A 144,179-nucleotide genomic window follows, 5' to 3' on the forward strand; every position below is an offset into this window, starting at 1 on the left:
GGTCTGATGGTCAGTAGAATATCCGGAAATCGGATTAAACGGGAATATGATCCATAGGTCAAAGGAACGTTTAGTCTACCGCTGTAAAAGGCTATTTAATATTAATAGAGGTATTTTATTTATAAAAGGGTTCGGGATGGCGTAGCGTAATATAAAGCGAGTTTATGGAGAAAAAAATACCTATATTAGGTATGAAGTTACTAGGCGACTGTAGGTTGGTTTATTGAATTCATCATCAGTAGGCCTCATATATTTTACATATTATCAGATAATGATATAATATAAAATGAAATAATAATATATATAATAATGATTTATTCAGTGTCTATTGTATTGAATTAAATTTGCGTCTAACCATCAACATAAGCGCCTTTTAAAAAAAAACTGATATGATTTTAGACAATAAAACCTCACAATAGACAAGTTACTTTTAATTTAAGTAAAAAATTGTGGTCCAATTTTTACTTACATTAAAATTAACTTAAAGAAATCGGGGTTTCGTTAAAGGAAATTACAAGGGGATGTAATTTTTCAAAAAGACGCTTACGACGTTGTTTTGTGTGGTCGCTTTAAGGCGACAATAATTAAATCTTTAATCTATATTGTTTTTATAATATAAAAGACAAAATGGTCGATCAACAGATAACAAAAACCGCGGGGCCATAAAACACGGGCACAAAGATTCCTTAAGTGGCATACTCGACTAATAAGAAGAAGAAGAAGGGAAAAAAAGGAAAGAAGGAAGAGAAGAAGAGGGAGGGGTAGTAAAAAGGGATTTTTGTAAATAACAAGGGCACGAAAGTATGACGTCCACGAGTTCGAGGTCTAGACTTTTACCACTCCACACACTTTCTTTCTCACTTACTTTACTTTTAATTTTACTTTCTTTTTTCACTCTTTACTTATTTCACGTGTTACTTATTTCTCTTTAATCTGGCCATTTTCATAATTAGGGCATAATAAAATATGGCCCAGTTACATGTATGTGCGTCAAAGTATGTCAAGATTTTTAAGCCGTTCGCTTTGATGAATGGAAGATATTTAAGTGTATCTTCTCTTCTAACTAAATATACATAAAAAGGAATAACATATTAAATAATTTATGACACACTCAGGAAATGCAAAACAAATGTAAAATAATTTATAATAACATTTATTTAGAGAACTTATACCTAAAATCAAAGGCTATAAGTACCTTTTATAACGCAAACAGGGCTATTCTAAACCAGTCATGCAACGCATAACCACGCTTCTACAACTTTTATGCCTTCTTTAAGAAAGCCAGCCTAATAAAGCTACCAAAGAGTACTATATAAACAAACTATGTAAAAAGGGGTCGGCAGAATGAAGTTGTGAACACAAATAAATCAGGTGGCGTGCGCGGAATCACGACCGATCTAACGCAGCTTGTTAACGCGAACAAACTTGTTCAGATCGACCACTAGTCGGGAATTATCCGTGATATGGACCAGTGTGCACCGTTTTTTAAGGGTGTTGTTTCTTTCGCGACATTTTTTACAGAAATGCGTTTTGGAACCGATGACCGGGAAGCCTGGATGTGGGCAGCGAAAGATCGGTCATTGTGGCGAAGTCTGAGGGAGGGCCTAAGTCCAGCAGTCAACGATTTCCTGCTGATGATGATGATATGCTTCGAAGGTAATGTGACCTAACCTGTATTGGGTTTTGCCTTCGCGGATTGGAAGGTCAGACAGGCATTCTGAAATTGCTGAAAAAACCCGTCCTGTCAAATCTTCATTAATTGATTTTATCAGACTAGGTAAGCGGACCCAGTTGAAAAGGGGAAAACGCTATGAAAACTAATGAATGATGAATGATGATGGGCATCGCTTGTGCCATTATAACCCATATTTTAGCTATTTCCAATAAATTATTTATTGGGTGATAACGAAGTTTTCTGGTGTGCATTCATTACTCAAAAAAAATCACGTAGCGTTTTCATGTGTAAGTTAATGTTGATATCAATGACCGACGATATCTACCCAGCGATTTTATTAAATATCTACTCATATTTTATCTGCATAATACATTTACGTGGGCAATCGTTATAGAAAGGAGTTCTAAGGTCCCAAAGTTCAAAACGATCGTAATCTGCAGCGTGATATGATCAAAGAGGAGGAAGTCATCCCGAGACCAAAGAGAGACCCTTTTAACTAATATAGGTACGTTATATCCACAGTAAAATGTAGTCAGTGTAGGGTACCTTCACCAACCCGCACTGGAGCAGCGTGGTGGAGTTATGCTCTATAACCCCTTCGGTTGATTGAGGGAAGGTCTGTGCCCGGCAGTGGGACGTTGTAGTTTATTTTAACGTTATGTATGTTAGAGTACGAATATTATACTCTGATACCAAGGTAACAGTGACCTTTGTGGAGGACGCATAGCGCCAGTTAAACAATGGCTCACTGTCACGGATTACTTTTATTGGATGTTCTCTGTACGGAGTTCGACACAAGAATGGTACAACTCGTGCGGCTCGCCGTCTTATAAGAGTTGTCCCCACTACCGTACCTTGCACGTGTGTCGTTTACAAGTGCAGGTGTTGTTTGTTTGCTAGCCGCACGTGTTGTTTACAGTTAACATAATATTTAGATTTTCAATATTTCGCTGTCGCGCTATCATGTATGTTATGCATTTTATGTATGTCATGCATGCTGTGTATGTTATATATCTTATATTATGTTACGTATGTTATACAGGGTAAAAGTGACATCATAACGAATACTGACGGGGATGATTCAATCTCAAAATTCATGTTTATTTTAAGGTATTTTCTTAAAGTATTTTCAATGCCATACATTTGCGATGGAAAAATCTACTTGTTATTAACTCAGAATAATGAGCTGAATCATCGCTCTGAGTAATGTCATTGACACCTTGTACAAGTACATAAAAGTTCGTGACATCGCAACGAATACTGACGGGGATGATTCAGACCATGATTCTGAGTTAATATCAGGTGGAATTTTCCGTCTCAAAATTCATGATTTTTTAAAGTTTTTTCTTAAATTATTTTCAATTCCATACTTTTGCGATGGAAAAACCCACTTGATATTAACTCAGCATAATGAGCTGAATTATCCCCCTCAGTATTCGTTACGATGTCACTTACACCCCGCACAAGTGCATACGGTAGCCATACAAGTAGGTATGGGTGTTAGTGACACCGTAACGAATACTCAGGGGGATGGTTCAAACCATGATTCTGAGTTGATATCAAGTGGAATATTCAATCGGAATATTCATGAATGTTTTTGTGTATTTTTTAAATTATTTTCAGTTCCATACTTTTGCGGCGGAAAATTCCATTTGATATTAACTCAGACTCGTGGCCTCTATCACCCCTCAAAGTTTTCGTTACGATGTCACTAACACCCTGTATATATAAAATAACAATAACATACTAAAATAAACACGCGTTCCTCTCTGCCAAAAGTACATGCACGATTGGTCATATTTTGTTACTGGTATCTATGCGTTTATAGAGACGTTGATTTTTGTTTAGTTATCAGTGTGTGGCAGTTAATAGATATGTGGCGTAGCCCGTACGTGTAGTAGGCCTCCTTGATCCAATGGTTGGGTTCACGATCCGGAATTCCTGAGTTTGATTCCAGGTGGGGACTTACTTGCTATTGCGGACTTACTGACTTATTTTTGCAAGCTTCTGCTAATTTTAATACACTTAAGTAACTCTTAGCTTACATGAAATGTAACTTTTGACAATACGTTGTTTATCAAATATTTAAAAAAGTTTCAAGGAAAGTTGACCTGTTACGGTTTTGTACCCCTTGAATAAATCAGTATATTTACGTACACTACATCTACTTAGCTACACTTACATAACATCAAGGTCAACGTCCACTTATACTACCTATTAACAGGTTCAAATTTATTTTTTAGTTTTAGCAACAGAACGTTACACCACCGCCTGCATGATCACACCTCGGACACTTTATACAAACGACCTCGTTTTACACAGACACTACACATTGACATTATCAACACGTACATCTGGATGTGTGACGTCTCGGGGCTGCCAATTACAATACCCGTATGTAACCGTTTTCGCTTACTTAGGTTGGTAGTACTACTAACAAAAGATGCTTTTATAATAATCAGTTAATATTTATTTATTTACCACAGGATACAAGTCTAAACTATGTTCGAGTCGCTGGTGGGGAACGGAGAGTTGCCGTTCTATACGTAGTATTATTCCTTATTCTGTGGCATAATGACGATATAGATTCACAAAATTCGCATAGTCAGGATGAAGACGCGGTGTTGTAATGGCTAATACGCTCGTCCCGGCTTGACAAGAGCTGCGTGTTCACGTTCTTATCAAGTCAGACTTTTCCGTTTTTCTCTTTTGTTAGGGTTCGTTATGTTTATTTTATTATTATTAGATTATATAACTTAATAACAGACGGAATAAAGTCGTGAATCTGTGTCACATTTTTAATTTGGAACTGGCATATTATTTCATTTGTTTTTATTTTGATTTCTTCTTTTTCGAACGGGAACGTTTTCCCGCCTTTTTAAAAAGGCGGTGACGGGAATTTTGTTCAGTTGCGGTAATCTGTTATGAAGAGTTGGAGAGTTAACATTGTTTATGAAAATATAACATATTCAAGAGAATTGCTGAATTGTTTGATTACGACGAGCACCTCCCCACCTGAGAGCAGTAGTATTATCACACTTTCTAAGCATTTATTATTCCAGGACGCCAGATAAACAGGATAATAGAAACATTTCATACATATAACGGACTTATTTCTCGGCGGCTCGTGATAATCTATACTTATAATAAATCTGTAGAGAGGTCAATTCTGTACATTAAATATATTTTCAAAATAACTATCAGGGGGTGATTAGTGATCGATACTGATGCCAAAAATGCAATCAGTAAAGTATGTCTGTCTGTCTGTATGTTCCTTATAGAAACAAAAACTACTGGACGGATTTTAATGAAACTTGGTACAATTATTCTTCATACTCGGGCAGGTTATAATATACTTTTCATCACGCTACAATCAATAGGAGCAGAGTAGTGAAGGGAAATTTTAGGAAAACGGGAGAAGTTACTCCATTTTTACCGACTTCAAAAAAGGAGGAGGTTCTCAATTCGACCGTATATTTTTTTTTTTTTTTTTTTTTTTTTTTTTTTTTTTTTTTTTTTTATGTTTGTTCGGGCATATCTTCGTCGTATATGAACCGATTTTGATAATTCTTTTTTTGTTTGAAAGGAGATATACCCAAGGGGGTCCCATGTCAAGGAAGTCAGGATCTGATGATGGAAGACCAGAGAAATCGAGGGGAATTTTCAAAAATCGTAGGAGCGACTAGTGCGTTTGTAAAGTCATATTGATCGGATCGATCTTTAGGCTTCGGGAAAACTTCCCGACCTTCGAAAACTGGTCAGCATCAGGGAGATACCCTATGGCCTGGCAAAACTATACAACCTGGAGCAATTTTTCTTTCACGAAACGTATTTAAATCTTGATCAAATTCAATCGCCGGTGCAAAAAAACAAAATGGCGGAAAAAAAAGATGGCCGCCATACAAAATTTTGTCGATTTTGGAAGAAGCCCGTTTGGGTAAAAATAATGTATGGGGCGCTTACTCAAAACGTCATGTAGAGTACGGAAATACTTTCTGGTCACCAAAAACTGCTCCGCATCAGAGAGATACTCTACGGCCTGGCAAAACTATCGCACGTGAACCAATATTTCTTTCAGAGCACTTATTTAAATCTTGGTCAAATTCCATAGCGCGTAAAAAAAAAACAAAATGGCGGAAAAACAAGATGGCCGCCATACACAATTTTGTTTTTTCGGAAAATGTCTCGGGATATAAAATATATATCGGGGTTGTGATCGGATTGTCATGTTAAGTATGGAAATACTTCCCGATTTTCGAAAACTGCTCCGCATCAGGGTGACACCCTACGGCCTGGCGAAACTATCACACCTGAACCAATTTTTCTTTCACGAAACCTATTTAAATCTTGGTCGAATTTAATGGCCGGTGAAAAAAATACAAAATGGCGAAAAAACAAGATGGCCGATGAATATAAATCAGAAAATCTGTCTGCATCCTTGCTCGGTCTAACCATCACTTAAAATCGTAAAATAAAATAAAATTTTTAACAAAAAAAAAACCGACTTCAAACGCAAAACTAAAAAGCAATAAATAAATTTACTTCGCACAAAGTAATTAGTACGTATTTTCAATTAGTTAATTAATTTATAATTCTGAAGTCGGTGCCAAGTAAATGCTACAACAACCCTACTACAATATCAAATTACTATGTACACACAATATTGTTTAATACCTATATCAAAGCAATTACAAAACAATGTCAAACAAAAAATTACAAAACAATCAGTATTGAAAAATATATGAATCGGTACTTCGTTGTAGCATTTCCTTGGCACCGGCTTCAGATTTATAAAATAATTAACTAATTGAAAATACGTACTAATTACTTTGTGCGAAGTAAATTTATTTATTGCTTTTTAGTTTTGCGTTTGAAGTCGGTTTTTTTTTTGTTAAAAATTTTATTTTTTTAAGCTTCCGTCGCGTGAGCAGCCTTAATGGTTAAAGTTACATAGAAATCATGTATGACGGAAATATCTAAATATATAAAAGGAGAAACTGACTGACTGAATGACTGACATATCAACGCACAGCCTAAACGGCTAAACGTAGGCACTTGAAATTAGGAAGGGACGTAACTTAGGTACCGTAGAGGTGCATTAAGAAAGGAATTCCCGAAATTCCCACGGGAACAGGAATTAGCGGGAAAACCCTTTTGTATAAAAATTCTAAACCGCTTAAGTTAGACGCTTGAAATTTGGCATGCAGGTACCATAGTGAACTTAAAGCTTAGTTGCAACTGGATATTGCAAAATTCCCACGGGAACGGGAGTTACCGGGAAAAAACATTTGTATGATAAAATCTAAACCGCGTAAGATAGATGTTTTCAATCTAGCATGCATGCTACGAATAAAAGCAGGGCAGATACCCGAGTGAGCAACCGGAACGCGGCAGACGCGTGAGGGCAGACGTCGTTGATGGTCGTGTCAAATATAGAATTTTGCGGGCGAACTTTTCACTATTCTTGGATGGTTCAAATCTTTCGTAGGTAGTTTTCTGTTGAATTTTCCAGGCGGACGTTTCACGGCGTATTTCTGTTGTAATTTTTAAATTTTGTTTAAATTTTCGAAACTGATCGTATTTTTCTAAAATATCAAACCAAATCATAAACTAATAATCTAGAAATTAATAACAATTCATTATTTAACTGAGCTACTTATACTGTAACCTCATTTAAAAATAATAAAATTAAGCATTTTTTATCCTTTTTCCCACACACACAAAGATTTTTCTTTTATAACACGCCACGCGGACGGAGTCGCGGGCAAAAGCTAGTAGGTAATAAATCGATAAATACTTAATAAGAGAAAAGCCAAAATATAATGTCCATTCACCGCAGAAAGTCAACCGCAGAACAAAAATCGTATCAAAAAATAAAACAAAAATGTCATTTCATGACAGGCCGGAAACCAGCCGGTCGCTGCCCAACTAAAGAGTTCGCGACAATAGATATGCACATGTTTCGATGCCGATCGATCAGTGAACGCATACCTTTAGGGAGGGTTGTAACAGATATAATATTAGGGTAAGACCAAGGCAATTAGTGTAGATGGGGTGTTGAAAAGTAACTAGACAACCCTGTATCCGCGGAATGTGCCATGTCAATGTGTAACTTCCTTGTTAACCTATGGTAACATAATATTATACATCAATAGTTTAGGGACTTATAGAGAATAGGGAACTATTGTCACGCTTGCTGTGTTCTGTACCTCATGAAAGATAATATATCACTGTTATAATAAGGGCTGAATCATTACCGGGTTTTATGTTTGACCTTTACATTATTTTTAAATTTTGAAAACAAAGACTGAAAGTTTATTTTCATACATCCTTCTCGTTATATATTTTTTCAGTTTTAAGAACAGAACAAGAAATATCTTTATTTATTCATAGACAAGAACATAATAGATGGGGTTTCAAGATTTTGAATGAGTCGTAGTCGCCACCGGTTTGTTGTCTGTGACGTTTATGCCAGCTGTTGATACCGTTAACATTGGGCAAAAACAACGGAATTTAGACGGAAAATTCATTATCTTTTTGACGTTTATGTTTTTGACATATCTGTGGTAAAATTTCCCTCGTCTCATGGTGGTTATACTCAAAGAGAAATGTACTTTTTCTGTACCGTAGATGTAATTGTAGGCCGCACTTATCTTTTGCAATATCATCTTGTTTTTTTATCAGCTGTAAACCTTCAATGCTTCCCATTACAATACAATACAAATACACTTGATTGCACCAAAATAAAAAGAACATACATACATACATACATAAACTCACGCCCGTAATCCCAAATGGGGTGGGCAGAGCCACAAGTAATCAAAGACAACTTGCAGCCACTGTTGATACGAAGAAATATTAAAATAAAAAGAAATAATTACAAAAAGACTCTTCACTAAGTAAATGGCAAATGGCGGCCTTATCGCTTAAAGCGATTTCTTCCAGACAACCATAAGGTGAAGAAAAATTAAAAACAAAAACCCAATCCCATTACCCCAAGCAGCGAATGCCTAAAGGAAATCTAACCATAACTCACTTCAAAATTACAATTAAATAAGGTTTCACACCCACGACCTTCGGAGTCTCGTGTTCTACCGTTGAAATAACTACGGTGTTACTAAAAGTAGATTATATCTAATAATAATGAAACCTCCATCCAGAAAGTTCTCTCAGCTAATTAGCTTCGCTTCACAGAACAAACTACACGGCTTCCAAACTGTACTGCAACATCCCCACCGTCCAACTAAATAATGAAACTCTATTCTCGTTAATGTATAATAAAATTTAACCAGTAGTTAGTACATTGACTTCGATAACCAAGTTAGACTGGGCTAACGAACCTTAAGATCAGGTTACATGAATAATGATTGAGAATAGCGGTGTACGCAGCTGAAACTGAAAGGGAAGGGTCTATACGACGGTCATAAGACCTGTCGTGCTGCATGGTTCCGAGTTCTGAGCGACAAAGGAGACGTATGAAAGAAAAGTACATGTGGCGGAGATTCGAACGTTAAGATGGATGTGGTGTGACCACAATGGACAGAATTAGGAATGAATATATAAGAGGAAGTCTGAAAGCAGCGCCGGTCACTGAGTATTCAGGAGCAACAGGTTAGCATAGTATGGGCATGTAATGAGGAGGAATGAAAGATATATTTCGAGGAAAATTATGAATTATGAGTATGTATGATTTATTATATTAATTCAACCTCAAAACAACAAAAACACAATTAAACAACAAGAACTAATCGATTGTAATAACAATTGATAATCATCAATTACTTCGGAAGGCACGTTAAGCCGTTGTTCCCGGTTACTACTTACTAACGTAAGTAAGTAGTCGTTACATAAGCCATGTCAGGGGCCTTTGGCGGCTCAATAGTAACCCTGATACCAGGATTTAATAGATGGTCATCAAATTGTGACTTTACAAAATTGTTTATAACTGTATGACGTGATTAAATCGTTTAATAGAACTAAATGGCTGGAGCATAAAAATCATAACATAATCGAATGTTCAGTATTTTTTTTAGTATTAGTCGATGTTCAATAAAGTTTTTAAAGACTTTATAACAGTAACAGTGTAACAGTACTATTACTTCAACCCAGCCTCCGTGGACCAGTGGTTGAGCGTTGGGCTCACGATCCGGAGGTCCTGGGTTCGAATCCTGATGGGGACATATCACAAAAATCACTTTGTTATCCCGAGGTTGGTTAGGGCATACAGGCTAATCACCTGATTGTCCGAAAATAAGACGATCCGTGTTTCGGAAGGCACGTTAAGTCGTTGGTCCCGGTTACTACTTACTGAGGTAAGTAAGTAGTCGTTACATGAACCATGTCAAGGGCCTTTGGCGGTTCAATAGTAACCCTGAGTAGAACACCACTGAGGGTTGATGCGCTTGATAATTAACCTCACAACCCACACGATAGAAGTGATTAAAGTGATTTAACAGATGGTCATCAAATTGTGACATGACACAATGATAATAACATGAGCTATGTCAGGGGCCTTTGGCGGCTCAATAGTAACCCTGAGTAGAACACCAGAAGAAGATTTAACTTTTTAAACATTTTTTAACAGTAACAATGTAATAGTACTATTACTTTAACCCGACCAAAACCAACTTCGACATTCGCCCCATACTGGTTGGCTAGAGATTATTTTGACACAGTTTACTAATCCCATCGATATTATTGATAAATACTTCTTAGGGATGGGAATTATATTGATACGCTTCGTATACATGTTTAATACCACAAGATAAAGTGGTTCCTCAAAGTACACCAGCTTTTTCATTTCAACATCACAAAGCAACTGTAGTTCCAAAAAGAACGCCGGCTTTTCTCATACATTTTATATTTCATACATACATACACTCGCGCTTATTTCCCATCCGAGTAAGCAGAGACAATGGAATTCCATTTCAGACACACTTCTTTTGCATTCTCCACAATCATTAATTTATTATTATTATTTAGTTTTTATGCAACAAAAGTTTACATGTTAAAAACGTTATTGGTTGTGAGTCTTCAGCGCACCATATTTGCATCTAGTGATGTCATCATAACAGCCTTCGTGGTCTAGTGGTTAGAGCGTTAGGCTCACGATCTGGAGGTCCGGGTTCGATTCCCGATGGGGACATTGTCGAAATGACTTTGTGAGACTGTCCTTTGTTTGATAAGGACTTTACAGGATTGAATCACCTGATTGTCGTGGGTCCCGGCTATTAGCGGTAAAAATACCTCCACCAACCCGCAGTGGAGCAGCGTGGTGGAGTATGCTCCATACCCCCTCTAGTTGATTGAGGGGACACTTGTGCCCAGCAGTGGGATGTATGTAGGCTATTTATGTATGTATGTATGATTGCCATCTGAGGCAACCTTTAAAATAATTCGCGCCAAAATAAGGTTTAGATACTGATCCTGCACATCACTAGCCAATGCGCTGATCCCTCAAAGGACTTCCTAAGTAATTAAAGTGGAGCAAGCGGATTCACCTGAGATTTTATCCGGTCAGCTAAGCGCAGTAATATTTTCGACGGAAATTCTGAGCTTAAAGAAAAAATCTGGAGAAGTGAGTTGTGAGCTTAAACGATTTGTGCCAAGTAGTAAGTGAATTCAAATACACATAGCATACACTCACGGCTATATACCATTAGGGTAGTCAGAGGTATATCCATCGCAATGTGAACTAAGTACCTACACCTCACCGAGCTTTCTGTTAGACCAACGTGAGAGGTGGTGAGCCGTATCGCCGGATCGGTCGAGCCAACTGTGTTAGTGAAAAACTGGTAAATTAGTACTGATTTCCTTATCATGGGACCACCTTGAGAATATCTTCTTTTCAACAAATAATGAATTATCAAAATCGGTTCATAAATTTAAAGTTATCCGCTAACAAACATGAAAAAAAATATACGGTCTCTTTTTTTGAAGTCGGTAAAAACTGCATTTAAGGTAAATGAATAAATAACTCATTGTCGTTGCACAATGGGCTTCGAACCGAACGGCGCTCCCCGTTTGAGAAGCTGGCTAGAGAACATATATAAATATAAATATATATTATATAAACCCTTTGACATCTGACTTTATTGTAGACATACAAAAATATATATATATATACTTTCTTGAATACACACATAAAACATTTCAACATACACAAAAAAGATCAGAGATCAAATTATTGGTGGCCTCAACAGAAAATTCTTACTTGCAGTGGCAGAAAATCCGCCATTGCTTTTTGAGCATTCGTTTGGGCTATTATATTATTCAGGCTATTGGTTTTAGAAATCTTTGCGGGTGAATAAAAAATAACCCTGTATAAAATGTATTACTTTCGGTCATTGTAAATGTCAACTTATTTTAAAGTTTCTCTTGGTTCTTTTTCTTTATTAAGCTTCACTTTATTGCTTTAAAACGTGTTTTTATTATTTTATTAAAGGACTGAAAGCTGCTTTTTAAAACAAGAGTTTTTGTTATATGATTGCATTCCGTTTTTTAAGAAGGTTCTGAATTACTGGGAAAATAAACAAAAGTGCCTCTTTTATCCTGACGATCCGATCACTTTAGCTATAGAGGCGTCCAATCAGCACGCGACAACAAACGCTTTAGCGCGCCGATACCGACCCCGCCGGCGACGTTGACGATTTTCGATTGGCGCTTACCGCTATCAACCCACTAGTGTCGATTTATACTTTCAATATGATATCCTCAGAGGACGCCCTGAGCCGAGGTTCGCGCCAAACTGGGCACCCTCAGGCATGTTGTCTTAAATTTTGTACCGGGTGATCAGTGCTCCCCATTTGTCCGGCCAAATAGTTAATGCCATCTGTGGCAAATCTACAATAAATTACGTCAAAAAAATAACCTTTTCCACTTCTGTTTATTAATAGCGGACATCGATGAATTTAAGCGATGCATTCGAACACGTTGTTAATTGAACGAAATAAAATACATGAAATTATTGGGAGTCGAATTTTCGACGTAATGTGTTCCGTATCATAACTCAAAGGAGTCTTATGGTTTTTAATTGCATCCTTTTCCATATTTTTTATTCTACAAAAATATTTCTTTTTAATTAGCTTTCACTTTTTAAGTAAGTATAATAATATTTTATTTCAGTATAATACTCAGTCTAGTCTAGAAAAAGACCCATGGACACAAAATATTTTTAAATTATATTGTTAAAGGCATATTTTCCGTTAAATTGTTTAATAGTTAATATGTTAAACGTAATAATTAAAATATTATAATTATAATAGTTTATTATTATACGAATATTATCCCCATTTCCGCACGGAACACTAAAAAAGGTCTTATACAATAAAGTGCTGTGATAAAGAGCGGATCTTCCATGGATCCAATATCGCTGTTAATGTTTGTGCCATCTGGCTCCCTCGCTGATAATCTGCCGCGACTAATAGTCGCCCCATTCTTTCTCCTTTAAATATGTCCGCTGTTAAGGCGAAGGAGGGAGCGAAACAGTGATTTTATTATCGTAAATATGAATACTAGGGGTTAATAGCATCACGCCTGAATCCCCGAAGGTGCAGGCAGAGGAGTGCTGTATATAACCTACTCCTCGCCAGTTCTGTTTAAGTCCCCTTGTAATATGAACCGAGCAGTTATTAATAAACTTTACATACAACCTTTAGATTTTTGAAGTAGGAACTCCAAAAGCATTCGTTGCATGTTGTTCTAAATATTGACAGACAAGGTAAAGATCTCATAAAATAACTCAATTCAATCGACGAAAATGTAAAAACAAAATTGTATCCTAGAAATTACGAATACATGGCCTTAAAATAATTTCATTTAGTTAAAAATTCATCATTCATTCATCTATTATTATTTATTTTTCATTTAGTTCTGTGCAATAAAGTATATTTGATACGATTTGATTTAAAAAATAAATGAGTATACAATTTAAACAGAATTCCTTTCAATCGAGGCGGGCAGAAGTACCTAGCAGAGGTACGAGACTCTTTAAGTTTATACATAATGGTCCCCATTCCTACAGACACCTCCTAATACCTGTCATTTTCTTAACCGCCGAAAAGGAAAGGGACGGATGATTGACACCTCTTAATATTATGAAGAATGAGTAAATGAGTGAATAACCCGGGCGGATCAAAAAGGTATCTCGCTGGTATGCAAACCGTTTGACGTGTGCTGTCAACATAATTCTGTCAGGTTATTGGCCAATGTAAAATTTTAGACGATTGTTTTAGATTTGTGCTTAAAATTGACGTGAGTTCCATAAATTTTATGCTTGTCGATTACAATAATTGTGTTTTGTGTTGTACAAACAAATGACAAATGCGACGTAGAGCTACTCGCTGTAAAGAGACTCGCCTTTGCGGGAATCGGCCTTCAAGAACTCGCTGTCAAATCCATAATTCAGTTTTGTTTTCATGATGCTAATTCCTGTAAACACAATCTAATTTTATTTTTAAGTTATATCTGTCATTTTCTTATCTGCCGAAAAGGAAAGGGCGGGTAATCGACAAGCATAAAATTTATGGAACACACGTCAATTTTAAGCACAAATCTAAAACAACCGTCTAAAATTTTACATCGGCCTAATCACGCTAAATTTAATGAAATAACACAATAACAAGGTTATAGCCACGGGAAGAACTCTGTGCTTATAGCTGATGAATATACCAGTACAAAGTAGCTTCCCCTTAAGCAACTTTCTTACAATATTCGTTGCACGTCGTTTGCACCCCGTCTAGAGAAATAGTGTAATAATACATATTTTGTTATACTCCTCCGCTTAGGGGGACAAATCATTTTGAGTTTTAGTCTCAACTTCCACTATAATATGGGGCGATATTTTATTTTGCTATAATTCGATTAACCTAACGGGTTTTGATATTCAACTTTTTGCACCTTTATACAGCATATTAAGGGAATGAAGTGTTTTCAATCCGTAACAAATGCATTTATACAAGTATAAATATTACAGCTCTTTTTAATCCCTTAAATGAGATATCTACATTTTGTGGCTTATTGTAGATTTGCCGCAAGTAGCATTAACTACTTGGCTGGACAAATAGCGAGCGCTGAAGTCTCTCACGTGGTACAAAATTTAAAACACTACGCCTGAGGGAGCCCAGTTGGGCGCAAATCTCGGCTCAGGGCGTCATCTGAGAGGATAATATTTGAAATAATTAATCGACCCTAGCGGGTCGATAAAGATAAGCGCTGAATGGTCCGAAATCGTCATCGTCGTGAGTCGGTATCGGGGTAGAAAAATCTTCAATCTATACTAGCGTTTCATAGCGAGCTTATAGTTAAAGCGCTGGTGCGTTTTTGGAACACACACTTAAAACAAAGTAATAAATTAACTAGTCTTGATTCGAAATTAACAGGAGCTTATAAGAACAATGGGAGTTATTAGACCCAGAGCCAGATTGTGAAAATTTATGTTCCAATATAATACCTATATTAATTTTCAACCCAAGAATTAATTGTTAATAGCGTTCAAATTTCTATGGTTGAATACGAAGGCTTTGAAAGGAAATGACCGAGGGTTCATTGTTTGGGAACTGAGTATGAGCGGTAATAGCACATGAAATCACAAAGAGAATAATACGTATTTCATTTTTAAAAAAGTAGGTCGGCATATTTTTTGTTTTAATTTAATTTGTATGAAAGTCTTTAGCTAATTAGAAAAGAAAATATGTGCATACATATATACTCATGTCTATTTCCCGCCGGCGTAAGCAGAGACTACGGAATTCCATTTGCTTCTATCCTGACACATTTCTGTTGCTTCCTCCACATTCGTCAATCGTTTAATACACGCACGCCGGTTCAGAGTAGATCGTACTGAACCTTTTCTAAGAACATCTCCAATTTAGGCAATGTACGTCCTTCTAGGTCTTCCTCCGTCAGCCGTACCATCTTCGCTTTATATACTGCTTTCGTAATCCTATTATCCTCCATCCGCTCTACGTGTCCAAACCAACTTAATATTCCTTCTCAAGGAGCGGATTCGGCTTTTATATGAGGGGCTAATAGGGGGGGGGGGGGGGGGGCTGACTGCGACCTGGTGACCGGTCGCAGACAACCTATCTATCATCATCATCATCAACAGCCTATATACGTCCCACTGCTGGGCACAGGCCTCCCCTCAATCAACCGGAGGGGGTATGGAGCATACTCCACCACGCTGCTCCAATGCGGATTGGTGGAGGTGTTTTTACGGCTAATAGCCGGGACCAACGGCTTAACGTGCCCTCCGAAGCACGGAATCATCTTACTTTTTCGGACAATCAGGTGATTCAAGCCTGAAAAGTCCTTACCAAACAAAGGACAGTCTCACAAAGTGATTTCGACCATGTCCCCATCGGGAATCGAACCCGGACCTCCAGATCGTGAGCCTAACGCTCTAACCACTAGACCACGGAGGCTGTTCTAACCTATCTAACCTATCTATATACTTAGACAATTAACCTTTTATTTTGGTACCAAATTTTAAATTTTAAATTCTTTTAAGTACCAAAAAGCTTAAATCTGCGGAAAAATACTCTTTGGTCCGATTAGGAAATGCGATCATTTTTACGTCATAGATCTCATTCACAACACACACGGGAGAAGAAGATAAACATGGCTATTATTCTTAAAGATCTACTTCTTCTATCGTGTGGGTTGTAATGTGGATTATCTACCTCATCATCCCTGGTATCAGGGTCTACTCAACTCCGTTTTTAATTAGGAACGCTCTACCTTAAATTTTAATCTGCTATCCCTACAGGCCTTCCAATCGGAAACATAAACAATACTTAATAAAATTCATCGGGAGAGGATAAATAACACAAATATAAAATGTTCAATCAAAACTTTTTGAGCTCATTCTAAATTCCTAAAATTATGAAAGTGATTTAACTTTTTCCAACAACAAAAAATACAATGGGCGCTAGAGACACGCAAATTGAGTACATTCAGCAAACTCTTTCTCATTACGTTTTTTATCAATTATAAGAGGCGTCGTGAAATACGATTGTCTCGGATAAAATATGTTCCGGTTATTTTTATTTATGAGGGTCGGCGCTTTCATGGTGTCAATAACATGGTTTTGATGTGAATGATATGGTTGTTTTGAATAAACATGTAAGTACAGCCATAAGGCTGTACGGGTTGTGTGTTAGTGCTATCCATGCCCCTCTTTACAACAAGTGCGATCCTTACCGATCGCACGTGACAAAACACTAAAGTCCGATTTAAATAAAAAATCGTTTCCTTAATTGGGTCATGTACTAAGGGCAAGATAAATTATGAAATTCTGATTAAGTACTAAATAAAGACAGATCTAAAACTAACAAAAAACATTTCCTTTTTTCAATTTAACTTATTTATGAATTTTAATAAAAACTCATTGTACGTCCTTCTATGTCTTCCTCTGTCAGCCCTACCACCTTCGCTTTATATACTGCTTTCGTAATGTCATATTCTATAGTCTCTGCTTACCCCGGTGGGAAATAGGCGTGAGTTTATGTATGTATGTATGTAATAAAAACTCATGTAAATTCCATAGTAACTTCGTGTTTTGACGTATAGTAAAAAGTAACTGATTTGACTAGTTGGAAACTAGCCCATTGATACGGTTGGGACAAATCACTCATCCTTTAACAATAACTACCTAAATATTTTTCAAGTACGGCTAAGCCGGACGAAGAGTCCTTGAACCTAATATGGGTAAAAGGGCTTTATTGAAAAAGATAGCGAAAGTGGATTCGCAAACAAATAGGGATAAATCATCGTTATGTCCGGACACCGGACAATTTGCAACAAACGCCCGGATTAAATCAACCCGACGGTCCTTTGTTATCGACGGAATTCCACGGATTTTTACGAGTCCACCCTTGTTCTGTTACAATCACATGAGAATTGGCGCTAGATTGTTATGTTAATTGTATAGTAAAAAATGTCGTATTTTGTGGAATTTTTTCCAGCTGAGTTCCTTAAAAAACAATATAGATGGCACTTTAAAGATTTTTCTTCGTTTAACCTTCTGATTTCAATGATAACAGACATGCATCTTTTATCTTTCTTTTTGGTTATAAACGATGATCTTTTTATTACAACTAGGCACAATTAATTGTTCCACCCATTATTATTCAAAATAAGAGAAGCAATATAGGTAGCAAATTAATTATACACATCATCATCATCAGCCCATTAACGTCCCCACTGCTGGGGCACGGGCCTTCCCTATGGATGGATAGGGGGATCGGGCCTTAAACCATCACGCGGGCCCAGTGCGGATTGATGGTTATTAACGACTGCTAATGCAGCCGGGACCAACGGCTTAACGTGCCTTCCGAAGCACGGAGGAGCTCGAGATGAAAACTTTTTTTTTGTGGTCACCCATCCTATGACCGGCCTTTGCCGAAGTTGCTTAACTTCAACAATCGCAGACCGAGCGCATTAACCGCTGCGCCACCGAGCTCCTTTATTATACACATAATGTCATCCAAATATAAAGCAACAAATATTTTTATATATGCCTCTGCCATTACATTGCATTTTTGAATAATTACCTATGTACCCGAGTACAGTCATGAGCAATATAAAGTACCCACTTTAGGACTCTGTCGCACTAACATATTTGACATTTAGTGAGACTTACAGTTCAATTTGTCAAATAAGTTAATGTGACATGGTACCAAAGTGTATACGTACATATTAATGCTCGTGACCGTACCTAATGAGAAAAAAATAACACGTTACAAATCTCTACAGCGCCATCTGTATTATTTCTGGGGAACGAAGCCTAGAAAGTCCCTTATTGTACAGCTAATACTGTGTGGGAAAATGCTGTTTCTGAATTTGAAAATATTCCGAGATTATTTGTAGACGTTTTGCTTATATTATGTAGTTTATGCTCAGTTTGAAATGTTACACCTGGTTTATTTGTAAAGCCGTATTTAATACGTTACGGTAAGTAATTTAATTCTATGAATAGATCAGAAAAAAGTCGGTTTGATAAATATTATCTAAGTACCTATTTGCATAGCCAGCATAAAAAATATATAAAAAATATCGTATAAAAATATTTGTCACCTTTACAGTTCAACGCTACGCAATCAAGAATTTAAAACCAGACTCAGTTTTTTTTAGAATACAACTGCCAAAATTGTCCCGGTTAAAAATATGACGTGACCTTTCAACCTTTTCTTTTTTTATCCTGTCAACTACAAACCAACGAAGAGAAGTCACTGGCAGGTAAAAACGAATTTTCGCTCGACATGGTTTCAGTTTGATGAAATTATATATTCTAGTCACACGGCTTCTGTGTACACTGGTAAAAGCCATACTTTCTCCGTAAAAAAGAAACGCCATAATCTTTTCAATGATACTGTTGCTTTTAGGAGGTTTTGGTTCTAGTATAAAGATTGGGCTTCGCGTAATGAATTTTCTTTGCCTTTCCCTATGTATCCAGTAGGGCTATCCTGCGCAACGATACAACCCATACAAGTACACACAGGTAGCCATACAAGTAGTTATGGGTATTAGTGACACCGTAACGAATACTGAGGGGGATGATTCAGACCATGATTCTGAGAGATCACGTGGAATTTGCTGTCGGAAAATTCATGAAAATGTTAGTGTTCTTTTTTCAAATTATTTTAAGTTTCATACTTTGGCGATGGAAAATTCCACTTGATATCAACTTAGAATCATGGTCTGAATCAACCCTCAAAGTTTTCGTTACAATATCACTAACAATGTGTATAGTTTATAGTTTTTAGTTGAGAAAGTATAAAGTGGGACATACATGATCTATTTTATTACAAAAACATTTTGTCACCATATTATAACCTGTAGGAGCCTACATACTTAGCCCAATAAACCCCTTTTAACAAACCACCCATAGGGTGTCTCGTAGTAACAACTCGCTCTATTTAATAGTGCACCCTCGTGAGCAAACTTATTGTTACGGTGACCTTCGAAAGTTCAGATTCAAAAAGGTCATGAACACAAAAGAAGTAAACCTTTATCATCTTAGGGCATGGAAAGGGTTAAGATATATGTTTTGTCAGCGAACTCTTCCACGCTACGTTCCTCATAAACAATCACTTACTCAATTACTGACTTTAAAGTTCTATTGAAGAAGTATTTTCTGGAACATTGACTTTGAGCTAAACTATACTATATATTCATCACCATCAGCCCATTAACGTCCCCACTGCTGGGGCACGGGCCTTCCCTATGGATGGATAGGGAGATCGGGCCTTAAACCACCACGCGGGCCCAGTGCGGATTGGTGGTTATTAACGACTGCTAATGCAGCCGGGACCAACAGCTTAACGTGTCTTCCGAAGCACGGAGGAGCTCGAGATGAAAACTTTTTTTTTGTGGTCACCCATCCTATGACCGGCCTTTGCGAAAATTACTTAACTTGAACAATCGCAGACCGAGCGCGTTAACCGCTGCGCCACCGAGCTCCTCATACTATAGAGAGCTCATACTTATCTGTTTTATATATGTATATACATATATTGTAATATACTTATTTATGTAATTATTAATAAGTAGTCTATATACGTATTTAGTAATATTAGTAATAAGTATACATTTAGTTTAATTGCTATTCATAGATATCAACTCATTTATTGCGTGATAACACCGGCCCACTGAGTTTCTTTCAGGCTGTCCAAGGTTATGCTTTATCTAACGATAAATTATGTCTAAATTTTCTTTGTATTTTAAAGCAATAAAGAGTATACATACATACAAATAATATAGATGGCGCTGTACAGATTTTCCTCCGTATAACCTTCTAGTTTCATGGATAACAGACGTATCGATCTTTTATCTTTGTTTTTGGGTGTAAATAATGACCCTATTTATTACACCACAATTACATATTCCACCCATTATGATTCTGATTAAAATAAAGAGAAGCAACATAATTATATACGTAATGTGATCCAAATATCAAGCAAGGATATTTTTTATATATTCTTCTGCCATTACATTGTATGAATAATTATTAATTAATTAATTAATTATTATTAAGAATAATTACTCGGGTATGTACCCGAGTAATGAGAAAATAGATAATTATCACGTTAAAGCTACACAACGTACGAACGTAAACAGCCTATATACGTCCCACTGCTGGGCACAGGCATCCCCTCAATCAACCGGAGGGGGTATGGAGCATACTCCACCACGCTGCTCCAATGCGGGTTGGTGGAGGTGTTTTTTTTACGGCTAATAGCCGGGACCAACGGCTTAAAGTGCCCTCCGAAGCACGGAATCATCTTACTTTTTCGGACCATCAGGTGATTCAAGCCTGAAAAGTCCTTACCAAACAAAGGACAGTCTCACAAAGTGATTTCGACAATGATCGACATCGGGAATCGAACCCGGACCTCCAGATCGTGAGCCTTACGCTCTAACCACTAGACCACGGTGGCTGTTAGCGTTAAATATTATTATGAAATTGTGAACGCGTGAGTTATATACTATAGCCTTTATGCAAGCGCCTTTTTCAAAATACTTATTCTGATGTGATTCTCTTCAAGCAAACTTCCATTATTTTGAAATAACTCCATTCCGGCTAAATATTAACAAAACATATATTATTCAGAAATCAGAATCATTTATTCAACGTAACTACACAAAAGCTACACAACGCCATCTATATTGTTTTTGGGGTACGCAGCCTGGAAAGACATTCATTGCTTTTGTAAGGTTTATATTGTAACGAATTGTGTCTTTATAAACAATAAACATTTTGCAGATTTAGTCTGCCCAACTGTTACGTTTGCTGAAGTAAAACACGTTATCTATTCTTATGTGATTTGTCAACGTCATGCTATACTTATTATTTTTATGATGACGTGGAAAACAAACAGAGTCCCACAGAATTCAAATCTACGAACATCGTGTTTAAATCGCGCTCAATCCTTACGTAATCCTCTGACAATGTTGTTAATACCGGTCAGCGGGTTAACAACGCGAAACGAGCCAGTAATACCACTCGATACCCAGTAGCGTTTACGCTACAACACAGGGTTTAGCGCCCCCACTGTCCTTAGCGCCCCCAAAGTCAGGGGCCCCACACCAAAGAGCCTATTTTTTTTTACGTGACTTATTAGCTTAGGATGACATACACTAAGTACCAGAATAGAATAGAATAGAATAGAATAGAAAAAGTTTATTATAAAAGGACGCCACACACAAAAAAAAAGACAACAACATCATTATCAAATTTCCACTAAAACAATTACAAAAAAGCAAGACGGATGTTTGTCGAAATGACCATAAGGTGGTGGTGGACGTCCTGAGATAAAAGGGCCTCACTCAGCACAAGTCGCGGCGTGAACCACGACGCTGATATTATGTGGCAGAGCTTATTCTAAAATTTAGATAACATAACATAAGCTCACAACTACATCCCAGTGGGGTAGTCAAAGGTACCTACGTACCCACACCTCACCGAGCTTTCTGTTAGGTGGTGGTGCCTTAGTCATAACAATATGACAGTAAAAAATATAATCAATCTTCAGACTCAGAAACATATAAGAATCAGAATCAGAATCATTTCATCATCATCATCATCAGCCGTACGACGCCCACTGCTGGGCATAGTCCTCCCCCAAGGATCTCCACGATGATCGGTCCTGCGCTGCCCGCATCCAGCGGCTTCCCGCGATCTTCACCAGGTAGTCGGTCCACCTTGTAGCGGGCGCCTATCCACTGAGCGTCGCCCGACACATGGTCGCCATTCCAGAACCCTTCCGCCCCAGCGGCCATCGGTTCTCCTCAGAATCATTTATTCAACATAATTATCATGGATAAACTTGTTGAAGGTTAATGTAACATTTTTGAATTTACGTCATTTCGCAAGGTGTTATGGCTGAGGAGAAGAAATGACAAGAAACTGCAACAGCAACACATCTTTTAAATCAATGAGGATACATTACAAGTTATTTAATAACTAGAGGAACAAATTCAATACCATACATTTTTATCATTTAGATAATCATTATAATCTTATGGGGACATTGTCGAAATCACTTTGTGAGACTGTCCTTTGTTTGGTAAGGACTTTTCAGGCTTGAATCACCTGATTGTCCGCTAAAGTAAGATGATTCCGTGCTTCGGAGGGCACGTTAAGCCGTTGGTCCCGGCTATTAGCCGTAAAAACACCTCCACCAACCCGCATTGGAGCAGCGTGGTGGAGTATGCTCCGTACCCCCTGAGGGGAGGCCTGTGCCCAGCAGTGGGACGTATATAGGCCGTTTATGTTTATGTATAATCTTATAATAAGCTTTTTTACATAAAGCAAGCTTATATATAGTTCAAACGAGTGCTGCAACTTCAAGCTGCATCTGGAACCTTAATAACATAACATAGGCTGAGGTGTATTATACACTCACACTTGGCCAGCTATGTTTAAGTCCTATGTAGTAGGAGGCCAGCCTACTGCCATTAACCGGGCACAATTCTAGCAACCACATGAAAACCTACCCAAAGTCATAAAGTCGAATTTAGTGATTTAAGGTGGTATTAATGGACTAATCTCAGCTTCGAGACTGTCTTTAGATCATGTCAATGTGACAGTTATAATATAAATCCAAGGGATTGAGCATGATCTTGAAGGCAGTCGCAGCTGAGATTAGTTTATTAATACCATCCTTAGAGATCGAAGACGTGACACTGCGATGCTCATGTCTACCTACTGAATGGGTTAGGTTAGCCGCTAAAGGACAGATATTATTTTTGGGTTTTTTGGTCTGACGATTTTTTATTTCTTTTTTCATGGTATAGGGTCCTAGTTCGGCTTTGAAATAGACTCCTCTGGGCCCCATCCCACTCGCGTCAGAGAGAGTACTGCGGGGCGGAAGGCAAGAGGGAAACTACTGCCCTATTTTTCCCTAAAAAGTAGCACGGAGAATGCTACACCGACAAGAGCGTGGTTCTTAAAACATAGTGATGATGAGGCCCCCCGATGACCAAACTGCGCTACTGTCGATACTCGAATACGGTATCGTTATTTTATTAACAGAACAAGTAGAGGATCTGTAAATAATCGAAGTAATGTGTCCCTTGAGTATTGTGGTTTGCCCAACTACGAAGCAGTAGGAGTATTTTACCTTGTTCGAGATTTCGCCGCGGGAATCGTATTAATAGTTGAATTATAGGTATTGTATTGGTATTTCTGATTGGGAATGGTGCAGATACATAACACCTGTAAATAATGATTGGCTCTTATATTTTTGTTGGATTTTATTTTTGCAGATACGCCTTTACCCACTTTATAATAAGTTTATCCTGTAAATGTCTTGTAAAGTATGCAATATAATGTTTTTATTATTATTATTGTATGTCGTTTCCATATCTCGGGACTATGGAGTCCCGGACTTTTGGAAGGCGTGCGTGGGGCCGAATTATTATTATTATTATACGCTGTTCATATATCTGGGGGCAGTCTTGGCGGGGGCACTTCCATTTGGGAGCCCAAGCCCCATATTTTGCCTAACGTGTAGAGTTTGTGAACTTAGTGTTTGTATAGCTAGGGCGTGTATAGTTAGAATCATGGCTCTACATGAGATCTGATAAATTTTTAACATTGCGATCGAAATCTCGTCTTGGCTATATTTTCGATGAAAATGTTTTTGGTGGGATATTATTACGTCTGAACATTAAAAATAAATACATTATTATGTAAGTACTTTATTTATTTTTTCATTTTCAGGTGCGTTTTTTCTGTGGGAGTGGTTCTCAAAATAATGCATAAGTACCTACAAAACGACCAGAATCTCTAAAAAGGCCACATTGGAGCAACTCATTTAAAAATCAATATTGCAATTTGACATTAGCTCTAAAAGTAACTGCGCAATGTCATAGAATAAGGTATGATAATACGTATAGAACGGCAACTCACCTCCGCTCTTCCTAAAATGATGCTTGATTCAAACCTGCGACCTTACAGTGAGAGTCAAGCGTTCTTGTAACTGGGCTACCACGGCTGTATACTATAAATACGCTTTATCTTACTTTAGGAGATTTATTCAAAGTTACCAATAACGATTCTATGTTTTGTTCAGCTAAAAAAAAAATACCTTGCGTCATACCAGCAACCTTACCATATTTTTGTCATCAGCATGCCTCCATCCTCCGTCCTCCAACTGCATCCATTCATGCTTACACGCACGGCGACGTATTCAGAACAAGTAAGTCATTTCATTACAGTCAATTGTTTTAGAGTGTGCTCAAAAGCTGTTTGTGATTCATCTTGATACTCACTCCCTGTTATTTTGGCTGATCTTAAAGTCAGTCACTTCAGTGAACGTGGTAAGCGGATTCATTCAGATGAGAACCGTACCGGACTGGCACCAGTGAGTTATTCATTTATCTCTAGTGAAATTTCCACTAACACCGTTGATACGTCCATTGTAGATGGCGATACGGTTTCATCACCTGTCAGGTTGGTCTAACAGAAGGCCTTTGTTTGGATGCTCAGTTCATCATTCTACTTATAGTCCTCTAGCCCTCGATAATTACTTCCGCACAATATCCTAGGAAGAGGAAATTGCTGAAAACTAGCTCTGGATAGCCATATCATAGCATGCCATAGCATAGCTCCGTTACAACACAAGCTGAGTCTAATATTCTAATATTCATAATAACCTACATACTGGCAATAAATTTATTTTATTCTTATTCTTCGCCACTATGAAGCTACGAAAAATTTCTGATCAAACAGCTCACACACTCCGCAATTTCGACTAACTTGCCATAGCATTTCAGATATAATAATTATCTTTGTTTCAGTGGAAAACGGATTGTAATTTAATAACAAATAAAACACTCAACTGTAAAAGTATCAATTTATTGTTTTCACACTTTAAATAGACTGTAACATCCAAACCGTTTATTTACATTAATTTAATTAAGCATAAACCAAGTAAGAGGCAAGTCAAGCATCTTAGGAAAACTTTAGGCAGGTAAACTAAACAATTTACTGTTTACAAAACAATTTTTGGTATTCAAATCGCTGTTGTCTTACAAACGTAATGTAAATCGAGTGCTAGAATCTATTTGTAAATACAGCTTTTAATATTTCTAAGCAACACAAATTGAAACGTAACGAACGTTATCATTAATATAGGTGTCGGTCTTTTGATATAATTTGTACTTCATCACTAATTTAAGCGCCACGCTCTTATCGGTAAATCATTCTTCATGCTACTTTTTAGGGAAAAATAGAGCAGTGGTTTCATGCTCCATACCACCTCCGGTTGATTGAGGCGAGGCTGTTTATTTATTTTTTATTTATCAGTTTCAAAACCTAGTAAGTAGGTAGGTGTTATATGGTTTTTACCGTACCTTCAACACTTGGGTCTGAGAGTTTCCTGCGGTTATGATCCATTAGATTACGGCATACCCAGAGCTGGGGATCTGGCAGTTAATCCAATTTTAGGGCCCGATATACGATCCGAAATTCATCGAGTAACCTATCTAATCCATGTCAGGTTGATACTTCCGCAAATTGTTTGTAAAGACAGAAAATATTTTACAAGGAGCTTTCTTGATGACTAAACTTTTTACTTCCAAAGCTGTGTCCTAACTTAAGAGCTACAAAACTTTCGAGGTTTACAAAGACTATAAAAAGTTGACGTGAACTATTTTGCTGAGAGCAAGACACTGAAATTGAAGTATACACTATACAAGAATCAGATGGACTAAGAAGATCTGCTGAATAATAGTAATTGGATAATCTTTATAAAATACATGCCATAGCTGACAAATTAAAAACTATTTAAAATATAATAAGATATACGTAAATAAATGTTCCAAAGCACTCGGAAACTATTCAACTCTATCGTGTTAGTAGTAAAATACTTTCTTTATATTCTATTAGGTACTTTACCTTTGTAAATAAATAATGTTTTGTAAAACATAACATAATATACATACCAGTATTTACATTATATAATATAATTATGTATATTACACAGACGTGCATGAAGCAATAAAACGAAATGAAGATAAAGCTGATACCTTCACATCAGTTAGTAGCCAATCACGACAATTCGTACACAGTATTCTCTTTTTATGTAAAAAGGGCAGCTAGTGGAAAGGACTAACCTCTCATAAAAAAAAAATAATAAAAAAGTTTATTTAGGTAAAACCTATGACACACATATACATTTACAACATTAAAATATACACACATTAATATTTAGTTGGAGAACCTAAAGGTATATGGGTATCGCAGCTCACCCAAAAAGGCCAGGGTTCAGTGAAAATTTACCCAGAGGGCAACACTGATTTAACATAGTAACTATTGTGACATTTCATTGGTGATGATTGGTGATTTCATTGGTGGAAATCTTTCAATAGACTCCGAACAGGGGTTGGCTGTCCAAGTGGGGTTTTCTGAACGAGTCGGACCTGAACTGCAAGTGTGGTGTTACGCCACAGACGATGACTCACCTGACGTCTTACCCCACGTGCTCTGACACTTGGGGGTTAAGAAGGCCACATCGAAGCAATTCATCTAAGAGAGCAATTCAATTTGACATTTGCGCATATAAAAGTAAGTGCGCACAATGCACACAAATATAGCTATATTGCCTTTTAGATGAATTACTTTGATGTAGCCTTTTGTACGAGAGAAGAGCTTATGAATGCCGCAAAAAATGCTGCCCGGGTGACAAAATGCTGGGCTAAAAAAATCTGAATACCATCGAAACTACGAGAGGATTGGTGAATAGAAAAATGTCCATCCTTCTTTATTCGCGACTTATAGAACAATCAACATTAATAGAATATGTTTACAATCGATAAGATCTTAGTGGCTGGTTTATAAGCGTTCTTAGTAGATTTAGTAAGTCATATTTCTAGGCTCTTATTTTTGACTAACTATTCTTTAACATAGTCATATAGTAAGTGAATGGATACAACTATTCCTTATTCAGTGGTCACACTACATACAGTTACATTTCGATCGTAGATGACTACAAAATCGATGTTGGGTGCAATCGGCTAAAGTCGAGTCGCGCCGTTGAATGCACAGTTGATAAATGATAGTCGGAAAATACATCCAAATCCATTTTGGCAGTGAGCTCCTGCACTAAGCCTTATCGACTGCATAAAATGAGGATGGAATGACATAGAGTCATGAAAAGATTCGATTGCGTTCTAAGTACAGAATATTAAAATAACATTTACTAATGAATATACAGGGTGTTAGTAACCTCGTAACGAATACTGAAGGGGATGATTCAGATAATGATTCTGAGTTGATATCAAGTGGAATTCCCCATCGAATGTTTTTAAATATTATTTTCAACTCTACACTTTTACGATGGAGAATTCCATTTGATAATAACTCAGAATAATAAACTGAATCATCCCCCTCAGTATTCGTAACGATGTCACTTACGCCCCGTACAAGCACGTACAGGTAGCCACACAAGTGTGTATGGATGTTAGTGTCACCGTATCAAATAATGAGGGGGATGATTCAGACCATGACTCTGAGTTGATATCAGGTGGAAGTTTCTGTTGAAAAATTGAGGTTTTTTTTGTGATTTTTTGTCATTTTGAGTTTCATACTTTTGCGACGGAATATTCCACTTAACAGCAACTCAGAATCATGGTTTGAATCATCTCTCAAAGTATTCGTTACGATGTCACTAATACCCTGTACTACAGCTATGTTACGAAACATCCCACTTATAAATCTCGCTGGTTTGGGCCCAATATCATCTTCAAATAACCTAATTAAAAATATATGAAAAATACCAAGTGGTCTTTAAAAGAATGGTGTGATGCTTTGAAATTTATATTCACAGATTGTTACAAAGGTTTTGAAACAGAAAAGTTTTATCGGAAATAAAATTTACACAGACCGCAAATTAATTTCCGTTTCTCTACAACTTTGTTAGTATTGTACACATAATTTACAATTACTTTCTAAATAACTAGAAGAGATCTCTAAAGTCAGTCCAGAGTATTAAGTTTCATAAAGTAACTAACTTACATTACATGTTACTTAGAATTATTTTAAACGTAAAGCAAAAAATAACATAGTTTTGTTTGTCTTCATATATATTCAGAATTCAGTCACTTAAATAATATTGAATAGACATTTTCTAGGTACGCGTGTGAGATTTTGATCAAACGTAAAATCTATTTTGAATATAAAAAGAATACATTTATGAGAATAAACATCATTTATCGCGATTACGTATCTATGAAAGGAGCACACAAAAACCAGGCCTATTATTTTAACATTATTCTAGACTACCTAATTAAAACACTATTTACATTCCTTTTAACAACGGCCTCTGTGGTCCAGTGGTTGAGCGTTGGGCTCACGTTCCGGCAGATCCGGAATTCGAATCCCGGATTCGGATCCCGGTGGGAACATACCACAAAAATACTTTGGATCCCTAGTTTGGTTAGGACATTACAGGTTGATCACCTGATTGTCCGAAAGTAAGATGATCCGTGCGGAAGGCAAGTTAAGCCGTTGGTCACTGATGTCAGTGAGTAATCGTTACATGAACCATCTCAGGGCCCTTTGGCGGCTCAAGAATAACCCTGACACTAGGTTTGATGAGGTTGGTTATTCACCTCACAACTCACAGGATAGAAGAAGATTCATTTTAACAAAAATACCTCAATAATCGTACATGAACCGTAACTAGTATCAATAATACTATCGACCCTTTACTTTTGTCTGATGATCCAAAGTATCTGACTTCATCTTGTGTTGGTGGTGACAATTCTTCCTCATAAGAAAGCTTTTTTGGACACGGTAGCATTTCTGTTGGAATTTCAAGCAGTTTCCTACGATACTCTATTTTGGTCTTATCTGAATCTATATCCTGATCTTGCATAGTATCTTCGTACATATTATCATCACCTAAGTCTTCTTCATTATCGTCGTAGATTTTGTCATCTTTCTTGTAAGAGATTGAAATTTTAGGTGAGACTTTCTCAACTTGTATGTCGACTAGGTTAGTCTTCAGTTTGTTGTCCATAACGCAATTGAGTCGGTCCAGAGATATCTTGAGACGTTTACTCTTTGTTTCGTTACGCAGCCTGTGAAGCCAGGACAGGCGACAGTCGCACGTCAGTTTGTTTCCTGGGAACAAAATAATCAACTTGAATGTCAACGAAAACACTGTACATTTTTGTAACTGGGTCATCCAACCATTAAATGCGAGATAATTCTGCCAATGTGAGTTGAGTTGTGAGTTGATAAAACTATTTATAATTACGTTTTGAAGTTTTAAACCATATACCAATAACCATATAATTTATAGTTTTTACATATTTCCTCGCGTTATGGATGTCTGGAAGAATCGCTTTAAGCGATAAGGCCGCCATTTGCTATCTAGTTTAGAACCTTTTGTAAATATTTCCTTTTATTTTAGTGCAATAAAGTATATTTGTATTTGTACCATTGATGTATAATATGTTTCTATAGTTAGCTTCATTGCCATAAACACATTGGGTGCTTTCCAATAAGTACGACACTTCAAATGGCAGTTCTCTGCAAGTGAAAGTATTTTTATGGGAGAACTTACGATGTGCAGCGTCTATGTAATAAATCAATAGGAAACGCTGACCCACCAGAATTTAAAATTACTACTATTATGAATCTTGTCAAGGAGACAGACTGAGCTAGCCAACTCAAATAGATTAGTCCAGGAATTTGTTTCATAAGAATTTGTTAAGAGATTGACACTTGGGTAGTGTCCTAGGTCTAAGATAAATTATACAATTCTAATAACTAAATTAATACAGATTAGAGATGTCCTTAGAAAAGGTCCAGTAAGATCTCCTCTGAACCGGCGGGAGGAAGCAAAAGAAGTATGTCAGGATCGAAGCGAATGAAATTTCATAGTCTCGGCTTACCCCGATGGGAAATAGGCGAGAATTTATGTATGTATGTAAGAAAAGACAGATCTAAAGGTGACAAAAAAGTATTAATAAGTACGACATTTTGTTACTTTTTCTATGACGTCACAGGTTGTTTTTTCACTCAAATTCCATAGTAATTTCGTGTTTTGACGTATAGTAAAAAGTACTGATTTAACTAGTTGGAAACCACCCTATCGCACGCAATGAAAGGTCCAACCAATATTATATCGGTTTATACACGATTGTCGCAAGATGAACGAGTACCCCCGCTTCATCTGAGCTATTAGATCAACGGTGTGGTGCGCCGTATCGCCGTATATAGATAGTGTCAAATCATAATGGTAATAGGCAACCAGCTTTATAGCCCACATAGTCCATACGTATAGTCCATAATTTCGAAAAGGACATTTGCAGGCCACTCTTTGTGTGTGTCCCTGTTTATTACTAGCAAGCTATTTAGCGCGAATCTGAAATTGACCAATGAATCAGTGCAAAACCGCAGCGTGTGTTCCCTGACGTTTTAATAGGATCCTATATCTCTGTTGAGTATTATGGAGCTTTCCTGCTGGACTGAGTAAATAAAAAATATTCAATGAGGTCAGATGTTATGAGAATGTTATCATCTCGCGAATATCAAATCAAATCAAAATCAAATCAAATATACTTTATTGCACACAACATACAGAACAGATTCACACAGATGAAGATAGATACAGTACAATCTGGCGGCCTTATTGCTAAGCAGCAATTTCTTCCAGGCAACCAGTGGATAGGAAACATTATTACAATTTGGTGCGGGACAGTGCAACATCTAGTATAAAATAATAAATACTATAAATAAAAAAAAAATAGAAATATATAAATATAAATACATACATACATATACCCATTTATATCAGACGTATATATTATAATTAAATATGACATTACATGAATATCGGCGAACGAAGGTCGTATACGATCGTGACGACCCGATTACTCTAACCATTGAGGCAGCCAATCAGCTCGCGACTACAAATACTTTATGACCCGGACACCTACCTACCCCGCTGGCGTGGTCGTGGTTCAAATTTGATCATCTCAGACGACGCTCTGAGCCGAGCTTCGCGTTCAACTGGACCCTCATTCCTGTTGTTTTTTTTTTATTTTGTACCGGGTAACTTTACGGTACCCAATTGTCCGGTCAAGTAGTGTCCTTTGCGGCAATCTACAATAGGTCACTTCAATGGAACTCGAAAATATCACATCACCAAAGCTAAAGGCTATAAGGACGACGTGGTTGTTAATCTTAGTAACTATTAGCTCCTTATCTCACTAGGGCCTCTCAATAGTTAGATGGCATTCTATTCGCTGTATAACTAATTGACCAGTTATTCCGATACTAAGGCATAGTATAAGGAATAATGCTACGTATAGAACGGCAACTATCCACTCCCCACCAGCGGCTGCGCTAGGTTTACCTCACCCCCTCGGTCTAACTATAGTCCTAAATCGTATGGGCGTCAGACATCATTCCCACAGATGCGCGTATATCAATGTGTAGGATCTGTGCAAAACGAGGTGTTTATCAAATGTCCGGGTGTAGTACTACACTTTTCCACATTATGGATTAGTGCCGTAGCGGTCATTCTGACGTAAGACACACACGGATGCGCGTGTACGATAACATCAATGTGTAGCGTCTGTGTAAAATGAGCTGTTTTGTATGAACCAGGTCTGATTAGGGTCTTATCCTTCTATCGTGTGGGTTGTGAGGGGTTGTGAGGTGGAGCACCAACCTCATTAACCCTGGTGTCAGGGTTACTATTAAGCCGCCAAAGGCCCCTGACATGGCATAAGTAACGACTACTTATTTACATCAGTGAGTAGTAACCGGGCTTAACGTGCCTTCCGAAGCACGGATCTGGTGATCAGTCAGTAATGTCCTAACCAAACTAGGGGCCACAAAGTAATTTTTATGTTATGTCCCCACCGGGAATCGAAACCGGGACCTCCGGATCGTGAGCCAAACGGTTTGGTGAAGTCACACAAAAGATGTGTCAGTGGCTTCGTACCAAAAGCAGCTGTGGTTTACTTATCATATTAACGAATTGTAACTTTGCTCATTTTATGCGCGTATTTTAAAATTATCCCGTGTTTTGTGAGTGGATGTTTTATTCTCCACCGAGCCTTATACGTTATTGTTATGATTTATATTTGGCGCTCAGTTAATTCCGCTTTTGTGGCTTATGTTGTGCTGTGTAATGATACTGTTAATGCCTGTGGTTTCGGTTCGGTTAGCGTGACAGGATGGTTAAATAACTGGGGAGTTAACTACCTAGTTAAATATTCAAGTTAGTTATTTTGAAATATCTCTCGGAATATTATTGAAGAGGAAGTTCTGCTGTATTATGTTCGGTTGTTTAATTAATTACGTTTAACTTGTAAGTAATATTTCACATAACATAGCTTCGCGCCTTTATCCCCAAAGGAGTAGGTAGAGGTGTATAGTATGTACATTTCCCGCCAGCAATGTTTACGACTTATGTAATAGAGGTGAGCCTATTGCCATCAACCGGGCACAAATCCTGGAAACCACGTCAAATCAATCATCTATGTTCCAAAAATTTAAACTCATAAAGTCCAATTTAGTGTTTTAGATCCCGACTCGGGATTCAAACCATTGACAGTACCACGCAAGTCACGCATTCTCCAGGGCTACCACATTTTTATTAGTAATATTTGAGGAAAGTAAAATACGTATAAAGAATAACGCTAACTAAAATCCTTCCGCTTAGGGTGTAGCTTCAGAATTTTGAATTTTATATGGAATTTCAGTAGGAACATAATTATTATTATTAATTTCTCCATTTACCTAAGTATTCTTAATTTGAAAAATACCAGTTACATCGATTTCTAGTCAAAAAACAAAACAATGCTGCGTGATTCCCACTATAGCTTTATTTCTCGACGAATTCAAAACCTAGTTCTAACCAGTTCAATTCGGATGCTCTGTCTATTTTTAAAATTCGATTCAACCCGAAGTGATATTTCAATAATTCTTCACTTACTCTGCTTCTTACACTGGATATACGTCACGTTGCATTTAATATGTCTGGATTGAAAATAAAGCTTACCCAATAACTTCACAAATGTTTAAGTCAGAAAATGTATTGCTGCTTTCGAAATTAGATTAAGATTCGTAATGTCTTTGAAAATAATAGGTAGGTATTCATTCCTTAGATCCTTAATTCATTTTAAACTAAATTATTTTCAATGTAAGTGTATATTATAGGTAAGCCTCTAACAAAAACACTTACATACATTATTTGAAATATACGTATATATTGGTGCTAATTCCTGTATGCACTATCTATAATATTACCTACCCTACCTACTATAATTTATGTTATACTTGTCATTTTAAAAAGGAAAGGGAAAGGTAATCGACAGACATAAAATGTATGGAACATACGTCAACTTTAAGCCGAAAACTAAAAGAATCCCCTGAAAATAAATTTTACATTGGCCAATAACCTGACAGAATTAAGTCGACAGCACACGTCAACGGGTTGCATACCAGCGAGAAACCTAGTTGATTCGCCCGGGTTATTCATCCATTCACTGATTCATTTTTTAAATGAACAACTGTCAATCATCCGTCCCTTACCTTATCGGCAGATACGAAAATAACAGATAAAACTCAAAAAAAAATGTGTCTAAAAATTGTGTGTAAAAAAATTGTGTAACTAGCACCATTGGGACATTTTTTGGATCGAAGCAAATGGAATTCCATAGTCTCTGCTTACTCCGGTGGGAAATAGGCGTGAGTTTGTGTATGTATTTATGTAGGACATTTTTTCCTAGCCTGAATCACTTTAAATTTAATTTGTTCAAAGCATTCCTTTTTTACAACTACATTTTTTGCAAAGAAAAAAACGCCCACCAGAATGACTGAATAGGGTTTATGAGAGATGCGAATAAAAAGAAAATGAGCGCTTACTGACAGATAATCGAACGTATCACTTTCCGATCGGGAGCCGAACTTTATAACCACCAGACCATAGGGGCCGTTAAATGTATCGAAAAATATGAAACCATGAGCCGTGTTCAATGATTCAATCCCATGTGAGGGCTATTGGCTGTAATATTATAGCGACTAACGACTCACGAACAATTGACTGTCGGCCACAAGTATAATGATTTCTCGTTCCTTCACATAGTTCCTTAACATTTAATGCGATAATGGGAGGTTTTCTTTTTCAGAAAAAAAAAAATCTCAAGACCTCGTTAAATGGCGCTTATCAACTTCGTTACTGGGCCATTACCAAGATGCCAATGCTAGAAAAAAAAACATTTATTTAATTTAGAAATTAAATAAACGAGACAAAGACTTCTCTTCTTATTTTCATTCTCTCGGGACATTTTGATAATATTCTGTTTTATTCCTTCATTATTTGTTTATTTAAAAACATAATCAATGTGACATGTACGTTTCGTTTTAAGATTTCAAAAAGAAAAACACAAATAATATAACGTTCCGTTCCGTGCTCCACCTATTAAGTTCAGCGCCATCTATCCAGCAGCTAGGTTAAATTTAAAAAAAAAATAAATAATAAAAAGGAAATCCCTCATTGATATCACGTAATTTCTAGGTTTGGTGCCCGTTTAGTGCGCTTACAGACCGGGTACGATTGTCGTTGGTTTTTAAGCGCTCTTACGGCAACAGGGATACCCAGGGATTATATGGAATTTATACATAATAATATCTATGGCGAAGTGGTTGTATTTACCATGACTAGTATACCTCTGCCTACCCAATGGCGGCCCTAGGAAAATATTTAGGTGGTGCGAGACCTCAAAGTGGCACCAATTAGCCACTGGAAATTCAAAATTTTCGATTTACGGACACCTAAATTTACGTATTTAAATCTTTCAAAAATGTTGTTTATGGCCACCCAGTTAGAGTTTATGTGGCCGCAAACTAACTTGTACGGTCACGAGTACTAGTATGTATACACTTTGAAACCATGTCACATTAACTTTTTATATTATTTTTATATATTATTATAATATGTTAGTGCGATAAGGTTCTAAAGTGGATACATGATATTTTATTACTCATGACCCGGTATAAGTAATTTGCGGCCAGGGTGAACCAGTCTAGGTTGATTTTGCATAGTTCGGCGCCCTGTGCTGTGGCACACCTCGCACTTCCCTAGGGCCGTCACTTTGCCTACCCATTCAGGATTACGCGATGGTGTTATGTTTATGATGATGAATGGCATAAGGTGACACATCTATTCCATACATTTTAGTCGATTACATTTTTTAATCGTTTGCAATTTTGCTAACGCCCTTGGAAAGTTAAGTATACCTACTTACTCGTACCCCCTACACATACATGGTACCCCATGTCAGTCTTGTTGAAAATACTTACTCTCGACACCTGAATCTGACTCAGTCCCAGTGTATGGGTTGTTGTTATAAGTTACTTAACTAGCAGCTAACCCAATTCAAGAAGTTTCTAACTTGCCTAAGGGTCTTTTCTTAGAACTCGCAAGGCTGCAGGTTGTTTAATGGACTTATTCTCTTGATACTAGAAATTCTTATTTATATTCTGTGACTATTGAAGTTCAAACGCCTGATGCTTTTAAAATGCAAAGCCGCCGCGAGTCACTGACGTTTTTATTTATTACCAGGCGCATGGTCTTCTTAGTCATATTATTAGGTATTGCCCGCTATGTGCGAGGATCTTTCCCAACAAGATAGGCTATATAAGCCACATACGAGCACATGAACGTCGGAGTTGAAGCAGTCGCCGTAGCAGAAATCGGCTGGATCACATCGTATTAGGTATATTCCCCAATGAAGCACTGGTTCGTAAATGAATGTATACCTCTCCCCTAATAGTAGCGGAAAACTAATTAAGTATGTATGTAGGTAGGTATGTATAAACATTATATACATTAGCTACTTTAGTAGTACAAGCGTCTATTTAATGTAGGCGATATGTGACCTAATTTGCGGTGACTCGAAAAACACCGCGCGATATTTATCTTGGATTGTGACGGATCGTTTTTCATGTTGTGGATTTTATGAATATTATTTTACAACATACATAAATATACAGAAGTTACATGAGTGTTAAGAATAAGGTTAACCCTTTCGCGGACAGAGATCATGGGTCATTGATGGTTCATAATAGAGGTAGATAGTATGACACCTTAGAATGGGAACGTCATTAGACGCTCTGTCCTTGAAAGTGTTAAGTTAGGACCATAATTCACTAGGACACCACAGTCACGCTATCAGTAAAATGTATAACGGCCTCAGTGGTCCAGTGGTTGAGCGTTGGGCTCACGATCCGGTGGTCCAGGGTTCGAATCCCGGTGGGGACATATCACAAAAATCACTTTGTGATCTCTAGTTTGGTTAGGACATTACAGGCTGATCACCTGATTGTCCAAAAAGTAAGATGATCCGTGCTTCGGAAGGCACGTTAAGCCGTTGGTCCCGGTTACTACTTACTGATGTAAGTAAGTAGTCGTTACATGAGCCATGTCAGGGGTCTGGCGGCTCAATAGTAACCCTGACACCAGGTTTGATGAGGTTGGTACTCCATCTCACAACCCACACGATAGAAGAAGAAGACCCTAATCAGACCTGGTTTATACAAAACACCTCAAACACATTGATGTTTTGTAACCATTAAGGTTAACATCCGCAACGTGCGACGGTCATTTTATCTATTCTGACGATATAATTATGTCGTTTTGTCGATTGGTGCTAATATGTGAACCCAAATAAGTCATGTCGTTCTGTCAAAATACGATCAAAATCACGTGGCAGGCATGTTAGGGAAAAAAACAAACTTATCGATGTCGACAAAATTTATTTAATCAACCGAGAGAAGAAGCAACCGAGTTGTACCATTCTTGTGTCGAACTCCGTACAGAGAACATCCAATAAAAATAATCTGTGACAGTGAGCCATCGTTTAACTGACGCTAAGCGTCCTCCACAAAGGTCCCTGTTACCTTGGGATCCGAGTACAGTACACGTGTTCTAACATAAATATATTATGTATGTATGTATATTTTTGTCGTGACTTATTGTAGATTTGCTGCCATATAGGTAGCAACGTAATTATATGCATAAAATGTGATCCAAATATCAAGTAACAACTATTTATATTTATACTTCTACCATTACATTGTATTTTGGAATAATTGTATACCCGAGTAATGAGAAAATAAGTGATTATCACGTTAAAGCTGTATAATGCCATCCTATGTTGTTTTGGTGAATATAGCCTGGAGAATCCCTCATTAGTCTACGAAGACCATAAGCGTAGTATTTACAACATTACTTGTTTTATACAAGTTTCACAAACAAGTAAACTTGTTTATACGTCTAATGACGAAAACACCTCATACAATCCCCGAACCGGACAATATACATTTTTGAAGCGCCTCTTTACGTAATGTAAGTAGAGTATTACTCGTAGTTTCATTTTTCATGATCATCATCATGAGCCCATTAACGTCCCCACTGCTGGGGCACGGGCCTTCCCTATGGTTGGATAGGGAGATCGGGCCTTAAACCATCACGCGGGCCCAGTGCGGATTGATGGTTATTAACGACTGCTAATGCAGCCGGGACCAACGGCTTTACGTGCCTTCCGAAGCGCGGAGGAGCTCGAGATGATTTTTTTTTTATGATCCTATGACCGGCCTTTGCGAAAGTTGCTTAACTTCAACAATCGCAGATCAAGCGCGTTAACCGCTGCGCCATGGAGCTCCTCAATTTTAATTTTTAACAAGAGCTATTATTGAGCCGTGGTAGCCCAGTTGGTAGAACGCTTGCCTCTCACTTTGAGGTCGCAGGTTCGAATCCAGTACAGGCCTAAACCAATGCTTGTCGAATTTGTTTTCGAATTCATGTTTGGATCATAAATGATTATCACGTGCTCAGAGGAAGCCCACGTTCCCGAGAAATACATTTTCGGAGGTGTGTGACCTAACCTGTATTGAGCTGGTTTTCCCTTCGCGGGTTGGAAGGTCAGACAGGCAGTCGCTTCTGCAAAAAACCGGTCCTGTCAAATTTTCAGGTTAGGTAAGCGGATCCCGTGAACGGGACAATGCTAGAGATAGAGATAATTATGAGCGATTATTACAAACAGGGTTTGAGGTGATTTGATTTCTAATACAAAAATGTATCCTAGTGCTGAAAGCAGATCGAAATTCTGGCGAATTCTTAGGTCGTTCCCACCTAAAGGACATCAATATGTCCTTCATTAATACAAAGTGGTGTTTTTTGGTTAATGACCACATTAAGTTAGTTGGAAAAGATTCGCGATAATGTTATTATTACCTATCGGAATATTCAACAAATAAAGTGTGCCTATCTAATTTTGCTTCGTGCCAAAAATCCGCTTCATAAGTCAAAAGTTTTTGCGGAATTTGATTTAATTCGATTGAGATTGTTATCACCTTTCATCATTTCATTAATCAATAAGACTTGGCAGCACTTTTGGGCATAGTTCCCATTGCCTTATTCTTCGGAGAAAACAAAAAAAGAACAAAATTCTTGCGCATCTTATGCGCTGTCATAATTTTCTAATTTATAGAATATCTACACTTGACTTTGATTTGCCAATACAAGTAAAACTTAAAGTTCAGTTGTAGAGGACAAAAGAACATACCATTTACGTCACCTAGTTTTAATTCACACACGCACACACACATACACACACACGCACACACGCACGCACACACACACATACACATACAAGCATTTATAAATTTGATATTTTCTTTTTAAGAAATATTTTATGATTTAGTCTAACAATTTAAAAAAAAAAACTTAACTTAATTTTTCTTAATTTTTTTTATATTTTGTTATTTTTTCTTGACCATGACTTTTTGGGGGTGGAGGCCTGGAGTCTGTAACGCACCCCCCCTTACATAACTATATAAATAAATAAACCCCACTCACTCAATCCAATGACTAAACGACCAGGATTCGACCCTGGGTTATAGTCAAACTAAGTGATTAAAATGGCCAATATTATTGTTGTGATCGTCTAGTATAAAGGTAGGACCTTATGTTGTGTTTTGTAGTAACTCAAATTCTTTTATATGAAGGTAGCTGAGTCAGATATGAATGCATGTTATTGAGGGCATGTAAATAAAGAATAATACTAACTTAATATACTACATATATACTTAATAACAATACAAATAGGTTATAATTATGTCACTATGGTATATGAGAAAGTCAAGTAAATATCTAAGTAATAGGGCAATGGGATGTGAGATATTATAAGTATTTATAGTTTAAAAACAGTCAAATCAACGCCAAGCAAACCTAAACTTAATGACACTGATTAAAGCTTATAATTAAACAAGAGAGACTTACAAGAAGGTAAGAAATTAGTTAGTTATTTAAAATATGATTAGGAATTAAGTTTTATTATTGTAAAAGATCTAGGAACACAGGAAAAGGATTTGAATCCCATAACAACAATGTAATAGTATAGGGTGCCGTTTCGAGCCCCGACCACGCTCACCGGCGAATGAGGCCCTACCCTGATTTAGGCCCCTCTCCGAAAGAAACATATAGGTTTTTTATGGAATGATAAGCACATAAAATATGTGACATATCAGGAGCATTAGGTAAATAGTTGGTAGGTAAAGGGAAGAGCTTCCCAACACCAATTTCACATATGTAATAAAATTATTTAAGTTAGACAGATTTACATCCAATCTAACAACACAACTCATTGTGATGCATAGTTAGCACCATAGCCATGGCGCAAAAAGGTAAGTATGTGAGCGACTTAGCAACCGGAAGCCAATATGCAGCTACTCATCACTGTCCTCCCCCCAATACACCACAGTGCAAGAGGATCAACAGAAGCAGTGACTACCGAACTGGATTGACCCCAAATATACTAAGCAAAAGGTCCCTAACAAAACGAATGAGCGACTTAGCAACCGAAGGCAATACGCAGCTACTCATCACTGTCCTCCCCCCAATACACCACAGTGCAAGAGGATCAACAGAAGCAGAGACTACCGAACTGGATTGACCCCGAGTATACTAAGCAAAAATGTCCCTAACGTCCCTACTATGGCTTCAGCGGCATTGCAATAACACCAGCCATAGGAATAAGTATGATTGTGAGATGGATGGTCATGAATATGACACCAACCATGAATCACAAGAATATATGCAGTCAAACTGGATGTAATTGTTATGCATAAATGCATTATTGCAATAATATTGCATGTTAGTAAGCAAACAAGTTGCATAGTGAAATCAGGCCAGGTAAACCCCTGGACAAGGTATAGGTTGTAAAGTTAGGTATGTCACTAACTAGCAGTAGTGACATTAAGGTATTATCAGGTAGATGAATAGTAAAATAACACAAATAAATTGTGTTGAATTGGTTTGTATATCAGTGTAATCAAGCCAGGCAGGCCCGGACAATACAGTAAGTATATAGAAGTCATGTTAAGTCACATAGGTGAAATAACAACACAGATTCAGAGTATATAAGTTTATTCAAAAGCCATTATCAATACCATTACCTTCCTCTCATGGTATCCAGACTTTTATAATTTAATTCAAATTAGTAATTAATTGTATTATTTACATGGCTTAATAAGCCACAATAAACTGATAGGTCCAGAGAGGGTCATAATAAATTTACATTATAACACAAGAGGACAAAGTTGACCCATACCATACAATACTACTACTGATTATATGGCATCGGCTAGAGTCTTCATACTCGAAAGCATCGCCACGCACAACCGCTCATCAGGAGGAGGCAATCCAACCTGACTATCCAAGTCGCAGCGCTGGCTCGATACTGATTATCTAGCTTCATCTCATATTGGCGGATGGTCATCCTGTCCCAATATCAGAAAGAAGGTCATGGATAATAATATCTCACCGCCCCACTCCTGTAGATAGCTGTATCTCCCAAAGCACCACTATAGAACAATCCAGAACCATGTTACAGTGGTAACAACAACTGTTCCTACAATTATTCTACATTGACACAGTGAGGTAGCAGGCCGTAAACCATAAAGGTTCACCCTGTGTAACTTCAAATTGGTTTTCGAATAGAATCCTCAGGGGAATTCTAACTACAATAAAACACAGCAAGATTACAATCCAACCTGGACCAACAGTCTAGGTTCACAATATAAGGTAAAAATCTAAATCCATGAGGTTACCTCTAAAACAAGGATACCTCATTCTGCATACTGTTCTCCCCATCTCCAAGCAATAATTATATTACCTCGAAATGTGGATCCCAACACACAGAACTACAAGCAGAACATTTTTGTTCAGTCTATGCGGCAATATGTACAATTTTCATTGTAAACATTGACACACAGCCCAAACATAACCAATAAGAAAAATAAAGTCCAGTCAGAATATATCGCAGGCAGTCATTCCCTACGCGTCAGTAAAGTGTCAGTCAAAAGTTAAATAGTTATGTCAGCCCAGCCCTTAAGGACTGTAGGCACTATAGCCGTGAATGCTTGATCAGCACATCAAGGGTGGCATAATTCCTGGAACCTCTGCATAGATAAGCACTTAGCGTAAGACTAGTTTAAGCACAATTGACATTCGTGTCGCGCATCCAACTTTGTACGCACGTCTCACATAGTTAATAAAAGTAAATTAGTGAAGTACAATCTAATTTTTGTCTTTTTAAAAAACTAATCCCCTGCTCCCTAAACTTGACTGGCGCAGCCGGTAGGATTCGCTGTTCTACCCGTGCTACTCGCGCTATTTCGCGTAAAAATTGGACTAAAATCGTCTGGTGCTGTGAAAAAAAGGTGCGGGAGCGACGGACTAAGCGAATCTTACGAACAAATAAATTTGTCAACTACGGGACTATACTGTGAAGTGGATATATTCAGAGATGGGTGTCGTTCGGGCATGGTGAGTAAAACTTTTCGCCTTCCTTACTATCCCTACTACGTGTACTTGAGATCGAACCTTTCTCATTTCAAACGTGATCTGAATTAGTTAATTTAGTTAAGTTTACCTGTATTAAGATTGAAAATTGTAATACTTACTTGTAACATTGAGATTGATATTCATCATTTTTAAATAAAAATCTATTAAGTAATATAATATTTTAGTGATCGAAGTAAATCTAGCAATTTTCCGACATGGCGGAGGTCAATTTAAGGATCATTCCTAGTGAATTTATTAAAATAATTCCTATGTTTAATGGCGATGGACGGCACATAAACTTATTTTTAAGGAAATGTGAATACATTATTGAAAGGTTTCGAGGTGATCAAGCTCAAAATGAGTATGTTATGCAAGTAATCACGAGCAGGCTTACTGATAATGCAGCTGCGTTGATTAGCGAGCGTTCGGATGTAGAGACGTGGGCGGAATTCAAGGAATTACTGCAGATACACTTTGGGGATCCGCGCAGTGAAGAGTGCATTGCCATGACTTTAGAATCGCTAAAGATAAAAACAGGTGAAACTTACTTAGAATTTTGTAACCGTGTGAAATCGATAAGGGCCAACCTTATTGCTAAGGTTAACTTGTTGGATGATGTTCAAATGAGGAGTAGTAAAATTACTATTTATAATAAATTGGCGCTTAACGTCTTCTTGTTTAACTTGCCGGAAAATATGGTCAGGATTGTACGACTCCACGGACCCAATACGCTGGAGGACGCCCTCAGCGTGGTACTCGAGGAAGTGAATTTTCACGAACAATATCAGGCTAAAAATAAAACTAACACATCTGCGATTGCTAAGCCTCAAGCGCCCCTCGTACCTACCCCGCAACAATCCACCTCATTTGTCTCAACACCTCAGTTCAAATTTGGCAATAATTTACCTGTTCAGAACCAGGGTTTTGGTTCACGAACCTTTATGCCCAATCAAAACACAAATACTCAAAATCAATTTAAATTCGGCATCCCTCAATTTAAATTTGGCATTCCCCAGTCTAGATTTCCAATACCGCATCAATTCCAAAATCGTCCAGTACAGACTACACAGTTTGGATACAGGCCGCAGTTCAACCCGCAAGCAGGTCGCCCTGCACCCTATGGCTATAGACCAGTAGGCTTACAACAGTTACCCCCTATGCGACCTCAACAATTCGGTCAACAACAAGGTTATAGACCTCCACAACAAGTTGCTCAACCGTCATTCCCCTCGGATGTTACCATGCGCACCGCACCCCCTTTGAAACATAGCTTCCATGTAAATGAAACCGAACTTTATGAAACCGATTACCCGTATTATATGGAAGACCCTTACGTACCTGAGTATAACTCATACAATGAAGACTCTTCATATTATTATAATTCGTGTTCATTTGATACAGACGAACAATGCACGCCCACGCTCGCCTTAGAGGAAGCGAGTGCAGATAAGACAGAATGCGCTATGAGTGCATACGACTCCAACCAAGATGATAACAAGCAGACGCGAAATTTTCACGTACACGCCTCGATAGGCGCGAGGAAAAAATAGAGTTAAATTGTGATATAAAATTGAAGTTGCCATACATTTACTTACCCGAGATCGATTCAAAATTTATGATAGACACCGGTAGTACACGTTCATTTATTAGCCCACAAAAGGCTTATCGGTACTTTCGGGATTACATTTCCCAAGAACCGTTTGAAGTCATAAGCACCCACGCTAGTTCACACCATGATCAAGTAATCGAAGTCCCATTAATGACTACGTTCAAAAGTCCAGCGATACATAAATTCTATTTATATGAGGTCGATCCTCGTTATGATGGACTACTTGGAAACGATCTCTTAAAATCAATGGACGCTATCATAAATCTCAAGGATGGTGTGCTGAAGACCAAGTTTACTGATATACCTATTATTCATCATTGTGATAATTATGTATTAACAATACCCCCGCGAGCGGAAATTAGAGTGAAAATTCCAACAAACATGTATTCAGGTGAGGCAATATTAAATTTTACACAATTTTGCAACGGCGTGCGAATGCCTGACGCTTTGGTAAGTTGTGTCAGGGGATACGCAACCACGGTGATACAAAACGCTTCAGAGGACCCAATGGATATAGTGGTCACTTCCCCTTTTGAGGTTACCGAATACGTTCCAAAGGTAAATAATGTAAATTTTCTTAAGGATAGAGATAATATAAATACCGATGAACTGTTAACACACAATTTGTCCAAATTGCGACTTGAACACATGAACCCGGAGGAACGGGCAAACATCGAGAAGCTGTGCCACGACTACAAGGACGTATTTTACTGTGAGCAGTTACCGCTCACATTCACGAATCAGATAAAACATTTCATACGAACCAAAAATGAAGATCCAGTTTACTCAAAACCATACAGACAACCACCGGCTGTGGCTGATGAAATTAGAAGACAGGTGGACAAACTGTTAGAAGATAACATCATACAGGAGTCTCATTCACCCTGGAACGCACCTGTACATTTAGTACCTAAGAAAATGGATGCTTCTGGTCAGGTAAAGTACAGAATGGTTGTGGACTACAGGCGGTTAAATGATTTGACAATAGACGATAAATACCCCTTACCCCATATCACCGACCTTTTCGATAAGCTAGGCAAAAGTAAATATTTCACAACTCTGGACCTTGCTAGCGGCTATCACCAGATAGAAGTAAACGATAGTGATAGACAGAAAACTGCATTCAGTACACAAACGGGTCATTATGAATTCCTTAGGATGCCTTTTGGCCTAAAGACGGCTCCAGCCACCTTCCAAAGGACTATGGACAATGTATTACGTGGATTACAGGGAATACATTGTCTTGTGTACCTGGATGATATAATTGTGTTTTCCACCAGTCTACAAGAACATCTTAAACAACTTCGAGCTGTATTTGACCGACTTAGACAGACAAATCTCAAGGTACAACTAGACAAATCGGAATTCCTAAGAAAAGAGGTTCAATATTTAGGCCACACGATCACTAGTGACGGTCTTATGCCTAATAACGATAAGATCGCTGCAGTTCTTAACTATCCATTACCCAGGACAACGACTGAGATCAAAAGTTTCTTGGGACTTATCGGTTACTACAGACGATTTATCAAGGACTTCGCGAAGATCACTCAACCTCTGACGGCATGCCTCAAGAAGCGTAACAAAATCGTTATTGATCAAAAATATATTGATGCTTTCGAAAGGTGTAAGGAACTGCTTACAAGCGCGCCAATATTACAATTCCCCGATTTCACAAAACCTTATATACTAACAACGGACGCATCCAATGTGGCCCTAGGAGCTGTACTTTCTCAAGGCCCCATTGGTCAAGATAGGCCAGTGGCATACGCCAGCAGAACCTTAAGTGACACCGAGTCACGTTATAGTACCATCGAGAAGGAACTTCTCGCTGTAATATGGGCAACCAAACATTTTAGGCCTTATCTCTACGGAAATAAATTCGATATTTATACCGACCATAAACCTTTAGAATGGTTAGACTCGCTAAAGGAACCGAACTCCAAATTAATGCGCTGGCGTCTTAAGTTGCAGGAATTTGACTACAATATTAAATACAAAAAGGGCAAACAGAACGCTAACGCCGACTCCCTCTCGCGTATAAAACTTAACGCTATAGACTCCGACAGTGAGACTAACGAAAACGATAATACATCTATGAAAGTAAACGTCGATAAGAAAGACGAGCTAGGAGAATTCATGAAGCAAATTGAAGCCAGGGTTTCTGAACTAGCAAAAAGACGTCAACGTGATAATTCTGATACAATAACAATCTCTGATTCTTCAGAAACCTTAACCGTATCAGAAAACTTGGAACACCGTGACTCGGAGCCCGAGTTCCCAATAATTTCAGACGGTAGCTCTACGGATACAATTCATTCGGGTTTGGAGTTGGAATCATTTGGCATCCCTATTCTCCACGAAGCAATTGACACAAAGCCTAACCAGATTCATATTTATCAATGGTTTAAAAACACCATACAAGTTAAAGACCTTTCTGGAAAAAAACAAAAGATAATAGAAGTGTTCTTGCCTAACGATGACGACATCATCAAACAATTCTTAAAAGAATATATAAAACCCAAAGTTAAATATTTTGTATATTTTGAAAATGAAACATTGAGGAAAGCCTTTTCGAAAATTATAATTGAACTGTTTAAACGCGGAACGGTAGAGTTTTATGAGTGTACTGAACGGATAGTGTATGTGGAAGATGAAAGAGAACAAAAAGCTATTATAAAAAAATATCACGAAGGTCTCACGTGTCATCGCGGCAACAAGGAGACTTCAACTAGAATTCGTAGAAATTATTATTGGGAGAACATGATTAATACGGTGGCTGCAGTTATAAACGGCTGCGAGGCCTGCCGCCGAATGAAATATGATAGAAAGCCGTTAAAACCAACTCTGCAACTTACGCAAACTCAGGACGCTCCGTTTCAGGAGGTGTTTATGGATATATTTTCAATAGATGGAAGTCACTACTTAACACTTGTTGATGCTTTTAGTAAACTCGCACAGGCGTTTGAAATCCCAAACCGTTCAACCCCAGAGGTCGTAAGAGCCCTCACGAAATATTTCTCATTTTACGGCGTACCTCGGAAACTTTCAAGTGATCCGGGCAGTGAGTTTAATAACGAACTCATGAGGGAACTTATGAATCTTCACAAAATTAAACTTCATATCTCCACCCCCAATAATCCCAATTCAACTGGTATAGTCGAACGCTTCCATTCGACTATAATAGAAATATATCGTTTGGCTCGTTATGAACAGAAGTGTACTGACGCGGCATCCATCATGGCTTATTCCATAATGGCCTACAATAATACCATTCATACAACAACAAATCTCACGCCTTTTGAGGTCGTTTTTGGCCACACTTGTTCGAGTCAAGTCTTCGATTGTGACTTTGAGAGGTCTTTCACTCAACAACTCATAAAGGACCATAATAAAAGAATGAAATATCTCTACGCGTACATATGTGAAAACGCTTTAGCAAAGAAGGAAAAGGCTAGACAGGTTAAGGGTGGTGAAGGTGAACCAAGCTTTGAAATAGGTGATGTAATTTTTGCTAAGGACGTCAATAAAAGAAAGGCAAAGGATAAGGATAGATATCACAAGGCAATAGTAATAGGCAAACCGGTTAGAAATGTCGTACCAATACGTATAGGCACAAGGGAAACTAAGGTACCCATTAAAAATATTAAACGTCCTCCGCAGGTGCTGGCTGGCCCTGACATGGACGATGTTGATACATGGCGTGCAGAATCTACAACTTCAGGACATAGATAAAAACCCGGGTATTTTACCCGTTAAACTGGGTCAGGCACATCGACAGGAGAGCACATGGACTATCGTAAAGGTGTTAGACCTAAGTGGCATCGAAGATGACTTCATTTTACATTCTAAAAAGTTTAAGGAATTCGATAAACTGATTGATAATAATAAACCTTATGAAAATGAGTTTTATAACGCTAAATTACAGGCTCAAAACTTGCACAACATAACTATACAAAAGTTTAAACAAATAATGCCATTTAGCAGAGTTAGGAGAGGCCTTCTGAATCCTCTCGGTTCTATGATCAAAGTAATTACCGGAAACCTGGATCACGATGATGCTTTACGATATGACAAATTGATCTCCCAAATGAAGGGAAATGAAATTAAAAGGGAACACCAAATGTCTATTATTCTAAAAATGGTGAATACTATAATTAACAATACTGAAACCCTACAAAATAATTCTTTCATAATAGATGAACGCCTCAAACGAGTAGAGAGGTTAGTTAAACACATAGCTACTAAGGAAAATAATTCAATCTATGCGGTATATGTATTAAACATGTATCATTTATTCATGAACACTTTTTATTCAATTTATCTCACGATAAGTGAAATTGAAACATCACTGGCACTAAGTAAGGTATCAGTACTTCATCAGTCTATATTAAACTCCGACGAACTCTTGAATGTTTTAGAATCTATAAGTACGGTCAATAAATTGGTGTACCCTATTAGTGTAGATAATTTAGTTAATATAGAAACTACTTTTAATGTTAAGGCGTATATTAAGAAAAATCAGATTACGTTTGTAATGGATGTTCCCCTAACTGATGGTTATATGTACAATTATTTCAAATTATATTCCATACCTATATTCAATTCAATCCGAAATCTCACATCAGTAATAATACCCAAATATCCTTACCTTTTGGCGAATGGTTTGAAATACCTACCCTTAGACAAGCACTGCGAGGAAATAGCTGCTGAACAGTTCCTGTGTGGGGAAGATGACATAGTTACTTACCCTGAGCCCACTTGTATCGAGCATTTGATGAAATTTGAAGATAACCTGACGCTCTGCAAGCTGCATGCCGTAGATATAGAAGATGTTAAAATTCAGCGTATCGGACCTAAGAATTGGATAATATTTAGCCGAACCAACCACATCATGACAGAGAAATGCCAGGCCGACGTCAATCGAATACAGCTACGAGGAACTTACCTTCTAACTACGGATGAAAGATGCGATCTCTACTTCGAAGACCTGAAGTTAGACCGGCGGCAATCTTCAATGGCTGACAACCGTCTTAGAATTACTCCAATAACTAGTTTACCAGACTTGCAGAAAATAAACGTTAGTACCGAAGTAAGTGTTAACATCAAGGGCGTTAATTTGGACAATCTCAAGCAACTCTCTAGTGATCTAAAAAGTGTTAGTGCAACCAGTGAAACAAATAGTGAAAGCGTAATCGTAGACACGAATAGTGTTAGTCTAGCAACTATTGTACTTTATATAATTATAGCGTTAAGTTGTGTAAGTTACATCCTATGGAAACTTAAGGTTTTTCGAAATCATCGTGACTCTAAATCGTCAGGTGATTTCGAACTTGAGGAGGGAGGAGTTATGTCAGCCCAGCCCTTAAGGACTGTAGGCACTATAGCCGTGAATGCTTGATCAGCACATCAAGGGTGGCATAATTCCTGGAACCTCTGCATAGATAAGCACTTAGCGTAAGACTAGTTTAAGCACAATTGACATTCGTGTCGCGCATCCAACTTTGTACGCACGTCTCACATAGTTAATAAAAGTAAATTAGTGAAGTACAATCTAATTTTTGTCTTTTTAAAAAACTAATCCCCTGCTCCCTAAACTTGACTAAATAGATAAACATACATAAACTACATAAAATAACATAAATAATAACAAAACACAAACAAAGGTAAACAATCACAAGCAGCACATGATCCCTACGTTCGCAAGCTTCCCTACACACTTTTGACACATCCTACTCCTATCGGGCCCTATCTTTAGCGTAAAATTGTACCTGTCGTCTGAGATCTGATGATCTCAGACCTGTTTCCAACGATGCCTGTAAGAAAAAGTAATTAGTACACCACACTTCCTATTTTAAACCTAACAAGGTCCCTACAGCGCACTCCGCGGACTTTTGTCGGACAAAACCCTAAATATTTCACGTAATCTACGCACGGAAGCTAATTCTAATCCCTATTCTAACGCGGTAGACGATCAGCTACACCACGGAAGGTTCGAATAGCTGATTAAAAAGCAAATTTACATAAATTGACAAAATAATAATCGCGCACTGTAATCCTGAGCTACGGAGCTCTCAAAAGTCGCGACAGCTGGTAATCCAGCAGAACGGATCCCTACCGACTTACAGAATAGCTAGTCCGACTTGAAAATCCTCAACCGGCAGCACCTCCTGCTGTTCTTGCTCCGAGCGAAGTTCCCCAAAAAATCGTCCAAAACCCCTTTTATACCCGTTATGCTCCGTCTCATCTATCAGGCAATCGCGATATTGCTACCACTAGCGCCTCAAAAACATCCAAATGACATTTACCCGACATTGACAATCGAGGTATTTATTGAAAATCTCATACTTCCTATTGACATAAAAATATTCATTTAATTTTATTTTTATTCTTAAGTAGACTATAATACTAATGATGTTATTTATTTAATCAAATTCTATTTAATTTATCAAATCAGAACTGCAGAATTTTAGATAAAAAATATATCCAATTTTGTAGAATTTCTAAAAAGCCAAACACTCGCTCGACCATTTGCCTGACGTTTCTCGCACACATCTGTAATTTACATAATCTACACAAACCAAGCTCCTCAACCTTATTGGCTGTTTCTCTGTGTACGCGAAAAGTGGCGTGACTTCTAGATTGTTCTATTTTAGGGTCTAAAACGCGTACAATACAACACCTTGTCAACAATCCAAAAACGGTTCCGTTTTTGGAGACAAAAACCATGAAAATACCTAAATTCCTCTATATCTCTTAAACTGTGACAATTAGGTAGCTGAAACTTTCAAAAACAATGCATCTCCATTGCCATCACAACTACAAATTCAAAGAAACACAATAAATCAAACATTTAAAAAGATCCCCCACTCTACAAACCCGATCCTCCAATGCATGTCTTGGCTTGTCATTAACAACGACAACATACTAGCAATATAAAATTCACGATCAATTCACGTTCATGTTTTTGTTCACTAAATGTTCTTTCAATTGTAGGCACGGAACCCCTCAAAATAATGCGATTCACACTTGGCATTATTTTAGTTTTACTTTTTTTTCCATGATTTTTTTAATTTTCGCGAATTACAGTTCTAAAAAATTAGAATAATATTTTAAACGATAGGTACGAACTTCGTTTGCTTTATAAATCAATTTCAACAAGAAATACTACGTAATATAGCTATTATTTTCAATTTTGTAAAATATACCAGCTCAAAACCCTTCATTCATATATTTTTACATCGACACCCTTTTGGTGCTTGCTACTCCCGCGAAAATTCAAACTATCCTAATGTCTATTTTTGTATTTTAAATAATTTTATTCCATAAATTCGTACATATTCTTTCAAAATAACATCCCTATCTCGAATCCTAATTAACAAACTCTAAAATTTCGTATACCTTTTTATAATCTATGTATTCCTGTGACGTAAACTGAACATATCCTTCATTCGTTCTCACAGTTAAACAAAACAGTTGAATCAAGTAGTGTGGTTTGTATTGTTTGGACAATTAGTGTACTTTTTGTGTTAAATATAATTATTAAACCTTTCAGATTGTGTTTAATATGACTACAGAATAGTGGGAATCATAATGGAAGGAAGACAAAATAAGATGCAACGTACGGGTTTTAGCTACAATAATTAGTAAGATTGAAGACTTCTTGACGATGTTTATAATGTATCCTATAAAATATTCACTCGCCAGGTAAGAAATTAATAAATACCTTTTGTATTCGTTAAGTATTTTATAGAGAAATTCGTAGTGCAAAAAGTCACTGTTTCAACCATTTATTCCAATTTTTGTTACGATAATTTCAACTATCAAACAGCAATCAAGCCAAATTTTATTACTTAACTCCATGTGTGGGGAGATAGTTCTTATCAGGACTACAAGAATTATTTGAATCTGTTTAGGATTTAATGAGATATTAACAGATGAAATTTTTCAAATATTCCTTAGATTCCTACATATGCTCAGTCACTAACAACATTGTTTTATTGATGAGTAATGTATTAATTAGTAAATTACATACCAACCAGACATGAAATCAACCAATAGTTTCTGGACTGATAAATAAAATATAAAGTTATTAGCAAAACGGTTTCGGTTAAAACTGGCTTTCATGATGAGATTTGATCTCCCTTCATATTGTTTTGAGAATAAGAATGAATCCTACTCCTATTGTAGTTACGTGTCTTTATTCGTTTATTAGAGTCCTGTGAGTCATAAATAATACCTGTAGAAACAATAAGTAAATGCAAGTCATCGTCTTAGTAGGTACTAGACAGTGATTATGCTCTTACATAAAATTTACCCCTAATTTCAGTTATGAATTACTTTCAGAATCGTCCAAAGATCCAGTAGAGACAGATATCTACTCCAAACCTGGAATCTGTTACAGAATATTAAAGAAAATTATGGGAAAACAAATGTGAATGACGGACAGATTTAGCAAGATGAAAGATTTAAGCCTACAAGCACGCTACTGTTTCTCACATCAAAGGTACATTGTTAATTATGAACATCAATAGTAAATAAAGCAGTTTTGGAGAAAAATAGTATGTTTCATTAATAATACCCTGGTTGATTATTTTTATTGATATCGTACAGCTCCATCTATTGGCAAGCTATGGTACTACAATGACTTCTAGCTATCAAGCTGCCTAGAAATGAATATCTGCTTTTCACATATGACAGACCTTTTCCCACTCCATCTATGTACGAGTAGATGCACTTATCCAAATCTATTCCCTAACAGATGGCGTTGAATTTATAAGTTAATAAAAATAGTTGGCTTATAGAAAACATTAGATTCAAATTAAGAAATAAGTATTTTCATAATGGTATACATAAACATAAACAGCATACATATGTCCCACTGCTGGGCACAGACATACATAATGGTATAATCACTAGAATATCATTATCACTTCCATATTGGTTTGTAGATACATACATACATACACAAACCCACGCCTACCCCCCACCGAGGCAAGCAGAGACCACTGAATTCCATTTGTTTGTAGGTCTATGAAATTATGAAACCTAAAGGTGAAACAAAGCCTACATGTTTCTCAAAGTTACAATTATGGTTTTTTTTTCCTGTCTGAAGTCTAAAAATAAAAGAATATTATAATAATAAAAATATAAATTGAAAAAGACGAAAATAATAAATAAATGTCGAAAAAAAGATTTCACCCCATAGCCAAACCTTTTAGTTACTGTTAAGTACTAAGTTTTAGACAAATATTTGAACACATTATTGATGTACATTAAAGTTTATTGAAAAGAACCTAGATGATTCCATCCGCGACGATTATTGTGGTGCGTTCTGTTACAAGTCCTAAAACACAGGGTATCCTAGTTTAGGCTCCAGCCTCTACAAATATTGTATTTTTGTATGTAATTATGTATCCATGTGTTTTATAATTTGTAGAGGAAATAAAGATTTTACTTACTTACTTACTTACTTACTTAATTAGTCCAAGTAATTAAATTAATGTATAAAGGGTTTATACTATTATTATTGGCCTCTTCTGTCTCAAATTATAGCCAATATAGTTGTTTTAATATTTGTTTAAAATGTCAACTTGAATGTTGTAAACGCCTGTAATGGTTATAACACACGGTCATTGCTCGTTGAATTTTATTCATGTTTGTATCTTTTTATGTATATATACCGATTAAATAATAAAAAAATAAAATAAAAAATAAATTATTGTACGCAAATACTACGAGAAATAAACACGTACAGTGCTGTACAAGTTTTTGAATTATAATCAATGCAGGCACAAAACTCCGTCCGAGTCAGACTTTTTCAAAGAGAGACTTTGTATTTTGGAATAATTAGCTATTAGCAACAGTACTATATTATCAACCACAATGTGTTTGATCAATACAATGCAAGTACGGTCCTAATGCAGCTAAGCATTTTTTATTTCCTCGACAGTCCCCTTTTAAGCACTTAAAGAATTAAAGATTTACTCGAAACAACGCGAATCCGCTGTCGTTGTAGCTTAATCCCGATAACATCCCTAAATACGTTAAAAGTACAGTATTATACATATATTACAAACTAGATGTTGCGTGGTTTTAGCCCGATAACATCCCTAAATATGTTAAAAGTACAGGATATATTATATCAGTATATATTACAAATAAATCGTGATAATTTTGTACAGTGTAATAATATTGGTCTTTCTATAACAAAATAACATTGTTCTTTCCAGAGACATAACTAAATGGATAACTGGAACAATTAAAATTCAACATGGTTTAGGTATCTTATATAAGATCATATATATTTCCCGTTAGGTTACGCAGATACTACGGAATTCCACTTACTACAATCCTGACACAGCACTTTCGCTTCGTCCACTCTATTTATTTATTCATTTATTTAAAACATCCTGGATCTAATCGCGTATAGGTAATATCTTATAGGACTTCATAATCAAAAGTAGCTCTAAAATATAGTCTGATTACTTGTTGCTTTATTAATGGGGTGTCATTAGCATAAATAACGGGAGTGACTGACTCTTTATAGTACGTATATATGTATATAACATGCACAAAATGGAATTTTGCAGACACATTAAAAAATATATAGCTCTATATGTAGGTACACTATACGTATTTGCAAATACTTATAGTATAAATATTTGCGGTTGCGAGTAATTTTGATTTGCGGCGCAGTGATTGAAACATTTACTTTTATAGTTGTTAAAAGTTATAAAAAGATTGATGGACTATAGCTAGGTATAGGTATCTTCTAGAAAGTCTACTATGCAGGTAAAAGGATCATTGTACAAAGTATTTCAGCTCGATATTGCCTTGCTGTGTAGTGTGTACTCGGAACAAATAAGAAACCGTGTAGGTAATATTAGTGTAGTGTGTTTTCGTCTATTCGTGTTTATAAGTGAAAATACCTGTTATTATTAAACCAAGATACTCTAAAGTAGAGCTGGCTCGTAATACAAAACAAAAATAAGAAGAAATAATTCAACGAAAACACTCGAAAATACATCGCCAAGATGGAAGCTTAATCCTCAACTCACCGTCAAGAGAGATTAGCGCGTAATTCAACTTCATATTCTCCACAATGTTATCCACGGTCTCTTGTCTCAAAGTCTCCAGCATATTATTCCTTAAATCCAAAACACTCAACTTCTGAATATCGGTGAACACGCCATCGTCTAATGTTCCCAACTTATTATCAGCCAAAGAAAGTTTCCTCAACTGCGTCAATCCACCGAACCCCCTTTCGGATATAAATTCTATTTCATTTCCATCCAGGTAAAGTTCCTGTAGACTCCAAAGTTCCGCGAACGCCAAGTCCCCTATCATCGTCAATTTGTTGTTTCTCATATCCAAATTAATCAGGTTAGACAGACCTTGGAAGTTCTCCCTGATTACGACAGTCAGTAAATTACTGTCAAGATCTAACTTGATGAGATTACTAAGGTGCTTAAAACAACCGTCGTGCAGCACACTTATAGTATTCTTGGAAAGGTGTAACTTTTGCAAATTCGGCAAGACGTAGAACACGTCGCGCTTCAACTCCGATATCTGATTTTCCACTAAGCTGACGTTTGACAGCATTATCAGGTGGGCGAACGCCATCTTCTCCAATTTCGCTATCTTGTTCTTCGGTAAAGAGATTTCCCTGAGAGTCGTCGAGTTAGTGAACGCGAACGAAGGTAAGCTGAAAATGTTCGCGTACTGAATATTGAGGTGTTGTAGTCGATCTAGTCTAACGATCACTTTAGATGGTATGTATGTCAAACCGCCGTCTGCCCGAACGTTGAAAGCTAGCCTTTCTATTTTAGGCTGCGAATAAAAATTGGACCAAAACGGATCGTCCTCGGCTATGCCGCCGTTGAACACCCAGCAATCGGCTTTCGTGGCCGTTTTTATCTTGATGCTCTCGCAGTAACAGTGTACTTTGGACACTCGGTCCTGTATATCGCAGATATTGATGTAGTGCGAATATGTTCCTTTGTCATTTTTCCATCTTCTTTTGTCGTTTTGTCGACTCTCAGTGACGTTTATCTCGACAGTCGCGAACGCAATCATTAGGATCAGATATTTAAGGTCCATGCTTCCTTTTCACATCGGGGCGATTTTTATCTGTAACAAAAGAAAGACCTTTAGTGAGAGGTGCCTTTGTTTTCTTTTTATCTTTCATTCCGTGCTCTCCATTAGCGGAGTCGCTGATTAGATTGTATTGAAGTCGGCGCTAAGGTGCCATTAAAGCGGCTTAATCGACGCTTCAGAGATTGTTTAAAAAGATGGAAATTTAAATTGTGTACTTTGCTTTCCGCGCAAAAGTTTTCCTTACAAGTTAAATTCTCGACGATTACACAGGCAAAGGTGAGACGAGAATGAGGTCGAGTCACGTTCTGAGGTCACGTTTGATTTGTTAACTTTTGAGGATTTCAGGGTGCCGAAATTGCGTAGGATTTATTAATATCTTTAGGTACCGTATAACCGTTGAGGCTTCTGTGATGTTGAAAGGTTACTTTGTGACAACAGCACTCTGATATTAAACCCCGTTACACAATCGACCTCAAAAGGTCATACTACATAAACAACATCTTCCTAGTAATAATCCTTACGAAACAGATGGCTAATGGTTAATAAAGACATTAATTAAACTCTATTGCTCACATAACAGGATGCTGGCGCGACAAAAGGATTAAAACCTACTTGGTATTCGTTAAGAGAATTAACGCATCAATTTGTGACAATTATCAATGATAATGCAAGACTCAATCAACATAATATATATATATATATATATATATATATATATACCTCAATGTACCTCTCACTACACATATACTATACTACACTACAGTGAGAGGTACATTCATCGTAAATGAACTAAGTACCAACGCCTCACCGAGCTTTCTGTTAGATCTATGTGAGATGGTGAGCCATTATAATTATCAAGTTAAGTGCCATTATAATTATCCTCGAAACGACAGGCAAAGGTGTATATATACATCCACTCTTTGCCAGCTATGTTTTCAAGCGAAGTATGTTATTTAAAATTTCATCATCATCATCAATTTAAGAGCCACGCTCTTGTCGGTGTAGCATTTTCCATTCCAGTCTATCAAAGGCCAATTCCTTGATTTCCCTATACCTAAGACACGACAAAAAAAAGAAAAAAAAATCACTTTAGAATAAATAAGGATGAATATCAAAATGTGCCAAGTTACCTCGTAGCTAGAACTATCCTTTTTCATGTCGGAACCCAATTTTTCACGAAAACATAATATGAAAGTTCGCCACCAAACTTGGCACATTTTGATATTCACCCATAAATAGCTCATTGGTACGAGTCCGGTATCGACACTCGAACTAGCGTTCCCTGTTTGAGAAGCAATCAATCAATCAAAACCACAGAAACACAGTGGCTTTCATTCTTGATCTATATTCTAAGGTAGCTAGAACAACCATGGTTTAACGATGCTAGTTAGCATAATCACTGTGTGTACTAAATTTTTGAAATAAATAAAAAAAAAAAAAGACAAAAAAAAATGTTAAGTTTTTACCTCCGTAAAGTTATATCTAAATATATAAAAGGAGAAACTAATTGACTGACATATCTTGAAATTTGGTAGGGACGTAGCTTAGGTACCGTAGAGGTGCACTAAGAAAGGAATTCCCGAAATTCCCACGGGAACGGGAATTAGTTGGAAAATCCTTCCACTCGGACGAAGTCGCGGGCAAAAGCTAGTATGTATTATTAAATGAAAGTACGCAAGAAATTAACATACCTACCTATTTACTAACACCAAGTTGTCAACAACTTCGTAGTAAGTGAACGATTAGGTGACTTGGGCACTTGGAACCTTTTACCAGCCATTATTATTTCATTTACTTAGTGTAAGAAAACATAAAAAATGACCTTATTTATTAATTATTCAAAACCTACTTCCATTCTAATAAGTACAGTCACGAATTCGGATACACCTTGTTTTCTGAAATAAAAAAGAAATTACGTTATTATTTTTTTTATTTATTACCCCTGTCAAAAGGCGGCGGGTACTTAAACAAACTGACAGCCATAAAAAAATTAAAAGTCACATTTTTAAATTTCAATTAGCAGGGTGGATGACCTCTGTTTGTCATGTGTGTAGTGGGTTTAGCGTGAATGTGGGGTGATGTTTGGAATTTCCGGTTCTATTAACTCATTAAATAGATAATTATGTTTTATTATGCTTCTGTAGTGTAACATAGTTTAAAGCTTTTTGTTTTTATTTTACTTGTTTTAGCGTTAGGCTCACGATCTGGAGGTCCAGGTTCGATTCCCGATGGGGACATTGTCGAAATCACTTTGTGAGACTGTCCTTTGTTTGGTAAGGACTTTTCAGCCTTAAATCACCTGATTGTCCGAAAAAGTAAGATGATTCCGTGCTTCGGAGGGCACGTTAAGCCGTTGGTCCCGGCTATTAGCCGTAAAAAACACCTCCACCAACCCGCAGTGGAGCAGCGTGGTGGAGTATGCTCCATACCCCCTCCGGTTGATTGAGGGGAGGCCTGTGCCCAGCAGTGGGACGTATATAGGCAGTTTATTATTATTATTTATTTAGTTACCTATTTTTAAATGTTAAGCGTGAAACGTTACTGATAAAGTCTAACGCTTTTTGAACAATATTAAGTACCCTTTTTTAATTCGTTCAGAATAATAACAATTTATTACCAAAAATAAACAGTATATTTGAAGAAAGAAAGAAGCAAGTGTTTTTGTAATTAAAGGATGCCATAGTAACAACAAAGCTGGTGATACTACTTCCTTACTTAAGCAAATTGAAATAACAAGAAAGACGTAATTTTAAATAAAAGGTTCTTTATTAGCCAACCACAGAGGCTTTTCTATGTAAAAGACATTATCTGAGTGATTACCCCAAAATCCGCGAGACTAGGAGCGCAAAGCCGAACTATTTTAATTATTAAAATTAATCAGTCACTTGGCGTAGTGTACCGTTTCAGAGTTTACCCACAACACACAGATCCCCAGAGGTTTATGAGTAAGTAGCTCCACACAAAACCGTGGGGCGACAAATTTATGTGCCCTCGGATAATTAACACGGGACATTGTGTTTTACACCGATCTGTGGTTACTACATGTGACTTGCATACACTCGCTATTAAATTATTATCATTCGTACTTACATGCATGATATATGCACGCTTATATAACAAAACGGCCTCCGTGGTCCAGTGGTTGAGCGTTGGGCTCACAATCCAGAGATCCCGGGTTCGAATCCCCGTGGGGACATATCACAAAAATCACTTTGTGATCCCTGTGATTATTACAGGTTGATTACCTGATTATCCGAAAGTAAGATGATCAGTGCTCAGGAAGGCACGTTAAGCTGTTGGTCCCGGTTAATACTTACTGGTGTAAGTTAGTAGTCGGTACATGAGCCACGTTCACGTTAGGGGCCTTTGGAGGCTCAATAGTAACCCTGACAACAGGGTTGATGGGGTTGGTAAACTACCTCACAACCCACACGATAGAAGAAATGCAAAAGTATCTCTGTCTCTATGTCTGTCTGTTATTTTTTAATTTTTTAACCGCTTATTACATACTTATTGAGGTAGTGGCCCTCTGAAACACGGATCATCTAACTTCGGACAATCGGGTCTGGGTTAATGTAACTTAAATGGGGTTAGACAACCAGCCGTCAATGTCTAATGCAAAACTGATCACAAAACACTGTATATCTGTCAATAATGTACCTCTACAAATAGGACTTCGTGTCAAAAGTTGCAACAAATTATCTTATAACTACTTGAAATTATCTTATAACTACTTATAACTACCCAGCACACTAAGAAACACAGACGTTTGCTTATATTCTTCTATGAAGTACATAACGGTAAGATCCATAACAATTAACAAAGCAATTCGATATGTAAGAGAAAAAAGTTGCGCTAATTTTGCAACAATTTCGAGATTTCGTCCTAATTACCTTTATTTCTCTATTTTTAAATGTTGTTTATTTTTGCAATAAGTAATTGAGTACCTATTTATTTGACCTACGCGTGATCTAAAGTTAGCCTGTTTACCCAAATTATCGTTGCCAAATGCCGTTTATAATAAATAAAATAATATAATATAATCTGTAGTCATCACTAGGATAAGGCATCCTACGAGTGTGTGGCTAATAAACTTAATGAAAACACTTCAAAAATATTGAGGATCACTAACCCCCGTCATATCATAAGAAGCTAAAGTATACAAACTTAATTAAAGTAATGAAAAATTAACAATATGTTATTCAACTTCAACTTTTTGATTGTATGGCAACCGGTCAATAAATTATTATTTGGTATGTTATTTGTATCTATCTTATTGGGCCTGAATACTCTTAGGGACCACCCACAGATTGGACACATTACCCTCACAAAATGTCAATATTAAAATAATACAAACTAAGCAAAGGCAACGTCATTCAGCCTACTTTAGACATAACGTTTCATATAAAAATATAAAAAAGATATCTTCAAAAATACCCAATTTACACAACAACCACACAAACACTTATGATTGTAAAAATATCGTTAGTGACAAACAAAGCCTCTTCCAGCTGGCGTTGGTGTGGGTAATCAGATAATGAAGGCAGTGCATTGTGCATGCACGATGGTGCGTCCTATGACTACCGCAGGCTGAAACGCTACATTGTTATTACCGTGTTTTACATAGCTCGCTAGTCTAGGTAGACGTCTACGTATTAATCAGGTTTTCCTTTGACGTAACTTGTTGTAAATGTTCTTCAATCAGGGATGTTACGGATATGAAATTTCGGATACGGATTGGATACGGATATAAGAATAATTATTATACCGGATACGGATTATTATAACGGATATTAAATTATTTCGGATTATCCGTTACTTTCAGATAATTTCGGTTACGGATAATTTTTTTTTAAGTAATTCAAAAGTAAAATACTTCCAAATAAGTAATAAAGTGGTTTTGTTTATAACTACAAGTTATATTATGTTATATAATTACGACAAAAGAAGAAAAAAAAACAAATAATACGCGCGGCTTGTGTGTCGGCATTGGCAGCGGCCGCTTGCCGATATTATCCGAAACTTTTATTTCGGATTCTGTTACGGTTACGGATATGTTTTTATATCGGATATCCGATAGTTTCGGTTACGGTTACGGAGCTACCTAACAACCCTGTCTTCAATGTCTCGCACTGTTAAAAATACAGTATAGGTAAATACATGATGGTGCGTTCTATGACTCCCGCAGGCTGAAACGTTGTATAGGTATCACTGTGTTTTACGTAGATCGTAATTATAGGTAGACGTAATTATGGATTTCCTTCGACGTAACTTGTTGAAGACATGCTTCAATTACATTTACAAATGGGGAGGCTCAAGGCTTTCGCACTGTTAATAAATACAGTATAGGTACACGGTGGGTCCTATGATTACCGTTTGATTACCATTGTCTTACATAGATTGCTATTCTAGGTAAACGACAATTAATCAGGTTTTTCTTCGACGTAGTTTGTTTTGGATATCCCTCAATGGCTGTCTTGAACGGAGAACGCTTAAGGCACTCGCACTGTTAAAAATACAGTATACCTTAAGGTGACAAGAAAACGTAAAACTCATCCAGTAGCTTTGTCATTCTAAACGTTGCGGCAAGATTGTGTTCTTATGAATTTATTCTTCTTTTATCACAACTGGTGTCATTAAAAAAGGGAGGTTAGGATTGAATTTATCTATATCACCTAACCTAACCCTAAGTCAAATATTTCCCATAGCTGGGCACAGGCCTTCCCTCAATTAACCGGAGGGGGTCTGGGGGAGAGGGTATGGAATGATGAACCACGCTGCCCCAGTAACCTAACCATGAGTTTAATAATATCCGTCTTAGGACATCCCCACCAAGAATAGCTGCAAATTTTATTCTAGTGACACGTGACTGTGCCAACCGTTGTTTTTCCTGTTATTAAAACAAAAGACACAGTATTGCGCGAGAAAAATATAGATTGTCACTTTTTCCTCTTAATGGAAACTCACTAGTCTCATTCCATGTGTTGCTGACAATGCTAACATTTTAAAAGCAAAAGACAATGCGAGTTTTATGTTTAAAACTACTCATAAGCATCGTCAAAAGAACAGTCTGTTTATGGAATATGCGGACGAATAATCGTAAAAAGTGTGTCGCGAGTCGCGTCCCAGTTTGCAACTGCCTCTTCCAAGGCTAAACTTTCCGCCATTATAAAACGTTATCACCCTGTTTGTGGTGAAATATGTTCCTGTTTTCTATTTTTATTAGCTTCACTTTTGTCTCGAATTTGAGTTATTATTTTAAATATACATACATACATAAACTCACGCCTATTTCTCACCGGGGTAAGCAGAGAATATAGAATTCCGTTTGCTTCGATCCTGACACACCTCTCTTGCTTCCTCCACATTCATTCATTTAGGGTTAGAATATTTTAGCAGTAAAACGACCGACTATACTCTGATTTTGTCATTTATGTTGTTTTTACTTGCAAAAAAAGCGTTATGTGAGTGTATATGTGTGCGTGTGTGTATACAATTACAAGAACTGACACTCGTTAGGCTCACGAAGCGGAGGTCCCGAGTTCGAATCCCGGTGGGGACATATCACAAAAAAAAAAACACTTTGTGATCTCTAGTTTGGTAAGGACATTACAGGCTGATCACCTGATTGTCCAAAAAGTAAGATGATCCGTGCTTCGGAAGGCACGTTAAGCCGTTGGTCCCGGTTACTATTTACTAATGTAAATAAGTATTCGTTACATGAGCCATGTTAGGGGCCTTTGGCGGCTCAATAATAACCCTGACACCAGGATTGATGAGGTTGGTAATTCACCTCACAACCGACACGATAGAAGAAGTTTGGATACACAATAAAAACTGAAACAAAGTAAATCGTCCTTATAACTCAGACATTTGAAGAGTACCCTCGGTACCTGTGCTCAGTACCTTTATACTGAACACAAAGAGATTGGTACCTCAGATTTCATTGTCTCGTCACCGAACAATCTGGGTTTCGTTCCACAACTTAAGACTGCCGTGTCCTAATTCGGATGATACTTTAATGTTCCATTGGTTGGTCTTTGATCTTTAACGTGGATTCAGTACGTGCTTCAAGGAGCGTTTATATATTATGTACTATGTATATTGATATACTTCGTTTGACAGTTACGATTTTTAAATACCTAAGTACCTACTTTTAGACGGAACGGAATCTAGAGGTATAAAATGGGAGCATCTCTAATTGGGTCGTGTACAGTCATGAGTAATATAATGTATCCACCTTAGGACTCTGTCGCACTAACATATTATTTGACATTTAGTGAGACTTACAGTTCAATTTGTCAAAAAAGTTAATGTGACATGGTACCAAAGTGTATACATAATATTAATGCTCGTGACCGTACTAGGTTCTGAACTAAATAAAGACATACTAACGAAAAACATTTTGGTTTTTTCTATCATAACTTATTTATGAATTTAAACAAGAAACATGTATTGCGATAAAAGTCCGACATTTTATCACGTGTTTCTATGACGTCACAGTGTGATTTTTCATGCAAATTCCATAGTAATTTCGTATTTTGACGTTTAGTAAATAGTAACTGATTTGACTAGATGGAAACTAGCCTATTTTAGCCACGACCATGTCATAAAATTATAATTTTATGTAGATGTAATTATTATATTTTGTATATTGCACCTCATTTTATTCTTCCACAGCTATTATTGTACTACCTCTGGGTTAAAGCACATAATAACGGGTTCTTACCGCGTTTAAATGGGGATATGAGACACCCGATATTTATTTTATGTGCTTTAATTATGATAATAACCGCGTAAACTTAAAACTACCTCTGGGTTGGCTGGAAGAGATCTCTCTTAGAGATAAGCCACTTTTTATATTTTATATCAAATTGTAACTATGTTACCTACTAAATAAAGATATTTCTGAATTTGAATTGGTTTAGGAGTGGATAGAAATAACAGAGGTAGCGATCTTTACGTTGAAACGTAAATCGAAAATAAGATTAAAATCTGGAGGTCAAAATAAGATTTAGAGACTCTTCACACGCGATGCCAAAGTTCAAACACCTTCATTTTAATGTGAAGTGCGCCAATAATACAGTTTAACAAATACAATAAATAAACTGAACTGCTTCTATGCTGTTCTGGGAGCAAATAAAAAAACATAGAACACTTCAGCTGCTTGTCTTCCCGGGCATGTCGTAAAAACCTTTTGGATTGTGTCCACTAACATGATGGTCTAATGGTATGGGCGATAGGCTGATCCCTTAACACCATAAGGTTCATCATATGCAACTTACTGACTGTAAAAAGATATTTTTCAGTTTGAGTTTACTACACTGTAACCATTCTTTGAGATGTATCTCAGATGTTCTTTTCAAGAATTTGTCTTTTAGAGAGTTGGTATGTCCTCATGAGAAAAAAGGCGGTGTAACTTATCAATATTATTACTTTACTAACACTAAACAATTTATAAAATGAAGTCACGTCATTTGAAAAATCCTACAAGTATAAAAACAAATATAATTTACTCCAGTTATCTATGTTTTTCATTATTTTTAATATGATTTATTTATGACATGTATTGTATATGTACATGTAAAAAAAACGTATTTTGTGGAAATTATTAGAAAGGCCGACTATGGGTTTGGCCGACTGATAGCCAATGAGGGACTTTTCAAACAAACATACGTCTGTTATCCATGGATGAGGCTGATTTTTCTTCGTTTAACCTTCTAATTTCAAAATCAGCGCCATCTATAGTGTTTTTGAGGAACGTAGCCAGGAAATTCACTCATTACGCAAACCCCCTTAAAACGAATACTTACTCGTACAAGTACTACACAAAGGTACTCACAGCTACTAAAAACACTCGCGTAAAGCAAACGATTATACGATCAAATTGTCGTATTTCGCACAATTCGCATTGACCGCATCCGCCTGATTTCGTATTAATTGAACGATAAAAACCGGTTTGACAATGGGTTCATTAGTGCACCGGTACCGATTCTGTTTGGTACAGATTTTACCCAGTTTCGTAGCTAGGATGGGTGACACCCGGTATCTTTTTTTTTGACGTTACTTGTTGTTGATTTGCCGCAGGTGGCATTAACTACTTGGTCGGACAAAGCACCCGGTATAGGGTATCGTGGTATCACCTTAAATTGATATTGTTAAATAAAAAAAATCGTTATAAAACAAAGTCTAAGAATTTCTCTTTTGTTTTGTATTTCTGTATCTTCTGTCTGTGCAATAAACTATGTTTTTTTTATATCGTTTACCATGAGGTAATGTCGAGTGTTATGAGTATATTTGGATGGATAATTTATTTAAACTCAGGGGTTACAATACTGAACAAAACTCTTCTGGAAGGAACTCTTCTGGAAGGAATCATCCCCCTCAGCATTCGTTACGATGTTGCACCCTGTACAATTACGTACAGGTAGCCATACGAGTACCTATGGGTATTAGTGACACCGTAACGAATACTCAGGGGTATGATTCAGGCCATAATTCTGAGTGTGAGGCCATAATCAAGTGGAATTTCCTACCGGAAAATCTATGAAAACGTAAGTGTTTTTTTTTATTATTTTCAGTTCCATATTTTAGCGATGGCAAATTATCATTGTTATCAATTCAGAATCATGGTCTGAATCATCCCTCAAAGTTTTCTTAATGATATCACTAACACTCTGTATACTTACCCTTCGTGAAACATGCAGGCGTGATGCTATCTTATTTGTGTGTTGACTTAGTGATTTATCATTGAAAATGGTTTAAGTATAGTTTTATTATACAGGTTGTGAGAAACGGCAGTAGTTTTAGGTGGATGAGATGTTTGTTGTGTAAAAAATGACGATTCAAAGTGTAACTTGTAAGTATGTTACCTACTGAATAAAAAATGAATTTGATTTTGAATTATTTTCACGGATAATATCACCCCAAAACGGCCCCCGCCGTCCAAGCTACGCTACTGCTTTTAGCGAACGCTTATAACCCTCTCACCAAAATGGTCGTATGCTGAAATTACATTGGGGTAAAACGTACGTACTCTCCACTCGGTACTGTAATTGCCTTATCCTGATTTTTTGTTTCGATTTCTGATCATTATGGTCTGGCAACCTCTTTTTTTTTGACTTGACTTTTTGTAGCTTTGCCGCAGATGGCTTTAACTACTTTGCCGGACAAATAGGGAGCCTGTCCCGCCAGCGTGGTCGACGATTTCCCTCATTCAGCGCTTATCGCTATCGACCCACTAGGGTCGATTAATTCTTTCAAATATTCTTCCTCTCAGACGACGCCCTGAGCCGAGGTTCGCGCCCAACTGGGCACCCTCAGGCCTGTTGTCTTAAACGTTGTAGCGGGTGAGAGCCTTCAGCGCTCCCCATTTGTCCGGCCAAGTAGTTAATGCCATCTGCGGCAAATCTACAATAAGTCACGTCAAAAAAAAAAGGAGCGCTAAGGGTTCTCGACCACTACAATATTTAGAACAACAGCCCTAAGGGTGCCCAGTTGGGCGTGAACGTCGGTTCGTGAACCTCGAAAGAATTAATACAGATAGCGGTAAAAGCCAAATGAGGGAAATCGTCGACCTTGCCGACGGGGTCGATATCGATGTCCTGAAGTGGTTGTTGTCGCGAGCTGATTAGCCGCTTCTATAGCTAAGAGTGATCGGGTCGGCTGGCAGCCAGTCACCTACATATCTATCTATACACATATATCATTGTATCTATTTAAAGAATTTTACAGCAAATGTGATTGAAAGTTGTCTTCTTGCAACTTGTATAAAGAGCACTAATTTGTGTCTGTCTGTCACCCTGACCTAGAATGATATAAGCTCTGTTCGGAAAACGCGTGGTACATCGCAGTGACACAGGTTTGAATTCCAGCTCAACCAGGTGAGAGCCAGCGCTCCCCATTTGTCCGGCCAATGCCATCTGAGGGAAACCAACATTAAGTTACGTCAAATAAAACATTTCGAGCTGTAATCCACTGAATTCGACGTTATGAGTTTAAATACCTACATGATCGCAGGTTTGAATTCATATACATGGAACTTAAAGCACACCTGGACACTTCATACAAACAACCTTTACACAGACACTACACAGAATAGTGGGTGTGTATATACTCTTGTGCTACTATACACTTGTGCCTACCCCTTCAGAGTATTCAGGCCTGATGCTTGTTTTGTCATACTTATAAGGTAAAGAAATGTTTTGTGATTCGCATATGCCAATCCCATACATTTCAATTTTAATAACCTACTTCTTTTATTTACTTGTTACATTTGATTACTTTTCCGCTGATGCTCGTTTCTTTGAAAAGTTAACGAACGACGTATCTTTTGTCTTCGTCCCGATTCGATATCGCGTCATTATTTTGTTAACCCATTACATAGACGCATACTCAATTTGGATCATCATTCATTTCTTATTCGCATTTGTACAAGTCGTATGAACTCCGTCGTCGAAAGACTTGCAAGGAAATTAATCGTAATGATGCTTCAATCCGCAAAAGAAATAGGTACCCACCTAATCCAAATAAAAACGTAATCATATTTTTTATTGGATGTTCGTGGATGGACAAATATTTTCTTTGCTGATCCTACTTGAGTAACAAGGCTGTCAATTGACGTTTTTAGATAGGCATGTTTATTATAGGCATACCACCTTACAAATAAAAAACAAACCAGGGTTGATCGCGGGTTTAAGTATTTGACAGCTAAGCAGAATTAAATCTAATTATCATACGATTCGACTGAACTTTGCTTGGATGTCAAATACTTAAACCCACGTTCATCCCTGGTTTTTTTTTTTATGTGGATAGTGTTTCTGTTTTCTTGTCCGAGGCTTAGTATTGTACAACCTGTGCCGTCAGCAATCGTTTTTCCTGATAAACAAAAGAATGACAATTACCATCTACAATTATTTAGGTTTATCATGTATCAGATTTTAAATTCAGAACTTAGTCTTTCATAGTTGTGTTGTACACAACGGAATTGGCTACTTGACAAACTAGTCAAATGAGATACAGAAATCAGAATCATTTATTCAACGTAATTACCATGGATAAAATTGTTGAAGGTCAATGTAACCTTTTTGTCATCATCCCTCAAAGTTTTCGTTACGATGTCACTAACACCCTGTATTTTGTATTTCTCGTCATACAGCGCATTAGGTTACACTGTAATGTTGTATGTACTTTTATAAATAAATAAATAATAAATGAACCCCAATTGTGATACAGTCGTGAGCTTATGTTATGTTTGTTGTGTCATACATGAAAACATTGGATGCGAAATTTAGTTTAAGAGCAATGTAACGCAATTTTTCTAAGTGGCAATATGAAAAAGCATGACTCATGATACCGCTATACTCGTACTTTATTTTGATGCGTTTCTAAACAATTTCCCCACAGGCCAAGTATCAAACAAACACTGAAATAACAGGTTAAGTCGCACAAAAATAAGTTAAAACAAGCCGCGGCATGAGCCACAACCCTGGTATTATGTAGACCCTGTTGATTGAGCCACGACATTGCGTTTCACATAGTATTGTGTTACGTACATTAGGTAAATAACGTACTTATAACCAAATAACTGATATTTAACAGGGTCAAAGATAAATTATAAAATGCTAATCTAGAAATAGAATCCAGTCTAAAATTACCTCTTTGGTCGAGTGGTTGAGCGTTGGGCTCACCACATGATGGGTGGAGATATGCCACAGAAAATACTTTGTGATCCTACTTTGATTAGGACATTACAGGCTGATCACCTGATTGTCCGAAAGTAAGATAATCGGTGCTTAGCAAGACACGTTAAGTTGTTGATCCCGGTTATTACTTACTGATAAGTCGTTACATGAACCATGTCAGGCGCCTTTGGCGGCTCGATAGTAACCCTAACACCAGGGTTGGTGAGGTTGTTAATCCACCCCACAACCCACATGATAGAAGAAGAAAAACGACAACGATGCGTTTTGATAGTCTGTTGCGTCGACGCAACGGAACGACGTATACGTGGCCTCTGTCTTAATTCATGTATAGATACTACCGTAGTTTTATCAAAAAAGATGTTTATTTTTCTACATAGGCGTGACGCTTTGTTATGTTTGTTTGTTTTTTTAACAACTTAGGATCGTACCCATAAATTATGGTCTTAAACTTATTTAATATTCGTTCTGTTTGATTGACTTTCTCTAAATTTCAGAAATAATTTTACTATTTACAATGACTACCTACCACTTAAAACTTTCAACAGTAAACATGTATTATAGCATTAAAAGGTTCTACATTGTTTTGGTGTAGTCAGGCGATCAGAGGATTAGCCCACTTTAAAGCTTAACTAGGGTCAATTTACATGGTTCTTAGACCTAATATACCTAGTTTTGTAAACGATTTCTAAAGAAACAATTACCTCATCATCTCCCTAGCATTATTCCGTTTTTCACAGGGTCCGCTTACCTAACCTGAAGAATTGACAGGTCTGGTTTTTTACAGAAGCGACTGCCTGTCTGACCTTTGAAAATTCCACTTGATATTAACTCAGAATCATGTTCTGAATCGTCCCGTTATAATTCGTATTCGTTACGATGTCAATAACACTCTGTATGGGCTGTTTAAGTTATATGCTGTGTCTAATAAATAGTAGACATACATACATAAACTCACGTCAATTTCCCACCGTGGTAAGCAGAGACTAATAATTCCATTTGCTTCGATCCTGACACACTTCTTTTGCTTCCTCCACATTCATCAATCGCTTCATACACGCCGGTTCAGAGTAAGAATACTTTTCTAAGGACATCTCCAATTTGGTCAATGTACGTCATTCTATGTCTTTGTCTGCCAGCCCTACCACCAACCTCCGCTTTAAATACTGCTTTTGTAATTCTAACTATTTTTCAAGAAAACACTGTAATTGGGTGACTTTAGCGACTATTTATTAATTCCCATCGCAATTCTTTCCACAACCAACGTCTCCTAGAAAAGTCGGGGAACCAATCCAACCCGGTTCTTCATTTGTTTTTCTCGCCGCGTAATTCTCACTTCCGTTCCCGCCTTTTCTGTTTACTTACTTTTTAAATTAATTATTTAGTTGTTTAACATTTACAATTATAAATAATTTATATAAACTCTATTTAATAATATTTTAAATCATTAAAATACTTTTAAATTATATGCCCATTTGCTTGAACGATAAAAGTGCAGGTAAATTAATAGTCCATATAAATTCCATCGTTTCGCAACTTTTAACTTTAATCTAGTTAATATTCATGTTAGATATTGAGATACCTACTTGCAGATAATTCAACTTCTTTTAAAATATGAGTGATCATGACACTATATAGAGAATTAGATTAGATAAAATTGCAGTGGCTACCCATGACCTCCTGTCGCCCAGGAGCGGTCGCTGCAAACTGCTGTTCTACTGTTCTAACCTTTTATTTAGGTTCCAAATTTTAAATTCTTGGAGCGTAAATCTGCAGAAAAATATTCTTAGGTCCCATTACGAAACGCGATCATATATTATGTCATAGATCACATTCACAACTCACACGGGAGAAGAAGATAAACATGGCTATTGTTTTTCAAGGTCTTCTTCTGCTATCGTAGATCGTACTAAACCTTTTCTAAAGACATCTCCAACTAAATACATACACTACTACAGACACTACGGATTAAATAGTAATAATAAAAAAGTTTATTTAGGTAAAACTTAAGACATAGTAGAGATATTTATAAAAGTTTTATACCCCGTATAAACATAATGTTCCAAATAAATTGTGATAGCAACGCCACCCGCCGTACCCTACACTATTAGTTTTAATTAACCCGATTATTATCACCTTAATTATGATAAATGATACTAGTTAGTATATTTATAAATATATTTGAAATAAAAGTTAATATTCTTCATCTTCATTTAGGTTTAAGTATTTAAGTCGGTGACATGTGGGTACTTAGTTCATCTTGCGATGGATGTACCTCTGACTACCCCAATAGGGGTTTTGTCTTGAGCTCCTGTTATTAAGTACGTAGTTACGATAGTTATGATGGAAGTATTAAATTACCCTTTAATAAAACAGGGTACTTAAATAACAAAATTACATAATTTACATGCACACTGTATCCTGACCATCCATATCTCCCTATCCATCCATAGGGAAGGACGTTAATGGGCTGATGATGATGATGACAGTATCCTGACCAGAGGCATCGGGTTCCATTCCGGATCGGTTCAATTCCTATGAGTTTCCGGATTTATAGACCTATGTCTACTGTGATACTGTGGGTTGGTAAGATCAACCTAATAGAGTTCTACAACGTTAATTCGAACTTTTTATGTTTTTTTAGGGTTCCGAACTTCAAAAGACAAGTTAGTCGCGGCCGTTTGTACACACTGTGTAGGGTCAATTGCGCATTGGACAAAGCTACTTAAAGCCGTAGCGTAGTATTTAATGTTTGATTGCACTGGTATAGTAATTTTATAAATATTGCAAATTAATTATGATCTTATAATATTAAGAACGATAATTATTTGAGTTATTTATTATTTGAAACTGTGTATGGAACTATGATTTCTGCAACAAATACAACTTATTTATTTAAAAGGGAAAACGGAACCCCTTATACGATCACTGTGTAGTCCGATTGTCTGTCGTACAGAGATAACATAAAAAACGTCTGATACTTATGTCTGTTGGCCCTTGAAGTTGTAAAAAATCAAGCTTTTAAATCGACTGTAATCAATCCTAAAACACGGCCATGTAAGCCTTAGTTTGTCTAACATTTCTCATAGCCCTAAAATCATTTGGCAAAATGAACCTTTGGCTGTATTTTTCTTGACTTTAAATCCAGTAAAATAAGTAAATATATTTGTTTGAGTATCGATATAATTCGTATTTGTTTTAATAACGTCTACCTGTAGGGATTCTCTTAAAATGCATAAATGTTTTTGTCATAATTTTAATTATCATAATCCTTTTTGCATAACGTTTTTTAGCATAATAGTACTTTCCCATAATAACATCTAGGAATACTGTTTTGTTAGGTATAACTTATTTTTGGACTAATATTTGTTTGTATAAATTTGATTCGCATATAAATAGGTATCCATAATTCTTTTTTAGAATAACAAATAGTGTTTTGTCATAATTTTTACAAGGCATAACATTAGGTTAGGGTGCGGCGGGGGTGGCCCTTGGGCCACCCCTAAGCCGCCAGCATGTTTATCTTACACACGAAAAGTATACCGAATGATGACCAACAGCATGAAATAGTGGCAAAAAATATAAAAAGTCACAATCATGAATCAAATGCAGCCAAGGAAAAAGTAAATTTCGAAAATGTTCAAAGTTGCGTCAAAACTTTTCTTATTCGGAGTATAGTTTTTATGCTTATAATAATTATGCTTATATATCATTATTGCCATTAGTTATTATGCTTATAGTAGTTATGACTTTCAAAATTATGCTTAAATAGTTATGACAAATTAATACTATGCGAAACTAATAATAGGACAAGTAACAGTATGCCATGGTAAATTATTACATAAAATTTTATGAGTAAAAATAGAGAACCCTACCTGTATACTCTGTGCACTTAGTAAATATTAAATATACTTACAACTAATATGAAATGACTTGGCTAAAGTTCTCTAATACCGTGACAGGCACTCTCAAAGGAATACTTGCATGAAAACAAAGCATTATTATTATGAAATTCCCTTCTGAATAGCACCCCAGTCCTTGCATTTAACATACCTCCAATTTAATTACTTAAAATACCTTTTTTACTGCGATATGTTAAAAAAAGAACTTGATTAATATCCGTGGGGTACGCACGCACGCCACACACTATAGATTTTTTATTGGGGTTTCATTAACCAAATCCAAAACCTTCTATTTATTTATTTAACTTAGTTATAGCTGTGGCGATTTCTCTAAGATATAGAGTCTCCTTTGGTTTTGACTCTTATGACTAGCTGGATTTAGAGAATGACATTTTCTTTTTAAAAAAATGATTTTCTTTTTCCTTGGTTCACGCTGCCTTCAAATTGTAAGATATTTTTCTGTTTTCTTTTTTTATAAATACGTGTTTAGAGTAGCAAAAGCTTTCCATTGCTAAACTGCTGACCCCGACGTGATGAGAACACACAAATTTTACACACAGCATTATAAAAAGAATAAATTGGTATATGAGTTTGCCAATTACACGCGTACGATCACGAGTACTAATACGTATACCTACACGTTGAAACCTTGTTACATTATCTTTTTTGGCAAATTAAACCGTAAGTCTCATTAAATGTCAAATATGATAGTGCGACAGGGTTCTAAAGTGTACATGATTGCTCATGACGGTACAAAGCATTTGCCGTAAATTAAAATAAACCAGCATAATACCCTAGCTTTTCGTATTTTGTAGTGAAACAATGTGGCGTGTGGTCCTGCGTACACTAAAAAATATACGAATTAAAATTACAAATAGCAGGTTGAAATTATATAATAATATCTAGTCAAAAGTACAAAATTACTGCTAAAAGTTGACTAATTGATTATGAACTCCTCTCTTCAATAATATTGGATAAATTCGACAGACTGAAACATTAAATTTATAACCGTTCATCTGTGAGATGCCTAATGCAATGCAAGTAGTACATCTCTAGGGAGACTTTATTCCTCACACCCTAAAGCCAAATGTACCTAACTCATAAATTCGCGCCAGGTTGTGGAACAACTCATATAAAATTAATAAGTTTGAGCCGCTCAATACGCGGCACTTTATGTCGTTTTAATTTTATTATGCGGAACCTTTTAACCGCTAGCAGTGTCACTCCTAACCGCATTTTGTTTTACATTAAGATACATATGGGGTGACAATGGGGCGAGTTGGGGTTTAATTTCACTCATAATGTGTTTACCCGACCGAAGTAGAGCCGACATGATATACAAGGAAGTGAGCTTGTAAACTTTGTATTTGTTAAGGTACGTAGTGGGAAATAGAATATGAAATACATTTTCAACAGAAGGAGTAGGTAAAACATTTTGTTAGAATACGAATTAACCTTTCATATGTTTATTACGATTGTATCTAGGTACGATTTTTAAATATGGAATTTATATACTTATATTTAAGTTGTCGCTCCCGCGGTCTAGTAAGAATGTTGGGCTCACGATCTGGTGGTCCGGGTTCGATTCCTCATTGGGGTATTATCGAAAATTTTGTTAAGCTGTCCTTTGTTTAGATAAAACATTACAGGCTGTCACCTAATTGTCCGAAAAACTTAGATGATTTCGTGCTTCGGGCTCGTTAACCAGTTGGTCTCGGCTTTTAGCTGTAAAACAGCTCTTCCAACCCGCAGTGGAGCATGCTCCATATCCCTCCGGTTAATCGAGTGTAGTCTGTGCCAAATAATATGATTATATATCCTGTTAATGTTATGTACGTTATGCTTTACATGTAATGAACTAATACGTAACAGGTTAGATAGGTCACGATCCTTTCTACGATAGGAATTTTTACTTTTTCCATGGAAACACACTAAAGCTATCCAATTACTATAACATAATTCACGAAATTCCAAGCATTCCCAATTAAAAAATATACAATTCACAATACTTTTTATCGAAATCTTAATGTACTTATATAAACGGTTGAAATGTGGAAAAAACAATATTTTGCTTACTTAGAAAAATGTTCAGTCGGTTGAAACTCGTCAGCCCAACAAAAGTATAGCAACACTAACCGTCCGCCTGCGATTACGCCCGCGTAATTTCGTGGAAATATAACAAAGTTTTATATTAACTTTCAGGCTCTTTTTAACCCTTTACAACATTAGTTCACGACTACTTCCCAATTGGGGTAGTCAAAGGTATATCTATCGCAAATTTAACTAAGCACCCACACCTCACCGAGCTTTCTGTTAGACCAACGTGTTAAGTGTTGAGCCGGCGCCGTCTTCAATGGTCGAGCTGTGTTTAGGGGATTCATCACTAATTTAAGAGCCACGCTCTTGTTGGAGTAGTACTCCATGCTACTTGTTAGGGAAAAATAGGGCAGTGATTTCCCTCTTGCTTTCCGCCCCGCAGTACTCTGTCTGACGCGAATGGGATGGCGCTCAGAGTAGTCTATTTCAAAGTCATACTAGGACTCCTGTCCTTTTCCTCTGAATAGTACTGACCGTTACTGCTGCCCTCTATCAGGTTCCAGGTTACAGTCCCTGTGACGCGCCACTTCCGTCCTGCATTGTCGTACCGATGGCTTCCATCTCCGCCTCTGCAACCGTTGGGGTCTTCACCCGTATCCCTGGGCAAGGGTTCTACGTTATACCCTGTAGGTCTGGGTCCCTATCCGAACTCAGCCACCATCCCACTTCGGGCTACTGAAGTAAGAGGCGCCCACCCCCACGGCAAGGACGCGCCGAATAGTAATTGCCCTAGGAGTATAGATAGGGAGATTTAGGGAATTAATTAAGACAAATACCATATTAGTGCTTATATACGTCACTTGGCAGTTAACTCCTTAAAATGCGTAATGTGCCATGGTTGTGGATAAGAAATTTTACAAGAAACTATTACCTAACATTTTCATAATAACCGCATAGTTCCTACTACCGCCTAGAGCCTGATATCAGGGGGAACAAGTAGCCGTAAGTAGTAGTAGTAGGAAGACCGCTTAAGTTTCAATATGAGGTCGCAGGCTCGAATTCAGCACGGACCTCAACCAATGATTTTGAGTTCATATTTTGATCATAGATGATTGATATCACGTGGTTTACTCTGCTACATGGGACTTAACCATAGCTGGCGAGAAGTGAATGTTAATTCTATACCTCTATCTTTTATGTATGCTTACTCTGAGCTTTTAAAATAATTTGTTCACAATGCTGTTACTAACTTTAGCATTATTTACTAACTTCATAATTTTAAATTAATTACTAATCCTTTAAATATCTATTTTAAGTTTTTTTTTGTATTAAAATTACTACCTACTGAATATTTATGTCATTGTTTTAAGACGAAATTTGTAGCTAACCCTATCACAGGCTTCGGTCTTTTTGGGTTGCTACTGTAACACTGCATTAAAAACAAGTGGTGTAAATTAGGTATAAGAACTTGTAATAATAATAAATAAATAAATATAAATAAATACCTCTGCCTACTCCTTACAGGCGTAATGATATGATTCTATGCGCGTACTGACTAAATAAGTTGTATTTCCCGAAATAATAATTAAAGTAATTAAAACACATAATAACGGGTTCTTACCGCGTTTTAATATAGGGATATGAGACTCCCGATATTTCGGCAATGTTTCAAGTGCCATGATGTGATAATGGCCCCGATTCCTGCAGACATCTCTTAATTTTACTTTAAGTTATACCTGTCATTTTCTTATCCGCCGAAAAGGAAAGGGACGGATGATTGACAGCTCTTAATTTTAGGAAGAATGAGTAAATAAATGAATAACCCGGGCGAATTTTTAGACAGTTGTTTTAGATTTGTGCTTAAAATTGACGTGTGTTCCATAAATTTTATGCTTGTCGATTACCCGTCCCTTTCCTTTTCGGCGGATAAGAAAATGACAGATATAACCTAAAATTAAATTAGATGGTATTTACAGGAATTAGCACCATTATGTGTTTTAATTATGATAATAACCGCGTAAACTTAAAACAATGTATAATTCAAGTACTTAAATCCATATCCATATCTGACAATCGGGTCGTGTATTAGGTTCAAGATAAATTATGAAATTCTGATTACTAAATAAAGACAGATCTAGAACTAACATACATAACATAAACAGCCTATATACGTCCCACTGCTGGGCACAGGCCTCCCCTCAATCAACCGGAGGGGGTATGGAGCATACTCAACCACGCTGCTCCACTGCGGATTCTAGAACTAACGAAATACATTTTCTTTTTTCTGTTTAAGTTTTATGAATTTTAGTCAAGAGAAACGTACGATAAGTCCGATATTTTATCACGTTTTTCTATGACGTCACAGTGTGCTTATTCATACAATATCCTTAGTAATTTTGCGTTTTGACGTTTAGTAAAAAAGTAACTGATTTGACTAGATGGAAACTAGTCTATTGACTTACCGGGTGAGAGCCTTCAAAGCTCCCGTTCCGGCCAAGGAGTTGCAATGCAGCAAATCTGCGATAAGCGTACAGTCATGAGCAATATATGCACCCACTTTAGGACTCTGTCACACTAACATATTTGACATTTAATGAGACTTACAGTTCAATTTGTCAAAAAACTTAATGTGACAAGGTACCAAAGTGTATGTATACATATTAATGCTCGTGACCGTACGACTGTATAATATTATGTTACCTACCACGTTATACACGCCACACATGTCACAAAACTATGGGGCGCTTTTGTGCTCACGGTCCAGGGTTCGTTTCCCGCTAATCCAATCTGTCTACCTGTCAATGTCAGCCAAATTAACTCACTTGTCGGTTTATTATTTGTTAATAACACGAAATAGAACGATATACTCAACCGCTAATATCGGGAGCTAATTTTATGTTACACGCCTTAATTATAAGTAATAAATAATTCTTCAGGTAATTAATAAGGAAATCCTTCATTTCCACGCTTTTGTGATATATAAGGCGTGTTCTGGTAATTTTACGTAATTATACCTCACAATTATACTCAATAAGTTTTTACAAGGAAAATTCACAGAACATCACCACGAATAAAAAAAGAAAGAAAAAATGTTTGTTCGATATTCGAACATTTTCGGACATTTAGAGCTATACTATATGTAAAGGTACAAACCTACTGCATGAGTTCCAAACTTAAAATTTCGCATTAGTACAACAAAATTATCCTCCTCTTAAAAAAAGTCAAAACCGTTGGCAAACAAGCTCGAAATGTTCCTAATTGCGCGCTCATAGTTTTCAATTACATTTGCAAACTCTGCGAGGTGTTATAACCATAAACTTTTATTGGCCCTCATTTGTTAGAGGCGAAGTGCCATTACACCGCAGAATTGGCGACGGCGCCATTTTTAAAAACTATTTTTTTTCGATGATAGCACAGTCACTGGCTGTTATGGATAATTTTAGTTCTTTTTTTAAGAAACTAGGAGCATGTCTTTTAGTACAGTCACTTTTTTTTTAAACCTGTTTCTGTGTTTACTTTACGTTTGTTGATTACGGATATGTATTTTTATAGAATTGCGTTTCTGGACTTTTTGGTGAGCAAGGTTTTTTTTTACAAGCAGCGTTTATTGGACTTTTTGATTAGTTCTTTAAAGAATTTTGTTTCTAATCTTTTTGGTGCGCTTTATTTAGATTGGGAGGGGAAATTGTACAGATTTGCAAGTAGTAAAATTGTAGCTTGGCTGTAAAAGGCTAAAGGGTAATAATATTAAATAAAAATCTAAGTTCGCCATCAGCAGGTGTGATTGAATTAAAATTGACTTGACACAAAAATGTCGACTAAGTTAAGTCCTTTCCAACATAAACCGGCACTATAACTACTTCAAAAAAGTAAATACCTATGGATGAATGGTCAGTGGTCATCTTCGGACTTTAGTAACAGTATCATGTTAGGCACGAGTCACACGCGAGCAGTCCATAAATTAACCATTTCTCTTGAATACGCGACAAATAAGAATTCTTCGCATACCTTGCAGAAGCTTGCATTTTTTACACACATAACGTAAGGAGTCGCGTTATACGGTGTAAAAAATAGACATATAAGTTTTCAAATTCAAAATAAGTTACAAAAAAAATGTTGTTAACTTACCAAATACACCTTAAATAAATAAGCCTGATCATGATGAAATAAGCCCAGTATTTCCGCGACACAAAAAAGATTTAAAACAAGAATAACCAAAATATCGGCCGTGACTTATTTAAATACCCCGTGAAATACAGCAGGTGTACTTTAAAATGATTTTCTGTAGTGATAACGAAAAAATTCCAAGTAGAATTATGTATGGGGGTAATTATCAGCGAATATTAACAAGGCGATACAATGTCGACGTTTTATTTATGCATAGCCATAATTACTGTCATTTAATATGCGTTAGGATATCGCGATGAAATATTTATATATTCGGAATCTTTCGAACAAAGATTTCTGTGTTCGAATTTTTTGAATTTGTTTTTATTCGTTACTTACAACTTTTTTTATTTAATGTCCGATTTATATTCTGACTGGTAGTAAATAAATTAATCTACTGTTTCCTTTACTTGGTTTAGATATTTATTGTCTTGCTCCTGTAGTTTTGATTTATATCGTATTGTAACGTAGTTTCAGTGGTTTCTTGTTTGTTGGGAAGTTTCTTGCTTCCGCTTCTTCATAACCCAAACACGTTCCGAAATAGTAACAATTGATAGAATTGTAGAATAGAACCACTGATAGTCGAATTTGTTTTCTATTACATGTTTGCAAATCACGTGCTCGTGGTCAAGGAAAACATCGTGAGAACAACATTACCAAGAAATGCATTTAAGGAGGCTGGTTTTCCCATCCCTGGTTGGTAGGTCAGACCAGCAGTCGCTTCAGTAAAAAACCGGACTTGTCAAATCTTCAGGTTAGGTAAGCGGACCCCGTGAGAAACGAAATAATGCTAGGCAGAAGTTGATAGGTACTTACTAAAAAATAAACTTTTTATTTCAAGCTACAAAAGCCCACAAGATAAATACCGTAACCTTAGTATACAGATAGAAATTGAAATTAACAATTAAACACTACATGGCCAGAAAGTGTTAGGTAAGCACTATTTGTGTTATTTTTTATTTTGTCTTATCGTCCTCGTAGATGTACCTCGGATGGCATTCACTTGGCCGGAAGTTACTAGTGTAGGTATTCACACTCTAAGAAAAGCAACTTTAAATAAACCGTATAGGTAATACTTTCAAAAACGTACTAGTTATTTTGAAGAAAACTTGCTATAAACTTAAGAGAAGCCACGCGAGAGAGCTAATAAGAAAGTTGGAGTGAAGTTGTAAAACAACAGTTAAGTAATAATGTTATTACTTTGCCTCTTAGCCCTCTAGCACTAGGGGCGAAATTGGGGCTTTTTAGAGATTACGGCTCGTCGCTTCCGTGATAATGGAGGAAGGGGAAATGAACAAATTTTTGACAAATTCTCGCCGTCACTGTATTAGGCCAGGCGTACTTTGGATGCGTTTTAGAACGAATTTGATTCATCTGTACACGTACGAACGAACCTGTATTGTGTACACAATTTCAACCTTGCAAGTACTACTGACGTGTGCACACTTTGTCCAAGTTGCTCGTCATTCACAAACACCGGTGTCTGTGCATGTTTACGCACAAGTCCGTCCAAACTGCAACCAGCCTAAAGCTCTCCACGCACAAAGGCGTTTGTACAAAACGCGTCGCGCCACGATTTTCTGTATGAACGCGTGCATACAAACTCGAACATTACAGTGCTTCTATTTTCTTAATGTTCTCCGGCAATAATCGTATCATCAGAATTTGAATTCAAAATTAAGTTGTCGTTGTCGTTTTGTTTTGATTCTCGCGTGAACAAAAGAACAAAAAAGAATTTAGTTCCAAATTCAAATCTGATACACGATAAATTTAATAATTGATGAAAATGGACTATTTGCATTTCACAAAAAACTACACTAATACCTACTATTACTTTAACAAACACATAATATTTCTCGATAGAGACCAGTTGGGTAGGAGACCAAAGAACAAACACCGAACGGGAAGCTTTCTCCCAACAGTAACATAACAATAACATTATAGGTAAGATAACATTTTATTGGTACTTACTTGAGCTCAAAACATCACAGTACAAAGTCAGATCAAATCTTCTATCTACGCCTTCATAGCAAGCTACTTGATAAATCCATAGCAAAAATGTTGCACGGATACCGTGCGGCAGCATCGCGGCAGCAACTCGACGCCTCGCGACATATTACATACATACATACATACATAAACTCACGCCCGTAATCCCTAATGGGGTGGGCAGAGCCACAAGTAATCAAAGACAACTTGCAGCCACTGTTGATACGAAGTCCAAAGATGGATATGATGAACCTTATGGTGATAAGGGATCAGCCTATCGCCCATAACATTAGTCCATCATGTTAGAGGACGCAATCCCTCTGTCGGTTTTTACGACATGCCCGGGAAGAGAAGCAGCTGAACGTGTTCTATGTTTTCTATATGCTCCCAGAACAGCATAGAAGCAAGACATATTAATCACGGATTTATCAAGTAGAAGTATTGCGGATTTATTCTTCGTTTGTCCCACTGAGTTTTGTCCCACATAAAAAATTCCTATGTCGTCCCGAACAATATTCTTCCTTCGTCCCAAAATATAATTTTAAATACACTTCTCATCAAAAAAATCGAAACACCTTGCAAGTTTACGTTTTGTCAGGATTATCAGAAAAATGTGTACATTTAGGAATAAATGTTAAATGTCGTTTAATAGTGAGTAATATGAGCTTATCAAATCTTAATGTTAATGTTCTAAATTTAAATGAATTTTTCATAGGTTTCGTATTTTGTTAAATGAGTCATTTTTATTCCGTATGGAGTATAAAGGAAATGGATAAAACAACACACGTAAATGAAAAAAAAAGCTAAAAAACGTTTATTTAATAACTTGTATTCCCTCCCCGAGCTCTAATTACTGCTTCCATACGGTTCTTCATCGATCGGATGAGAGTCACGATCACATGCTGTGGTATATTGTCCCATTCCTCTTGGATTGCATCTTGCAGCTGGCTAAGTGTTTCTGGGGCAGGATCTCTTGCTCGAATTCGTCTCTTTAATTCATCCCACAGATGTTCAATGTCTGGGCTTCTTACTGGCCATTCCATAATAGAGATATCGACTTCGTTAAGATAATCTCGTACGACGCCCGCGGTGTGAGCCCTAGCATTGTCGTGCATGAATATGAAGCCGTTGCCAATAAAATGTGCATAGGGCATCACATGAGGCTCGAGACACTCTTCGACGTACCGATGACAGTTTAGTGCAGGCAGACGTGGCCCAGACACGAAAGCAAGCTCTGTCTTACCGTCGGCGCTGATTCCTCCCCAAACCGTCCACGAACCGCCACCATAGCTGACCTTTTCTTCAATGCAGCATTGTGCATAGCGTTCTCCGTCTCTTCTGTAGACCTTGTTCCTTCCGTCGTTACCATACAGCATAATTTTACACTCATCAGAAAAGAGAACTTTGCTCCACTGTAGGTGTGACCAATTTAGGTGCTCACGTGCAAAGTTAAGGCGCGCTCTTCGATGGTCTGCAGTTAATTTCGGCCCATTTGCTGGCTTATGCGGTACCAGTCCACGATCCTTCAACCTTCTTCTAATTGTAGAGTCACTTACAGCCACCCTTCGTACAACACGAAGCCGCTGCTGCAGTTGAAAAGCGTTAAGGCGTCGATTTCTTAAAGAAGTTGTTACAATAAATCGATCATCTCGCTCAGAAGTGACCCGATTCCTGCCAGATCCTGAACGGCGCGTGAACAAACCAGTCTCCCGATAACGTTTATAGACTCTATGAACAGATGACGGGCTTAGATGCAGTCTTGCAGCCACAACACGCTGACTAAGGCCAGAATCCAGCAATGCCACAACTTGGGCGGCTTCTGTGGGCGAAGTATCCATACGTTTTAGAAAAAAAACCTTTTTTCAGACGTCCCAAAGTCACAGTATTGAAATAAAAAACAAAAAGTTTAAGGATAGGCGCCAATTTTTAGTTTTTAAACGCTAAATGTACTCCAACCCTAAACACACATTTGTCTCAAAACAGTGATTCATTTCGTTTATAAGATAAACAAATGAAATTCTAATTTTGAATTTAGAATTTTCGCTTATTACTGTAATGGCCAAACTGCCAGCTATACATTTATGTATTTTTTTCATCGTATGAATTCTTTTTTGTGTTAAATTCGGACAGAAACAATGAAAACGGAAGTGTTTCGATTTTTTTGATGAGAAGTGTATTTTATTCCTACTTCGTCCCATTTTGTATTCCTTATACGGCCCATGTTTTTTTTATATGCCAAAGTTACTATATTGTACAATCAGCAAAAAAGGATTACCTATTATTTTAAATATTACTCGTATTATTTTATTATAATAAAACTTAATAAATCATTTTTTTTTAAATTTTTTATTGTAAATATTGCCTAATTATTGTTTCTCATAGATCTGACTGTTCTGTATTTATTTAAAATTATTATAACATAACTTTCTGTGATTTTGAATGTGATACTGAATAATAAAAGTGATTTATATTTTAATGATAAGACTTGTTTTATTGGTATTTAACTTTAAAAAAATAAGTAAGTAAGTATTCTTTTTTGTTGACTATACCTTTAAAGTACCTACTTATAATTTGGGACGAAGCAAGACTTCGAAATTGATATGGGACGAACTAAGAATTTTTTGGAATGTGGGACAAAACTTCAGGACGAACGAGGAATAAACCGTATTGCGACATCAACGCAGCTAATTTGAATGCATCAGGCAAGTCTAAATACAAGTACCTACTTTACTTTGCTAAAATGTACATTCTCACCACCCCTCCTGTATTAGGGGGAAGAGATTACACGATGTCCTCCATACCAATGAGGGTAGATGTACAAATTACTACAAAAATAAGAAAATACCCTGTGTCTCTAGTAAATTCAACGTCTTTGTAGAAAAATGACGACTCCACTGAAATAAACCTTCGATGAATTTAAAAAGGGTGTCAAGTTTGTCCGCTTTGAATATTGAAAGGGTTCCGTAGATACAAAGTTGCACAAAATTGACTCTCATTGTGAGGACGCAGGTTCGAATCCAGCACGAACCTAAACCAATCAATCGGAATTTGTTTTCAAGATCATATTTGGATCATAGATAATCTCTCGTGGTTTCCAGGATTTGTGCCCGGTTAATGACAATGAGCTTGCCTGAAAAGGGCTCGATTTAAACATAGCTGGCGACGAGTGGGTGTATATGTTACTGTAAAAGCTCGAAATCTTAAGATATTCCAGTAAAACCTAAGATCTACCAATTCCCAATGGTAAATGTCCCAAAAGGTTTGCGATTCGAACTTTTACCACCATTCCGTTGGTAAATCTTAGGATTTACATTAATGGCACGGTAAATGTTGAAAACAATACTATGTATACTACCTTTGTAATACTATGTAAAACCCAGCATATACTGAATTCGAATTGTAAAATCCTATGACTTACACTTAAATCTTAAGATTTACCGTAGTTCGAGCTTTTACCGTAACATATACAGGGTGTTAGTGACATCGTAACGAATATTCAGGGGGGGGGGGGATTCAGGCCATGTTTCTGGATTAATATCAAGTAGAATTTTCCGTCGTAAAATTCATGATGTTTTTTTAGGTTTTTAAAATTATTTTCAATCCCACTTGATATTAACTCAGAATAATCAGCTGAATCATCCCTCTCAGTATTCGTTGCGATGTCACTTACACCCCGTACAAGTACATACGGTAGCCATACAAGTAGGTATGGATGTTTGTGATATCGTAACGACTACTGAGAGGGATGATTCAGACCACGATTCTGAATTGATATCAAGTGGAATTTCCTGTAAAAAAGATCATGATTTTTTTGTGTTTTTTTAATTATTTTCCGATCCATTCTTTTGCGACGGAAAATTCCACTTGATATCAACTTAGAATCATGGTCTGATCATCCCTCAAAGTTTTCGTCACGATGTCACTAACACCCTGTATACTAAACATCTCTGCCTGCTCCTTTGGGGATACAAGCGTAATGCTATGTCATGTCACGTTTTCTAATTCTAAACAAGACCTTATTTGTAACAAACAAATCAAACGTAATTAGAAAGAACTTATGATTGTCTGGAAGAATTCGCTTTAAGAGATAAGGCCGGCATTTGCCATGTACCTAGCTAAGAGTCTTTTATAAATATTTACTTTTATTTTGGTGCAATAATGTATTTTTGTATTTGTAAAGAACCCTAAATGGCAGAAAGTACCCCAGCGACATTTTGTAGCGTAATATTTAGAAAAAGTATTAGGTAAGACAGCGAATTGCTTTAAATTATTCAGGATTAGTTCCTACGCCCTAAAATATTTTGAGCAAGATTTTTTTTTGCCTTCTGTTTAAAAGTTTTAGAGGTGCTTTTCTAAGGAGAGTATAAGAACACGCTATTTTTCCATTTTAAGAGATTTTAAAGCTTTTTAGAAAAAAATATTTTGAATGTCCTTTTATTGTCATAATAATTATCATGCCGTTCAAGTCAAAGGTCAGTTTCGCTAGCCACATCAGAGCCCACTCCAACAACGATTTGGGATAGATATTTAGGAGTCGCCGTCGGCATATAAAGTTTGGAAGCCATGATGATGATAATGATATATGATCAAGGCGTTACTTGCACATAAGCTAATGGTTTTTAAGTTGTATTTTTTCTTTTCAAAACTGCCTACTGCACATTACTTTCAAAATGATGAACACATCAACAATTTAAGAACTTCAACACAAAGTACAGCTTGTTGTCTTCTGTTAACTTTTTCTAACTCACCACACTTACAAATACCTAAATTACTTCTATTGTATAACAATTTAACGCAACTACAAGCATTCTATCATTCTTCAAACGTTTATATTTCGAACTTCATTTACGTTTTCAGAGGCAACTGCTGTCACCAATAAGTACCTATTACTAAAGGCAGATTCTCATCGAAAGCATTCGTCTGTAATATAATAATAAATTCAGATAAAAAATAAATTTTGATTCCTAATTTAAATTGGCTTTTAAAAATGTTCGAGACGGTTAGATCGTGAGGAAAAATTCCTGTTGGACAAGTCAGTTTGGCTACGTCAAGGAAGATTCGAGCACCAATCAGTCAGTGATGAGAACCGGGTGTGCATCAGTGCATCTTCTCTTCTATCGTGTGAGTTGCGAGGTGGATTACTAAACTCTGAAACCTTCGTTTCAGGGTTATTTTATGAGTCGCCAAAGGCCCCTAACATGGGTCATGTAATGACTACGCGCATGATCTGTAATTATATACATGTTTGCTTTTTTTACGTACAAAATCTTGACACTACAAATACTCGAAATTGAATCTTGGGTTATTACATTACAGACAATTGCTCGTCAGTATCAGAGTGAGACAGTATTGTTACGTAAGATATCGCGTAAGTGCAAGCGAGACAAACAGTCCGTGTTCATTCCCTTACTCTTTAGCTGTATACGGCCATTTATGGCTAAAGTAAGACCCAGAAGGGTGAGGTAGGCGCCCGATATGAATCGGTGCGCGGCGGAGATTACCTTTCTATACGTAATATTATTCTTTGTTATATGAAAACGTAATTCGATACTTTGATTGTTACATTACAGGTATCTTTTTCCAGTGAGGGACTACCTTTATGTAAGACAGAACTAAAAAGAAAAAGTTGCCGAAACAATCCAAAGTAAGTAATATACCTTGTCAAAAGAATCAGCCTGTACGAGACGTAACAGACAAAAGTTGTCTAAAAGAAAAGTTCTTGTCACGGCAACATGGTAAATATTTTATCAACTGTCTCTACGGTAACACAACTGTTCTAACACATAAACTATTTTCTTTTCATTTGTCTGAAATAGTTTCCAAGATATTTCTTCGCAAGCTTTCTACTTAGTGTTTCAATGGTTTTATGAAAACAAACGGTCACGATACCAAATAAATTATTCATCACGTCTAGTATCAAATAAATTGGTAAGAGTAAGAATTGGACTTTATTTTTACAAGGTAAGTGTTAGTACGTGTCTTCTTTGTCATGAAATAAAACTACTATAATGATTTTTCTTCTTAACAAGTTAGAATTCAGTTCAGGCGTACCTACCAACTTCTGAGTTCAACTGGGAGAAAAAAAAACGGAATACGTTTGACATGTGCGTTTATGTACGGTCACGAGTAATAATATGTATACACTTTGGTACCATGTCACATTAAGTGTTTTGACAAATTGAACTGTAAGTCTTACTAAATGTCAAATATGTTAGTGCGACAGAGTCCTAAAGTGGGTGCATTATATTGCTCATGACTGTACCACAGTGGCCTGTGGTCCTGTTGAATAGAGGATTGCTTCTAAATCGGGGAGCGCCGGTTTGAACCTTGGTACCGGATATGCACTAATGCGTTATCAATTTATCTTACGAGCAGCTTTCACTAATACAGTTGGCTCGACCTAATGGTCGAGCTCTATAATTAGACGGCGATACGGCTCACCACCTATCACGTTTTTGTATCTCGGTGAGGTGTAGAGACTTAGTTCATCGTGCGATGAAAGTTACAATTCTGCTTCAACAACTAGTTACGAAACAGCGAAAGAATAATCTCTCTTAACTGGTTAGGTAAATCTTGTCACCAACGTAGCGTAGGGCCTCTGACTACCCCAATAGGGATATAGTCGTGAGCTTATGTTATGTACCTTATATGAATACATAACTAACTTCTCAGTTCAACTGGGAGTAGGAAGACACAGAATGCTTTTTGCAGTTTATCATTCCGGACATAACGTAACGTTACATAACGTAACTTAAACGCGACTGGGAGTACATAATATTCCGTTATTAACATGATAAAATAACATAACGTTGAATCACGCATGTAAGCCAGAGGGGTAGGCAGAGGTGTATGGTACACACCCACTCTTCACTAGCTATATAGCCATAGTCAAGTCGAGCGAGCCTATTAATATTAACCGCACACAAATACTGGAAACTCACTAAGCCGAATGTAGTGGTTTAAAGCCTGAGGCGGGATTCGAACCCCGACGACGACGACGATGACGATGACGATGATGATGACGATGTAAGTCATGCGTTCTCCAAACATGGCTATCACGTATTCACAACATGAATGAGCTGGTGACCTGTTACTATAAAATGTATTGTAATCCACCGTAGAAGTTTAGTACCAAATGTGGTTGAAACCCCGGTTTTATTTATGTTTATAAAGATAATTCCCGATACAGGCTCATTGTATTTTTGTCATGGATTTTTAACTATGTACCTTAGTATTATTAACATTATTAATCAATATACTCGTACATACTTATGTGAATGTTATTTTTGTTTATCAATGTTTATCATTGTATGATTATCACGTGCTCAGCACATTCCCGAGAAATGCATTTTCGGAAGTATGTGACCTAACCTGTATTGGGCTGGTTTTCCCTTCGAGGGTTGAAGATTAGACAAGCAGTCGCTTCTGTAAAAAACCGGACCTCTCAAATCTTCAGGTTAGGTAAGCGGACCCTGTGATAAACTGTGATAAAATATTGTAAAAAATAAAGTTAAATAATGTGTCCAAACAAAAGCAACTTAAATTTTAAAATCCCTGATAGCAATTTAAATAAAAAATAATTTAAGCACACAAATTCAATTAACTGTGCGATAACCAAATAATATACTTATTCGAAACAATGAGTCGTCAAATAACATGTTCAATTAAATTGGTAATGGAATGGAAAAGGAAATAAAATAAAACATAGAGCTTAATGGACGTAAATAATACGAAAGTGCGATAATTAATTGAATATTATTTATCCAGAGCATTGTTTCGAAAAAGTTTAAAACAAATAATTTTAAATTATTGGTTTCGGGAAGCAGAAAATATCGGGTTCGACTCGGGCGCAAATGTACATAATACAAATTGTTCATTTCAATAATGAAGCATATTGGCTTTTTAATACATTTAATACAGTTTTTATGAGTGTTATATACGTGTCAAGTGACAGTAATTAAGTACTTTAGTCAGTGATTCGCTAAATTTTCAATAATAAAATTTAAGTCCTTGGAATGTTGGAAATACCAATTTAATAGTAACACTCACGTCATCAAACGGCCAGAAATGGCGGCTTTTTATAGGATTGAGCGTACCTTGTTTTATTATACCATGAGTATAGCGAAAGATAATTCAGAATTTTGTCTTGTTTTGAATTAAGAATGAATTCGAAAATACGTATAATCGGCCAGCGTTAGTTTCGATCTTCTTCTATCGTCGCCAAAGACCCCTGACATTACTCATGTAACGACTACGTACTTACATCAGTAAGTAATAACCGGGAACAACGGCTTAACGTGCCTTCCGAAGCACGGATATCCTTACTTTCGGACAATCAGGTGATTATCCTGTAATGTCCTAACCAAACTAGGGATCACAAAGTCATTTTTGTGATATGTCCCCACTGGGACACGAACCGAGGACCTCCGGATCGTGAACCCAACGCCTCAACCACTGGACCACGGAGGCCGATGTTAATTTCGACGATGACAACCAATGAGGTTGACATTTTAGCAACTTAAGCGGTATCCTCGTAGCATCGGATATGACGTCAGTCAGTTCCTGACGAAATCTTATTATTTAAAAGTACTGAACTGATGTTTATCAACGTAGACCGGAGCGTGGCTAAGGGCCCTATCTAGTGAAATAGTACCCTTTTGTTGTTTTTTCCATTTTATTGGTGTCCCATTAGGTTACCTCACCTGGTATTTTATTGCTAGTGCAAACACTATTGTCATAGAATAAGGAATAATACTACGTATAGAAATGGCAACTCTCCGCTCGTCACCAGCGTCTGAGCTAGGTTTACCTCACTCACGCTCTTAGCGCTCCTAGAGGCAGAATCAAAAGTTTGTATAACAGAGTAGGTAGAAGTGTAAAGAAATGTGTAGACAAACAGTCCTCGTCAGCTATATTCAAGTTCCATGTAAAAGGGCTCATACCCTTTTACATGGAACTTGGATATAGTTAATGGCATGTTCATTATGATTCAAACGTGAATTCAAACACATAGTCGAATTCAGTGGTTTAGAGAGGTTCATGCATTCAAATTCAAATTCAAAAATATATTTGTCATTAAGCTACATAGTTACACTTTGAATCGTCAATTTTTACATAACGAACGTCTCATCCGCCTAAAACCAAAACTACTGCATTCTCAAAACGGCTAATTCAGATTCTTTACAATAAATAAGTACAAACTATCAATCAACCAATAGAGACTATTTAGCACAATGGACAATATACAGAAATACGGAGAACAGATACAGAAAAGCACAACAGGTGGCCTTATTGCTCATGCAGCAATTTCTTCCAGGTAACCTTTGGGTATAAGAAAATTTTGTACAAATATAATTGTAACAGCGGGTTAGTGCATTCTAACATAATAATAAATAGTTAAAAGAACTATCTACATCGCTTTCAAGTGAGATACCTCAGCGCTCCCTATTTGTCCGGCCAAGTAATTAACGCCATCTTCAATAAGACACGTAAAGAAAAATGTAACATTAAAATAAATAATAAAAAACTATTTATATTACTTCCAAGTGAAAGCCATCAACGCTCCCATTGACTTTCAACAAGTTTATTCATGATAATTACGTTGAATAAATGATTCTGATTTTTGATATCCCATTCGTCCGACCAAGTAGGTAGTTAATGCCATCTGCGGCAAATCTACAATAAGTCACGTCCAAAAATAAAAATGAATTCCAACATAATAATAAATAATTAAAACAATTTTCTATAATACCTACTCTCAAGTAAGTAACATAACTGTTTACTTACTTAAAATACTCCTACCTACCTACCTACGCCACAACAAAATAACTCCCCCTATTTAAACAGAATCGTATACTCAAATAACGTCATAGGTACCTACCCAACATGTTAACCAACATTGAACAACATTCTTATTATTGGTCTCTGCTCATGCATGGATCCTCGAAAGTTACAAAGTACTTACTTAGTTTTCAAAACTTATAATTCGTTTTCAATTCTCAGACGCTGAAAACTCTTAGGAAATTTTCATAAAATTTTCCGCAACAGAAGAAAATTCTCCTTCAATTTAATATTTACCAATGAAACGTGACTGTTTTGCAAAAACTTTAGCTTGCTATTACTTCAAAATTGTATAACCGACCAACTTTATAATAAAAGCAAAAACAATTTATAACACGTCCTTTTTATTTTACGTAGGTTTGCGCAGCGCAACGTAACGTGAAAAATGTTCAAACGAATTAAAAATAAACAAGCAAGAAATTAACTCATTGTTCTTTTGTATACAAACCGTTCTTGCAACTTTTACACACACATTTGTTTTTATATTTAGTGGGATCAAAAATACCTACTCTCAAAACACAGTGCAACTCTCGTAAACACGAAACATAGGTAGAGAAGAACACACCACGGGCGAACGTCCACCCGTCGCGACGTTAGCGAATGAACTGAAGGCCTAGCGAGCCGATAACCGTAGAAAAGCTCGCGCGATGAAATTAGGCACCTAGAAGTGACATAAGTGTCTTTAAATGAAAACAAAATATATTTTAAAGTCGTAGGACTGAATGTTATTTTAAAATCCAAAGCATAGTGGTTAACTATAATGCCTGGAAATCTCGGCGCTACGAGGTTAAAATAGAATGTTTCTTTATTACACTGAAGTCCTATGGTACATCGGGTTGCTTCTCGAACGGGGAGCGCCGGTTAGAACACCGGTACTGGAGTTGCGGCAATGGTGCTAATTCCTGTAGACATAATCTAAATTTATTTTAAGTTATATCTGTCATTTTCTTACCCGCCAAAAAGGAGAGGGACAGGTAATCGACAAGCATAAAATTTATGGAACACACGTCAATTTTAAGCATAAATCTAAAACAAGCCTATAAAAATTTAACATTGGCTAATAACCCGACAGAATTATGTTGACAGCACACGTCAAACGGTTTGCATACAAGCGAGGTACCTTTTTGATTCGCCCGGGTTATTCATTCATTTACTCATTCTTCCTAAAATTAAGAGCTGTCAATCATCCGTCCCTTTCCTTTTCGGCGGATAAGAAAATTACAGGTATAATTTAAAGTAAAATTAGGAGATGTCTGCAGGAGTCAAGGCCAATGAATTATTAATTTATCTTAAGTGCAGTTTTCACTAGCACAGTTGGCTCAACCATTATAGACGGCGATACGGGTTACCACCTATTATGTCAATCTAACAGATAGCTCAGTGAGGTGTAAGTACTTCATCTTACGATGTGTGTACCTCTGAGTACACCATTGGTTATAGCTTGTATTATGTTAAGTGACAGAAGTTCCTTGAAATTAAAAAAAATATACATTTTATAACAGATTGTTTATTTGTTACTGCCCCAGAAGTAGGTTTCCAAGATTTATTCCCGGTTAACGGCTGTAGGCTCGCCCCCTATTACAAGCGGCTTAAACATAGCTGGCAAAAAGTGGGTGTACGTATTTACGTACGCAAGGTGTGAAGTATATATATACTACCCCGATACCGACCCCGCCGGCGTAGTCGACGATTTCCCCCATTCAGCGCTTATCGCTATCGACCCACTAGGGTCGATTAATTCTTTCAAATATTTTTCCTCTCAGACGCCCTGAGCCGAGGTTCGCACCCAACTATGCACCCTCAGGCCTGTTGTCTTAAACGTTGTACCGGGTGAGAGCCTTCAGCGCTCCCCATTTGTCCGGCCAAGTAGTTAATGCCATCTGCGGCAAATCTACAATAAGTCACGTCAAAAAAATAATATATATATATTTGGTCGTAAGGCCCGAAGTCCTTTTAAAATCCAAATCCCATTGTTTAACTATTGTGTCTAGAAATCCGGGCCTATATATATATATACTACACACCTTTGGTCTAACACCCATTTATCACACCTACACTAAAGGTTGTTATTGACATTTCAATCTATTCTTCTAAGTGTTATTATATTTAACTACCACGTCTTCTACGCAAAAAAGAGTCCTGAAATTAATAGTACGTAATAAGCAATAAACCTATGTGTATTGAATCAACTCATGTAATTTATATACTAATAATATGATATTTGATTTTACGAACCTAATAAGGTAAACGAAGTGTAAGTGACTTAAACAAAGGAGATAAATACACTTTCAATGGGTAATTAAACGCCACCTACACCAACTTTATAATAATAATTAGTACTGAGCTATTTATAGACTCAAAATAATAATTTGAGTAAGTAATAATTAATAATAATTTAGATCCATTATAATTTTATTATGATATTGCATCCTGCCAATCCTTACTTACGGTGCCCAAACGTGGTCGCTTACTGAGGCTCAAAAGGCCAAGGTCGGGGTTTGTCAAAGAGCAATGGAGCGCAGCATACTAGGTGTAAAACGAATTGATCGAGTTAAAAACACTGTGCTGCGCTCAAAAACCGGTATAGCTGATGTTGGCAGGAAGACCGCCAGGCTAAAGTGGGACTGGGCTGGACACGTGTGCCGCATGCATCCGGAACGATGGGCAAAGATCATCACGCACTGGGTACCACAGGACGGACACCGTAGACGTGGTAGACCCCGGAAACGATGGCGCGATGATCTCGACGGTTATCGAAAAGACTGGATAGAGCTCGCACAGAACCGGGATACTTGGAAAAATATGGGGGAGGCCTTTGCTCAGCAGTGGGATCATATAGGCTAATAATAATAAAATAATAAATAATTATTGAGCATACAGAAAGCGAGACACAGAAATAAGGACAAACAAATACACAAAAGCACAACAGTCGGCCACCTAGGTACTCGCAATACGATAATAAAATAATTTATACTTTATTGAGCACAAAACACATAATACAGTAATAAGGACAAACAAGTTGAGAAAGCAGCAAATTTTCCCAGGCAACCTCTAGGTACAAGACAATTAACCAACTAATAATAACCAACCATAACCAACCAACCATTAACCAACTAATTAATTAATATTATGAGTAAGGTAACTCTTAACCTAATATATTAATCGCACGGCTGAAGTATTTACATAAGTAGTTGGCAGAGCCGTAAATCAGTCTTTAGAAAGCAACTGAAAAATATAATTTATAAACTTCATAAAAGATTACCAGTCTACCTGGCTGCAGGCTTTCAAGTCCATTGCTTCAGATAGGATGTTCTGTGGTTTCAATCTGTCTATCTCTTTAACTGCTTGTAAATGTGACTCTTTTTTCTGGTTTGTTAGATCATAAAGACCCTGGTGTCAGGGTTACTGTTGAATCGTCAAAGGCCCCTGAACGGCTACGGCTCAAGTAATGTCTACATAGTTCTTTAAGTAAATAGTACCTTTGCCCCCGTCATCAGGGATCACTAGCCTTTGTCTCCGTATTGGATCCCTACTCCTTAAAGGATGGAAATTTCTATGAAGAAAATACTACGACATTTCCAGTACAATTTCCTAAATCAATCGTATTGACAGCTCTATATTTCGTATCAGAAAATAATTGGCCGGTAAATGCTGAGTTTTTTAGATAACAGTTAATCGTCTAATATGAGTCCTTGACTTCCCTATTTAGCTGAAGGCTTTGCTAATATTTCTTATTATCGGTATTTCCTCGCGATTTATTACTTTCAGTCATCGGTAGCTTATTAATTTCCAACGGCAGTAGATATTTTCTACAGAAGATAAATATTTTATTAAGTACTAGCGACCCGCCCCGGCTTCGCTCGGGTTCAACGCTGAGGAAAAAAGGAAATTATTTACGACATCAAATTAAAAACCTCAAAAATAACAATATTTCTCCACTAGTTAATGGATGTTATTATACATATAAACCTTCCTCTTGAATCACTTTATCTATTAAAAAAAAGTATCAAAATTCGTTGCGTAGTTTTAAAGATTTAAGCGTTCATAGGGATATAGGGACAGAATAAGCGACTTTGTTTTATACTATGTAGTGACATAGTACTCTTATAATTGAATATTTCTGTAATTACTTCGCTTCTTCTCGCCGGTGGATTATAATATCAAGGACCGACCTCATCAATCCGTCGTCAGGCTTAATTTTGAGGACATGGCTCATGTAACAATCATATTATACTTCTTCTTCTATCGTGTGGGCTGTGAGGTGAATTACCAACTTCATCAACCCTGGTGTCAGGGTTATTATTGAGCCGCCAAAGGCCCCTGATATGGCTCATCTAACGAATACTTACTTACATCATTAAGTAGTAACCGGGACCAACGATTTAACGTGCCTTCCGAAGCACGGATCATCTTACTTTTTGGACAATCAGGTAATCAGCCTGTAATGTCCTAACCAAACTAGGGATCAAGTGATTTTTGTGATATGTTTCCACGGGATCTCCAGATCGTGAGCCCATAGCTCAACCATTGGACCAGGGAAGAAGTTATATACTTACTGAGATAAATAATAACCGTAACCGACTGCTTGACGTGCTCTCTGAAGCACGGAAGTAAAAAATAAGGCATCGATCTTATTTCCGGACAATCTGATAATTACATCATGCAATGTCCTAGCCTAACCAGGGACAGTCTTACAAAGTGATGTTTTGTCAAACGGGACCTTACCGGGAATTGAACCTGGGACCGTGAGCCTAACTTTCTTTTCTGAGTGACGTAGTTGACATTAACAATTTTAATGGGACTTCAACTTAGCGGACGAGGAGTGGGTGTGTACCTATATACTTCTTTACTTTATACTTCTGCCTACTCCTTCGGAAATATACGTGATACTAAGTTACATAAAATAAACATAAACAGCCTATACACGTCCCACTGCTGGGCACAGGCCTCCCCTCAATCAACCGGAGGGGGTATGGAGCATATTTGCGGCACGCTGAGAGGTGAGGATATGGTATCCCGACGTGCCGGCAGAGTAGGGGAATGATTGGTGGTGACGATGATAAAGTAGAAGCAACAGCAACAAGAATATATACAGTTTATTAAAAACACTTCACAAACAGGATAGGAATATACATAGTTCACAATATTACACACTTCACAAAAGAATCAAGACTTAGGAATTAGAGGGCACGGCCCTAAATAGTATAATATACTTGTTGTTTTAATGAAGGTCGGGGATGCAGTGAGTCAAAAGTGAGTAAAATGAAAGGAAATGCGAATGGAATGGAATGAGAATTTCGTAATTTAAAATGATGATGTTCCGAACAAAAGGCCAGTATGTGCAGAGTTTGTACTCTGCTACATACTCTACCACGCTGCTCCACTGCGGGTTGGTGGAGGTATTTTTACGGCTAATAGCCGGGACCAACGCCTTAACGTGCCCTCCGAAGCACGGAATCATCTTACTTTTTCGGACAATCAGATGATTCAAGCCTGAAAAGTCCTTACCAAACAAAGGACAGTCCCACAAAGTGATTTCGACAATGTCCCCATCGGGAATCTAACGAGGACCTCCAGATTGTGAGCCTAACGCTCTAACCACTAGACCACGGAGGCTGTTGATACTAAGTTATGTTATGTAATGTTATACAAACTTTTTTTACATTTCAAAATTTAACGGTACAAAACGTTAAGCTTTTAAAAGCTGTATAAAATAATAAAAAATAATAATAATAATAAAGTTTATTTAGGTAAAATCTACGACACACATATACATTTACAACATTAAAATATACACACATTAACATTAATATTTAAGTAGTTGGAAAACATAAAGGTATATGGGTGCCGCAGTTCACCAAAAAAGGCCAGGGTTCAGTGAAAATTTACTCAGAGGGCAACACTGATTTTCAACCCACGCCTATCTGTATCTCACTATAGAGGAGTGCATGCATGTTACACATCTACGGTTACTCCTTCGGGCATTTTGAATTCCTCTACACAATCACCCAACCATTGCTTTACAGTGCTGTGAGTTTTTTTCCTATCTACAAACACAACGGATCTGCACTACCTAACGACTGTGCAGTAGCGAAACTTAATACTAATAGAAAGTTCCTTTACTTCATCAACTTCTTTCTTCAAGTAACCTACGGAATACAAAATGTTATAGTTATTGTAGACGTAGATATAGAAGATCACACCAATTGGGGTGGCCAGAACGTAAAATATGCAACGAATAAATTAAATTAAAAAATAATACCCTATTAAACTCGTTATATTTCTTTTTTGTTTTGTATTTCCTGTGCATTTGTTTTTTGTAATATTATGAAATAATATTTTTAATTTTCTCTTTCGTTTTTACTCTTCTTTATATACAAATAAAAAAAATGTTCAAGAAAATTGTGTCCTATTGAAAACTCGCAAATAACAGTGTAAGGGGAAAAATCACACGTCGTGAGTAGTGATTATCGGAATATGACAGTCAGCTGAAAATAAATTTTGCCTTGTACCCAAAGAATGGTTGACTAGATAATCTTACCGCATAAATCTGTGACAAAGCTTGCAAATATTGAATTCTTTGAAGCATAATCTTTGGTGTTACACAGTGAATATTTCTGGTAACCGTATTTACTACAGGGAAATAAAGAATTCTGGCGGTAGAGCGAAAAAATCAGGGGACCATTTGACAAGCTTCCATGGTCTACTGGTTCGGTAAGTGGACTGTGGAAATCTGAGGTCGCAAGCACCCGTTCCCGGGGAGGTTCCTATAGTAGGAATATTCCTGCAGTAAAAAGATAGAAACGTTATGTATAAGGAGCTTGTTATGATGGGATAGAAGCTATAAGACTAGATATCCATATTGACTAGATCGCTTTGTGACTACTCGATATGACCACATCGCGTTTGGACAAAGTCGGCACGTCACTAGTGGTAAGATCACAGTGTGAGTAAATCCAGGAATAGAAACAGATTTCAAACATACAATGTACAGGGTGTTAGTGACATCGTAACGAATACTAAGAAGGATAATTCAGACCATGATTCTGAGTTAATATCAAGTCGAGATTTTCGACGCAAAATTCATGTATTTTTAGTTTTCTTTTAATTTTCTTCAATTTTATACTTTTGTGATGGAAAATTCCACTTGATATTAACTCAGAATAATGAGTTGAATCACACCTTTCAGTATTCATTACGATGTCATTCACACCTCGTACAAGTAGGTATAGCTGTTAGTGACACCGTAACGAATACCGAGGGGGATGATTCAGACTATAATTCTGAGTTGATATCAAGTGGAATTTCCTGTCGGAAATTCATGATTTTTTTGTTTTTTTTCACTTCCATACTTTTGCGACTGATATCAACTCACAATAATAGTCTGAATCATCCTACAAAGTTTTCGTTACGATGTCACGAACACCCTGTATACGTCCCACTGGTGGGCACACACTTCATTTAAAACGGTTTATTATTATGCAACCTAATTGTTTCTTGTGAAATTAATGTTTCAACTGTATTGTTTTTGGGAAATTAATTAATTTACAGTCCTTAGGATATTGAAAAGTGAGAAGCATTATGTTGTGCTTGTTGCTTCGAAACTAATTAAATTATAACTTAAGAATCTTAAGTTCAGATAAGCGCTGAAAGAACGTCGAGCGATGAATATTAAAAAAGAAACATAACCGTAACCTTTTTAAAAATAAAATGAGTTTTATCATTTATTTTAATAAAACGTTTTTAACATTGGTCAACATCACTTCGTGGTTTCCAGGATTTCTGTCTGATTCATGGCAATAGGCTCGACCCCTCTTACCAGGACATAATTGGCGAGGAGTATCTAATATTATTTCAGCGTGCGTGTATGAAGCGATTTATGAATGTGGAGGAAGCAAGAGAAGTGTGTCAGGATCGAAGCAAATGGAATTCTATTGTCTCTGCTTACCCCGGTGGGAAATGAGCGTGTGTTTATGTATGTATGTGTATGTATGTATATATTATTTCCCTCTACCTACCCCTACGACGATACAGGCGTTATGTATATTCTGGAAATTACTATATTTATCTTTATAGACTACACCACTGTTATACTTTGAGAAAAAATATTAGGTACCACCGCACAGTAACAAATTAATTCACTCTCACAGCACCTTAGAATATTCTTAACGTATTCTTACCTCAATGAAACACCTTCATTTGAGAAACTCAAGCAGTATGTCTGCAAGGCAATAACGTATGAAGTACACGGGCGTATCAATTAATTTCCTGCCACAGTCTAACATGTTCCATTAAAGGCGGAAAAGCGGTAAAGGTAAAATATCATCATCAGCCGTACGACGCCCACTGCTGGGCATAGGCCTCCCCCAAGGATCTCCACGACGATCGGTCAAAGTAAAATATCAACATCATCATCATCAGCCGATTAACGTCCCCACTGCTGGGGCACGGGCCTTCCCTATGGATGGATAGGGAGATCGGGCCTTAAACCATCACGCGGGCCCAGTGCGGATTGATGGTTATTAACGACTGCTAATGCAGCCGGGACCAACTGCTTAACGTGCCTTCCGAAGCACGGAGGAGCTCGAGATGAAAACTTTTTTTTTTGTGGTCACCCATCCTATGACCGGCCTTTGCGAAAGTTGCTTTACTTCAACAATCGCAGGCCGAGCGCGTTAACCGCTGCGCCACGGAGCTCCTCAAAGTAAAATATATTGTATTGTATTTTTTATAACGTGACTTATTGTAGATTTGCCGCGGATGGCATTAACTTCTTGGCCGGACAAATGGGGAGCGCTGAAGGCTCTCACCCGGTACAAAACTTAAGACCTGCCCTGACCTGGCCTGAGGGTGTCCAATTGGGCACGAGCCTCAGCTCAGGGCGTCGTCTGATAGGAAAAATATTTGAAAGAATTAAACGACCCTAGTGAGTCGATAGCGATAAGTGCTGAATGAGGGTAATCGTCGACCATGTCGGCGGGGAATATTGTATTGCTGGGTGTGTGATTTTCATTAAACAGCACACCATGTCTTTTTTAAGAGACATGTATTACTTACGTCGTTGGCAATTTGTGTAATTTGACTATTTTCGTACGAGTTACTTTCGCATTCATAATATTATAAAACGTTGATTAATTTGACAGCTGTCAGAAAAGCAATTTATATAAATATATTATTATATTTAATTCCCTTCTGTCATATTCCGTTCTAATTAATCAAGTTATATTTGAGAGGAGTTCTATGCCCCGTAGTGGGAAGTAGATAGGTTGAATTTTGATGACCCAAATAAAGAGAAAAAAATATATAATATATTTGTGTTATTTTTAGTGAGTCGCTCATCGCTTGCAGTCGAATGAATGCACAAACGTGCGGTGAACCAAATGGTGTGGGCAGTGCTTTACGACCGCCAATGTTGTTGGTTTGTATAAACGTGGCTTTCGTTTTATATGCACCCTATTATTACTATTTATAGTGTCTAATTTACATTTAATATTTGTGGGGGGCATTGTCGAAATCACTTTGTCAAACTGTCCTTTGTTTGGTAAGGACATTGTAGGTTTGAATCACCTGATTGTCCGAAAAAGTAAGATGATTCCGTGTTTCGGAGGGCAGGAGAATCAGATGGTCCTGGCTATTAGCCGTGAAAATACCTCCACTAACTCTTAGTGGAATAGCGTGGTGGAGATTGCTCCATACCCCTTCCGGTTGGATGAGGGGTGGCTTACGCCTGTGCCCAGAAGTGGCTCGCTATCGTATTTTAGTGGCCATAACTGCGTGTAATTATGTTATTTGATGAGGTTGACAGAGCCATAATAGTCAAAATACAGTTTGTAGTCAGTTTTGATACGAAGTCCTAAGATAGATTAGATATCGTAATATGATATAAGTACATGATAAGTGTAGTGACAAGTAATTATCCAATATCATCGTATCAGTAGGTAATCTATCACACTTATTAAGAAAAAGCTTTGTTACATTGGGAGGGAATAAAAAACATAGAATACGTTCAGCTGCTTCTCTTCCCAGGCATGTCTAGAATCTGACAGAGGGATTGTATCCGTTCTAACATCGTAATCTTCGGAACAGCCAACAACTGTCAAACTTACAAAATTTTATTTACACCATAAACAAAACAGTTACTTACAGAACAAAAATATCAAACAAAACAAAAATAAAATTAAGTAAATAAAACTAAAACAAATAAACAAAACTCAAAATAAAATAAATTATATACATTATACAATTAACACTTTATTTTCAAACTTTACACGGTCAAACATGATTTGTACGTGACTTATTGTAGATTTGCCACAGGCATTAACTATTTGGCCGGATAATTAGGGAATAGTAAAAATTAAAAAGTAATGAAGTCGGTTAAAAGAGTAACCCACTTACATATACATGAATATCTAGCTAACCACTCTGCACACATAGTTTAGTTTGTATATCCGAATATGGTTGAAAAGCCGAGTATTCAATGCGATGGAAACCAATACTGAATAAAAAATATATTTTCATTTTTTTCCTGAAACACTCTTAATAAAATATCGTTGCCTGCGCTGATTGGAAGACTTTAGTCAAGTTTTCAAGCAAATACAAATATATATTACTGTAAGTGTGCTATGTAACGGCCTCCGTGGTCCAGTAGTTGAGCATTGTACTCACGATTCGGAGGTTCCGATTTCGAATTCCAGTGGGGACAAATCACAAAAATCACATTACGATCCCTAGTTTGGTAAGAACATTACAAGGTGATCACCTGATTGTCCAAAAAGTAAGATGATCCGTTCTCCGGAAGGCACGTTGAGCCGTTGGTCCCGGTTAGTACTAATAGATGTAAGTAAGTAGTCGTTACATGAGCCATGTCAGGGGCCTTTGACGGCTTGGTAATCCACCTCACAACCCACACGATAGAAGAAGTGTGCAATGTCATGAAATGTCAAATAGTAATATTGCTTTTTAGACAATTTACTTTAATGTGGCCTCTTTAACCCACTGTAGTTGTTATCGCTAATATTCTCTTGAAGTATTTAAATAGTTTGTTCCAGGTCTATTTCCAATATAATTATACAGAATGTTAGTGACATCGTAACGAATACTGAGGGGGATGATTTAGCTCATGATTCTGAGTCAATATCAAGTGGAATTTTCCATCGCAAAATTCATCATTTATTTTGTATTTTTTTTTTAATTATTTTCTATTTTGAAATAGATAACTCTCCCCTTATTACATATGATTTAAACATTGTGGGTGTATATACTATATACCTCTGCTTATGCCTTCGGGGATACAGGCGTAATAATAATAATAATTTATTTATTTCAATGCCATGTTACGTTACGGCCATTTAGGAGGGGGTGAAGTTAGCTCTCGATGCGAAATGGTAAGGGGCGGAGAGTTACCGTTCTATCATCATCATCAATTTAAGAGCCACGCTCTTTTTCGGTGCAGCATTTTCCGTGCTACTTTTTTAGGGAAAAATAGGGCAGTGATTTCCCTCTTGCCTTCCGCCCCGCAGTACTCTGTCTGACGCAAGTGGGATGGCGCCCAGAGTATTCTATTACAAAGCCCTACTAGGACTCCTGTCCTCCGCCTCTGAATAGTACTGACAGTTACTGCTGCCCTCTGTCAGGTTCCAGGTTACAGTCCCTGTGACTTGCCCCTTCCGTCCTGCATTGCCGTACCGATGGCTCCCATCTTCGCCTCTGCAACCGTTGAGGTCTTCACCCGTATCCCTGGGCAAGGGTTCTACGTTATTCCCCGTTGGTCTGAGTCCCTATTCGAACTCAGCCACCATCTCACTCCGGCCTACTGAAGTAAGAGGCGCCCACCACCGCGGCAAGGACGCGCCGAACAGGAATTGCCCCAGTGGAGGGCAGAGAAGATGAATCTGTCCTCCCTGAGGCCGGGTTAATGGTCTTGTATGGAACCAAGACCAAAGGCAACTGTTCTATACGTACCTAGTATTATTCTTTATTCCATGCAATAATTATATGCTTTATATATAAGTATGTATGTTTATGTACAGCGTAGGATTAGCAATGAGATCCTGTCTGGTAAAACCTTAAAAAATGAGAAATGAGGTTTAAACACAGGATACTCAATTTGCCGGCACAAGCTTCTTAAATTCAGCCGAGTGTGTACGTGAGCCAATATCTATGTTTTGCTATACTGTCCCATTCTCGTGTATTGCTCCGACGTGCTCTATTAGAATTTTTCGTGGAATTTTCCTTAACCGGTGTGGTTGTTAGACCTGATTATGCGTGCTACGGAATACGCTTTACGTGTGTTTTTTGTGTACAAATTCTGTAAATATACACTTATTGTCTCATGTGAGTTGTAATATCAATGACAGACCTCATCAAATCCGGAAATCCGGGTTTAATTTTAGTACTAATATTATCATAAAAAAGTCTTCTTCTTCTAGTGTGTGGGTTGTGAGGTGGTCCGCCAACCCCACACCTAGTGTCAGGGTTACATTGAGCCGCGAAATGCCCATGACATGGCTCATGTAATGACTACATACTTACTAAATAAATAGTTAGCCGGGACTGACGGAAAGCGCTGGTCATCCTGCTTTTGGATAATCGGGTGATCAGCCTGCGATGTCCTGACCAAACTAGGGATCACAGAGTTGGTTTTGTGTTATGTCCCAACCGGGATTCGAACTCAAAGACCTCCGAATTGTGAGCTCAACGCTCAACCATTCAACCACGGATAGACGCCTTCATTATTGGTTCCATTGAAATATGTGGACTACAACTATTTAGTGATTAGTACTTTGAGTTGTTTAGATGAAAAATCATTTTAAAAAGAAAAGAGGGCACAGAAATATCTTTGTTTTTGTTTATTTTTCTTAACAATCCGACTTGTGGTTCTTCCTCTTTGTCAAGTCTTTGTGTTTAGATGAAAGAAAACGTCGATACAGCTAGAGCTCGAAGTATATTCTTTGTTTGTGACATTTTTTCTTTTTATACGTATATTTCTACTAATTGGATCGTTTCATTGACCCACAAACCGACATTCCCGAGAAATGCATTTCGGCGGTATGTGACGTAATCTGTTTTGGGCTGGTTTTCCTTCCGCGGATTGGAAGGTCAAACAGGCAGTCTCTGCTGTAAAAACCAGACCTGTCAAATCTTCTGATGCTACAACATCAGCTGCCTGGTATACTAACAACCATAACACAGTAATGAACATTTATACCTACACAACTAAACAAGCTCTGTCTTAAACTAAACTGCCTAACCATAACCGGTTCCGCTTAAAGACCGGAACCGGAAATAGATTACTAATCCCGCCGGATCTAACTCGAGGCTCTCTCGGACAATATGTCCGAACTTAACTTGAAGATTAACTAAGATACTGGAACTTAACTACTTTGCTCTCAATGTGGAGTAAAAGCCTCCGTAGTCTAGCGGTCAGATAATTAGAACAATCTGGAGTCTTGGGTTCGATTTTGTCACGATACACGTGCTGGTTCAACGTAGAAAAAACATGTTTTTGACCTTTGTTTGGTTTTATAACTTATTGAAATAACCTTTGAAGGAACCTGTCATTTGAATAGGTAGATTATGTTAGCATTGACCACACAAATAATAATACATAATATATCCCAGATATGTAACGTCCTACCATATTGTACTAAAACCGCCTTAAGCCTTCGAACCGTGAGTTTCTGAATAGATAAGATAATATTTTGTAAAAATTTGAACGACAAAGACTACAATGGGAAGCGCCTGTAAGAATGGACGGACAACTTTCAATATTTTAACATTTGCTATTTTAAAACGAAAGGCGTTTGTTGCTGAGTTCGTGCACAGTATTCCCTAACAATTTTCTCCGAAGGATTCTATTCATTGTTTTACTATTTACACGTACAGTTATTTCCTATATTAAAAAATCTTCATAATAGAAAATTGATTACCAATGTATCAAAATAGAAGTTGCCTTCTGTATGCAAAACAAATTACTTATGCTTTCTGTCGTCTAACTTCGATAACGTTGCGATCGTTTCCAATCACGAAGTACAATTAGGCTTCAAGTTATACTTAAACCTATTCCATCGAAATAACAAGACCAATTGAAGTTGCCAGACTAATGACCAGCCCAGTTATCAAAGGAATGGAAACTATAAAATAATACCTGGAACTTTGCAAACTCCTCTTCATTCCATTCAGTCGCGCTCTGAATAGCCAGCCTTAAGCCACCCTATTCTGTTGTGAAATAATGAAGACGGTTCAGACAAACAGTTTTCTTATAAATAGTGGGACGTTTTGCGGAGAAAACGCATTTTTTCCTACCTGTTATGGCTCTCTAAGGATCTTATGAAATATTGTTCCGCGATCCGTCTGCTACAAACTATTACTTCTGAAATAAAAACCTGCGCTTTCCATTATGTTGCTGTTGTCATTTTATAAGAGACGCAATTATTTCTTCAATGTGATAGGTTATTTCGGTTTCTCATTATAGAGGGTAATGCGTAAGATCGTGAATATCTCGCTAGCTAAAACTTTTTCGCTAGATTGTATAAAAGAAAAAAATGTTTTATCGGGAGTTTTTTTTTAGTTTGAAAAAATCCGATGACGTCATCAGGAGACAACGCGTCACTGGCTGCCATGTTTTTTTTTTTGAAAATAACAAAATAAAAATCGACCCTATATTTTTGGTAGATAATCTTTCTTTCATACACAGACCAAACTGGAAATTCAAAAATGCCAGGAATTTTTACTTTCCACCTAACGCACACGTGTAAAGCCGCTCGGCGTTACTCAAAAATTCCAAAAACTTTTACAAAAGTTAGAAAATCTTGCTTACTCCGCGAAAATAACTCATCACATTTTAGGGCCAAGATCGTCGGATCATTGCCCGATTCAACCCAACTCCTGATCACATGATCCGTAGTAGAATCATAAAATACATAAAGTACCCAGTTCTAGCATCAAGGGAGCCTTCTTTCACCCTTTCCTATTCAAAATCTGGGCTGTGTATAAAACTTTTTTTATGACTCGATGAGGATATGAACTTAGCTTTCCCCATGAAAAACTACGAGTATTACTATGATATGACAAAGTTGGATCACGTTCTATTATTCAAGGCCAGTCAAGTAGATCCCTTCATTTTTTGACAGACGGACACATTTCACCAGTAATAATATCTAGCTAGGTGGGCGGATACACAAAATTATACGAAAATCAATTTGGAGCTAAATTTAAAAAGCCCTAAGGGCGTTTTCGCACTATATCCGATCCGAGTCCGTCAAATGACGGATCCTGAGTACTGGTAGAACTTTTCATATGGTAGCTTACACACTACATCCGATATCCGTCATCCGCAGAATCATTGAAAAAATAACTTAGATGCCACTGTCATAAAATGCAATTATCCAAAAACGACAAATTGCTGGGACGCAACACTACGAGGTAGGCAGAAGTCTCTGATATTGTTAATACTGTTAAAATTGTTTACAGACAGTGCCCGACTCTTCGGTGGTCTTGGTATGCGCTGACCCTTAGACGAACTGTAAATTTTATTACAGTGACATGTTAGCTGATTACAATCATTATAAAAACGATTGACTGCGTATCGTTTCTTTCTCCTACGTTTATAACAGAAATTCTCATCATTCCGAGTGTGACTTTATCTGTCTGTCTACCCGAGATACCTATTTTGCAGCGTGTAAACCGTCAAGGTAAAAAAGGGCCAGGGGTCATTGTAAACTGGGCGGTTTTATAGCCAGATTTTCCTTTCACCGGCCGGTAGATTGGGTACGAAAATGTCCGGAACCAGATTTGACACTTTGCCGACATCGTCACATTACACCCCTCCTTAAAGTTTGGCATTGTGGAGAAAGCTTTTTCATTTATTTATTCTTTGTACATAATACCAGCGTCGCGCACGCTCGGCGTTACGCAGCCGGCCAGCGCTGGCGTCGCGTCGCCGCGGCGTCGACGTCGCGTCGACTTGCGCGGACTCTGGCACGACGGCGGCTCTAAGTAGTAACCGGGACCATCGGTCGTTTTTGGCCAATTTGATGATCAGCCTGTAATGTCCTAACCAAACTAGGCATCACAAAGTGATTTTTGTGATATGTCCCCACCGGGATTCGAACCCGGGACCTCCGGATTGTGAGCCCAACGCTCAACCACTGGACCACGAAGGCCATTAGGTAATAACGCTCTTTTTACATAAGTTTTGCCCCCTATTACTGCCGGGAACGTTTCCACATCACTGCGCATGATCGATTGTAATGAAAAACAGATTTTTAAATTACACATGAGTGCTCCCGATGTGTCATCACTAATTTAAGAGAGTAGTATTCTCCATTCCTGTCTATCAAAGGACAATTCCTTCACTTCACACGACACGACGTTCACCTTCTCTTTGATCTGTCCCATGTAAGCTCGTCTTGGTCTTCCCCTTCCTCTCTTTCCTTGTAACTTTCCTTCTATGATGTTTTTAATAAATTCGTCGTGTCTTATTAAGTGTCCAATCATCTTGCCCGATGTGTACCGGCCTTAAAAAACGTCGTGTGTTATTATATTCTTGCAGACAATCTACTGTAGGCTGTGGGCGCAATGATGTGCCGTCTCCAAGAAGGTTCCCACTTTAAGAATGATCCCAGCAGTAAAAAGGCGCAAAACTTATGTAAAAAGAACTTTATTACTTATTTTTATTTATTTATTTATTTAAGATACACCATCGGTATATACATAAAAATTACATGAATAAAATTCAACGGACAATGACCGTTTGTTATACCATTACAGGCGTATACAACATTCAAGTTAGTTTTAAACAAATAATAAAACAACACGCACACGTGTTTGAGTTAACTTAAAGCTAGAAGATAGAAAAAAAAATTGGATACAAAGTATATAAAGTAAAATTATAGGAAATTGAGTGAATTTAAACAATATTTGTAATTTTATATTTAAAGTTGGTGAGGGTTTCGTGGAAGATGTCGACGTTATTTTTACATGCTTCGTTATACGTTAGCATACAACGGTTTAATGGAGAGTATTTGCCAACATTAGTACGATATCGGGGGATGTGCAAACTGTTGCGAACAGGGAACCGTGGAGGCTTTCTAGGCACCGCTAAGCCAATCCGAGACAAAATATTAGGCGCGTTAACTACCTAACCTTTAGGCAAATAAAACCAGAGTATAAGAGACAACAATTTGAAAAAGAAGTAGAAAAGAAGGCAGTCTTTACTACTACAGTGTTTCTTTACTATTGGAGAGTTTTACATTCCCACTTTGGGAATATTCTCGGTAACAGCTCTTCACTGTGTGGGCGTATAATGTATCTAATGAGAGCTCAGAATTTTCTCGTAGGTTTTATTGCTTAGGAAATTTACGCCCTAAGAGCTTATCTTAAGGGCCCAATTTTCACCATGGTAGCGTGCTCCACCAACGAGAAGTTATTCAGTATATAACTGTATATATATAACTCTATACGTATGTATATAAGTGTATATATTTTGTTTGTGGCGTAACCGTGATGACTTCACCATAGTGACTTAGTGAGATTGCCCTTGCATAGCTATGTTTTCACCCCTTGGTATTATTATAATGATATATTATGAGATTTTCGACTCCACTTGTAAAGTACGAATTTTGTATGAAATTTCAAATAGGAACTCATAGTATTTAGCAGTCATGTTATCAAGTGCAAAATTAATCCCTTTCATTTGATACCCAACTCAATACCATTCGAAAAAAAATGTTTTTTCATCCTCAGTTGATGTTTGATGTCCTCTAGAGGGCGCCACGATGACTTTAGTGCGACGTCACATATCCTATAACCACCGGACAATTAAGACGCTTCTAATGACACCTCATTTGTCAAATTCTGACAAGTGGTCTAGAAGTTAGATTGAAACAGACGTGCATACACACATAGATATATACATACATAGTGGTCAAACACATAACTCTTCTTTTTGCTTCGCCGCAGTAGGGTAAAAAATACGTTGCTAGATTATTCTGAATCTAAAATCAATTATCTGTCTCTTAGAAAAACAGATTTTCAAGTGAAACATTTATAGAAAAGATCTACGTTATTTATAGAAAATGTGCTACCTACCTTAGCATGGCAAAATACTTAAGTCTAGTAGGGTAAAGTGAATATTACTAGAATAAAAATTCATAATGTTGTTTTTTTCAATACGATGGAATATTAACCTCTATGAATTTTTTGGATCAATAATGATTGACTATGATTGATTGATGGTTTGTTTTGATTGATCATTATTGTTTGTTTGTATTTTTTATGAATATCAATTCATCTAAGCAGTTGTGTACGGTCACGAGTACTAATATGTATACACTTTGAAACCAAGTCACAATAACTTTTTTGACTAATTATACCGTAAGTCTCTTTAAATGTCAAATATGATAGTGCGACAGGGTCCTAAAGTGGGTACATGATTTTACTCATGACTGTGCCAAATGTGGCTGCATATAAGTAGGTGTACAATTTTGAAGAATTCACTTGCGTTCTTTCGTATTTAAATTTATTTATTGTCATGATTACTTTTGACACTACAGTACCCAGAACCAACCGTTTGTTGCTACAGATTAGGCACTGCAGTGTCCAGTACTCACGAAGTGGAACGTTGGAAAGTCAAGTTATCCTACTTTAATCAGTTAAAAATATGTACATTCGCATCCTTTCCTATGTTAACTTATCCATATTCAATCAATTTTAGACACTCTCTTTAGGTTACTATATGTTTAATCCATCTTCGTTTACATCATTGGACACTCTAGTACCCATCATCATCATCATCAGCCCACTAACGTCCCCACTGCTGGGGCACGGGCCTTACCTATGGATGGATAGGGAGATCGGGCCTTAAACCATCACGCGGGCCCAGTGCGGATTGATGGTTGTTAACGACTGCTAATGCAGCCGGGACCAACGGCTTAACGTGCCTTCCGAAGCACGGAGGAGCTCGAGATGAAAACTTTTTTTTCGTGGTCACCTATCCTATGAGCGGCCTTTGCGAAAGTTGCTTAACTTCAAAAATCGCAGACCGAGCGCGTTTACTGCTGCGCTCCTAGTACCCATGATGAACATGAAAATCATTTATCACGACTCACAACGATAACCACCCGGAGACGCGCTGCATCAACACAACAGTCTAGTGCGAGCGACTGACCAAACCAATCAACGATTTGATCGATTTATAAAGTGCTTAAATTATCAATCGACTATAAAAAAAACAAAAAAGGTCGTCTTCCATCTAACCAGCCGCCTAGTCCCGTAAAGTCCCGTTTGAAATATCGACAGGTGCATGTGATAGCATTCGCCCATCGCCATTCGCTTTATTTATTGCGCCCTTCCGACTAGAAAAGAAAAAAGACATGGGCTGATATGGGGCGTTTTTTTACGCCAATTATCTTTTTGCGTCCTGGCAGTGGCAAAATTTGAATTTGGAATTTAGAATGGACTGCTCGAATTTCAAATTCGGTTCGGTGTTTGAAAAATGAGTTGCATATCTTAACGGTGGGAATTCCGGAAGGTTGATTTTGCGCGGTCTGGTTCAGTAACTAGCTTCATTACGATCAAGGATAGATATAACAGTAACTACCTTATAGTTTAGTTTTTTTTTTTTTGAAATGAGAAAAATCGTAGATTTAACTGTGACAGCATTCACTATTTGAGCGAACAAGTGGGAAGCGCTTAAGGTTCTTACTCGACATGCCTTCTCCTTCTTAGTAACCTCAATGTAACAATATTATTATAATCCAAACGCTAACAAAACGCTTTTCGTAAAAAAATGTTTTTTTTTTATTTTTATTTTCTGTTGTGTTGCTTGCGTGTGGACCGACCTAATCAACTTTGCTGTAGGGTAAATTTAGACAGTAAAAGGTGCCTAACGTAGCTCTAGTAACAAATAAAAAAGTGAATGTAAAATAGACTAAAACCAATTTAAAATTCACCAACTTTAAAGTATTCCGTCAAAATTTAAACATGCTTCGTACACATAAACTTGCTTGCATACTTTTGCAGCCATCCATATAAGTGTAGGAAAAGTTTTAAGCACCTACTATATCTTAGTCGACGCTTCATAGTTTCACTTAGCTAACTTTTCAAGTTATACCTAAGGTTTTACCTTTTAATTTACCCTGTAACAATATATTAGTTTTGGAAAGTGGAAAACTAGCGCAGACGGAATCTATTAGCAGTTAGATGTAACCGTTTTCCGGGACGCACCAGGAATGTATCACACTAAGCGCAAATATATTTACCCGGCAACGACGATAAACAGTATATGTGTTGACCGCTATGTATTTGGCCTTTGGAAATAATTACTGCAGTGTGATTCTCTAAAAGCAATTCGTCAGTGAACGTTTGCCAACTCACCCTTGTTTATTGATCGAGTCAATAAAGTGGTTCACTTCTTTCGCAAGGACAAGTCCTATTTGATGTTTATTTGTTTTTGAGTTTTCAAAATCAGAAACATTTCTGAACGAACCACTGATTTATATTTAGAACGGAATCGGACATTTTCTCTGGCAAATAAGTAGTTAATCCTATTTTACTGCTTTATGGAGAGGTCATTCATGTTTGGTTTATACATATTTGATATTACGTAGTTTATAGTATTTGGGTAACGACCTCCGTGGTACAGTCGTTGAGCGCTGGGCTCACGATCCAAAGGTCCCGGTTTCGATTCCCTTTGGGGACGTATCACAAAAAATTGTGGTTCCTAGTTTGGTAAGCACATCCTGACTGATCACCAGATCGTCCGAAAGTAAGATAATCCGTGCTTCGGAAGGCACGTTAAGCCGTTGGTCCCGGTTACTGGTGTAAGTAAGTAGCAGTTACATGAGCCTTGTCAGGGGCTTTTGGCTGCTCAACAGTATCACTGACACCAGGTTTGATGAGGTTGGTACTCCACCTCACAACCCACACGATAGAAGAAAAAGTATTTGTGCCCTGATCGCCCCCTATTCCATAGGACTTAAACATAGCTGGCAAGGAATGAGTATACTGAACACCAATTCCATCACTTTATGGATACTGGAATGATGATATTGTTATTTTATACCAATACCAACTTATACCAACCGGGCAACCAGTTTATATTGGAATGTGTCCGCGTGATTTAATATGCTGCGAACGCAATGTCTCAACTCAGAATACACTGGTGATGCAAGCTATGCCATATTCGAATAAAAATGTGTTATTTTCTACCCTCAAAATGTTCTATCATATACCCTCAAAATGCTTTTGTGCGTATAATTAGTTTTTAAGTTCTCAAGTAAGTGAATTTGTAGTCTTATTGAGAATATAGATTTCTTTCTTTCATCATCATCAGACGTACGTACCACTGCTGGGCATAGGCTTCCCCCCATATAGGGGGGGTTTGGACCATAAGCCCACCGCGCTGGTCCAGTGCGTGTTGGTGGGTCGCCAGAGCCTCTTTCGTTGAACAGCAGGATGCACCGCGCGCAGGCGAGGTTGGCTTGGGCTCCGAAAGGTGTCATTTGGAGCATCTCATTTCTTTCTTTAAACCTATTTTATTGACAGGTCAAGTGTACGCTAGATTGGAAAGGAAATAAAACAGTCAACAGTTCTAGTGTGTCACTGGGTCTAATAGTGAGATGGGAGCTCGCGTCGACTCGTCGTTTAAGTGGTTTCCGAACGGCCAACAGCCAGATAACAGTTATTTAATGAAGATTTATTCCCGCCCACTTCCCACTTCTCTTCCCTGTCGTTTTCTCACTTCTGTGACCGGCGAAGTTTTTTCTTTACTATGTTTGATGACAAAATATGGCTGGTTGTTAAAAATACGCGTGTTTTCTTTCTAATGTCTGAGTCATTTATTCTGTTTTGTTTTTGTTATATTTTTATTTTTTATATCACAGAGCGTTATATCATTGACTTATAATGCCACTCCCGATGAAAGACTCAATACGAATGAAAATATTTACTTAAATCTTAACTTTTAAAATTTAGTCTAAAAGGTAAGCTTTTATAAGTATGAATATACTTAGAAAATAAGTGCTTTAGAACTTAGGAGGGAACGTATATGCACACATATTTATAGCGGCCAAAATATAACCCTCCTTTTGCTTCGCCGCAGTCGAGTCTTCTATCGTGTGGGTTGTGAGGTGAATTACCAACCTCATCAACCTTGGTGTCAGGGTTATTATTGAGCCGCCAAAGGCCCCTGACATGACTCATGTAACGACCACTTACTTACATCACTAAGTTGTAATCGGGACCGACGACTTAACGTGCCTTCTGAAGCACGAATCATCTTACTCAGCCAATCAGGTGATGAGCCTGTAATGTCCTAACCAAACTAGGGATCACAAAGTGATTTTTGTGATATGTCCCCACCGGGATTCGAACCTACCAAGCGGAGTCGAGTAATAAGCGTGAAAAGTCCTTGCCAAACAAAGGACAGTCTCACTAAAATGGTTTTGACAATGTCCCCATCGGGAATCGAACCCGGACCACCAGATCGCGAACCTAACGCTCTAACTACTAGACCACGAAGGCTGTTCGTGAGTGAATAACGTTCACTCACGAACACCTCAGCTGTTCAGCTTCAGCTCAGCTTCGGCTGCTCAGCTTCGGCTGTTCGTTTTGTATATATGTATATAATTGAAGCAAGATGAACTAAGGTAGGGTACCTTGCGATAGATGTACCTCTGACTACTCAAAAGGGATTTATTTGAAAAATACTCTGTACATGGATAAAATTCTCAAAACAAAAGGTCAAAGTACAATATTCATCAAATTATTATTCTTCATGAAATAACAGAGGAAAATCCTAGTCTATAAATAACTTGCACCAGCTTTTAATCCTGTTTGTGCATAAAAATTTTAAAAGTTCATTTTGTAACAATTCTTTAAACAGCCGTAGTACGAGTAATAATTTCTTACTACGCCGTAGCAAATTGCTACGAATACAGGTTACGGCGAAAAAATATCTCTACGAGTTTCATTTCTTTAGTAAATATCCCAAGTAGCAACCGATTGTCTTAAAAGAGAATTGTAGATATCTTGAAGGCAAGTAGACTAAATCAAGCCTTTGTCTTGGATAAGTCTTATATGTCTCCAAGATATCCCTCAAGATATCTTGAAGACACAGTTTAGTAAAAGTGGGCACATACTTTAACTCTTATACAAGACAGACTTAAGACAACGCTAAGTCAGACTTAAACCCTACTTTAGACAATGTTCTTGCGTATTCTAAACTTAGAATTCTTGTAGTATCACTTAATACCAAGAATGTATACTTGAAGATATCTACAATACTTAGTTAAGACTATAGGATTGAATTGCACTGGGTCAATTGTAACTTAACGAAGTAAAACTTCAGGTCATACTTAAAACGATTTTTACTTCACGCGTCTTTATTTTAGAATATAATGGCGAACATTTACATTAACACAAGAAATGAAGTCTGTAAGAAAATGGCGACTAAAATACTAGTTGTTATTTTAACAAAAGGTTATTCCGCCGTTTCACATACAGGAAATTATAAACGCATGATTGTTTCTCGTGTAAAATCGATAGAAAGTGTTAAAAAACAGAAGGGCCTTGAATATACCAGAAAAATAATAATAAAATTTGTATTGATTATTCAGCAAATAAAAAAAATGGTGACATATGGTACAGATAAATTCATTTTCTATTAATATGTGACAGCTGAACGCAGTAATTGTTACTACAACAGAAATATTATATTAATTTACTTCAGTTTTTGACGATAATATTGTCAAAAAAAATTACTTGTTTTCGTCCCGTAAGTGCAAAATGGCGTTAAGTAATATTTTTCTAAATGAAGTAAGACTTTAGAAACAATTGATTTCGTAAGAATCAGTTTAGAAAAGTAAAGTCAAGTTGCACTTCATCAAGTACTAGTTAAGATAAATTTTACTTCAATTGTCTAGGAGTATACCCACTTAAGACAAAAAGTATTTAGTGAATTCCTACTTAAAACTCTTATATCTAAAGTTATCCTCTATTTTGATTTAGTGAAGTATTGTCGTAAAATCATGTTTGTTTATTTTGTGCCAGAATTAGCTATGTAACAAGTAACAATTAAAATCGAACGAGCTTTTAAAACGTATGGAAAGTATGTTTGTTTAAGAGGTAAGTTTTTCGACTCGTGGAAGATAAACAATATTGTTATGCTAAGTTCTTACTTGGATAGGAATGTGATTTACTTAATTGTTTAATATTTATCAGAAATGGAACTAACAAACATAAACTCAATTTGCTAATGAGTCTCCGCGCATACATTCTCATAGGTTACCTACATGGTTCGCTGACGCAAAGTAGGTACGATCACCGCGCTTCTAATTGCCAACGGAAACAATGTGATTATTGTAAAAATTTACGAGTGTCCGTTGAATATTGTATATACGAAGAACCCTTGCAATTTGATTAACGTCGTGTGTGTGCGCGGTAATTTCTAATCCCACCAAAAACATTATTGTTAATAAAGGCGGCCAAATTCCCGATGACTTTTATCAAGCTAAAAACATATTGGAATCGAATCTAATGCTCACTTTAAATGCATTTAACCATACACAAAACTTAAAATATATTTATGATTGTGAATAAAGCTTAGTTAAAAATAGGTACATTTTTAAAATTATTAAAAGGAATAATGAAATGAAAGAAGAAAGAAAAGTATCTAGACACGCGGTAGCGTGTCAAGCCAAGTTCAAGAAATAGAACTGGCGAGCCGCACCGTGTGTAATATTACACGAACCATCTGGAGCCACTTTTGACCCCCTCATAAATCAAAAACTATATCACATAAACGTATCAAATTTGGCTCATATATTGAGACTTGCAACATACATATGTGTTCTAAATTTCATAAGCTTATCTCAAACGGTTATTTAGATATTAATATCCAAAAATACTCATTTTTATCATTGACTGACTGACCTATAGATCAAAACTCTAACCCAGTTGCAGATGACCTAGAAAGTTAAAATTTGGTATGCAGATAGGTAATTAGATGAATACAAAGGAAAAAAAACTAGCAACTTTTAAATAATTAGATTCTATTATGAACGCTTAACATAAATACCTAATTAGTGCCTGTACCTAACTATAGATGTAAGAATCAGTAAGTAATCAAAACTCATGACAGCCGGTCTTTTTGTGGTAGGTATGTAGATTAACTTAACATAACATATCACGCCTATATCGGGGTAGGCAGACCACTAAGTGATCATGGAACCACTTGATGCCACATTCGACAAGTACTATGAGGGTAGGTAAGCAAGTTGGAACATGTGTTTAGCGGTGATAGGTTGTCAGCTTTTCGCCCATGATACAACACAACTCTCATCCATTTTACTGGCATATATTTTTTTTAACTTAACGTGAATCTTAAACAAGTTTAATAGGTATTCAAATGTTTTATTTTTATAAAGTCGACTTCTAGTTTTGAATTTGTCCTTTTAAAAGGACCCACGCGTTACGAGGATATGTACTTACCTACAAAAAGTAATGATATCCAATCAAAAACATAAATGTGAAATGAGAGCCAAGTTCAATATTATCGTTAGCAAAGTTTTTTAGTTACAAACAAACTCAATTTGCTAACGAGTCACCGCGCATACATTCTCATAGGTACATGGTTCGCTGACGCAAAGTTGGTACGATCACCGCGCTTCTAATTGCCAACGGATACAATGTGATTTTTGTAAAAATTAACGAGTATCCGTTGAATATTGTATACACGAAGAACCCTTGCAATTTGATTAACGACGTGCGTGTGCACGGTAGTTTCTAATTCCACCAAAAACATTATTGTTAAAAATGGCGACCAAGTTCCCGATGACTTTATCAAGCTAAAAAAATATTGGAAGCGAATCTAATGCCCACTTTAAATGCATTTTACCATATACAAAACTTAAAATAGATATGTTTATGATTGTCAATGAAACTTTGTTAAAAATAGGTACATTTTTAAAAAAATTAAAAGAAAGAATGAAAGAAGAAAGAAAAGTATTTATTTATTATTAGACTAATAGGTACCTACTTTTAAATTTGAACTTAGCAGGTTTTTAATATAAAACTCGATTTTTCATGGTGTAGTGTTGCCCTGCGCTTAGACTAGGTTAGACTAGTTTAATCATTTTTGAGAAGATTTGTGCGAGACGTAGGTACCTGGGCCGCCACACGCTGGTTCGGAATTGAAAAACAGGAACTTACGATTTTTTTGACAAAATTGAATGATTGTGTTATACTAATCGATAGAAAAAATTGATAGCAATGAAGAAGATATCGCATCGCTAACAAAAACAGTAGGATGTGCATTATCACAGGTTAATTTTCTGTATTTAATTTTCTGCATTCGAAAACCACCAGATCTTTTTACCGACTTCAAAAAAGGAGGAGGTTCTCAATTCGACCGTATATTTTTTTTTTTTTTTTTTTTTTTTTTTTTTTTTTTTTTTTATGTTTGTTCGGGCATATCTTCGTCGTATATGAACCGATTTTGATAATTCTTTTTTTGTTTGAAAGGAGATATACCCAAGGGGGTCCCATGTCAAGGAAGTCAGGATCTGATGATGGAAGACCAGAGAAATCGAGGGGAATTTTTAAAAATCGTAGGAGCGACTAGTGCGTTTGTAAAGTCATATTGATCGAATCGATCTTTAGGCTTCGGGAAAACTTCCCGGCCTTCGAAAACTGGTCAGCATCAGGGAGATACCCTATGGCCTGGCAAAACTATACAACCTGGAGCAATTTTTCTTTCACGAAACGTATTTAAATCTTGATCAAATCCAATCGCCGGTGCAAAAAAACAAAATGGCGGAAAAAAAAGATGGCCGCCATACAAAATTTTGTCGATTTTGGAAGAAGCCCGTTTGGGTAAAACTAATGTATGGGGCGCTTACTCAAAACGTCATGTAGAGTACGGAAATACTTTCTGATCACCAAAAACTGCTCCGCATCAGAGAGATACTCTACGGCCTGGCAAAACTATCGCACGTGAACCAATATTTCTTTCAGAGCACTTATTTAAATCTTGGTCAAATTCCATAGCGCGTAAAAAAAAAACAAAATGGCGGAAAAACAAGATGGCCGCCATACACAATTTTGTTTTTTCAGAAAATGTCTCGGGATATAAAATATATATCGGGGTTGTGGTCGGATCGTCATGTTAAGTATGGAAATACTTTCCGATTTTCGAAAACTGCTCCGCATCAGGGTGACACCCTACGGCCTGGCGAAACTATCACACCTGAACCAATTTTTCTTTCACGAAACCTATTTAAATCTTGGTCGAATTTAATGGCCGGTGAAAAAAATACAAAATGGCGAAAAAACAAGATGGCCGCCATACAAAATTTTGTTTTTCCAGAAAATGTCTTGGGGGTAAAAATGATGTATAGGCGTGTGATCGGAACGTCATCTTTGAAAACTGCTCCCAATCAGGGAGACATCCTACGGCCTGGCAAACCTATTGCACCTGGATTTTGTTTGTTTCCACGACACCCATTTTAATCTTGGTCAAATTCTGTCGCCGGTGAAAAAGAACAAAGTGGCGGAAAAACAAGATGGCCGCCATACGAAGAGGGACAGTTTCGAATAAACAGGACACGCGAGCTGCTTTAGCAGCGAGCGAACCACGCGAAATCTACTGTATCTATATGTATGCGTGAGTGTGTATGATAGCAGCTTCCACTGACAACCACATGTGTGTATGTACACATACACATGTGTGTGTGTGTGTGTGTGCGTGTGTGTGCGCGTGTGTGTGTGTGTGTGTGCGTGTGTGTGTGTGTGTGTGCGTGTGTACGTGCGCGTGTGCTCCTGTGCGTTAGCGCGTGTGTGAGTGTGTGTGTGTGTGTAAACATGTTCATCAATAATAATTGTGATCACTACTAATAATATATTATATTATTATATATGGATATAAATCAGAAAATCTGTCTGTCTGCATCCTTGCTCGGTCTAACCATCACTTAAAATCGTAAAATAAAATAAAATTTTTAACAAAAAAAAACCGACTTCAAACGCAAAACTAAAAAGCAATAAATAAATTTACTTCGCACAAAGTAATTAGTACGTATTTTCAATTAGTTAATTATTTTATAATTCTGAAGTCGGTGCCAAGTAAATGCTACAACAACCCTACTACAATATCAAATTACTATGTACACACAATATTGTTTAATACCTATATCAAAGCAATTACAAAACAATGTCAAACAAAAAATTACAAAACAATCAGTATTGAAAAATATATGAATCGGTACTTCGTTGTAGCATTTCCTTGGCACCGGCTTCAGATTTATAAAATAATTAACTAATTGAAAATACGTACTAATTACTTTGTGCGAAGTAAATTTATTTATTGCTTTTTAGTTTTGCGTTTGAAGTCGGTTTTTTTTTGTTAAAAATTTTATTTTTTATTTTTTGAACTTCGTCCATCTTTCTGCTTGCTTCTATTTCGATTTTATCGTCCAGTGAATAGACTTTTCTTATGTTTTACTTATTGTAGTCAAAAACGAATAAAACAGTCTTGTATAAGAGCAACAAATAATCTTAACTAATCTAATCTCAAAGCTTAGTATTAAAATTGCCTTAAGTATATCTAGGCAATTCATTTTTTACTTTACAAGACTAAACTGATACTTCAGTAAATCAATTTAGTATTAAGTGAGCCTTCAAATAATCTGAGTAAAGTAAAAATATACTTTTAGACTTAACAGTAGGCTGAGATAAGACTAAATAGTTTTGAGAATACTTAACTTGGTTTTGTGTATTCTAAATTATCTAAAGTAGGATTTGTTGAAAACTATATAGTATTAAAGAAGGAAAAGAATTTATGAAGTCCTAATAAGTCCTATTTGATTTGGATAAATCTCACTTTAGCTAAAGTTTAGACATATATGACTTAATCACAATTCTTGTTTGCTACTTGGGATTTTGCTTACGGAACAATAATGCGAACGTAAAAATTACCAGCGTGATATATTAGACAGTGAACCCGAAATGCTTGTGTAGAATTCTGTTTTCCGTTGACAAAACCCATACGTACATTATTAAAGTAACAGCAACTTACGAAATTATTGATTCAAACTCGTAAATAAGTTGAAACAAAAAATGAGATATGTTTTTGATCATGTAAGACTGGCTCCACCCTTCAATTTTTCCTTCTATGATGTTTGTGGAGAGGAGAGGAGTAGACCTAGGAGAACGTTTACGAAACAAATAAAAGAAAATGTGCAGATCGTGTCGTATCAGGAGGTGAAGGATTTGGCGGGAAGAAGAGAGGAATGGTGATTACTCCACCGACGCAGCGCAGCTCTTAAGTAAAGAGAGAGAGACTGGCTCCTATTTCTAGATTAGCATTGTATAATTTGTGTTTGATCCAATCATCTACCATATTTACCTAAAAGATTTTCGACAACCTTTTTTTTCTTCTTCTGGCATCCTCGGTTAGCGATACGCCAATGTCCAATCTTGATAGAGATCTTGGTCTTCGAAAATTTTTGTCTTCATCTGGTTCAGCAACCATTTGCCTGTTCTCTTCTTTATATGATCAACCAATAGTGAAAACCAAAAAGCGACTTTTTGAAAAATGACATTCTGATGTAAACCTCAACAAAACACCTCAATTTTTGTCAATTAATTTCAGTACAAAAATTAACGGCCTCCGTGGTCCAGTTGTTAAGCGTTGTGTCCACGATCCGGAGGTCCCAGGTTCGAATTCCGGTGGGAACAAATCACAAAAATCACTTTGTGATCTCTAGTTTGGTTAGGCTATTAGAGGCTGATCATTTGATTGTCCAAAAGTAAGATGATCCATGCTTCGGAAGGCACGTTAAGCCGTTGGTCCCAGTTACTACTTACCGATGTACGCACGTAGTCGTTACATGAGTCATGTCGGGGTCCGATGGCGGCTCAATAATAACCCTGACACCAGGGTTGATGGGGTCGGTAATCTGCCTCACAACCAACACGATAGAAGAAGTGCAAAAATTGAGACGGTTTTTATTTTAAGGCAAACTATTTTTTTTTTGTGCGTAACTTATTGTTATTTTCCGCAGATGGCATTAAGTATTTGGCCAAAATTTTAAAGCAACGATATCAAGCTTTAAGGCTAAGTTTCAACATGTACCGCATACTACCTCAGGGGGGACATGATGAAGATAATTATCTACCCTCACAATTTACATGTGATGTTATGGACTACTCAGGCTCGGTATGGGCACGTGTCGTACCCTTGATCCTTGGTCCTTTAAATTAGGTTGAATAACTTTACCCATTGTCGGTGGCCCATTTCGGCATGGGTTAATATCATTTACATTGGAAATTTGGACGCTTTTACCTTCAGCTACTTAATGTTTGTAATAAATTATTATTAAGTACCTAACTTGAACCCAATCTTGTCTCATCTCTACTGAACTGAGAATAAAGAAAATTCTTAGATCAGCTGCTTATTTTCTCTAGTGTGACCTCCTCAATCCTGGTGTCAGGGTTATTATTGAGCCGCCAAGTGCACCTGACATAGCTCATGTAACGCCTCCCTTACTGAAGAAAATAGTAGCCGAAACTGGCTGGTTAGCATGCCATCCAATGCACGGATCATCTTACTTTCGAACAATCTAAATGTCTTTACCAAACTGGGGATCCAAAATGATTCGTGATATGTTAGGCAAATCTTGATGGGGGATTTGAACACGGGAACTTGTGAGCCTAACGCTCAAGCACTTGAGCGTGTAAGCCGTTAGAAGTCACTATTTGTTTAAATGTAAAAATAAAAAATATAAGCACCGTAACATGTCTCCCATGGCCAGGAAAGAATAATTATATTGTGACTAATGATCATCAGCTGGAAATCACCCACTGCTGGATATAGGCCACCCCCAAGCCTCGCCACAATGGCCGATCCTCTGCTGCCCGCATCCAGCGTTTCCTCACGGTCTTTAGAAGGTCAGCGGTCCACCTTGTAGGGGGCCTGCCCACGCTGCGCTTTCTGGTTCGCGGTAGCAGCTAGAGAATGTAACGGCCTCATCGGCCGTCCGTTCTACGAGGGCTATCTTCTCTTCTATCGTGTGTATCTTCTGGACTGAGAATCAAGAAGTCAAGGGTACTATTGAGCCGCCAAAGGCCCCAAACTGCAAAGGTAAAGTGGATGAGGGCTGTGCCTCGTTCATCGTCACTTCAGTTTAGCAATTATTTGGACAATGACCTTAATACAAAATTGTTTTTTTTTTTCGAGCGTCCAATAAGTAAATTATAGTGCAGAATGTAAGTCAAATATTATACTCAGGTTTAGTAACAGACTACAGGTAATTTACAAGATAATCTGTCAAAAATGTTGTACGTTGCCATAAGTCAAGTCGTCTTCAACCTCGATTTGCCTGAATCCAAGAAAATTTTAAGAAGAAATCGCTTAGCCCGTGCGATTTAATAGGAAATGGCTTCTTAACCTGATTTTAGTTCAATTTCCGTCATAATTCCTCTATCACTGAGAAATCGAAATATCCTTGCGATTGTCGCCAAATTGGCCATCTTTGAAGTAAAATGAATTAGGTGCCTACTTACAATTTTCTGTCCACGTTTTGGTCAATTTGAAGATATTTTCACGATGTTCGTTTTCGGTGGAAAAGATTTATTATCACACGAATGAAGAAAAAGAAAAAAAAACATCTTCTATGGTGTGGGTTGTGAGGTGGAGTACCAACCTTAAGAACCCTGGTGTCAGGGTTACTATTGAGCCGCCAAAAGTCCCAAAGTGCAAAGGCAAAGTAAATTTATTGCCAGTAACAGTTTACATTGTTCTTTAAGAATAAGTACATAACATACACATAAATAGCCTATATACGTCCCTCTGCTGGGCACAGGCGTCCCCTCAATCAACCGGAGGGCATATGGAGTACCTATCCACCACGCTGCTCCATTACGGTATAAAGACAACATTAGTTATAAACCACAAACTGGCGGCCTCCGTGGCCAGTGGTTGAGCGTTGGGCTCACGATCTGGAGGTCCCGGGTTCGAATCCCGGTGGGGACATTTCACAAAAATCACTTTGTAATCCCTATTTTGGTTAGGACATTACAGGCAGATCACCTGATTGTCCAAACAGTAAGATGATCCGTGCTTCGAAAGGCACGTTAAGCCGTTGGTCCCGGTTACGACTTACTGATGTGTAAGTAAGTAAGTAGTCGTTACATGAGCCATGTCAGGGGCTTTTGGCGGCTCAATAATAACCCGGGTTGATGAGTTTGGTAATTCACCTCACAACCCACACGATAGAAGAAGAGATGACCACAAACCAACAACAACCAACCAACAGACTGCCAACAAACTGTTTTGCAGTTTGGCGAAACATATTTTTGTAAAACCGAAGTGTATATTTTTGAATAAATAATAAAAAAACAACACAGCATCACGCTGTATCCCTAAAGTGTAGGCAGAGGTGCATTGTATAGAATATACACACACTCGTCGTCATCTATGTTGAAGTCTTATGTCATAAGGGGCGAGCCTATTTGCAATTAACCGGGATCTAAAGTCATGAAGTTGAATTCAGTATGGCACTACGAAAACAAGCACAAGCAAAAAATCAACCTTAGACTAAACTTAGTTATAAACGAACCTATAACTCGTTATTCCATACAACGAATAGCAGGCTGTCTACACCACAAGGACTTACTCCATAGATACTACGTCTACTAGATAGGAAAGCCCATATAATACCATATGGGACACAGATCATTACAGTCTAGAATGTGCCTCCTGAGACTGCGGTCCGACTAGGGTTGGCTGATGGCTGATCCGCCGACTATCGACAGAATTGTTGTATACAACCCGTTCGAGACGACTTAACAGCTCACGGAAATGTGATCCATTCTGCTTAGTGTAAACGATCGATAGTAATCCGGTATTTGTGTCATCGAAATTAAAAAAAGAAAAAAATATAATTTGGTAATATTAATAATATAGCACGTCCCGTCCTACACGAACCAGGGGTTGTCTTTGGCTGCACTCCTGTAGTGCATACGGGGGGCTTAAAAGAAAGAAAGAAAAAAAAATATTTATTTCCCCACACAAAAACATTGTACATGACAATTTTACTAGTTTAAACTGCTGTCAGTTTATTAGTCAGTCTATATTTTGTGAAAGGGCTGATGCCTAAACTAAGTTAAAAACTTGTAATATAGGTCATCAGACCTTCCCCCGGAATAAAACAGCAACATTGAACCTTATTCTATGTGTAGGCATGCAGACAAATAGGTACTTATATAGTTTATATAATAATAATAATAACGAAAAAAGTAATAGTATTGTGTTCCTTGATAAACAAAAGATGTATGTATAGATGTGTTTGTGAGTAGTGTGAATTGTGGTGAGTGGGTGTTACGTGTGTGTGAGTGCGTGCGTACAGTGTGCGTACAGAGTGCCAAAGGCCACTTCGAAGCAATTCATCTAAAAAGCAATATTGCAATTTGACATTTGCGCATATAAAAATAAGTGCGCAAAGCACACAAGTGTCAAATAGCAACATGGCGCTCCCCGATTGAGAAGCAAGCCGGTGTACCACAGGATCACATTGGCTCATCTTATCTGTTGTGAAAGTATCGATAAAATAGCTTGGCAACACTTCTGCCCGATGTTAGTACCGCTTCGGCCATAATAATGGTGGCGAGCCTTTTAAATTGTGTAAGGGCATTCGATGGAAGGCTGGCTTGTATTTTATAGCCCTAAAGGAATGCACTTAAAATGAATATGTATTTAATAGTTACATTAATTATAGCACACTCAAAAAATTATACCGAGACTGGTACGGAGACAAACCGTATTGTGGTTTAACGGTATCAGTGGTTTACCTAACAATGTAATACTTTAATGATTTAAAAAAAATACTTAGTTTAAGTTTACTGCCGAAATAGATGAACGACCGTTTGTGTTTTGTTAATAGTGTGATGGTTTTTTGTGGTACTTATGCGTTTTTTTTTTCTCTTAAGATGTACACGATGTACAAGAGGTGTCCCGGAAAAGTGTCAGAAAAAATGTGATACAAGGTGTTAGTGACATCGTAAGGAATACTTAGGGGGAAAATAATTAAAAAAACACACACACAAAAAAGTCATGAATTTTGCAACGGAAACTTCCACTTGATATCAAATCAGAATCATTGTCTGAATCACCCCTCAAAGTTTTCGTTACGTTATTACCAACACTCTGTCAAAGTTTGCCCAAAGGCAATTCCCGTCTATTATTTCTCTGAGATAGCACATGTCAAAATAAGATGAGAAATAAGTTGTTATTTCATGTAGTTACATAAGCCTTGTTCGGAAAACGTGTGACTCACATCGTACAGTCACAGGTTCAAATCCTGGCTCGAGCTCTAAAACCTTGAATTCGACTGTCAATTTGCATTTTATATGTGATGTCCGGTCACGAGCATTAATATGTATACACTTTGGTACCATGTCACATTAACTTTTTTGCCAAATTGAACTGTAAGTCTCACAAAATGTCAAATATGTTAGTGCGACAGAATCCTAAAGTGGGTACATTATATTGCTCATGACTGTCCATCAAAGTTTAAAATAGACTGCTAACATATTAAAGGAAGAAAAATTGTCAAAATCTGATACAAAAATAATAGAAATTCCAGTTAATAAATGTTACTACAGCACTAGTGAATGCCCGAAGCGGTCTGTGATGTGAAACTCATAATAATGTAACTTACCAACTTGTAAAACATCTTCTTCTATTGTGAGTATTGTGAGGTAGATTATCAACCGGTGTCAGGGTTACTATTGAGGCGCCAAAGGCCCCTGACATGGTTCATGTAACGACTCCGTACACCATCATAGTATGCAAATAAAGAATGTTGAATATTGAATTCATGTTTGGGTCATAGATAAACAACAATTATTGTTGTCACATGGCTTCCAGGATTTGTGTCCGGTTAATGGCAAGCCCCCCCCCCCCCCCCCCCCCTCTATTGCTTGGACCACATAGCTGGCGAGAAGTGGGTACATACCTCGTAAACCCGGATATACTTATGAAGGAACTAAAATTTAGTAGTCCTTTAAGCCGAGACTTTTATGAAAGCAAGTACAGAGTAACGTCGTATGTTCACACAGGGGAACTAAAACTTTATCGATTATTTTTAGTTTTAAAATTGGCGCCTCGTGAAAAGAAACGTTATAGTCTATGGCTTACGCTATTCACAATTATGTATCCGAACTTGTTTCCCCTAAAAACACAAAATAGTTATCATTTTTAAAAGTTAGTTCTTTTTGACTTCCTTAAAAGACACGACGTTAACCTTTTCTTTAATCTGTTCCGTGTAAGCTCTTCTTGGTTTTCCCCTTCCTTCTTTCCTTCTAGCTTTCCTTCTATGATGTTTTTAATAAATTTGTCGTGTCTTATAAGGTGTCCAATCATCTTGCCTCTTCTGTCCTCAAGGAATTGGCCCTTGATAGTCTGGAATGGAAATGTTGCACCGACAAGAGCGTGGCTCTTAAATTGATGATGATGTGTTTTTTGCCAAGATGGTATGAACGAGAGCACGTGGTGAGTGGTATTTTTTTAGTTTGTCGTGTTATTTAAAGTAGCGTAATTGGAAAACAGGCCAGTGCAATTCAAGTTGAAATACTGCTAAACAAGCGTGTATCCGAAGATATAACTGTACATTTCTGCCTACCCATTTGGGTATACAGGCGTGATGCTATGTTATGTTGTGTATTCAAATATAATTTGTTATGTTTTTTTTATGTTACAGTAAAAAATAAGCCATTATATCGTCACTCACAATTTCAAAGGAGCGTAATGTTATATTACGTTGACTTTTATCAATCCTTTGTTTCAAAGAACTCAATAGAAAAAATACAGTGCAAGCAAATTCCGTTTTTCTTTTCTCTTAACAAGGCGAAAAATTCCAACAATAAAAACATTCAGATAAAGTCTTCAATGATACGCTAGATGCATGGTTGACTGATAGCGATTTGGAAAAATATACAAGATCTCTTTAATCTCTAGTTTGATATAACTTCAAGAATAAATATGCTAATGATGAACAATATTGTTATACAAACGTTTTCTAAATTGACCCAATCTAAACACGAAATTACTATAAAATTTGTTATTTTATACACTGTGACGTCATAGAAAAACGTGATAAAATGTCCGACTTATTATTACTATTTTGTACTGTACAGTTACAATAAATCTTTTGACTTTATGATGTTTTTTTTTACTTTTTTCTTGAATAAAACTCATAAATAAGTTAAATAGAAAAAAGAAAATGTCTTTATTTAGTAATCAGAATTACATAATTTATCTTGAACCTAGTACAGTCATGAGCAATATAAAGTACCCACTTTAGGACTCTGTCGCACTAACATAATTGACATTTAGTGAGACTTACAGCTCAATTTATCAAAAAAGTTAATGTGACATCGTACCAAAGTGTATACTATTAATGCTCGTGACCGTACACGACCCAAATTAAACCTAGTGACCTGTGGTTCTGTGACGATTGCGCTGCGATCAACGCTGACAAACATATAATAAAGAATAATTTTATGTTTGTCAGCATTATAAACAGCCTCCGTGGTCTAGTGGTTAGAGCGTTAGGCTCACGATCTGGAGGTCCGGGTTCGATTCCCGATGGGGACATTGTCGAAATCACTTTGGTGAGACTGTCCTTTGTTTGGTAAGGACTTTTCAGGCTTGAATCACCTGATTGTTCGAAAAAGTAAGATGATTCCGTGCTTCGGAAGGCACGTTAAGCCGTTGGTCCCGGCTATTAGCCGTAAAATCACCTCCACCAACCCACAGTGGAGCAGCGTGGTGGAGTATGCTCCATACCCCCTCCGGTTGATTGAGGGGAGGCCTGTGCCCAGCAGTGGGACGTATATAGGCAGTTTATGTAATTATAATGTATAGAACTAGACCGGTAACTCTCCGCCCCGCACCAATTCGTATCAGGCGCCGAGTTAGATTCACCTTACCCCCTCTGATTCTCCTTACTTTATTCTAAATGGCCTTTTTTTGACGTGACTTATTGTAGATTTGCCGCAAATGGCATTAACTACTTGGCCGGACAAATGGGGAGCGCTGAAGGCTCTCACCCGGTACAACGTTTAAGACAGGCCTGAGGGTGCCCAGTTGGGCGCGAACCTCGGCTCAGGGCGTCGTCTGAGAGGAAAAATATTTGAAAGAATTAATCGACCCTAGTGGGTCGATAGCGATAAGCGCTGAATGAGGGAAATCGTCGACCACGCCGGCGGGGTCGGTATCGGGGTCCTTCTAAATGGCCGAAAGCCGCTAAAGAGTAAGGAAGAACGCCATTTATAACAACTATTACAAAAACATTTTCATAGAATGCGGTTTTAGTTTCAAATTTGGCCGCATACCAAAATCAACGCGTCAACGCGATTTGTGTATCATTTAGATATTATTAATTCTAGAAGGTTCACCAGTTTCCTTCCCGCTAATCGCTACCACTGGGCTGTATCTCGTAGCTATACGTTACCCGTTTGTTTCATTTCCTCGCCCGTATTCCAACAAAGGAGGCTACAGTATATGCGTTTACGCCGACACTCAATCAATCTGAAAGGAAAGTAATATTTCGTTTTTTTATCCAATTCTTCCCTGATATATTGCCACTTCGCCAGAGATATGATTCTATCGAGTTGTATTCTGAGGTGACGTCAGCTAAATTGTGTACTTGCAATTGTAATAGGTAATAAGAAGGCTTGATTTTAATACCTAAGTGATAAGGGATTAGTTTATCAAATTTCCATCACATAGGGGTATAAGAATGATAACATTATTAGTAAATAATGATGATGATAAATTATTATTAAAAGCATTTATGTTTTATTTTTATTCCAAGTTCCAAGATAGTGAATCTCCATTAGGACACCATATTGTAGACGTATAAAATGTCCCATCCCAGAGAGATATGGTCGTTATAGACGGCAATACGGCTCACCACCTATCAGTATGCTCTAAGGCCTCAAACTGGATGACAGCGGCAGCGGCGCGGCGGCGGCAGCGGTGCGGGGAGCGGCGCGTTCAAATTCGTTCGTTCAAAGCGTTCTAAGATTTATATTGAAGTGTTCTCGATGGCAGCGGCGCGGCGAGCGGGGTACGAGCGGTGCGCTCTAGTCGAGCGGTGTCTCTGCGTTTGAAACTCGCGTTTTTGTTTCCTTTGTTCATTATAGGGATTCAGATCTTCTTTTGCCCATAATAAATCGTACGAAACAAAAGAACTACAATCGAAAATGCGTTGTGGCCGTTTCGACATCACGTTCATTTGAGACACAACTCTAGATACCGCCGCAACACCGCGCGATCTGCCCGCTGGCATCGAGAACGGAACAGCGGCCGCCGCGCCGCTCCCCGCACCGCTATCGCCGCCGCGCCGCCACCGCTGTCATCCAGTTTGAGCCCTAACAGAAAGCTCGGTGAAGTGTTGGTCATTTGTTCGCCTTGCGATGAATTTGCCTCTGACCAGCCTAAATGGAACATAGTCGTGTAACGCCTTGTTATTATGTTATAAAAAGTATTAGAGTACCTAAACTTCCTTATAACTCAAATTGGATTATAAGGTGAAAAATGTTATTACTGCAGTAATAATATGGAATATTCAGCAAATGTACCTAAATGTGAAAATATCCTATTAGGCACGTTAATATTCGGCTTATCCGAGAAAGTATGACAAAAATGTAGAGCAAACAAAATTATTCGAGGCTGCTTTGATATTAACCATTATGACAACCATGTAATGGGAGTTGTTTTCGGAATGTTAGGTATAATAAATTATCCAACCAACCAGCATACTGTACTGAATCATAGTGTGCCCAGTTACCCATTATCGAATTAGAAAAGGGCAAACTCGCCCCTGGGCCCAGTTTAAGACTGGGACGAGATGTCCCCTAAGTCGCTGCTTGACTTCACTGTCCATTTTTAACGTGACTTACTGTAGATTTTCCACGTATGGTAATAATTACTTGAAGACTGTCATCTGGACAACATGCTTGAAGGTGCCCAGTTTGGCGCGAGCTTCTGTTCAGGGCGTCGTCTGAGAGGATTATAATTGAGACAATTAATCGACCCTAGTGGGCCGATAGCAACAAGCGCTGAATGAGGAAAATCGTCGACCACACCGGCGGGGTCGGTATCGGAGTTTCACTGTCTTATAAAAATTATTAAAGGAATATCAAACACGTAACCACTTACTGGATGATCAGACCCACACTTACAATACGAATGATCATAACAGGTGATCAGCGCCCATAGAATGATTAGGACAGGTAAACATGTTAATCTTTAACGGCCTCCGTAAATACGACGATAAGGAGGTCCTAGGTTCAAATCCCGGTGGGCACACATGTTTTTTTGGTTAAAACATTGCAGGCTGATCACCCGATTGTCCGAAAGTCAGATGATCCGTGCTTCCGGGCACGTTGAGTGTATTAATAATAAATAAAGGTTTTTTATTTTCTCATACACAGACAGTTTAACAAACAACATAACGACATAACACACACACACACACACACACACACACACACACACACACACACACACACACACATTACACTCTATTAACAAATGCCTGCCGCACGTTACGCGGTGGTGCGGACTGCCCGGAGTTGGTTACGCAACTGGTGAGACTGTACATCCCCAACGTGCCCACACACAACCTGCGGCCGCGCAGCCACCCGCTGCTGGCCATGTCGGCGGCGCGCACTGTGGCGCGCACACACTCGCCACTCCTCCGTGCCGTGCACATGCTTAATGCACTCCTTGCATCAGCACCAGAGTGTGATATGTTTGTGAGTGAATGGACGTATGTGTGTCGCGAGTGTCTGAGGTTCTGCGAGAAGATGAATGATGTGTGAAAATTAAATATGTTTTTATATTGTTTACACCTAATTTTCATAATGTTTAGTTATATTATTGTTTATATTTAAAGTTTCACGGCGCATTGGTGCCTCTGCACTGTAAAGTCGTGAAATGTAAATAAATAAATAACAAAGGCATAACTATAACATCTGTGTGAGAGACTGGTGTCTGTACTAGGATGCCCTGTATGACAGATCACCAGCCTCTCCACACTCCAAATCAGGTGCTAGGTATTTTATTATGTTTAAGTTACATTTATGTTTAGTTATTAACCCTAACATAAGGGTTCATGGGGTCAGTTGGCCAGTGATCTCACAAACCATTTGTTTAACTTTCGATAGGGTGCTGGTAAATAAGACAAAAGCCCGAAGTTTAGAGAATCGCGTGTAATGTTCACCATTAGAAAAAGGAGAGTGTTTTACAGTATTGCCATACTAAAATAATAATTAAAAAACTAAAATGTTGGGGATGCCAACATACTGCCAGCCGCAGCAATGAAAACCTAAGAATTTAATGTCAAAAAAAAGGAAAATATTTGAACACAATACTATAGGTAATCTGAACTTTTGAATGTAAATCTATTTTTGAAAAATACTAGGTACATTTAGTCAAGGAAAGCAAAATTTTAATACAACATTAAACCAAAAGATGAATTTAAATGAATATAAAACAACTTTTGAAATAGTATTATTTTACCAAACCTGTGTTTATTTTATACCTATGTATAATAGCAATAAATCATGAAAAGAAATGATAACGTTATGAGTTTTAATTTTACAAACCTAGTGTCTATCTATACAATGCAATGTTAGCTTACAGATAAGCAATGAGATGACACAATATTATTGTGATTACTTATTTGCTGCTGAAAACAGCAATATCCCACCTAAAGGGAAAAACAAAAAGCTGCATGTTAGCCTATAACGCAAGAATAATCAACAATAGGAACATTTAGCCTTAATTTAAAATAATATTTTCTTATCATAGAATAAAAACCACACACAAAGGTAAGCTTAAGGTAATTTTACTCTTTAAATTTACTATGTAGCAAATAGTAACTTAATACTAAGTAAATTATATTTTTAATACACACATATAAACAGCTTATAACTATATTATGCCATCTTATAACTAATACAATTACTTGGTTATTCTATTGGAAGTGGGCATATTTTTACAACTGACCGTTTATGAGTTCTACCATTTGCAGTTTTTACCTCTACTACTCTAACTCTGTTGTTATTACCGGGAAACGTTTGAATGACTCTAGCAAGTGGCCACTGCATAGGGGCAGTGCTGTCCTCCTTAAGCAACACAAGTGTACCTACTTGAACGTTAGGTTGGATATCTCTCCATTTGGAACGCGTCTGCAAAATGTTAAGATATTGTTTGCTCCACACTTTCCAAAAAGAGTTAGTGATATTACTACACTGCTTCCAGAACTTCAATCTATTAACAATGACAACAGGCTCACCAGATTCAGGGTATGCGTTTAACGCTGTACCTATAAGGAAGTGACCAGGTGTGAGACAAGAATAATCATTTATATCACTTGAAAGTGGCATTAGAGGTCTGCTATTTAAAATAGATTCTATTTGACAAAGAACTGTGTTTAATTCTTCATAGGTAAGTATTGCCGTTTGTACAACCCTTTTCAAGTGGAACTTCATACTTTTGACACCTGCTTCAGCTAACCCTGCGAATGTTGGAGAATAACAAGGGACAAAATGAAAAGTTATACCTCGTTGAGATGAAAAAGCATGAAGTTTCGCCTGATGTTCATTTGAGCTTTGCAATTTATATAAATTATTTAATTGACTGCTTGCGCTCCTAAAAGTTGACGCATTGTCGCTATAGATGTCAGTAGGAACACCTCTACGCGAAATAAATCGTTTTAGACAAGCCAAAAAGGTTTCAGTTTTTAAATCAGAAGCTAGCTCTAAATGAATAGCCTTAGTTACAAAACAAACGAACACACAAACATACGCTTTTGTTTCTAACGACCTTCTGATCCTAGATTGTTTAATAATTATTGGACCTGCAAAATCTAGACCTACCTTTTGGAATGGCCTACAAGCGTTGACTCTATCATGTGGAAGCGTGCCCATTAATTGTTTCGCTGAATTAGCTTTCAGTTTGAAACAAGTTATACATTTGTGTAAGACTTTTTTAATCTCTCTCATTCCATGAACTATCCAAAACCTTTGATTAATAGTTGACAAAACAATCCTAGGGCCAGCATGTAGATTTTTAATATGCTCGGCGTGGATAATTAAATGTGTCACGCGGGAATCGCGTGGCAAAACAACAGGATGTTTTTGTCGACGCATCGATGAGTTTTCCAAACGACCTCCTACCCTAACTAGACCTTTGTTATCAAGGAATGGACACAGTGGTTTTAAATTACCCTTTAAAATACTTTGCTTACACTTTAAATTATGAATGTCTTCCTTCAAGTATTTTTGCTGTTCATATTTAATTATCAACAACAATGAGTCATTTAATTCTTTACTGGATATATAATTTAAATTATTTTTTGCGCTATTTGACCTCACATTTTGAATAAAACGTAGTATGTAAGCCAAAATGCGTTGCATTTTGTTTATATCAGAGTACTTGTCTAGAAAATCTAGCTGTAAAAGTTGTTCATTTGTACTAGAGACCATACAAACCAAAGAGCCCGAAAATACTGCACAAGCCTTAATTTCAGGCAGTTCGCCGGGAACCGGTAATTGAGGCATATCCATTAATGTATACTCACCTTTATGCAAAAACTCTGGGCCTTCCCACCACAGAGGATGATTGTGCAGCTCGCTGGGTAGGACTCCTCTGCTTAAACAGTCAGCGGGGTTATCCTCTGAGCGGATGTAAGACCAGCGGTACTGGTGAGTAAGCTGTGTGATGACCTTCACTCGATTTCCCACATATGTATTAAGCGATGTTATATTGGTTTTAATCCATGCTAGGACTATTTGTGAATCCGAGTACAAGTGAACATCATCTATGTTTAATTTATGATGCAACGTGTCATACACTCTGACGACCAGTTTTGCAAGCATTACTGCAGCATTGAGCTCAAGTCTGGGTACAGTTAGACTTTGCCTTATCGGGTTCACACGCGACCTTGAACATAACAATGATATTTTTACTTTACCTGTTTGGTCGGTGACACGTAGGTATATACAGCACCCGTAGGCTGTGGTGCTCGAGGCGTCTGCAAAACCTATTATCTGAACAGAGCGTGCGTTGCATACACCGACATGCCGTGCGATGGTTATAGGTGACATGACTTGTAAGCTGTCAAAAAATTCACACCATACCTTTAGCAACTCGTCAGGCGGCCTTTCATCCCAACCTACTTTTGCTAGCCAAAGCTGTTGCATGATTGCTTTCGAGGTTACCAGGATCGGCCCTGCATAACCCAAGGGGTCATAAAACTTCCCAATAAAGCTTAAAATGCCACGCTTGGTTGTAGGCATGTTTTCGTTAGTGCTGGGTGACGAAAGCATGAAAGAGTCGGTGTTAATGTTATAACTTATACCCAAAGTTTTTAGAGAAGCATCATTATCTTTCCCTAACTCTATATCATCAAAATGTTGTTGCGATTTTGGTATGTCATCTAACAATGAAGCGCAATTTGAGTACCATTTGTGCAAATGAAAGCCTCCAATTCCTAGTAAAGTGCATAGCTGCCTTTTTGATTCAATTAACAGTTCCGATGAATCATGTGACACTAAGGCATCATCTACATATGTAGAGTGTTCAATAATATGAGCAGCCAGTGGAAACTGTTCCCTATGTCGGACAGCCAACTCCTTCAAACACCGTGTAGCTAAGTAAGAGGAAGACTTGAGTCCATAAGTGACTGTATTTAGCTGTATACATTGAATATTTTCCTTGGGGGTATCCCTCCAAAGGATGTTTTGCAATGATCTATATTTTTGGGCGAGTGATATATTTCTAAACATTGCTTTAATATCAGTTACAAAAATAAATTCCCCAGTTCTAAACAACAATAAAATGTCTATCAAATCTTTCTGCACCACAGGGCCATTTAACAATAAATCATTAAGTGATACTTTTTTGTTGCTTTTCATTGAAGCATCAAAAACTACACGACACTTAGTTGTTTTTTTGTCTGGTCTAAGAATTGCGTGATGTGATAGAAAATAAACTGGATCAGAATCAAGATTATATTGACTGATATCTATGAATGTACCATGGCCTTGTTGTACATACTCGTGAATAAATTCAGAGTACAGCTTATGTAGCTCTGGATCCCTTTGAAATCTAGTTTCTAAATTTTGATACCTTTTGAGAGCTAAGTTGAAAGTTTGGCCAAGTGTTTCATTTATTGACTCTAGTGGTAATTTAAGAGGTAATGCAACTTCAAACTTGTTATTTTGTGTATCTAGATTCACAGAATTACAAAACATTTGCTCACAGGTCTCATGCTCCGGGAGTTTTTCTGGAAAAAATTCAGGAACCCTTTCAGATTCCCAAAACGAGGAGAGCGTGTCATTAAGCGACGTGTCACATGTATTGCAAAATAATGATGTTACTTGGCTTGAATGCTGATTAGTTGGGATGGACCCTGCAATCACATATCCAAATTGTGTGTGTAGAACCGGCAGTTGCTGGCTGGCTCCATTCTCTGACAGGCTGCTTACAGTTGTGGAATGCTCAGACGGCAACAGCACCTGGAAAAATATATCAGCACCCAATAAAATATGTATCACACTTGGCTCATTGAAGTCATTATCAGCCAGTGTTACATTGGGAGGCAAGACCAAGTTTTCCAATGGTATTTTGACCTGTGGTAGCTTTGAGGTTATGTTTTCAAGGACATGACATGTGACATCTATTTCAAATTTCTTTGTAATTGAATGTAATTGTATATTGACATACTTATTTACATTGTTTATTTTGTTGCCTATACCCACCACTGGAGTATTTAAAGTTTTGGGTTGTAATTGTAATAAATCAACCAATTCACTTGTAATGAAGGATGCTTGAGACCCGCTATCAAGTAGCGCCTTCACATGAACTTCTGTTCCATTGCTCGCCATGAGTTTCACTCTAGCTGTAGGCAATAGAACTTGGGTCGCACAGGATTTCATAAATAACGTTACTGGCGACTGAACTGCATCTTTGTGAAGCAATGTGTTGTGCTTTTGTTTGCATACTTCACACTTAAAGAAGTACCTACACTTCTTATTATGATTTCGCAAGCATATTTGACATAAATTATTGTCAGTGACGAATTGTAATCTCTGTTCAGCTGACATCAATTTAAACTTTGGACAAATAAACAATTTGTGTGGCAACTTACATAGTGTGCAGGCAAGTGGCGGCGGTGCTGACTTAACAGTGGCTCCTGCAACGTCCTTCACTGTCACTGTGTGAGCAGCCTTTGAAACGGGGAATTGCACCTGAGTTCTCTCAGCATTTTCAAGTGCAAGGGCTCGACGTTCTAGAAAATCAATCAATGTGCTTACTGAGGGTTTATTATCCTTAATGAGCTGAAATTCCCTATTACAATAAGCATCTAGTTTCCTAGTGAGAATGCATAGGAGTATAGAATCCCAGGACTTTATGTCGTGCTTCAAGTTTTTTAGTGAAGCAAGTTGTTGCTTGACACACGAGACAAACACCCTAATGTTACCTGCTGTTGATTTAGTAATTGGATTCAAATCTAGCAATATGTTTATGTGTTCGTTTGTTATTTTGTACTCATTGTCGTAACGATCCTTTAGCAACGTTTTGGCCTCTGTATAACTTTCAGATTGCAAAGGTAAATTTTTGATAAGATCAAAAGGCTCATCTTTCAAAAAACTACGTAAATAAAATAGTTTTTGTACGTCTTGTAGGCTGGAATTTCGATCTACTAATGCGTTAAATAATTCTATGAAGGGTTTGTACTCGGAGTACTTACCTACAAAGATCGGAACATTTATTTCAGGCAGCTTCGTTGCCATGGTTTGCAGCGGGGGAGGGCTAACCACCTGGTTATCATCTAACTTTTGCATTAAGCGTTTTATCAGAGTTAGTGTTTCCAAGTATTTGGTTTCAACAGCGTCACAGTCGTCCGCGTCTGGATTAAGCGCACATATCTCCAAGTTAAGTTTTTCAAATCTGTCAAACGTAGCCCTCAACCTCTCCTCCTTTATGGAAAGGCACTGGCGATCGAGTTCCGCGCCATCAGTGTCACGAAAATAATTAAAATGTTTTGTCAAAACGCCCTTCTGAGAGGCACGTTTGCGTAAAAGACCTTCTAGAGCCTTTGGGCTGTTATCACTATCCGAATCAGACATAATGATAAAACAAACACTTTATGATGACTTAGAAACTAAGTACACTTGCTAAATACGCTACAATTACAAAATAAAATATTTGTAACAGGCTAGTTACGCTATACGTGTTGTCGAGAAAAAAAATATGGCGTCGTCGACAAAAAAATTGGGCGTTTCCGGAAGTATTCGAAGCTCTGCAGAGTCCCCTGGTGACGATCGCGAGTAACAGTATTATACGCGCGAGTCTTCAAACGAACCAATAAATCGATCTGTATCACAGACACAGTTGCCCGCCGATTTTCAAATCGGCCAATAGGAGCGACTGCAAGTGACAGACGTAGTACATCAGCGCCACAGTGGTGAGTAGCGAGACCTCGTTGGTTACCGCCCTGTTGTCACGTGTCGTGGAGCGCGCCAATGGGAAGGCGCGAAAGCGACGCGTTGGTGTGACGTAGCTGTGACGTAGCAGCAATCAGCGCCGCTGTGGCTAGTGGCGAGTAGCTGAATCTTGCCTTGTAATGACGTCACGCCGAAACGCACCATCGAAACCGGAAACACGTATGCTAGGTATGGAATGACTAGCACTTTTGATGTGGGATGCCTAAATAAATACGATACTTGATTTTGGGCAATCTCCTCTCGAATGCTTCTTCTATGTGTATGATGGCGAAGTGTAGATCACGACGAAACCTGTTGTTGTGTCCGGCGATATTGCTGACGACGAAGTAGTTCGCGGGCGAGAAAGTTCAAACCTCACGAAATCACAGTTCTTTCTGAACAACAAATGTCTGCTCGGCACAAATTCACTCGCGGGCCCTTGTGATGCGAAGGACCATGTTTAACTTTCGATAGGGTGCTGGTAAATAAGACAAAAGCCCGAAGTTTAGAGAATCGCGTGTAATGTTCACCATTAGAAAAAGGAGAGTGTTTTACAGTATTGCCATACTAAAATAATAATTAAAAAACTAAAATGTTGGGGATGCCAACACCATTTGAGAATGGAACGTGTTAAAGAAAACACAATATCTGTCGATTTTATGCAGCTGAACGTGTCGTATATTTCTTGACCGTCCTCAGTCCAACACTGAAGCTATCCAAACCATTGTTTTTGTAGTTCAATGTCAATGACAACGGCTGTAATAATATAGCATGTTGTTGTCTGTTGATTTACAGCAGACGTCCAACTTCTGAAGTAAAGTCTGACTTACCGCTTCTGAAGACAAATCGAGCGGAGAATTCCGGGGTTTGTAATCTAGATGCAGTCGTTTATACACCAGTCCTGGGGCGGATTGAAACTTGAAAACTTAACTTTGAAGCTGGTTCTGAGAATCAACATTATATTTGCCGATTTTGGCTTCAAAAACTGCTACTTTCATTGATAATAATTATTATTATGACTCTTATTATAATAATATCTAAATTTCCTTTGTATTTTAAAGCAATACAAACTGTTTTCTGAAAATTAAGAGCTTTGTTGGGACATGGTCCTGTGGTTTACCGACTTGCTTCTCAAACGGTGAGCACCGTATTAATTTATCTTAAGTGCAGTTTTCACGAACACGGCTCGACCATTATCACGCTAGCTGGTCTAAAACAAAGCACAGTGAAGTGTGGGTACTTAGTTCATCTTATGATGGATGTAACCTCTGACTACCCCAACTTGGATACAGTCGTGAGCGTAAATTATACTGTGGATCACTGTACCTTTTTGTTTGTGTACCTTCATCAACAATTTCATTACGGGCAAGCTAGGCCATTCATAGTTTTGTATAAAGCCACATTAGTAATTAAAATCGTCTGGCCTTTGGTCTTGAACCTTATGACCGATAAAAGGTCACCTCACCCTTTTTTAAGGGACATACCATTTTTTTAAGTAACAACTTTTTTCTTTAAGAAAAAGGAATAACATACTTTATGTTCAGTACAATTAAGTTTCAGTTAAACGTGTATATTAGTGTTATTGTATAGACAATATTAATTAAGTCCGTCTTCCAAAAGTCAGTATCCGGTGTCAGAATATCAACTCAGAATCATGGTATAAACTTTTCGTTACGATGTCACTAACACCCTGTATTTAACAGATTATTACACTTAGTTTATGGTACTTTATGTAAATAATAATTGCTTATTAGCTTGTATGCTAGATCGTAACTTTATGAAGCATATACAGGTTGTTAGTGTATTCAGACCATCATTCTGAGTTGATATGAAGTGGATTTTTCCGTCGCAAAAGTATGGAACTGAAAAGATATAAAAAAGACACTTATATTTTTATGAATTTTCGGCCGGAAATAAAATTCTGCTTAGTATTTATTCATTGACTCAGAATCATGGTCTGGATCACCCCCCTCAGTATTCGTTACGATGTCACTAACGCCCTGTATTTAAGTACTTTAATGCTAATTAAAACACATAATAACGGGTTCTTACCGCGTTTAAATGGGGATATGAGACTCCCGATATTAACGCGGTAAGAACCCGTTATTATGTGTTTTAATTATGATAATAACCGCGTAAACTTAAAACAATGTATAGCTTTAATGCTATATTTAAATAATAAAATAAAATTCATTTCTACATAATCCCTTAACATCTCATCATCAGCCCATTGCAGTCCACTGCTGGACATAGGTCTCTCCCAAGGCGCGCCCAAAGCCCTATCTTCAGCTTTACGTATCCAGTCGCTTCCAGCCACTTTCTGCAAGTCGTCCCGCCATCTTGCCACGTGATAAAATGTTCGATCGATTCAATATTTTTTTCGAAATCGATAAGGTTGTTTTTTTCCCTAACATGCGTGCCACGTGATTTTGATCGTATTTTAACAGAACGACTTATTTGGTGCTATTTTTTTTTTATTGGAGACAAAAAGCAACAGTACATTAATTAAGGTTGTACATTAGCAGTAGGTTGTTAACAACTTAATATGTGCACCAATCGACAAAACGACATACTTATATCGTCAGAATCGATAAAATGACTGTGACAAAATTTTATCACGTTACGAATGTTAGCCCTACTGAACACGCTTTCACCAACAGTCCCTTAACATCTAACATTATAAAATTGTTCTGACGCAAACCTACATTCATAATTATTGAATAACAACCTCACTACATTAAATAAACACGAAATCACAGACGTAGTAATTAAGCCGAAGTAAATTATTGAACTAAACTACTTTTATGCCTAAGAAATAACTACTTCCATTCAACCTGATAATTAATTAATAATCGTCGACTTATACTGAAAACCACGTAAACATCTTTTAAAAAAATAACATTTCAATGTGATTCATCAAAATCTAGTAAGGAGTCTCAATTTTTACCCCGACTGAAATTTATTGAAAAAAATGGAGGTTTTGTTGAAGAAAATCACATCAATGAATGTGATTAAAAAATAAATGAACCATGGTATTAGGATTTTAAAACAACATTTGACCTTATGACTACTTTTTTGAAGGTTTTATTCCTCGTTCGTCCTGAAGTTTGGTCCCACATTCCAAAAAATTCTTAGTTCGTCCCATATCAATTTCGAAGTCTTGCTTCGTCCCAAATTATAAGTAGGTACTTTAAAGGTATAGTCAACAAAAAAGAATACTTACTTACTTATTTTTTTAAAGTTAAATACCAATAAAACAAGTCTTATCATTAAAATATAAATCACTTTTATTATTCAGTATCACATTCAAAATCACAGAAATTTTATGTTATAATAATTTTAAATAAATACAGAACAGTCAGATCTATGAGAAACAATAATTAGGCAATATTTACAATTAAAAATATAAAAAAATGATTTATTAAGTTTTATTATAATAAAATAATACCAGTAATATTTAAAATAATAGGTAATCCTTTTTTGCTGATTGTACAATATAGTAAGTTTGGCATATAAAAAAAAACAAGGGCCGTATAAGGAATACAAAATGGGACGAAGTAGGAATAAAATATTTAAAATTTTATTTTGGGACGAAGGAAGAATATTGTTCGGGACGACATAGGAATTTTTTATGTGGGACAAAACTCAGTGGGACAAACGAAGAATAAATCTTTTGAAGCCCAGTCCAGATGGTAGAACGCTTGCCTCTCACTTTGAGGTCGCAGATTCTAATCCAGCTCAGGCCTAAACCAAATATTTATTGCCAAAATTTGTTTTCAAATTCATGCTTGGATCATAAATTATTATCACGTGCTCAGCGGTGAAGAAAAACATCGTGAGGAACCCCACAATTCCAAGCAATGAATTTTCATAGGTATGTGACCTAACCTGGCTGGTTTTCCCTTCGCGAGCCGGAAGGTCAGACAGGCAGTAGCTTCTGTAAAAGAACCGGACCTGTCAAACTTGAGGTTAGGTAAGCGGACCCTGTGAAAAACGAGGTAATGCTAGGGAGATAATTCGACCTTATGACTTTAATGAAATCTGAAACCTTCTTGAATTTAGGTGTCCTGATTTTCACACGGAATATGAACGATGGGCGTCAAGTCGTTATTCCCGGTTACTAATTACTAGTTAAAATACGTAGGCGTTACATAAGCCATGCTAGTGGCTTTTGGCGGCGCGCGCAATAACAACCCTAACACCAGGATTGCTGAGGTTAGTAATCCACCTCATAATCCACACGACATAAGAAGCAAAATGATTCACCAATCTGTGTAAAATATTTTCGCAGATTGCCCAGTTTATGCCGGTAATAGAGGTAGAAAACGTTGATGGTGGTGATAAAAAAGAAATATCAGCAATTAAATGAAGGAAAACGTAACCATTACTGTATATTAGAAAATTGTCGTTGGAAATATTGTTATTATGAAAATACAATTTTATGTTGCGTGAAACGGTTTATTAGTCGTAGATTTAGAGATTTACTGGAGTGCTAAGTAAAAATAAATAGATATGATTAAACATAACGACCAGTTCACTACAATCAGTTGAGTTATGTCAGGGGCCTTTGGCGGCTCAATAGTAGTAACACGAGGGTTGATGGGGTTGGTAATCCACGTCACAACCCATACGAGAGAAGAAGAAGAAGAAGAAGTACTTCTTCAATGCGCGGTGCGATTTAGATCTGTCAAAGAACGGCAGCTAGTGTTGTAACGTTCGTTAGCATAGTGATGTATCTATTGAGATTAGGCCGAACGATTCTTTTCTTTTTTATATGTGTGTGTGTATAAAGATACATGCACATACCTACGCACACACACACACATTTGTATCAAAATTGTCTTCTAATTACTTGAATCTTTAACTTTTGATAATAAAGTCCAGAGACAGGTAGATGATTATGCGTATGATGAATCTATGTTAGTATGTAAAAAAATACAAACTAATACATTTGTCACAGATACATAATATACTTATGTATTTCGATTAGGTACCGTAGGGTTTATCGCATTCTGTTCCCTCAAGAACACGTATAGCAGATTTTTAACAATCCAGTGTAAGCGCCATTTATTTAAAGGGCCAGCCGCCATTTTGGCGCCGGCATTTTGATTTATTCCCAACATTTGTCAGTGTTGTAGATGTATCATAATATATGCATGTGGTCGCCATCCATTTTCATGGCAAAGAAAAATGTTGCACATTCCCTTATGAGGTCGCCGCAAATGGAGAGGTCAAGCTTTTTTTAAGTCAGATGATCAGAAGTAATTTGGCGCGTTCCTAGCGCCATTATGTTTTCATTTTGTTTTGTTTTCGGCTGCGATCTTGAGGCAAAGGGTTGATCGCTTACAGCCTTAGAGAATTGATCATATTATTAAGCACTTATAAAATGTTGGACTAAGAAGAGCTTTTTCATAGCACTTAAATAATGCTTAGTATTTTTTCAACCATTTTGTATTTTAAGTTAATACGGTTTTAGTGTAAGTAAATGTAAAACTCTATCAAAACAAAATTCAAGTCTCGTAATCTCTGTCTATCTACATAATTTCTTATAAAAAAATTAAAAATTCTAGTTACATGGTAAATTACTTTTATTCTTTTCTAGTAAAACGCGTATTTCTTTTATAAAATCGAAACGAAAAATTCTTTCAAAACATTAAAAATCAAGGTTGGAATGATCATTAAACAAAAACCATGACTCACGCTATGTTCCAAAGGGGTTGTTCACTAAATATCGTGTCAATCACACATTAGAAAACCTGTTTCTATCGGTTTACACGCTACTAGCAGAGCTACTACATTCTATATGGAATTACAGAGAGGTTTAGTCATCGTTAGATTTTGGCTGGAAGTGACAGTATACCACTCAAATACACTACTAGAGATGGGTCAGTAAACAGTGCTGTGCCGCTGTAGTAAAAAGGAGCAAGAGTTATGTAAAAAGAGCTTTCTTAGCCTTTAGACGGATAGGATCATAGTGCAAGAAAGAACAATTGGAAAAAAAGCAGCCAGGGTCCTTACTACAACAAGAACATTTCTGGGAACAATATGTATCACTAGAATATCGCATCCCCGCATCGTATCGTATCCTCAACGAATAAAGAACGCATGTTATTAATGAAAGTGTGTATATTTGTTACAATTCCACATGTTAATAGGTACGGTCACAAGCAATAATATGTATACACTTTGGTACCATGTCACATTAACTTTTTTGACAAATTGAACTGTAAGTCTCACACAGACAGAGTCCTAAAGTGGGTACATTATATTGCTCACGACTGTACTAAACCTATTATGAAATTTTGCACCTGTTGTTAAGTTTTATAAAAAAGACCTCCGAAGGTAGGAAAAAAGTGTTCTGAAAACAATTTAACGGTCGTACATAGAAGTCGTTATCGCAAACAATAGCTAGATTAAAATAAATTAACTTTTTATAAAGTGGATATCACACCCTAACAAAGAATCATGACTCTGCAATGGCGGTCGCCGCAAAGCGTTGAATTATGGCGTTGACAGCGACTCCCCCAGAGATTCCCGCTACGGCGAGTCTCTTTACGACGAGTGGCTTGACATCGTGTCTGTTATTTGCATGTACAGTTCAAAACACAATTTTAATCACATTGTTTTTTCCACTGACGTGATACGCTCATCTTTCATGTCATAAAACAACTTTGCGCTCCCACTACGCTCTTCAAACAAACAAAAAGTGCACTTCCA

At 37.2% G+C, this 144,179-nt stretch overlaps 3 protein-coding genes and 1 long non-coding RNA gene across 5 annotated transcripts; 2 read left to right on the forward strand and 2 right to left on the reverse strand.

Annotated features, from left to right (window-relative positions):
- Nucleotides 1-28,270: 28,270 nt before the first annotated feature.
- On the reverse strand, nucleotides 28,271-91,502 carry LOC126373320 (connectin-like). 2 transcript variants are annotated; one of them, XM_050019438.1, is made up of 3 exons: nucleotides 91,406-91,502; nucleotides 55,222-56,293; nucleotides 28,271-29,807 (listed from the first exon to the last, which is right to left on the reverse strand). In XM_050019438.1, exons 2-3 carry the CDS (start codon nucleotides 56,261-56,263, stop codon nucleotides 29,326-29,328), a joined length of 1,524 nt encoding a protein of 507 aa, XP_049875395.1. In that variant the 5' UTR covers nucleotides 56,264-56,293; nucleotides 91,406-91,502; the 3' UTR covers nucleotides 28,271-29,325. The 2 variants fall into 2 exon arrangements, with proteins under 2 accessions (XP_049875395.1, XP_049875394.1); XM_050019437.1 differs by lacking the exon at nucleotides 91,406-91,502 and adding an exon at nucleotides 79,029-79,165.
- LOC126373410 (uncharacterized) lies at nucleotides 39,657-52,699 on the forward strand. The gene is made up of 3 exons (XR_007567311.1): nucleotides 39,657-39,996; nucleotides 51,717-51,868; nucleotides 52,508-52,699. It is a non-coding gene; the product is annotated as an uncharacterized LOC126373410 (long non-coding RNA).
- Nucleotides 42,087-49,719, forward strand: LOC126373305 (uncharacterized). Its single transcript, XM_050019410.1, has 2 exons — nucleotides 42,087-42,537; nucleotides 47,825-49,719. Exons 1-2 carry the CDS (start codon nucleotides 42,518-42,520, stop codon nucleotides 49,560-49,562), a joined length of 1,758 nt encoding a protein of 585 aa, XP_049875367.1. The 5' UTR covers nucleotides 42,087-42,517; the 3' UTR covers nucleotides 49,563-49,719.
- Nucleotides 91,503-135,103: 43,601 nt separating the features above from the next.
- LOC126373385 (uncharacterized) lies at nucleotides 135,104-137,221 on the reverse strand. Its single transcript, XM_050019547.1, has 3 exons — nucleotides 136,727-137,221; nucleotides 136,124-136,264; nucleotides 135,104-135,491 (listed from the first exon to the last, which is right to left on the reverse strand). The coding sequence occupies exons 1-3, from the start codon at nucleotides 137,103-137,105 to the stop codon at nucleotides 135,475-135,477; spliced, it is 537 nt and encodes a 178-aa protein (XP_049875504.1). The 5' UTR covers nucleotides 137,106-137,221; the 3' UTR covers nucleotides 135,104-135,474.
- Between the last annotated feature and the right edge of the window lie 6,958 nt (nucleotides 137,222-144,179).

Source organism: Pectinophora gossypiella, chromosome 15 (genome assembly GCF_024362695.1).
Source record: "Pectinophora gossypiella chromosome 15, ilPecGoss1.1, whole genome shotgun sequence".
In the NCBI taxonomy this organism is placed as follows: domain Eukaryota; kingdom Metazoa; phylum Arthropoda; class Insecta; order Lepidoptera; family Gelechiidae; genus Pectinophora; species Pectinophora gossypiella.

Coding starts and splice junctions, on each gene's coding strand:
- LOC126373305 (XM_050019410.1), top strand. CDS start 42,518: ATGGGTGTCGTTCGGGCATG. Junction 42,538..47,824: donor ATGGGTGTCGTTCGGGCATG/GTGAGTAAAACT, acceptor CGTCCTCCGCAG/GTGCTGGCTGGCCCTGACAT.
- LOC126373320 (XM_050019438.1), bottom strand. CDS start 56,263: ATGGACCTTAAATATCTGATCCTAATGATTGCGTTCGCGACTGTCGAG. Junction 29,808..55,221: donor CGCGCTAATCTCTCTTGACG/GTGAGTTGAGGA, acceptor TTTTGTTCCCAG/GAAACAAACTGACGTGCGAC.
- LOC126373385 (XM_050019547.1), bottom strand. CDS start 137,105: ATGTCTGATTCGGATAGTGATAACAGCCCAAAGGCTCTAGAAGGTCTT. Junction 136,265..136,726: donor AAATGTTCCGATCTTTGTAG/GTAAGTACTCCG, acceptor TTGATTTTCTAG/AACGTCGAGCCCTTGCACTT.